Below are 120,410 nucleotides of genomic sequence, written 5' to 3'. Positions count from 1 at the left end.
CTGGGAGGCTGGACCGAGGCAGGCTGGGCCTCTCTGCCCTACAGGCAGGAAAAGGGGCAGTTCTGGGAGGCTGGGCCTCCCACCCCCGCCCCCTACAGGCAGGAAAATGGGCAGTCCTGGGAGGCTGGACTGAGGGAGGCTGGGCCTCCCCCTGTGCCCTACAGGTCGGGCCACGGGCAGCCCTGGGAGGCTGGGCCTCCCACTCTCCCCTACAGGCAGAAAAACGGGCAGCCTTGGGAGGCTGGACCCAATGAGGCTGGGCCTCCCACTCCGCCCTACAGGCAAGAAAACGGGCAGCCCTGGGAGGCTGGAGCGAGGGAGGCTGGGCCTCCCACTCTGCCCTACAGGCAGGAAAACGGGCAGCCCTGGGAGGCTGGACTGAGGGAGGCTGGGCCTCCCACTCTGCCCTACAGGCAGGAAAACGGGCAACCCTGGGAGGCTGGACCGTGGGAGGCTGGGCCTCCCACTCTGCCCTACAGGCAGGAAAACGGGCAGCCCTGGGAGGCTGGACCTAGTGAGGCTGGGCCTCCCACTCCGCCCTACAGGCAGGAAAACGGGCAGCCCTGGGAGGCTGGACCGAGGGAGGCTGGGCCTCCCACTGTCCCCTACAGGCAGGAAAACGGGCAGCCCTGGGAGGCTGGACCAAGAGAGGCTGGGCCTCCCACTCTGCCCTACAGGCAGGAAAACGGGCAGCCCTGGGAGGCTGGACTGAGGGAGGCTGGGCCTCCCACTCTGCCCTACAGGCAGGAAAACAGGCAGCCCTGGGAGGCTGGGCCTCCCACTCTCCCCTACAGGCAGGAAAATGGGCAGCCCTGGTATAGGGGCCAGCCCTACAAGGTCTGTGGGTTTTCCTCCGCGTGTGGGGAGGGGAGAGATCATAGAAACAAGGATACAAGACAAAGAAATAAAAAAGACAGCTGGGCCCGGGGACCACTACCACCAAGACATGGAGACCCGTAGTGGCCCCGAATGCCAGGCTGTGCTGTTATTTATTGGATACAAGACAAGGGGGCAGGGTAAGGCATGTGAGCCATCTCCAATGATAGGTAAGGTCACGTGGGTCACGTGTCCACTGGACGGGAGCCCTTCCCTGTTTGGCAGCCGAGGCGGGGGTGGGGGAGAGAGAGACAGGTTATACCATTATTTCTGCATATCAGAGACTTGTAGTACTTTCACTAATTTTGCTACTGTTATCTAGAAGGCAGAGCCAGGTGTACAGGATGTAACGTGAAGGCGGACTAGGAGCGTGACCACTGAAGCACAGCAACACAGGGAGACGGTCAGGCTTCCGGGTAACTGCAGGTCAGGCCCTCCACAAGAGGCGGAGGAGTAGTCTTCTCTAAACTCCCTCGGGGAAAGGGAGACTCCGTTTCCGGTCTGCTAAGTAGCGGGTGTTTTTCCTTGACACTGACGCTACCGCTAGACCACAGTCAGGAGCCCTCTGGTGGCCCTGTCTGGGAATGACAGAAGGCTCACACTTGTCTTCTGGTCACTTCTCACCCTGTCCCTTCAGCTCCTATCTCTGTATGGCCTGGTTTTTCTGAGATTATGATTGTAGAGCAAGGATTATTATAATGTTGGAATAAAGAGTAATTACTACGAACTAATGATTAGTAACACATATGGTCTATATCTAGTATAACTCTTATTTTATACATTTTGTTACACTGGGACAGTTCGTGCCCTCGGTCTCTTCCCTCGGCACCTGGGAGGCTGGACTGAGTGAGGTTGGGCCTAACTGGGAAGGATGTGGCTTCGTGTTCCCCACCCCAGGCACCTTTAAAACGAGCTGAGCCTGGCATCCAGGCAGGAACACTCAGCCCCCACGCTTCCTCTAGAAAACGACCAAGAGGACCCCACCCTCTGGGTCACCCACCAAGGATCCAGGGTACCCTGGGCCACAGCCACGAGCTGCCCACAAGGGGAGGCTCAGGTGCAGCTGCTGGCTCTGCTCACCCCCTTCACCCCCCAACGCAGACACCCTGACACCCCCTGGCCCTGGAAAAATGGCAAAGGACCACGGTGCCCTGCCCACCCGCCTGCTGCAGGAGAGCGGCTCCCTCAGACCCGGAGTGCTCTGCTGTGCCAGCTGGTTCATCAGTGCTCAGGCAGGCCTGGGCATGCACTCACAGAGAAGCTCAAGGCTGCCAGAACACAGGAAACACCTTCTTCCGAGGCCACGTGCTGCACATGTCTGCAGAATATCAACCTTTAAGGGGCTTTTCTCTCCTCATTAAAAGACTTCACAGTGTGGTCTGCATGGTGAGGGGACACACCGTGCTCCCAGGGGGAGGTCAAGGATGGCCCCCACCGGTGACACCACAAGAACAGAGGGGCCCACGATTTCTCTAAGGGAGATGGGGACACAGGGTCGGACGTGCCCGGCCCAACAGGCCAAACATCCTTTTTTATTTTGGGCCAGTGCAGACAACATGCCATGGGCACCACCTTCACTGCTTGACCGACGGTCACTAAAAGTTGAGATTTCAGTTGGGCATGGTGCTCACACCTGTAATGCCAGCATTTTGGGAGGCCAAGGCGAGCAGATCACGAGGTCAGGAGTTTCAGACCAGCCTGGCCAATATGGTGAAACTCCGTCTCTATTTAAAATTAGCTGGGTGTGATGGTGGGCACCTGTAATTCCAGCTACTTGGGAGGCTGAGGCAGGAGAATCACTTGAACCCAGGAGGCAGAGGTTGCAGTGAGCAGAGATCACACCACTGCACTCCAGCCTGGGCGGCAGAGCAAGACTCCGTCTCAAAAAAAAAAAAAAAAGTTGAGATTTTAGTCGGGCGCCATGGCTCACACCTGTGATCCTAACACTATGGGAGGCCGAGGCAGGTGATCCCTTGAGCTCAGGAGTTCAAGACCAACCTGCGCAACATGACGAAACTCCATCTCTACAAAAAATACAAAAATCAGCCAGGCATGGTGGCGCACACTTGTGGTCTCAGCTATGTAGGGGCTGAGTTTGGAGGATCCCTTGAGCCCAGGAGGTCAAGGTTACATGTGGGCGGCAAGCCACCCAGGTGCCGAGGCAAGAGACCGAGGGCATGAGCTGTTCCAGTGTAATAAAGAAAATATACACAGTAAGAATAGTTATACTAGAAATAGATTATAGATATGATGATATATGAATATTATTAATCATTAGTTTGTAGCATCACTCTTTATTCCAATATTATAATAATCTCTGTTCTACAACTATAACCTAGGAAAAACCAGGCCATACAGAGATAGGAGCTGAAGGGACACGGTGAGAAGTGACTAGAAGACAAGAGTGCGAGCCTTCTGTCATGCCCGGACAGGGCCACCAGAGGGCTCCCTGGTGTAGCGGTAACACCAGCGCCTGGGAAGACGCTCGTTACTTAGCAGACCTTGGTCTAGCGGTAGCGCTAGTGCCTGGGAAGGCACTGGTTACTTAGCAGACTGGGAAAGGGAGTCTCCCTTTCCCCGGGGGAGTTAGACAAGACTCTGCTCCACCACCTCTTGTGCAAGGCGACATCAGTCAGTCCCACCTGCAGCCATCCGGAGGCCTGTCTCCCTATGACGCTGTGCTTCAGCAGTCACGCTCCTGGTCTGCTTTCATGGTCCGCCCTGTACACTGGGCTCTGCCTTCTAGATAACAGTAGCAGAATTAGTGAAAGTACTAAAAGTCTTTGAAATGCATAGAATAATGGTGTAAGCTGTCCTCTCTTTCTCTCCGCGTCGGCTGCCAAACAGGGAAGGGCCCCCTGTCCAGTGGACACGAGACCCACGTGCCTTACCTATCATTGGAGATGGCTCACACTCCTTACCCTGCCCCCTTGCCTTGTATCCAATAAATAACAGTGCAGCCAAGCATTCGGGGCCACTACCGGTCTCCACATCTAGGTGGTAGTGGTCCCCCGGGCCCAGCTGTCTTTTCTTCTATCTCTTTGTCTTGTGTCTTTATTTCTATGATCTCACATCTCCACACACGAGGAGAACCCACAGGCCCAGTAGGGCTGGACCCTGCAGTTACAGTGAGCCATGATGGCACCATTGCCCTCCACACTGGGCAATAACAGAGCAAGACTGTCTCCAAAAAAAAAAAAAAAAAAAAAAGTTGAGATTTCACACATAGAAAACATTTGAGACAGGATCTGGCTCCGTTACCCAGGCTGGATTGCGGTGGCTCCATCATGGCTCACTGTAGCCTCCACCTGCCGGGCTCAGGCAATCCTCCCACCTCAGCCTCCTGAGTAGCTGGGACCAAAGGTGCACATCACCACACCAGGTAGTGTTTTGTATTTTTTGTGAGATGGGGTCTCACTACATTGCCCAGGCACCCCTAAGCCTCTCAAAGTGCTGGGATTATAGGGGGCAGCCACTGCACCCGGCAGTAACGTGTTAAGTAAACACTCTATTCGTTAGCATTCCACCTCCCGTGAGCCTCCGGAAACACCAGGCTTTGGAAGTGATGCTGGCGGTCACAGAAGCGCTGAGATCAGGGCAGGGTTGGCATCCAGTACAGGATGGGGAGAGAGCCCTGCAGAGGGCTCTACACCATGGCCCCAGCGACGCGATTCCTGTGGGGACCCACCTGCCCTGCAGCTGCCACACCACCCAGGCCAGCAGGTGTGACCCCCTGGTCACGGGCCACCCAAGCCCTGAGCACAGAGATGGACACACGTCCCGGCCCACACAGACACAAGCAGCATGAAATTCAGAAATAAAGATATAATGAAAGACCTTTTTTTCCACAAGAATAGGTTAAATACATACAATTGGTAAATTATAGAGCAATTCTGAATAAACTGATCAAAAAACGAAGAAAGATGAGCGCGTGCGGGCTGGGCTGGTCTCACGACCGCCTCCGGACAGGGGAGGTTTCTTGCCGGCGGCCGTGCCCCACCTCGACGCGATGCACCTGCGGCACATCCCACCCGGGCGAAGTCACGGAACAGACACACAAGAGGGGAGACAGCCGCGACCCAGGGAGCCACAGGGCCCGAAACAGCCCCTGCCGGCTCTGGCGTCTTTCCCGGGCCGGGGTGCCCCTCTGCCATCCTCTGTGGACAGCGAACACCCGGGCCGGAGCCGTTACCTACTGTGAGGGCCAGCGCAGCAGGGCGCGGGATGTGAGGGAGGCCCCTGAGTGCACGGGGCCAGCCTGCCGGTCGCGGGGCCTCCTGCAGGGACTCCGGTCCTCCGCCTTCCACCAGCACAGGAGGACGGGCTTCTGGGCCACCGGACATAAGGAATTCAGAGGAAAGGCTCTGCAGGTACCCGAGGCCCCCCAGCCTGCAGCACCGACCCCGAGGAGGCACCAGCAGCCCCCGCCCCGCTCGCAGCCGCCGCAGTCAAGGGCGACACCTTGTGGTCGGAGTGAGCAGGCTCCTGGCTTCCAGGGCAGCAAAAACCCCCAAGCACTTTCTAGAAGGAATGTGTTTCATTCTGACTGTAAACACATTTGTAAATGCTGAGACCAAACCGGGGCTCCCTGGATCCTGAGCCACGGCTGTCACTGGCCCCGCTAAGCCTCGTCACTACACGGCCGGGCCAGACCAGCACCCGCGGACGCCAGCTCCACCCCGGGCCCCTCCCACCCGCTGAGGAGCCGGGAGCTCCGAGAAACGCAGGAGCAGCCCGCGGTCGGCAGCAAGTTTGCATTTCTAAGTGACCACATCTAATAAAATGAAAAACGGGTTTACTAAAACAGGTCCAAGGACAACACGGAAGATAAGCTACAAATCCAGCACACCAGCCCCAGCGGCCCGTGGCCAGGGCAGGGCTGAGGCTCCAGTCTCCTCCAAAGCCCAGTCACACATTTTGGTCTTTGCTTCCCCTTTCAAGTTTTTAAAAGCTAAACCTAGGAGCCTGGTGGGTCTGCCTGTGCTGGGCAGTGTGTCCAGCCTGCCAAGGTCACGCTCTGGTGCGCGGTGCCCTCAGTGGCGCCTTGGGTCGTGGCACCTTGGGTCTCGGCGCCTGAGCCTCACTCCTGCGCGATGCTCCTCAGCACGTACTTGACCGTGTAAGCAAAGGCTGCAAACCCAACTATCACAAACAAGTTCGCCAGGGCGCCACCCAGGAGTCCGTGGTGCCGGTTGGCCTGCTGGAGCCCTGCGAGGTTCGGGACGGCCCCCGGCGCATGCCCGTTGAGAAGCTGAATCCCGTTCTGGACGAGGTGCGTCTCCCCGTCTGGAACCACGTCTGGCAAGGGGAGAGTCTGGGGTCTGCTACTGAGTTCGTCTTGTGCTTTCTGTTTTTGTTTAATTTCCTAAGAGAAAAACAGCGAGAAACGCAGCTGGTCTCCAACCAGCGCCTTCAGGACCAGCACTCCTGTTCCCAGGAGTCCACAGTCCACCACCAAGAACCAAGCCCTAGGCTGTGTCAAATTCGGACCCCATCTCACAGGTGAGGGCCCAAGCGTGGCCGGCCTCACTGGCCCTGCGCCCCTTGGCCCCTGCACTCAGGCAGACCAGAGCAAGGCTGAGCCACAGAGGCCAAGACCAGGGAGCACTCCAGTCCCACATGGCAGTTGCTGTGCCTCCCAGCTATCCCCAGACCACCCAGGTGGCTGCTCAGGCCCACGAGCTCCCCACCCCTGTGGGACAGGCCCAGCCCTCAGCCCACCAGCACAGCTGCCCGCAGGCCACCCCCCAGGGCCCAGGCCTTCTGCCTCCCCTGCCTCGGGGCTCCTGGGAGAGAGGAGCCATCCCCTGGGGAGGTCTGCAGCTTCAGGACACAGATTTTACTCTTTGTAAAGAGGTGAAACTCAAGTGTTTTAATGCAGGGGAAGGCGAAACCCATTTCCGTCTTTCTTACCTCCACAACTTCAGGAAATAATTCACAAAAGACTTTATCTTTCAAATTAAATGCTAAACTCTGCGCTGCCAGTTGTCTTTTCTAGAAAGGAAGGGAAGGGAATCAGCCAGAAAACTAATTTCAAATTCTTTCAAAATTCTAAAAACAGATGATTTCAAAGTCAAGGGCTGCAGTCTTCACGTTGTAGAAAGCATTTAATAAGCATACTCTTCACAGCAAACTAACTTATAGTCTTACAAAGGCTTCTTAATCTTCCCATCATCAATTAATGATATCACACTTGATTCCTATTAAAAATAGAAAAAAACAAGCTAACAAAAGCACTGTGCTCCCAGCTGAAAAGGCCCCTGCCGTCTGTGCAACTGGTACTGCCTCGGCCCACCCCAAGATCCCAAGGAGGAGCCCCTGGCGGGTGTGGATGAGGCTGGATGTGGATAAAAGCAAGACCGAGAGGCAGCGGGGAACACAAGGCCACAGAGCAGAGCAGTCTCCACGACAGTGCCTGGGACAAGGTGGGAACTCTACCCAGCCCCACCTACTAAGAAAGGCAGCTGCGGCCAGGCGCGGTGGCTCACGCCTGTAATCCCAGCACTTTGGGAGGCCGAGGTGGGCGGATCACGAGGTCAGGAGATCAAGACCATCCTGGCTACTAACACGGTGAAACCCCGTCTCTACTAAAAATACAAAAAAAAATTAGCCAGGCGTGGTGGCGGGCGCCTGTAGTCCCAGCTACTCGGGAGGCTGAGGCAGGAGAATGGCGTGAACCCGGGAGGCAGAGCTTGCAGTGAGCTGAGACTACGCCACTGCACTCCAGCCTGGAGACAGGGCGAAACTCCTTCTCAAAAAAAAAAAAAAAGAAAGGCAGCTGCAACTCAGGAACATAAAACAGCCCCCCAGACACAAGGCTGACGGCCCACCGGGGAGATGCTCTAAAACTCACCGTGAAGTCCGACGTCTCTATACTGCCCAGGGTGGGGCCCTTCTCCACCATGAAGCTCAGGAGCCCAGTCAGGATGGTGGAGACAGACCAGGCCGGGTTCCACGTGTCCGGGTGGAAATCCGTGATAGAAAGACACAGCCTGCGAAACAGGGGCCCTGTCAGTGCACACTCCCCACCACGGCCAGAAAGCTTCCACGGCCCCTCCAGGCACCTTACCTGGTGTTGCACTTAAATCTTCCATTGGGAGTGATCATATAAATACTAGGAGGTTTGAAAGGAAATTCTCTAGGAAAAATTAGTTTTCCATGATAATAGCCACCTACATGGAAACAAAACAGAAAGAGCCTTGTCGTCCGCCACAGCAGGGGCTCCTAGAGACCTCGTCCACATCCCCACGCCACCCCCTGCCCAGCTCAGCTCCCGAGTCCTCACTGCCCTCTCCGTCCCCAGCCAGCTCCCAAGCTCAGTCCCCCACTGACCTTGCTCTCCACTCCCACCCACTGTTATGACCACCCAGACCCAATGCCCCTCCCCACCACACCTGTACTCACCACCTGACTGGACCCAGACCCCCACTTCCCCGGGAGCTCGAAATAACCACAGCTACTGCACACCTCTCTCCCTGGAGTGTCACACACAGCCCCACCAAGAGCAGAGGAGTCGGAAGAGGCATGCGGGGCCTCCTTGCAACACCCCCAGCACAGCAGGAGCTCCAGGCCCAGCTGAGGCTGCCCTTCCCAGGACTCAGGTCCAGACCCTGCAACTCTCCAGCACCGTTCGCTTCCCCGACCCAACTGCACCCAAAGGCCAGCAAAACCCACCTCAAACACACCACTCTCCACCACACACCCCTCCAAGTTCTGCCAAATGCTCTCTGCCCTGAACTGAACCCCTGGATTCGGGCCTCATCCATGGCTGTTCACACGTCCTCCCCTCCCAAGCTCTCAAATCCACCTGACCAGGCTTTCTCCCTGCTCTACCAAACCTGACCTAAAGATCGACCTCAGGGTCACCCACACGTTCCCACTGTTATTTTGTTTTTGTGTTTTTTTGAGACAGAGTCTTGCTCTGTTGCCCAGGCTGGAGTGCAGTGGGGCAATCTCGGCTCACTGCAACCACTGCCTCCCGGGTTCCAGTGATTATCCTGCCTCAGCCTCCTGAGTAGTTGGGACTATAGGCACACGCCACCACACCCGGCTAATTTTTTTTAAATTTTAGTAGAGACGGGGTTTCACCGTGTTAGCCAGGATGGTCTCTATCTCCTGACCTCGTGATCCACCCGCCTGGACCTCCCAAAGTGCTGGGATTACAGGCGTGAGCCACCTCGCCCAGCCGTCCCACTGGTTTCTGACCACCCAACAGCATAGCCTTATAAGGGGCCACTCCTGGCTCCGCCTCTCCAAAGCCCCACCCTGGTCTAGCTCCTCCACTCCCCACCCCCTCTTCCCACTCCAGCCAGCCCCTCTTTACCCACCCAAGCACAGGGTGCTCTCCTCTCAGTCCTGGCATCCTCCTGGGGTCGCCCTAGTTTCACGGCCTCCCAACAGGAACCCTGGAATGGCTGCTCAGCCACTTCCCCCACCCTGCACCCACAGGCCCCCTGCACACTCCGGGCCATTACACTGACCGTCCACAGCACAGCACCCAGACGCCCCACTCCGGGACAGAAATCTGGCCACTTCTACCAAATGGCAACTTGGCAACTCCATCCTCCTGGTATGACACCCACCCCATGAGCAAATCCTGTTGGCCCCACCTTCAAATCAATCTAGAGCCGCACACCCTGTGTGGCCTCCCCTGGCCCTGCTCCCGGACCCTCTACAAGCTGCCTCGTGGCAGCCCCGCCCCAACCCGAGGCCCACACCCTGGGGGCCCAGGCTGCACCTGGAGTTGGCTGGCAGTTCAGAGCTTGGGGCCAACCCCAACCAGAGGACCAGAAGTGCACGAGCCAGGACTCCCTGGCTACACCTGCGTGCGTGATGTGTGTGTGCATGCCATCAGGACACGTGTGTGCGTATGTATGCCATCAGGAGGCATGTGCATGCAGGTCTGCATGTGCATGCCATCAGGACGCGTGTGCATGCGTGTCTGCATGTGTGCATGCCATCAGGATGCGTATGCGTGCATGTCTGTGCATGTGTGCATGCCATCAGGACACGTGTGCACCTGTGTGCATGCCATCAGGACGCGTGTGCACGTGTGTATATGCCATCAGGACGCGTGTGCGTGCACGTCCGTGCATGCCGTCAGGACGCGTGTGCGCGTGTGCGTGCCATCACAATGCATGTGCATGCGTGCCATCAGGACGCATGGGCGTGGGCATGTGTGTGCGTGCCATCAGGACGTGCGTGCGTATGTGTGCATGCCATCAAGTTTGAGGAGCACTGGCCTCTGTCCTCCCTCGGGCTCCCTGTGCACAGCCCTGCCCCAATGTGAGTCCCCAAATCGCCATGGGCTCTTCTGCTCCAGAGCCACCCTGTGTAGGATGCAGCACCCCTGCCCCTCAAGTGCTTCACATCTTGCAGGGAACGCTCATCGTTTTAGGCCGCCTTGGCATCCACTCTGAATCTAGGGTGGACTTTCTCTGACTGGAAGCAGGGCTACCACCCGCAACAATTTTCAGTTCACACCCCCCTTCCTCGAGCTGATCCACCCAGACGCCCGCCCTATGCACTGTCCCCTGGTGACTGCCCCCCATGGACTGTGCAGCCACACCACAGAGTCCCCCAGTCACAGCATGGCCCCATGGGGCTCGTGCCCGCTTGCTTTAAACCCACCAGTTAAAACTCCCCGAGGGAAACCTGTGTGCGGAACACCCTGGACCCAATAAACGGTCGGCCTGGGGGTCCCAGTCTCTCTCCACTTTCCCTGGCCTCCCTGCATGTGTGGCCTCCCGCACGTGTTTCCCTCACGTCTCTCTCTTCATCACTGGGGGCTGCTCTCCCTCCTGCAGATCCTAATGAAAACATGGCTTGGCCGGGCGCGGTGGCTCAAGCCTGTAATCCCAGCACTTTGGGAGGCCGAGGTGGGCGGATCACAAGGTCAGGAGATCGAGACCATCCTGGCTAACACGGTGAAACCCAGTCTCTACTAAAAATACAAAAAAAAAAAATTAGCCGGGGGTGTTGGCGGGTGCCTGTAGTCCCAGCTACTTGGGAGGCTGAGGCAGGAGAATGGCGTGAACCCGGGAGGCGGAGCTTGCAGTGAGCCGAGATCGCACCACTGCACTCCAGCCTGGGGGACAGAGAAAGACTCCGTCTCAAAAAAAAAAAAAAAAAAAAAAAGAAAAGAAAACATGGCTTCACTGTCTGCCTCCCCTGAAGATGACGCGTGGCCGTGCAGGGGGACGCTGCAGCTTCCTCTCTGCACTCTGCTCAGGGCTGGCATTCGAGGACTCACAGGAACAGTGGTGAAGTCAACAGTGGAGGGATGGCATGAGCAAGTGCCACTGTAACCTAGCCTGGTGTGCGGCCACATCCACCAGGGAGAGGCGAACCCCAGGAATGACACCCAGAAGACACACGAGATCATGAGGAAAGGCCAAACCGGAAAATGAGTGAAAGACAGAAACAGGCTTGCTTAAAAGAGGAAGCAGGAACAGCCAAAGCGAGGCTGGAACGATGTTTAGCTCAGTGCTAATGGGCAAGAGTGACTTACACGGCAAGAAACGGCCAGCTGAGTGCAGAGGGTGCTGGGAGATGGACACCCTGCTGCCTCACTGCACGCACACACCTATCAGGAAGCCCCTGACGGCAATCCCACTGCTTGTCACCTGCCAGAGAAACCCAAGACAAAGGCACCCAGAGCCACACACACAGACTTTCAACAGCACCAGGTGAAAATCAGGAAGCCCCCACTTGTCCTGAAGTGAGTCCCTGGTGGCTTGAACATCCCCACACCCCAGGCCATCTGCTGAAAAGCCTGAGGCAAAGGCCTAGCTGGCTACTCTGCCCCATGGCCTGTCCCTCCTCTAGCACTGCCTGACCCTCATCACTGGGTAAGTCTTGAAACCACAGACTCCACTTTATTCTTTAGAAAAATTGTTTTAACTATTCTAGATCCTTTGCCTTTTCATGTAAATTTTAGAATAAGCTTGTGTAGTATAAAAAACTGAGATTTTGTTAGGACTGTGTAAAATTTACAGATTCACTCAAGGGGAATTATTTAGCAACATTTGTAGGAGGCCAGCTCTGAACTGTCAGAGTGGGCACGCCTGGGCAGCACCAGGGGCAGAACAGCCACGGAGCCCAGTGCACGGAGGGGACACAGCTAATGCACACCATGCCAGAAAGACATGGACCTGGCACAGGAGCCACCAAGAAGGCAGGAAGAGGGGTCAGAAATCCCGAAGTCAGGAAGGAAGCCGTCGTCAGCAGCATCAGATAGCAGAGGCTAAGAAACTGAGGACCGAGAACAGCCCCTTGGCAAGTGGCAATTCGGAGGGGTTCCCTGGAGACCCTGAAGGAGAGCAGAGGGCAGGGCTGCAGAGAGCAAAAGGCATCCCCCAGTGAGGGGGAGGGCCTCGGGGACGCGAGCAGCAGTGCCATAGAGGGGAAAAGGGAGGGGCAGTAGGAACACACCTTCTCCCTCTGAAGGGAGGCTTTCCTGAGACCCAGGACCAGCACAGAGCCACACACGGTTGTGGGGAACAACGGAAAGGATGGGAGGGGACCAAGATAAAAGCACAAGTGACAGAGTTGGGGCCAGCAACAGCCGCACCACACCCAGGGGCTGCCCCCTCTTCTCCCAACTGTGTCCAGCCCTGTTGGGGGAGCAGCTCATCTCCACCAGCAACTGACCTGGCTGGTGATGTTGAGGGAGATGGGGTGTGGATACAGAATTAATATTCACAATTTATTTAAAAAAAACTAAAACCACAAAACAAACAAAAAAAATGTAAAGCTGGCATAATTTTGCTTGTCAAAGACCACCACCCATTTTGGTTTTTTTTTTTTTTTTGAGATCGAGTTTCGATCTTGTCACCCAGGGTGGAGTACAATGGCGCAATCTCGGCTCACTGCAAGCTCCGCCTCCTGGGTTCAAGCAATTCTCCTGCCTCAGCCTCCCGAGTAGCTGGGACTACAGACACCCACCACCACGCTCAGCTAATTTTTTGTATTTTTTTTAGTAGAGACAAGGTTTCACCGTATTACCCAGGATGGTCTGGATCTCCTGACAAGTTTCACTCTTGTCACCCAGGCTGGAGTGCAACGGCACGACCTCAGCTCACTGCAACCTCCGCCTCCCAGGTTCAAGTGATTCTCCTGCCTCAGCCTCCCGAGTAGCTGGGATTACAGGCATGCACCACCACACCCGGCTAATTTTGTATTTTTAGTAGAGATGGGGTTTCTCCATGTTGGTCAGGCTGGTCTAGAACTCCTGATCTCAGATGATCCGCCCACCTCAGCCTCCCAAAGTGCTGGAATTAAAGGCATGAGCCACCGCGCCCAGCCAACCACTACTCACTTGGTGGTATATATTCTTCAAATCAGCTGAAGGCACACAGACGCATCATAACAAGTACTTTAACACGCCCTGGACACCTGCTCCCGGGCCTTATCTTGCCACGGCCTGCTGGCATCCCCAACGCTGGTCATGGTCAATGACACTATGATCAAGGGCCCACCCTACAGATGTGCTCTGCACTGTGGCTGCCTTAGTTGCAGATGATCCCAGAACTGGGATTCCTGGGCCAAAGGAGAGTCCACAGGTGTGGCTGTGATAACTCGGCCAAAGTGCCTTCAGCAGAGCCTTTTTCATTCTTACCCACCCACAACCCTTCCGACAGTCCAAAGCCCCTGCTTGCAAACCTTCTAGCAGCAGCACTCTCCTCTAGTGAAATCTCACCCAAAGCCTCCACACACAGGCAAACAGGGCCTGCTGCTCCAGCCACCTGAAGCCGGGGCCCTGTGGCTGAACAGCAACTGCTGACCTGGCCCTGCTCTGCCTTGCACTTACCGGTGGGACAGTATTCACGGGCACGCTGACTCCTGATCTGGTCCAGACCGAGGCTGGCGCCAGCCTCCGCCAAAGGCCCCAGAAACTTGCTGACAGCTCCAGCGTCTACTCTATAAATGACACCAGGTCTCTAGGTGCTGTCTGCTGACCTGGAGGGGTCAGGCTGCTGGATCAGCCTTGGTAGCCGATGAAGGGCTGAGGTGCTGGGCAGGTCCTGCAGCCTCCCAAAGCCCCAGGTGCCACCACACAAGGGTACTTCCACTTAGCTCAGAGACCGTGCTGGGGATCGCGAGACCCTGGGGGTGCCCAGCACAGAGGGCACACTGAATATATATGCCTTTCCTTTGATGATATGCACCAGGTCTTAAGAAACAGTAGAACAGGCCAGCTTCAGTGTTTACCCCGGTCTGGTTTTCTCAGCTATGGCCCTATGGTGTCAGAGGCTAGTGAACACAGACGCTACAGGCAGCCCTGCAGGCTGAGACGCATTAGCGGAGCAAACACTTCCAGCGTGTGGAGAAGCAGACGAGGAGGAGTTCCAACTAAGCCAATTTAACTAGCGCACATCCCAAGTAGAAAGGCTGCTGTTTGCAAATAAAAGATGTTGAACAGGCAAGGTTGATTCAGAATATAAAAACTGCCTGGTGTTCTTCTACCTAAGTACAGAATCCTTACCTTCATAAGGGGTCATCTCTGGGCCTCGGACGACATAATGCCTAAGGGAGAGAAGAAAATTACTTGGGATTTGGGGACAGCAAATTCTCCAAAATCTGAATCATTCCAAGCCTGGGGTTTATAGGACCCAGCCAAAATTACATTCACATTCAGGCAGTGAACAAATGAAGGTGAAATGTCACACAGCCACACGGCTTCAAAGCCCCAGTCTCTTCTACCGTGGGTGCTTTTAGTCTCTTGTAACAAGATCTTAGAGACTATACTTTATAAGTTTACCATAAAGTATCTTTGTTTCGACAATATAACATGCACGAAGCTAATCCTAATAATTAATAACTGAAATCTTAAATAAATTTTAATTTCACAGTACATTACCAAGATGTACTTGAAGACTGTAATCCCAGCACTTTGGGAGGGCACGGTGGGAAGATCACTTGAGCCCAGGAGTTTGACACCAGCCTAGGCAACATAGCAAGACCCCACCTTTATTTAAAAAAAAAAAAAAGTTAGCCGGGTGTGATAGTGCATGCCTGCACCCCAGCTACTCAGGAGGCTGAGGTGGGAGGATCACTTGAGCCCAGGAGTTTAAGGCTGCAGTGAGCTATGATTGTGCCACCACATCCCATTTGGGCAACAGAGTGAGACCCTATCTCCAAAGAAAAAACAATGTACTCTGAAATGTATATTCTTAAATGTACTTATATATAATGTGTTTTTTGGTATCACACAGGCAGGCTAAACAGAACACAGCTAGTGATGTGGGGCCAGCTCTGTGCCCCCAGCCCTTTTTCATGCTCCTGGAAAAACCGTAAGTGACTTGAGCAGCTGTCCTGGAGCAGAAGGAACAGGAACTGCTGTGATTGTCTCCAAAGCCAGAGTCCCCACACAGAGCTCACCCTCAGACCAGGGGCAGCAGCAAATCGACTAAACACTCCACATAAATACATAAGGCTTCTGCTTTACGTAAAGAGGTGTCTGGGCTTTACAGAGTCCCAAACGAAACAGGAGAACACAGAGAAGAAAGTAAAACCAGCTAGAAATGCCAGAAACCAGACACGGCTGCAACTGCCAACACCGGCCAACACCGGCCATCCTCTTTCCCCTTGCTCTCCCCCAGGACATGTGTGCCATCACTTTAAAACTAATGGGGGCCGGGCTCGGTGGCTCATGCCCATGATCCCAGCACTCTGGGAGGCCAAGGTGGGTGGATCACCTGAAGTCAGGAGTTTGAGACTAGCCTGGTCAACATGGCGAAACTCCGTCTCTACTAAATATACAAAAATTAGGCCGGGTGCAGTGGTTCCCACCTGTAATCCCAGCACTTTGGGAGGCTGAGGCAAGCGGATTGCCTGAGGTCAGGAGTTCGACACCAGCCTGGGCAACACGGTGAAACCCCGTCTCTAATAAAAATACAAAAATTAGCCGGCCATGGTGGCGCACATCTGTAATCCCAGCTACTCAGGAGGCTGAGGCAGGAGAATCGCTTGAACCTGGAAGACGGAGGTTGCAGTGAGCCGATATCACATCACTGCACTCCAGCCTGAGTGACAGAAAGAATACTCAAAAGAAAATACTAATGGGATGATGTATAGTAATGTATACTAATGGGATGATGTATCAGCAGAGGCAGCTGATAGGTTTTACTCAAAAAATGCCATTATCATGTGTCATTGGCCCAGGAACCCAGTGGCTCTGAGCTCAGCATGCAATGCACCCAGGAATGTGGCCTTCAGTTGTTACTGTGCCCAATTCCTGTGCCCAACCTGCGAAAACTGGGAAGAAATGAAGAAGTCACCCTCTTCCTGAGACAGAGCCCAGCAGCCTCGGGGCAGCTGAGAGAAGATGGGATCCACGTGGCCCACAGCACACCCCACAGGCCGTTTCAGGGAAAGCACTCTGCTCTCAGGGAAGGCAAAGACACCTGCCGAGACCCTGCCAGGGGCTCTGGCAGCACAGGCCTGATACTGACACTGCCGTCCCGGGCCAGGTGCCACCACCTGACAACAGGGGCTTACTGCCTCAACAGTACAGGCAAAATGGGCTACGCTGAACCCCTGCTCTCCTGGAAGTCCGGTATTTTGGTATTTTGGCAGGTGCCAGGCAGAGGGTGCCTAGGACCAGCCCCATAGAGTCCCTGGGCCTTCCCCTAATACGTTTTAGTTTCCAATGAGCTTCTCTGGTCAACATTCCACACGTGCCGTCCAAACCCAAGCCTGCTGCTGGGAATGGAGCACAGAGACTTTGCCCCACGTGCCTCTTCCGCTGGCTGACTGCTGTTTTCTCTCCATAATGTGTGTGTGTGCGTGTGTGCGTGTGTGTGTGTGTGTGTGTTGGAGTCTCGCTCTGTCACCAGGCTGGAGTACAGTGGTGCGATCTCAGCTCACTGCAACCTCCGCTTCCCAGGTTCAAGCGATTCTTCTGCCTCACCCTCCCAAGTAGCAAGTAGCTGAGATTACAGGCGTGCGCCACCATGCCAGGCTAATTTCTGTATTTTTAGTAGAGACAGGGTTCCACCACGTTGGCCAGGCTGGTCTCAATCTCCTGACCTCGTGATCCACCCACCTCGGCCTCCCAAAGTGCTGGGATTACAGGCGTGAGCCACTGTGCCTGGCCTTCTCTCTGTAATTTTAATGGTGAGTATTCTTTGTGAATCATCAAACCTGCACCGGGTCTTGGGGACGCCCGACCCACAGATTTGTGGGGAGGGATTTCCCCACACAATGAAGACGTCCTCACAACCAGGGAGGAGGCAGCTACCGTGGAACTTGTCCCTCGCACCTGCCAGCGATGTCCTGGGGCCACATCTGATTTTCAACACTGGGGCAGAGAGCACTCTGGTGGCCAAGGGGCTCCGCCTCACCCTGGGTATCCTCTGCCTGCCTGGGCCGGGCCTCCTCTGTGAGCCAGAGGTGGACCCCTGACCAAGCCGAAACACACTTCCTTTCAACTCACTGAAATATCTTTTCTCTGGAATTAAAAAAAAATTAGGCCAGGCATGGTGGCTCAGGCCTGTAATCCCAGCACTTTGGGAGGCTGAGGCAGGCGGATCACCTGAGATAAGGAGTTCGAGACCAGCCTGACCAATATGGTGAAACCCCATCTCTAAGACAGGAGAATTGCTTGAACCAGGGAGGCGGAGGTCACAGTGAGCCGAGATCACGCCATTGCACTCCAGCCTGGGCGACAGAGCAAGACTCTGTCTCAAAAAAATAAATAAGGCCGGGCGTGGTGGTTCATGCCTGTAATCCCAGCACTTTGGGAGGCCAAGGCGGACGGATCACGAGGTTAGGAGATCAAGACCATCCTGGCTAACACGGTGAAACCCCATCTCTACTAAAAATACAAAAACAAAAAATTAGCCGGGCATGGTGGCTGGCACCTGTAGTCCCAGCTACTTGGGAAACTGAGGCCAGAGAATGGCATGAACCCAGGAGGCAGAGCTTGCAGTGAGCTGAGATTGCGCCACTGCACTCCAGCCTGGGCGAAGACTCTGTCTCAAAAAATAATAAGTAAATAAATTTTTTTTTAAAGATCAAAATATAAAACATCCTCACACTTTTTTTTTTTTTTTTGAGACAGAGTTTCACTCTTGTTGCCCAGGGTGGAGTGCAGTGGTGTGATCTTGGCTCACTGCAAGCTCTGCCTCCTGGGTTCAAGCGATTCTCCTGCCTCAGCCTCCCGAGTAGCTGGGATTACAGGTGCGCACCATCACGCCCAGCTAATTTTTGTATTTTTAGTAGAGACGAGGTTTCACCATGTTGACCAGACTGGTCTCGAACTCCTAACCTCAGGTGATCCACCCGCCTGAACCTCCCAAACTGCTGGGATTACAGGCGTGAGCCACCATGCCCGGCCTCTCACACTTTATTTCTTATCAAATTACTAGCAGACCTGTAATGGCGTGTTTCAACAGAGCAGTATGCACTCCCACACTCTGTACTTCAGCAAGGGGGAGAGTCACCATGAGGTGAACGCTTATGAGGCACAGGTCCTCTCAATGCCAGCCTGAGGGTTGGGGCACCTGGCCCAAGCCAGTGCCAGGGACAGGAGTGTCGGACCCTAGTCCTGTCAAATACTCCAAGCCAAAATAGGCTAATTCCCGTATCCAGAAGCAAAGAGCAGAGTCTGGAAAGGCAGTTTCTCCTCTAAGTGCCTGGAGCGCACACCAGCAGCAGCTGTGAACCCTGCATACCTGGACCCCTCCCCTAAAGACCCCACACCAGAGATTCTCTCCAGCCCCAACCTGAGTCAACCTGGATCCCGCCCCCATCAAGGGCCCCACACCAGAGACTCTCTCCAGCCCCAGCCTGAGTCAAGCAGGGCTCTGTGATGTCCCTGGCATGCGTCCACTGGGAAAAGACCAGAGGGTGTCCACAGGCCCCTGGGCACCCACTCACTCCTGGGGAGGGTGCAGGAGCACCTTGCCAATGCCATGACTGGGGCACCAGGCTCATCCAGCCAGGCCAGCAGAGGCCTGCGTGGCAGCGACAGTCAGTGCAGGGTGATCAGTGGCGCGGAGCCTTACCACTCGAGAATATTCGAAGGGAGGGGCTCGGCACAGATGTAAGGCACCGGGTCTTTCTTAATGCGAAGGTAGTCCTGCTTCAGCCTCTGGGTTGCTGTGGTTGGAGCCCTCTTATTGCTGGTGCTGCTCATCTGTTAAAAACAATGTCTACACTGACGAAGAAAAGCGATGCTGGCCACAGCTTTCTCCCCCCAACGCAGCTCCACTCCCGTTTCTGTAGCCCACCATTCATTCAGGGCCCAGCCCTAATGTACACACCTCAGCCCAGTGACCCAGAGTCACAGCTCACAGGTCACCCTCACTTGCCACCCACCTAGACACCCAGAGGCCCTGCGGCTTCTCTTTTCCCATCTGTCCCGCCACCACCTTCATTGACACGACGTACAGCTCAGGTACAAAGACGAGGAGAAACCCAAAGCCTCGCTCCTGTCCTCCAAGAACTCACACAGGGATACACTTATAGGGCCTGAGGTGGTGCTAAGGCCACAGCCTCAGACCAGCTCCTGAGGGCAGCTACTCGCATCTTCCAACTCTGAGCTCAAAGACCCTGCACTGATGGAGAATCCACACCATAGAAACGGGCAGGCACCACCGCCAGCCCCTTCACCACACCCAGAAGCCCGCTGCCCAACATTTACCACCGGCCACAAGCAAAAGGAGATGCAGAGTGGGGGAGCCTCTGCGGCTGGAGTGACGAGAACTCTGGAGACTCCGAGGCACTCACTGGGCAGAGGAGCAGCTGTCTTCCTGGTAGAAAGGGCCACAGGTGAATAGGCCACAGCTGAGAAACTGCAGTATGCAGGGGCCCAAGCACAGTGAGGGCAGGGATAAGACTGGCCTGGGAGGCAGGGCCAGGGCATAAGGGTTTATTTACTTATTTTTTGTGAGACAGGGTCTTGCTCTGTCGCCCAGGCTGGAGTCACTGCGGCCTTGACCACCTCAGCTCAAGCAATCCTCCCACCTCAGCCTCCTGAGTAGCTGAGACTACAGACGTGTGCCACCACGCCTAGCTAATTTTTTATTTTTTGTAGAGCTGGGATCTCACTATGTTGCCCAAGCTGGTCTCAAACTCCTGGCCTCAACTGATTCTCACGCCTCAGCCTCCCGAAGTGCTGGAATCACAGGCAGGAGCCACGGCAACCTGGGCCACACAGGGGTTTGGGGTCCAAGCCTCAAGGCAGATCATATCTTCTGTTAGGAAGGTCACTCTGGTGGCTCCACGTGGGACGTTCAAGACAGCACTGAAGGCCGAGCATGGGGCGTGAGGCACCATCATGCAAGAGAGGAGGCTGGATCAGGGACCCCAAGACCCCTCAGCCATACCCCTGCGGCTGGGGAGAGGGGTGGTGATGAAAACAGGGCTCCCTGCTGCATCAGACTAGCTCCAACTCAAACCTCTTTTATTTTTATTTATTTTTTTTTTTTTTGAGATAGAATCTCACTGTTCATTGCCCAGGTTGGAGTGCAGTGGCATGATCTCCACTCACCGCAACCTCTGCCTCCCAGGTTCAAGGGATTCTCCTGTCTCAGCCACCCAAGTAGCTGGGATTACAGGCGCCTGCCACCACGCCAAGCAAATTTTTTTTGTATTTTTAGTAGAGACAGGGTTTAACCATGTTGGTCAGGCTGGTCTTGAACTCCTGACCTCAGTTAATTTGCCCACCTCGGCCTCCCAAAGTGCTGTGATTACAGGCGTGAGCCACCGCGCCCAGCCATGGCCACACGCTTTAATAACGTCTGTGGGCATCAGTGGCCATCAATAACGGACAGTGACCAGTGATCTCCATCCTGACCTCCCAGTTTGCACAAACCTGAAGTCAACTCCACCCAGCTTCCTTGCTGATATGCTTTGGCTGTGTCCCCACCCAAATCTTACATTGAATTGTAATCCCCATAATCCCCCATGTTGAGGGAGGGACCTGGTGGGAGGTGACTGGATCATGGGAGTGGTTCCCCAAGCCGTTCCAGTGAAAGCGAGTTCTCAGGAGATCTGTGGTTTACAAGGCAGTGTTCCCTGCTCTTGCCCGCTCTCTCTAGCCTGCTGCCATGATAGACATGCCTCTTCCCCTTCCGCCATGATTGTAAGTTTCCTGAGGCCTTCCTGGCCACATGGAACTGTGAGTCCATCAAACCCCTTTTCTTTGTAAATTACTGAGTCTCGGGTACATCTTTATAGCAGCATGAGAACCAACTCACGCACCTTAGACAGCCACACACTCCACCTCCCTTCAGTCTCCACCTGCAAGAGATCTCCAGACTTGGCCTCTCTGACTGGTTTATTCCTCCTCAGAGAACCACCACCAGCAGCCTGTTTAGTGTCTGCTCGCAACCTGAGGATGGCAATGGCCAGGGCTTGGCTGCTCACCCCACACACCCAGGGCCTGGAGTGCAGAGCTCAGCCAGGGCACCCACAGCATGCTCCCAAATGTGTGGCCTCAGCCCCACCCCCAACCCTGCTTCTTGTTCTGGGGTCCCTGACTCTTGCAATCCTTGTTCACCACATCCTTCCCACTCCCATTATCTTCTCTAATGCAAAATGTCGTCACTTCTCCCATCAACACCACAGCAAACTCCCAAGACCCAGCACGGCCCGGGCCCCACTCCAAACTCCTGACCGAGTTCTCACAGCTGCTTCCCAGCCTAGACTGTACTGGAAACTCCCTGGGCCCTTCCGGGCACAGCCAGAGCCACCGCCTTCAGAGGCCTCCCTGATCTCCCTGCCAAATGCCTCCCACTGTCACACATCACTGGCCTCCATGTGACCCCACACACCACGCAGGGCCCTTTCAGGCCCCAGCAGAGGCAAGGGCGGGCTCCTCTGCCTAAGGAGTGCCTCCCCAGGAGGGCCCCACCAGGAATGGGGTTACAGTCCTGCCCGGGAAGGAAGTGCTTCCACACAGTGGCATCCCCAGCTCCTGGCTCAAGAAGCCAACGGGCCAGGGATCTCCCCTCAGGCCCACCTGGTGACGGACACAGCGATGACCCCAAGCAGCACCGCCACACAGGCCGTCCTTTCAACGCTCACCCTGAAGCTAACACTCTGCCATATACAAAATAATTCACTGGACAACTCAAGTGCAGGTGTGTGTGGGCTTAGCTAAGTGGCCAGGCTGCGGGTTTAATGAAAGTTCATGGACAGCCACGCAAAAATAAAATAGATTCCATCCAGTCAGTCACAAGCAAGCTTCTCTCCCATACTTGCTTGGAGAGGCTTTTAAAATCATGTTCACGATTCAACTGCTGTTTGCCCAGCCACTCTTCCTGAGCTTCACACAGAACAGCATTCTCACGTCCCCCAGGGGGCCAGAGGGCTATTTCCCCCAATTCTTCTCATCCCAATATGACAGCAGGAAGGACAAGGGCTGGGCGTGGTAGCTCACACCTGTAATCCCAGCACTTTGGGAGGCCGAGGCAGGCAGATCACCTGAGATCGGGGGTTCGAGACCAGCCTGACCAACATGGTAAAACCCCGTCTCTACTAAAAATACACAATTAGTCAGGCATGGTGGCACATGCCTGTAATCCCAGCTACTCGGATGGCTGAGGCAGGAGAATCGCTTGAATCCAGGAGGTGGAGGCTGTGGGGAGCCAAGATCACACCATTGCACTCCAGCCTGAGCAACAAGAGCGAAACTGCGTTTCAAAAAAAAAAAAAAAAAAATTAGCCGGGTGTGGTGGTGGGCACCTGTAATCCCAGCTACTCTGGAGACTGAGGTGGGAGAATTACTTGAACTCGGGAGCCAGAGGTTGCAGTGAACTGAGATCATGCCACTGCACTCTAGCCGGGCCCACAGAGACCCTGTCTCAAAAAAAAAAAAAAAAAAAAAAAAAAAAAAAAAAAATCCACAAAGGAAGCAAACTGTGAGAACACAGTTTGAAGCATATGTGCCTCGGGTTCCCTTCAAACATCCCCACAGACAAGGGACACCAAGCATATCATCCTGCTGAAAGAAAGAGCTGGAGATTTTAAAACAAAAAGGCACAGGAAAAAAAAACGTTAACACACAGAAACTGCATTAAAGCAGCGTGAATCACCGAGGGCAGTGGCTGCCCAGCGTCCCTCACCCATCCCTCTTTGTCTGGACAGCTCTTTCCTGCTTAGGGGATGTGGCAGGAAACCTTGGCCTGACCCATCGGCCAGGCACGTGGCACACCCAGGTCCAGGACTGCCACGGAAGTCTCTGCCTTCTCCACCAGACTGCTCCGGAGGCTGGATGGAAGCCCAGGCCGATGGAAGTAGGACACTCACCTGCAACTCACACATGCACCTGCCTGGGTCACCTGCCTGTCACTCATCCACGCACCTACCTGCCTGGCTCACCTGCCTGTCACTCACGCACGCACCTACCTGCCTGGCTCACCTGCCTGTCACTCAAGCACGCACCTACCTGCCTGGCTCACCTGCCTGTCATTCACGCACATCCCTGTCTAGAGTGGAACTGCTAAGGAGGTCAGCGGTGCCAGGCCGTGCAGATGACGGACTGCGAGTTCTGGACACCCAGACCCAATCATGCCCTAGGCTCAGGTGCTAGACTAAGCGAGATACTCACGATCCTTTCTTCGGAAGCCAAATTATACCGTCTGGTTCCCCTGGAGCAGGGCGCGGGGCCATCGACCTGCCCCAGCCAAGCCTGCTGTACACGCTTCGCTGCCCTCCCACCGGGCTGAGGCCTGACCTTTCAGCCGCTTCCTATTTGGGTCTGGCAAGAGGATGTCAACCGGACTTGAGTTAAATACACACGCACTAAGTGGCAGGCACTGAAAAGGAGGCCAGGAGGTGACACCTGGCCAGGGGCTGAGAGGATGCAGAGAATTGGCAGGTGTGGATGGCGAAGCCCGGCGCAGCTTAGAGATTTGTTCCGGGGTCGTGTCCCACTCCCGCCGGCCGGCGGTGGAGCCAGACTCCGGTCTCCCACTCACCGCCCGGGTTTCCCAGAAACGCTGGCCCTAAGCACAGTCCCGGGCACGCTCGTTTGTCTCGGGGTTTACGGGGCACTCTAGGGTCTAACAGTTCAGGGGCGAGGCGGCGGCGGGCTCAACAGCAGCCCTCCCCCGGCACAGACTCCCGTGATCCATTGACGAACCAGGATCGAGGCTGCCCGTCCTGGGGCAGCCGCAAGTGTCCCAATTGACCGGAGACCTGGCCGAGTGGTCAAGTCCCCGACGTGACCCTGACCCGGAGCTCCAGGAGCCCGCCGTAACCGACCTCCGGTTCCGCGCAGGCAGGCTCGGGCCGGGGCCCCGCGGGTGGCGGGCGCGAACGGAGAAGTGTCGCGCAGGGTCCCCCGCAGCCCCGGGCCGCCGCTGTGGCCGGCTCCGGCGGGGCGGACGAGCGGGCCCGAGGAGCCGGCGCAGGCCTGCGAGCGCGCTCACCTCTCCCTGTCGCTGCGCGTGGGCCGCCGCCGCGCTCAGGCTCGCCGTGGTCGAGGCCGGAGCAGGGTGCGGAAAAGCGGGGCCCGCGCCCGAAACAGCCGCACCGTCCCGGGACTGGGCCCACCAAACCCGCCGCAGCGCCGCCGCCGCCTCAGCCTCCAAGATGGCCGCTCGCGAGGCGGAACCAGCCTAGCTTCTGCTTCCGGTGCGCGGTCCAGGGCGGAGGGGAGGGAGGGGGGCGGGCTGCTCTAGGCAGCCTGGCGGACCACGCCCACGACTCTCTCTCGCAGCCGACCCCGGGGGATTGGCGGGGGGAGCGGCGCTTGCGCACTGGCGGGCGGCTCCGGGCACCGTTAGTGGGCGCGAGAGCCCCGGACCCCGAAGCCGCGCACTTCGCTCCCCATGGGCCACGGCCCAGGGCGGCAGGCCCGGCTGAGGGCGACCCCAGTGGAGAAAGGACCCCGACCCTCCCGCCTCCCGGCTCCGGGCTCCCGCCTCGTCCTCCGCTCCCACGCCCCGCCCGGCCTTTAGGGGAGATGCGGCGCGGCCCGGGCATGGAGCGTCCCGGGCCCCTGGAGACTCGGCGGAGGGTTGGGCTCCAGGGAGCTCAGAGCTCTCTCGTTCAGGGACCCGAGAGTGACACGCGTGGGATTGCTTTGCAACCCACACCCCTGCACCCTCCCCTGCAGGAGCCTTCCCAGCCCCAGGACGCCCCCGCCCCAGCACCATCCCCCTGCAGGGGCCTGCCCAGCCCCGGGATGCCCCTGACCTCCCCTTGGACAGACTGCAGAAAGCGCGGGGCGCTGCGTCCTCTCCACCTCTCTCTGACCCCAGACACATTGGGAGGGAGCGGTAGGTGGCGGGGCGCTGGGGTGGGACGCTAGGGGCAGGCGCACAGCCCACCGCCTCCCTGAGAGGCACCTGAGGACAGCGGGGAGCTGAGGGTGGTACCCTGGTGGGGGATCGGGAGGTGGAACTCGCCACCTGGCTGCCTGTGGCCCTCTCCTTTGCCCCAACCCTGACTGCCTCTCAGGTACAGCCACAGGTCAGCAAGGTGGCTGAACATTGGGAGTCGGTCCCGCTGTGGCTACGGGCAGAGGGCAGGCTGTGTCCATGCTCAGCCCTGACTCTGCCCCTCTGGGACACCTTGGTGGGTCTGAGACGCTACCGCAGGCCCTGGGGCAGAAGCCAGGAGGAGTGTCCACGCAGCCTCAGCCCGTGGGAATCCAGCCTGCCTCCATGACTGCCGTCACCGGCTCCACCTTCGGAAAACATCTCAGCATCCAGCCTCCTTCCTCTGCCTCTTCTCAGGCCTCTGCCGTTCCCATGCAGGGCAGGCCGAGCTGTTTTTACAGCATGGAAAGTTATGTAAGGGAAGCCACACCGGCCGCAGATACAGGCACCAGCAGGTCCACTCGCATGCACACTCACGGCTGTGGCCTGCGGCAGATGGAGGCCCGCCCTGCCTTGTTTGTCCCTCAGGAGTGTGCGATGAGAGCACACCTGTGGGGGCCCTGCAGGTGGGAAGGCTGCAGCGAGGCCCAGCTCAGAGGCCCCTGCTCAGGAACATGGCTGAGTCACACCCCAGGGAGAAGGTGCCCCGGACAGGTGTGGCCAGCACGCCTTGCCAAGACCCCACCACCCCACCCACATGCATCTGTGGTCTTCTGGTAAGCAGGACACAGGCTGCCCAGGCCTGTAGCCATAGAGCCGATGGCCTTGGCCAGCGGGATCGGCACAAGCAGCTAGGTTGGTGGCGGATGGTGGCTGTAACCTTCTCAACCCTGAGATTACCCTCCGAGGGCAGGAGCAGCCCTTCTGCTGTGGGCCGGCCCTCCAGAGGGACTTCCTCTGGCAGCTTCAGGAATAGGACAACAGGGACCACCCTCAGCATCTTGGGGAGCGGGGGGCACCCTCTGCTTTGGCAACGAAGAAAACATCCCCCAACCCAGTTACCACCTCCTGCCCCCACCTCCTCCAGCCCCCGGGGTCGGACCAGAAAGCCTTGGTTGCCTCTGAACAGCAGGGACTGTCTGGCCAGAGGGGGCTTGAGGGACAGAGAACCCAGCCTGGAGGGTGCAAACTGTGGAAGATCTCAGTCCCTTTAGAAAGTTTGTTTTGCCAGGCCGGGCGCGGTGGCTCACGCTTGTAATCCCAGCACTTTGGGAGGCCGAGGCGGGCGGATCACAAGGTCAGGAGATCGAGACCACGGTGAAACCCCGTCTCTACTAAAAATACAAAAAATTAGCCGGGCGTGGTGGCGGGCCCTGTAGTCCCAGCTACTCGGAGAGTCTGAGGCAGGAGAATGGCGTGAACCCGGGAGGCGGAGCTGTTTGTTTTGCCAAGGTTAACGACATGCCCATGACATCTCGGGAGGTGCCCAAGGTGCTTGTGGCACAGCTTGCTTTTATACATTTTAGGGAGACATTATTTATTTACACGGGTTCAATCTGAAAGAGCAGGATAAGTGGGGTGGTGTGGGGAGACCTCTATGTTATAGGTGGATTCAAAATGATTCTGATTGACAGTGGTTGGAAGAGTTATTCTCAATAGAAAGGAACGTCTGGGTTGCAGTAAGGGGCTGTGGTTTTCCACGCAGCTGAAGCCTCAGGTTGCCGGCTTCAGAGTGAATAGATTGTAAATGTTTCCTATCAGACTTAAGGCCTGTGTTGATGTTAATGCTAGTCGGCTTTTCCTGAATTCCAAAAGGGAGGAGGCATGACCCACGACCCCTTCCCGCCATAGTCTGAGCAAGTTTCCAGGTTAACACTGGAATGCCCTTGGCTGAGGGAAAGGGTCCATTCGGATGGCTGGGGGGCCTTAGAATTTAATTTTTGGTTTACATTCACCCCCTTCTGGCCAAGATTTGCCAGAGGCAACATCAATGGCTACCAAATCTTCATTGTGTCTCATAGCATTGCTGGGCTGGTGTGGCTGCCCACCCTCAGTCAATCCTGTCCCTCAGTGGGACTCCCTATGACCCAGGGACTTACAGTTAAAAGATTTACAGCCCATTAAATTTTCTAGGCCAGATAGGAATGGACATGGACCGGCATTCATTACCCCTTAAAACAATTTTTTTTTTAAAGATGGAGTCTCACTGTGTCCCCCAGGCTGGAGTACAGTGGCATGATCTTGGCTCACTGCAACCTCCGCCTCCCAGGTTCCATTGAGTCTCCTGCCTCAGCCCCCTGAGCAGCTGGAACTACAGGCATGCACCACCACGCCTGGCTAATTTTTATATTTTTGTAGAGACAGGGTTTCACCATGTTGGCCAGGCTGGTCTCGAACTCCTGACCTCGAGTGATCTGCCCTCCTCGGCCTCCCAAAGTGTTGGGATTGCAGGCATGAGCCACCGCACCCAATCTATTATGTAACATTTTTATAAATTCCTTTTTTACCAAATGTATTGCAACTCACACAGACCATTCACGACATGTGGACTTTCTAGTTTGTCCTGAACATCCCTTTTTTTAAACAACCAGTCATTTATTTAAGGACAAAACTTTACCATACAAGATTCTCATATAAAATTATTTTTCTTTTAACCTTACTTAACAAAAAGACCTCTTTATATCTATAACTTTCCTTGGTCTCTTGTATTTCCTTGTTCTTTTTACCTCATTTTATACATAAACTTTAAATAAGCTTTGAATTAGACAAAATAATTTACCTTTTAATAAGAATTTTTGTAGAAAGAACGTTTTCTATAATTTTTTTTTTTTAGATGGAGTCTCACTCTGTTGCCCAAGCTGGAGTGCAATGGCTTGATCTCAGCTCACTGCAACCTCCCGCTCCCAGGTTCAAGTGATTCTCCTGCCTCAGCTTCCCAAGTAGCTGGGACTACACGCATGCGCTACCACACCTGGCTAATTTTTGTATTTTTCAGTAGAGATGGGTTTTTGCCATGTTGGCCAGGCTGGTCTCAAATTCCTGATCTCAGGTGATCTACCTGCCTCAGCCTCCCAAAGTTCTGGGATTACAGGTGTGAGCCACCTCGGGAGACTGAGGCAGGAGAATGGCGTGAACCCCAAGGGGCAGAGCCTGCAGTGAGCCGAGATTATGCCACTGCACTCCAGCCTGGGCGACAGAGCGAGACTCCATCTCAAAAAAAAAAAAAAAAAAAAGTTATTATCAGTAGAAGGGAATATCTGGTTACAATATGGGGTTGTGGAGATGAAGGTTTTTTGGGGGGTTTTGTTTTTTTTTTTTGAGATGGAGTCTTGCTCTGTAGCCCAGGCTGGAGTACAGTGGCACAATCTCGGCTCACTGCAAGCTCTGCCTCCCGGGTTCAGGCCATTCTCCTGCCTCAGCCTCCCGAGTAGCTGGGACTACAGGCGCCCGCCACCACGCCCGGCTCATTATTTGTACTTTTAGTAGAAACGGGGTTTCACCGTGTTAGCCAGGATGGTCTCGATCTTCTGACCTCATGATCCACCCGCCTCAGCCTCCCAAAGTGCTAGGATTACAGGCGTGAGCCACCTCGCCCAGCGGGGATGAAGGTTTTATCGCAGATGACGCCACCAGGTCACAGGCCTCAGAGAATCAATTATAAATGCTTCTTATCAGACTCAAGGCCTGAGGTGATGCTGATGCTGGTCAGCTGTGCCTGAATTCCAACAGGGAAGAGGCATGAGGTGCGTCCGACCCCCTTCCCATCACAGCTGAGCTAGTTTTTCAGGTTAACTTTGGAACGCCCGTGGCTAAGACCAGGGGTCCATTCAGACAGTTCAGGGCTTATAATTTTATTTTTGGTTTATGAGGGAACCTAGAAGGCAACGCACACACACCTCACTCCTCCCAGCGGGGGACACCGGCCAGACCCCAAGCTCCATAGTCCCACCCTCAGCACCCACCCAGGCCAGCAGCCGGGGGCACCTTGGTGCCACCTTAGTGCCTGTTCTGTGGAGGCTCCACCGGACAGTGCAGTTGATGCCCAGGGCCAAGGGGGCTCTGCCTGGGAGGCTGTTCACCTGCCTGGGTGCAGGACCCCAGAGGGACCCCAGGCCACCCCTGGCCTGCCCATACCCACAGGAATCTCAACCTTGGGCTGCCTGTCTATTGCACCAGAACCCTCCCAGGGCTGACTCAGAGTGACTCTGAGTGGGGGACGCTCACCCCAGGGGAGGAAACGGGGCTCTGGGGTAAGAGGTCCCGGCCGGGGTCCCACAGATGCCAGGCGCCTGCCATCTCCAGGGCACTGCTGTCACGGAAGACAACACCGCTCCCTCGTTACCTGTGGCCCGGCCACCTCAGCGGCCCAAGGAGGTGAACTCACAGCCATGTTCGGTAAATGGGGCCTGGCTGTCTTTCCTGGGAGACAGCAGAGGCATGGGGCCAAAGGGAACCAGGGATGCCTGCCCATCCCTTCTCTCATTCAGGCTCACTTGGTCATGGTGCAGTGACCACAGGACCTCCACATGCCAGGAACTGGGTTTGCCCCACCCCACCCCCTGCACCGGGCCAGCGAGGGGATGGCCCAGAAGAGGGGGAGGACCATCTGGCTTCACTAGTGCTGGACATGTGCTCTGTGGCCACCCGCTCTGCCTCCTCTCTGGCCTGATACAGGGGTGTGGGACAGGTGACTGAACCTCAGCCCTTCAAGGCCTTCCCCAGGAGGAGGGGAGGGGGGTGGAGCCTGGCGCTGTGTGATCCAGCCGAGATGTGCTCGGACTCAGGCCCTGCAGGGCATGGGTCATCGAAGGTGTGCCCTGCCCCCGGCCAGGGCTCCCCCATCCCACAGGAAGCCGGGGGCCTTGCTCCTGCAAGCTGCCCTTTGGCTGGACCGGGCCCCACTGGCTGGACCTGGGCTCTTTCTCTCTCTGCACCCTGCACCAAGGCCAGGCTCTCTGCCAGGCCACTCCTGGGGACACAGGGAGGCGCAGGCTGCTTCCAGCCACAATCTCTGGCAAGCACCTAGGAACTTGTCCCCAGCTGCCAAGTATCCCCCCGGGCCGTGTGTGCCCTGTCTCCTCGGCAGGCGCGGCCCACGGACAAAGCTGCCCAGATGTGGTGGGGGAGAAGCCCCAGGCCTGTGCTGTGTCCGGGGGCCCTGCCGCTGACCTGTAGGGTCTCCATGACATCAGCAAGCCCCCTGCTGCAAGCCTGGAGAGGAGCCCCAGCCCCATCTGGCACTCGAGGAAATCAGCTCAGAGAGGTTGAGTAACTCAGGAAGGCCACACAGCCAGTGACGAAGCTGTGATTCGCACAGGCCTGGGTGACTCCAGCACGCTTCCCTCTCTGGGACGTCACCGGTGGCAGCTGCTTCCTTCTAGAGCCGGCAGGCAGGTGACCTCACCCTCCTCAGAGCCATCGCTCTGCTGCCGGACCCTGTGGGGCTGGGCTCCCCCAGCCAAGCCCAGGGACCCAGCACCACTTGGGGCAGGATGTCAGGAACACAGAACCTACCCTTCCAACCTGGGCCCGGCTGGGTCTGGTCATTTGGGACGGTGAGGCCACCTGGATATCTAGGGTCCTACAGTAGACGGGGATGGGGCGGTCCTTGGGGACAGGGACACCTGCCTTCCACACACAACCGCACTGGGGCTGAAGACGCCAGCCTGGGAAACTGTGATTTGGACCCTGACATGTGGTCTTAGCGTGTATGTGGTCTTAGTGGGCAGTGAGCCGAGATCATGCCACTGCACTCCAGCCTGGGTGACAGAGCAAGATTCCGTCTCAAAAAAAAAAAAAAAAAGAGTTATTATCAGTAGAAGGGAATGTCTGGTTACAATACGGGGTTGTGGAGATGAAGGTTTGTTTTTTTTTTTTTTTTTTTGAGACGGAGTCTTGCTCTGTAGCCCAGGCTGGAGCTTAGCGTGTGTGTGGTCTTAGTGTGTGTATGGTCTTAGCATGTGTGGTCTTAGCGTGTGTGAGGTCTTAGCTTCTGTGTGGTCTTAGTGTGTGTGGTCTTAGCGTGTGTGAGGTCTTAGCGTGTGTGTGGTCTTAGCCTGTGTGAGGTCTTAGCGTGTGAGTGGTCTTAGCGTGTGTGTGGTCTTAGCGTGTGTGTGGTCTTAGTGTGTGTGAGGTCTTAGCGTGTGAGTGGTCTTAGCATGTGTGAGGTCTTTGTGTGTGTGGTCTTAGCGTGTGTGTGGTCTTAGCGTGTGTGAGGTCTTAGCATGTGTGGTCTTAGCATGTGTGTGGTCTTAGCATGTGTGAGGTCTTAGCGTGTGTGTGGTCTTAGCGTGTGTGTGGTCTTAGCGTGTGTGTGGCCTTAGCATGTGTGAGGTCTTAGCATGTGTGGTCTTAGCATGTGTGAGGTCTTAGCGTGTGTGAGGTCTTAGCATTTGTGTGTGGTCTTAGCGTGTGTGGGGTCTTAGTGTGTCGTGAATCACTTTCTTTTTTTTTTTTGAGACAGAATCTCACTCTGTCGCCCAGGCTGGAGTGCAGTGGCGCGATCTCGGCTCACTGCAAGCTCTGCCTCCCGGGTTCACGCCATTCTTCTGCCTCAGCCTCCCGAGTAGCTGGGACTACAGGCGCACGCCACCATGCCTGGCTAATTTTTTTGTATTTTTAGTAGAGACGGGGTTTCACCATGTTAGGCAGGATGGTCTCAAACTCCTGACCTTGTGATCCACCCGCCTCAGCCTCCCAAAGTGCTGGGATTACAGGCATGAGCCACCGCGCCTGGTGGTCGTGAGTCACTTTCATGTGTACCAGCATCTTGGTGTGTGTGATGTGGGTGTGGACTGAAAGTGTGCTGCGCCCTTACTGTGTGACCCATTGTCTTAGTGTGTGACGCGTCATCTTAGTGTGTGGTGTGGCTGGTGGCTGCTATAGTGTCCAGCAAGGAGGGCAAGCCCCTGTGCCCACTCAGGGGAGCAGGTGCCGTCTCCACACCCGGGCCCTTGGTGTTCCCACATTAGCACCTGTCCCAGTGGCTGGGCGGCTGGTCCTGACGGACACTGGATCTGGGAGCTGAGGTCCCCACCCAGTGTCTGTCAGCCACACACTCCTGTGGTCAGAGCTGCAGGAGGAGAGCAGGCAGGGAAGGGAGGGAGTGCTGGGAGCCCACGACGGCCCTGGATCTGAGTTCCAGGAGCTGGCAGAGAAAGATGGGGCTTCTGGGCCAGGCATGGTGGCTCACGCCTGTAATCCCAGCACTTTGGGAGGCTGAGGCGGGCGGATCACCTGAGGTTGGGAGTTTGAGACCAGCCTGACCAGCATGGAGAAACCCCATCTCTACTAAAAATACAAAATTAGCCTGGCATGGTGGCGGGTGCCTGTAATCCCAGCTACTCAGGAGGATGAAGCAGGAAAATTGCTTCAACTCGGGAGGTGGAAGTTGCAGTGAACCGAGATTGCGCCATTGCACTCCAACCTGGGCAACGAGAGTGAGACTCCATCTCAAAAAAAGAAAGAAAAATGGGGCTTCCGAGGAGGTCTCAGCCCAACACTGCCCTCCCCCTCCCTCCAGAGGCTGCAGCCCCTTACTCTCAGCCAGGGTCAGGACCCCAGGCCTCCCCTGCAGGGCTCAGGATGGGAAAGGTTCACCTGCAAAGGGATGGGCATCTCTGTCCCCCAGGAATTCCCCTTTTGGGTCGGGGCAGGTGTGGCTGCTCTGGCTGGGCCCTCCCTCGCCTGCAGCATGGCCCCACGCCCAGCCGGCCTGTTTTAAATAGGAGGCCACAGGCTCCATCCTGCTTCAGAGCTGCCAGCGGCCCCCGCAATGGCTGAGCACCAAAGCAAGGACGGGAGAATGGAAGCAGCCACACGGGGGGGCTCCCACCTCCAGGTACCGTGGGGGGGGGGTTGAGTGAGGGGGTTGGGGTGGGGGGGGCCCTGCCTCAAGGTACCAAGGTGGGGGTTGGGGTGGGGGGGACCTGCCTCGAGGTACTGTGGGGGGGTTGGGGTGGGGGGTAGGGCTGGGGGGGTGGGGTTGGCCGGGGGGCTCCCGCCTTGAGGTACCAGGGGCTGGGTTGGGGGGTCTCCTTCCGATGCCTGGCCCCCTGTGCCATCAGGAACAGGATTGCATCGTGACGATGGGGCAGGTCATCCCTGAGTGCCTCTTTATCCTGAAGAGGGCTGTGTCCCATTGCGGGTACATAGTGTGTGCTGGACCATTGGGGGTGCACAGTGTGTGCTGGACCATTGGGGGTGCACAGTGTGTGCTGGACCATTGGGGGTGCACAGTGTGTGCTGGACCATTGGGGGTACAGAGTGTGTGCTGGACCATTGGGGGTACAGAGTGTGTGCTGGACCATTGGGGGTACAGAGTGTGTGCTGGACCATTGGGGGTACAGAGTGTGTGCTGGACCATTGGGGGTGCACAGTGTGTGCTGGACCATTGGGGGTGCACAGTGTGTGCTGGACCATTGGGGGTGCACAGTGTGTGCTGGACCATTGGGGGTGCACAGTGTGTGCTGGACCATTATGGGTGCACAGTGCGTGCTGGACCATTTGGGGTACATAGTGTGTGCTGGACAGACTCTGGGAGAACACTGCAGACACTGCCTGTCCAGGCACTGCGCATCTCATGGGTTACCCACATGTAAACATGTGTTGGCCACCTGGCACAGCGCAGAGCCAGACGGGGCGGAGAGGCCAGTGTAGTCCTGTCTCACACACACGCACACACGCACGTGCACATGCAGGGTGGGGTCTGGCTCCTCTCTGACCAGGGGTCCAGGCCCTGCCTCATCTCAGAAGCCCTGGAGGCCTTGACTGGCCCTCCAGACCCCAGAGCTCCCACTTCTGCTGGCCTGGCAGCCCCCACTAGGGGGGATGGCGCTGCCCTGTCTATGCGCCAGGTGGAGATGAGGAGTGGGGACTGGAGTCAGAAAGACCCTTCCGAGCCTCTTAGCCTCCCTGCTCAGACGGCCATGGGGACGCAGCATGAGCAGAGCCATGTGCCCGGTGGTGGAGCTCCTGGCCAGGCTGCCTGGAGGCCTGTGCGGCCCACACACCCGAGGGGAGCCATCCCCACCTGGTGTCCCCAGGCCCTGAAGCTTCTGGCTCGCTCTAGCACCTCCCCAGAGTACCTTGGAGCAGGCTTGGGCAGCGGGACAGCCTCACGGACCGGAGCTAGGCCTGTCCCAGGACCCCAGAGCCTCCAGCGCAGGACGGGGAAGGCAGTGGCTGGTGGGGCCCTTGTGTCTCCACAGCTGGCCCTGGCACTCAGCTCAGTGGGGCCACCCTGAGCCACAGAGCCAAGCAGTGTCCAGGCCAGACGCTTCCTGGACTTGGCTGGATGGGCCTGGCACAGTCAGTCTTCAGCAGGTCACACTGGGGGCTGGGGTGGGTGCAGCCATCAGAGGCCAGAAGGGCAAGTCTTCCCCAGGGCCCCAGACCCCACGCGGGGCCCATGGACATGCTACAGTACTTGCCTTTTGGGCAGATCACCTGGGCCTGTGGCTCCCCAGAGGCCCTGCCACCTGGAGGGGCAGCAGCACAGACCCACTCAGCACAACCCTGCCTGCAAACAGGGCCAGGCAGGGCCTGAGCACCCCGTTCTCTGAGTCCTGCTGCCCCAGCAGCCCAAACTCAAACTCAGCTCCAAGGCTACACTGAGACGTGCCAGGGATGGGTGTATCCGGGGAGAAGGGTGCAGTGTCAGAGCACCCTGGGAGGGGCTTGTCCGAGCCACCGAGCAGGTAGGGCGGGGCACTGGTGGCTGAGGGACACGACAGGCCCAGGGTGGGGAGGCCTGAGTGGGTGCAGGCTGGGCCCTGCTGAGGCCGCTCTTTGCACGCAGGCTGCAGCCCAGACGCCCCCCAGGCCAGGGCCACCATCAGCACCACCGCAGCCGCCCAAGGAGGGGCACCAGGAGGGGCTGGTGGAGCTGCCCGCCTCGTTCCGGGAGCTGATCACCTTCTTCTGCACCAACGCCACCATCCACGGCGCCATCCACCTGGTCTGCTCCCGTGGGAACCGCCTCAAGACGACGTCCTGGGGGCTGTTGTCCCTGGGAGCCCTGGTCGCGCTCTGCTGGCAGCTGGGGCTCCTCTTTGAGCGTCACTGGCACCGCCCGGTCCTCATGGCTGTCTCTGTGCACTCAGAGCGCAAGCTGCTCCCGCTGGTCACCCTGTGTGACGGGAACCCACGCCGGTGAGGGCCAGGGCTGTCGGTGGGAGGGGCGGCCGCCCCAGCTCCTCGCCTCTGTGACTGTCTCTAACCAAAGCCCCACTGGCCCCTGTAGCCGAGGAGGGGGCCCGGTGTGGTCAGTGCCACCCTCCTGGTCACTGTGACCTCCCCAAACCTCGATGCCCAGCCGGGACCTCTCAGACCACCGAGGAGGGGGTTCGGTGTGGTCAGTGCCACCCTGGAGGGCCACCCAGGCACTTGGGAGCCTGGGAGGAGAGGTGGGGGAGGGCGAGGCTCTCCAGAAGGAGGGAAGGTGGGCGGGGCTGTGAGCGGGCCGGGCTCCGGGGCCAACCTCACCGGCAGCCACGGCCTCCAACTCCAGCTCTGGGTCCAGCTCACCCCACTGGGCGTCCTGAGTGGGGGAGGGGCTGCTGTCCCGACAGCACACACTGGGATGCTGGGGCCAGTGTGTGTGAGGCCCCGGGCCGGCAACTCTGACTCCAGGGCCCCGCTTCCCAGGCCGAGTCCGGTCCTCCGCCATCTGGAGCTGCTGGACGAGTTTGCCAGGGAGAACATTGACGCCCTGTACAGTGTCAACTTCAGCAAAGGCAGAGCCGCCCTCTCCGCCGCTGTCCCCCGCCGCGAGCCCCACTTCCACCTGGACCAGGAGATCCGTCTGCAGAGGCTGAGCCACTCAGGCAGCCGGGTCAGAGTGGGGTTCAGACTGGTGAGTGTCCCAGCCGGGGCCTGCGGCCGCCAGGGCCTCGAGTGGGGAGCGGGGCCCGGGCTGTGGCCACAGACCTGACCCCCCCTCCCCTCTCCCAGTGCAACAGCACGGGCGGCGACTGCTTTTACCGCAGCTACGCGTCAGGCGTGGCAGCCGTCCAGGACTGGTACCACTTCCACTATGTGGATATCCTGGCCCTGCTGCCTGCGGCGTGGGAGGACAGCCACGGGAGCCAGGACGACCACTTCGTCCTCTCCTGCAGTTACGATGGCACGGACTGCCAGGCGCGGTGAGTGTGGCGGGCAGGGGCCACTCCTTCCGTCCCACCCCGCAGAGCATGGCCACACCCCTGGGGTACCTCTGGCTGAATGCTGGGAGCCACCCAAGGCTGGCCAGGAGGAACCTTCCACAGAGACAGGGCAGGCCATGGCCCCTCAGGCCAGTGTGACGGGCACGGGTGGCCGACATTCAAGGTCTGAGCTTGGTTTCTCATTCCAGACAGTTCCGGACCTTCCACCACCCCACCTACGGCAGCTGCTACACGGTCGATGGCATCTGGACAGCTCAGCGCCCCGGCATCACCCACGGTGAGTGCCAGCCCCTGGCCGGTGCGGGGGCAGGGGACAGGTCAGGTGGCCTCACACCAGCCCTTGGCCTCCCAGGAGTCGGCCTGGTCCTCAGGGTTGAGCAGCAGCCTCACCTCCCTCTGCTGTCCACGCGGGCCGGCATCAAGGTCATGGTTCACGGCCGTAACCACACGCCCTTCCTGGGGCACCACAGCTTCAGTATCCGGCCAGGGACGGAGGCCACCATCAGCATCCGAGAGGTGAGCTGGCCTCTGCAGCCAACCTCCGGCCCGGGCCTCCTGCCCAGCCTGGGCTTTGGGGGGTGGGGACAGGGCCCATGGAACTGAAGCGTCCCCTCCCAGGATGAGGTGCACCGGCTCGGGAGCCCCTACGGCCACTGCATGGCAGGCAGGGAAGGCGTGGAGGTGGAGCTGCTATACAACACCTCCTACACCAGGCAGGTGAGGCTGGGCTGGCAGGGGGTGCGGGGGCAGGTGAGGCTGGGCTGGCAGGGGGTGCGGGGGCAGGTGAGGCTGGGCTGGCAGGGGGTGCGGGGGCAGGTGAGGCTGGGCTGGCAGGGGGTGCGGGGGCAGGTGAGGCTGGGCTGGCAGGGGGTGCGGGGGCAGGTGAGGCTGGGCTGGCAGGGGGTGTGGGGGCAGGTGAGGCTGGGCTGGCAGGGGGTGTGGGGGCAGGTGAGGCTGGGCTGGCCAGGGGGTGCGGGGGGGGGACGGGGGAGGGGTCTGGGAGAGTACTAGAGGGCCTGGGAACGGGGCAGTCCCCATGGAGGCCCCCACTCCATCCCCCGTGTCCCCGCTCCATCCCGTGTCTCTGCTCCGTCCCCCGTGTCCCCGCTCTGTCCCCTGGGTCTCCGCTCCATCCCATGTCCCTGCTCATCCCCTGTGTCCCCAGGCCTGCCTGGTGTCCTGCTTCCAGCAGCTGATGGTGGAGACCTGCTCCTGTGGCTACTACCTCCACCCTCTGCCGGCGGGGGCTGAGTACTGCAGCTCTGCCCGGCACCCTGCCTGGGGTGAGTCCTGCTCACTGCCTCCCACTCTGCCAGCCATGAGCAGGGGGTCACGGTGAGCCTCATGCATGCCTCTGACCCCTCCCCAAGGACACTGCTTCTACCGCCTCTACCAGGACCTGGAGACCCACCGGCTCCCCTGTACCTCCCGCTGCCCCAGGCCCTGCAGGTGAGATGGGGGTGTTGGGGTCAGGGCCAGGGATCATTGCCCCAGGTAGCATGGCAGGTGACACCCGGCTGTCTCTTCCAGGGAGTCTGCATTCAAGCTCTCCACTGGGACCTCCAGGTGGCCTTCCGCCAAGTCAGCTGTGAGTTCCCAAAGTGGTGGGGTGGGGGTGTGGACAGCCAGGCAGACCCCACAGGTCCCACAGAGCCCACCCAAGACAAGGGCAGGGCCGGGGCTGACCCAGCCTATGCCCCATGGTCTCTGCCCCCACATCCACCCGTGGTACCCAGGATGGCCGGGGACATGGGGGAGCTGTGGCCACAGCAAACCTTCCGTGTGCAGGGCTGGACTCTGGCTGCGCTAGGTGAACAGGGGCTGCCGCGTCAGAGCCACAGACAGAGGTGGGTGCACCCTCGCCCTCCAGAGAGGCCCAGCCCCTCTCCCCTCAAAGCCCCCTCCCCATCATGAAGGTCTGGGCCAACGCCCTCATGCCTCTATCCTGCCCCAGGAGCAACCTGGCCAAAGTCAACATTGTCTACCAGGAGCTCAACTACCGCTCAGTGGAGGAGGCGCCTGTGTATTCGGTGAGCCTCGGCCCCCTGCCTGGGCTAGGGTGGGGGCAGCGCCAGTGGCTGGCCCTGCACAGAAGGGGCACAGGGGCCTGGGACCGCCCCTCATGCCCCCACCCCACCTGCAGGTGCCGCAGCTGCTCTCGGCCATGGGCAGCCTCTGCAGCCTGTGGTTTGGGGCCTCTGTCCTCTCCCTCCTGGAGCTCCTGGAGCTGCTGCTCGACGCTTCTGCCCTCACCCTGCTGCTAGGTGGCCGCCGGCTCCACAGGGCGTGGTTCTCCTGGCCCAGAGCCAGCCCTGCCTCAGGGGCGTCCACCATCAAGCCAGAGGCCAGTCAGATGCCCACGCCTGCAGGTGGGACGTCAGACCACCTGGGGCCCAGCAGGCCTCATCTCCCACGGATGATGCTTCCAGGGGTTCTGGCGAGAGTCTCAGCTGAAGAGAGTTGGGCTGGGACCCAGCCCCTTGAGACTCTGGACACCTGAACCAGACCTGCCAGGGCTGTGCGATCTCTTGGCCTGGTCCTTGGAGCTGTGGCAGCAGCAGGCTCCCCAGCGGCCCAGGGTGGGCCAGACCAGCGGCTGCAGGGCCTTCCCAGGTCATCCAGCGGCCCAGGAAGCAGCACACGCGGCCATGGAGAGGCAGACACCAGGCATGTCGGCGCCTCTGGTCAACCACCCTGGGGTGGGTCTCAAGGAGGCCCGGGGCAGAGGGGGGTTCCCGCGTGCACACAAGTGCAGCTCGACGTGCTGACACGCTGTGATGTGCCCGTGCTCCCTGTGTCTGTCTGTGCATGTCCACACATCTGATGCACCTGTGTACGTGTGTCAAGCCTAGCCACCTCAGCTGCAGGGAGGCAGAAGGCAAGGCGGGCCCCACGGACACACTTGGGCTGCTCTGAAATAAAGCTGTTGACTCCACCTGGTGGCCAGTGTGTGCCTGTGCGCCCCTCCAGCCACCCCATGCCCGGTGAGCTGAAACCCTGACTGACTGCACCGGGCGCCTCCCTGAACGCAGGGCCCGAGACAGGACCAGCCCCAGCCTAGCCTCGCCGGTTCGCATCCACCCCTCTTCCCACCAGGGGACTCAATCTAGGACACAGAAGGGTGGAAGAGCGAGACAATGGGGGCCGGGATGTCAGGAGCCAGATTTTGTCAAACAAGCCCCAGGCCCCCATCAGGCCCCTTGCAGCCTGTTGGAGTCTGACTCGAGTGCTACCCGGCTCCGGGATGCCCCTCGGGGAGGGCGGGGACACAGACACTCCCCGGAGACAGAGCAGAGCGAGGCACGGGAGCCCAGGAGCAGGCGGTGGGCGCAAGCGGTTTATTCAAAGCGAGGGGTGGGTGGGGCGGTAAGACCCGCCAGCAAGGGGCTGGGGCAGGAGGCGGGGCCAAGCTCACACAGGGAGAGGGGCAAGAATCAATTCTGTTCTTCAGGGTCACAGGCAGCAGGCAAGACAGTTGGGGGGCCGGGTCCAGCGCCCACTGTGCCCTCAGGGAGCCTCCCCAGGGCAGCATTGCATAGTGACCAGCCGACTGGCCTTAGCCTGACCTGCGCCAAGTTGGGGAGGCCCCGCCTCCCTACTGGGCGCCTTTGGGGAAGGGGTGCGTGAAGGCATTGGCAGGCCCTGCAATATGAGCCAAGGGACCCCTGGACCCAAGGGGGAGGCTGGTCAGCGGCAGGGCTGGGGCTCAGGCGTCCTCAAGAGTCCACAGAGAAAAGACGCAAGACAAAGTCAGACAAGGCCTATAGCAAACCCACTCGGTCCACTACAAAGAACATGAGATGCGGGCTGCAAAGTGGCAAAGTGGCTTTATGCGCAGGCTCTGGGCCGAGTACCGGGAGAAGGTGCCTCCGGAAGAGGCCAGGACGCGGCTGGGGCTGTCTGGCACGGGGACCTTCGTGGCCAGCCACGTGGCCTTGGGACGCCCGCGTCCAGCCAGGGCTGAGGACCCAGGCCAGAGCCCCTCCCGCCCAGCACCCGCGACGCCAGCCTGGATGCTGGGGTCACTAAGTGAGGTACTCGTTGGTTCCCTGGATGGGCCACCCTTTCTGCCCTGGGAGGAGGCTCTGGGGTGTGCAGGAGGGACCCAGCTAACAGGTCAGTGTTCTGGGCAGAAGTGGGGCACAAAGTAACACAGGCCCTGAGGACAGAGGGATACAGGTGACACGGGCCTTGAGAGTGGCTTGTGACATGAGCAACCCAGGCCCCTGAAAAGGGGTGACCTGAAGACAGAGGTTCCCCAGGTGGGGCAAGGGGCACCCGACGATGCAGCATCCCCCCAGGGAAACGTGAGGCTTCAAGAGACTCAGTGCGGGGCCCTCGCTCTCCTCCTGGGCGAGCGGGGCCGCGGCACCCCGGCACTGGGGCTGCTGGGCATCGACCCGCGGGTCACAGGCAGGGCCGCAGCCGGGTGGGCGCCAGGAACTTCGGAGCATGCGGGGCATCGGGCCGGGCGGGGTGGCAGCTGCCCGGCCTGCCCGGCCCTAGCTCTCTTCCAGGTGGAGGCTGATGAACTCCTGGATGCACCTGCGGAACTGGAGCTCCGTGGGGCTGCTGCCCGCCAGGGCGCCAGGGGGACCCGGGGCAGCCTCGGCCTCGCGCATCTCCTCCGCCATGCGCGCCAGACGGAGCCTACGGGGAGGCACAGCGTGAGACACCCCTGCCCTGGAGGCCCCGCCCCTGCCCTGGAGACCCCGCCCCTGCCGTGGAGGCCCCGCCCCTGCCGTGGAGGCCCCGCCCAGCCCCGAGGGCCTAGCCGCGCTCACAGTGTCACGATGTCAGCGTTGGCCGCCTGCACTGCGATGGCCAACGGGTCCCGCTGCTCTTGGTCCAGGGCGTGCTGGTCCGCGCCCCGCTTCAGGAACAGGCAAACCTGGCTGAGGGGCGAGGGCGGAGGAGCGCGTCGGGGCCCTTCGGGGCTTGGTCAGGAAGGGCGGGGCGAGTGTGGTCGCGGGGCGTGGCTGGGCCGGGGTAGGCGTGGTCGGGGAGCGGGGCGGGGTGTGGGTTGCGCGCCTCACCCGGTGCGGCCCAGCAGCGTGGCGTGGTGCAGGGGCGCCCGGCCGTGGCTGTCTCTTTGGTTCACGTCCGCTCCGTTTTGCAGCAGGAATTCACATACGATCAAGGAGCCCTGGGGAGCCGGGGCAACTCAGACGGAGCCGCGGTACCGGCCCCTCTCAGCGCCTCTGCACTCTGACCCCGGCCTTGGGCGCCCCCAGCTGGGACCGAACTTGGTCCCGACAGCGGACAGGCGGCCCTTGCGTGGGGACCACAGAAGATGCAAACGCGAGTGTGCACCTGTGTCCTGCGCGCAGCCCCCGTGGCTCGCTCACCCCTAGCACAGCCTGCACCAGCGGCGTCTTGCCCTCATCCTCCGCGTCTGCCCAGTTGACCTCGGCCCCGTGGGCCAGCGCCGCCGCCAGCGCAGGAAGGTCGCGGGCACGCGCTGCGCGGTGCGCCAAGAGCCCCGGGTGCAGCTCGCGCACGTCCGCCAGGCCCCAGGCCTCGGCCTCAGCGTCCCCGTCTGCCTCACCGCTGGACTCCTCCGACTCCGCACCCTCTGTGGGGAGAGGGCCGTCAGGGAAAGCGACCCCCGGGGCTGCCCAGGGACTGGGCAGGGGCTTCGGGCGAGGGCAAGGCGCCACCCACCCTCCTCAGTGACGCTGTCCACCACAGAACCCGAGCCGAAAACCAGGACGTCTGAGCTGCCATCCGAGCTGCCCCCAAGGCCACTGTCGCTACTCAGACCTGCAGGTCCGCAGGGAAGGGGGTCCTGAGGGTGGGAGGCCCAGACTCTGTCCAGAGCCCTGGGGCAAGGCTGGAACCCCACCCACCCTCCAGGGCCACCACTAGGGACAGGACCAGCTCCCACCCAGGGCCAGGGGGAGCCAGCCGCAGGCTAGGAGCAAAGGAGAGAAAACCAAATAACAGCTCAAAGGTGCCAGGGGTAGCCCCCTAAAGCCCAGGCCCACTGGGAAGCCCTTCCCTCCCACTCGCCACCTTACCCAGCATCCCCCGCAGTGGGCCCCCCAGCCCCGTCTGTGGCTGGCCCAGGCTGAAACGTCTCCACCCCACGGGCAGCATGGCCCCAGAAGGGCCCCAGGCCGAGGGCCGGCTGGCAGCGCCCTCTGCTGCCCCACCCCAGGCCACCCGCTGTGTGCACACACCCGGGTGCACACAGCCCACACACACATTTGCACAGCTCACCCCTGACAGTCAGGGCCTTGGCCTCCAGCTCTGTGGCCAGGAGGCCCCCGCCCCTCCAGATGCTGCTCCATTCCCTGGCAAGGGCCATCCACACTCAGGCACCCTCCAGGCCAGCCTCCTTGGCCCTGCCCTGCCACCTGGCTGAGACCACCCCACACTTACTGCGAGGGCCAGCCCCCGCGGCCCCTGCGTCGAAGTAGGAGAAGAGCGAGTCCAGCTCGTCGGGGCAGAAGAGGGAGTCTCGGCGGAACTTACGGTCCAGGGTGCCCACTGCAGGGGCAGTGCGTGTTCAGAGTGGGGAACAGGCCCGGGGTGGGGCGGGGAACCCCAGGTCACGCTGGGAGTCTGCGGAGCCTGAGGTGTCCCCCGAGCCCTGCCACCAGCCCCTTGACGGAGTCCATCCCCGACCAAGGCAAGCCCCTCCCAGCCCTGCCGGGGCATGGCCTCCCACCTGAGGACAGCGCGGCCACACAGGGCAGAACGGGCTCAAGCCGGGCCTTGCGGCGGGCAGTGGGGGCGCGGGGAGAGCTGTGGGGCCGGGGGCACTTCTGCGCCCTCCAGCGTCTTGGGGCCTCCAGGGCTGGTGCCATGGGCGCCTTCCGCAGAAATTTCTTTTCCACGTATTTGTCCTTGATCCAGGCCTCCTTGTCCTGCCTGGACCAGGGGTGAACATGAGGCTGCGCCCCCAGGCTGGGGGTCCCTGACTGATCCAGACTGTACCCCACCTCACCGGGAGCTGCTGGCTGTGGGTTTCCTGCTGCCTGGACCCTCACACCGGGCCTCATAGATCTGATTTACAGTGCTGTTTCCAAGCTCACACATCAGCTAGCGGGAGACAGGGCGAGCAGACATCAGTGCAAACCTGCAGACCCCAGCTCCCGCCCCCACAAAGGGGGTCCCATGGCCTCCAGGAGTCCCACACGCACCTTTAGCAGCTCTGGCTCCCACGAGTCCAGTGTCAGGGACCGGACCTTGGAGCAGTGGACACCCAGGCTCCTGGAGGGGAGAGGTCGGGGTGAGTCCGGGTGAGGCAAGGCCCCCAGCTCCAGCCCAACCCCCATCCCCGGCCCAGCCCTCAGGGGCCCACCTGTGGATGCCCGAGCACTCGATGCAGAGCAGCACGCCCAGGTTGATGCTGGCCCAGCGGGGGTCTGGCTGGCCGCAGTCGCCGCACTGGCTGTTGCCGGCCACACTCTGCACACGCTGCAACACACTCTCGCCCTTCACGCCACGCTCCCGAGGGTCGGTGGCAGAGTCGATGCTGCTCGTCGACGGGGATGCTGTGCGGTCCAGCCTCTGGGGGATGGGATAGAGCTGCTTGGTCCCGCAGAGGCTCCAGCATGGATTCCCCAGCAGGTCCCCTCCTCCCCAGCCAGAAGTGTCAGTGCAGGCCAGGGCCCCTCGAGCACACACCTGCACAAGCAGGTATACGTGCACACCCTCATGTGGGCAGATGCTACCTGCACACACATGCACATCCACACTGCACAGGCCAGCATGCCAGTGCACACGCAGCACACGCCCAGCTTGCAGGAGCTACACACAGGCGTGTGCACGGGCGTGGGGCGGGGCCATCCCAGGTGGCACGTAGGTGTGTGCACGGGCGTGGGGCAGGGGCACCAAGGGCCACACCTCACTATAGCAGCTGTCGGGGCTCTCGCGGTAGGCGGAGGCGATGCTGGCCTGCACAGCCTGGACCCAGGCCTGCCGCAGCTTCTCGGAGTCGGCCTGCAGCATGCAGCTCCTGCAGGCAGTGGAGAGGCGGGCGTCAGCTCCGGTGGGCAGGCACGCCCCCCGCCCCACCCTGGGCTGGGCCTCCTCACTTGGTGGGTGACAGCACCTCGAAGCAGAACCTCCGCTCGATGTCCTCACACGGCTTCACAGAGCACAGGCGGAGGTCGTCCACCACCACGGTGAGGGCATCCTGTGGGCGGCACCACTGTGGCCCCTGCCCTCAGCCGCCACCCGGCCCCGACCTTCCATTTCCTGCTTCACCTTGGAGACCCGGAGGCCGACTGCCTGAGCCCCAAGCCCGGTGTCCAGCTCTCTGCTCCCTGACTGTTGGGGCTCCGGCGTCCACTCGTGCCCCAGCCCTGTGCCAACCCCAACTGACCAGTCTGCCCCGTGGCCCAGGTGGGGCGTCCAGGCATCAGGGCCCCAGCCCCAGCCCCAGGGCACACCTTGAGCTTCTTCTGGTAGACCAGCTGGCTGTTCTGAATGGAGAACCAGCGCCTAGGTGGGTGGGGGGATGCGGGGATTCAGGCAGCCCATCCCAGGGCCGCTGTGACCCCTGCCCCCGCCTAAGGAAGGCCCCTCACCGGTTCCATGTCTTGAAAGCGTTGCTGGCCCTCTTGAAGAGGTAGCCCTCCATCACCACCCCACTGGGCGCGTCCACGTCAAACTCCACTTTGGACTCATCATAGGAGAAGTCCTGGGGGGATGGAACCTGCCCCTGATCACCCGCCCCAGGGCCCTGCTACCCTCTATGCTTTCCCGGAGCACAGGCTGGGGTGAGGTCCTTGTTTGAGGCTGCCACACTGCCCATGGGCCACACGCTCAGACGAGAGACCCTCTGTTCACCACAGCCACTTCTTGACCTGAGCAAGGCCCCCAGCCCTGCAACCCGTGGGGCAGACCCCTCACGTTCACAGCTGGGGGCCCCAGAGTGCCAGCCCCGCCCCAGCCCTGCAGGGACAAGCAGGCTACGATCAGGAAGGAAGCTGCCCCCCCACCCTCTGCATCCTGAGTGCCCCATTCATGTGGCCAGCTGGGCGGACAGAGCCCCATTCAGGAGGCCTGGGAGTCACTGAGGGCCCTGTGTGTCCCGCCGTCTGGCAGGCCAGGGCAGCAGAGGGGAGTGGCGGCCACCTGCTCCCCAGGCCACATGGGATGGGAAGGGACAGCTGCCATCACTCCCACAGAGGATGTGTGGGTCTGGCCGGAGCCAGCCCCTCTCACAGCCTCAGTAGCAGCAAGAGCCCTGAGACTGGTGGGAGGTGTCCTTGGTGCTGAAGTGCCCTCGGGGTAGAGGAGGGAAATGCACTGCCCCACCTGGTCTCCCCCGACCCACGACCCGCCCAGGGCCCGTGCTCACTTACCTGCAGCAGCGTCTGAAGGGCCGGAGCAGGAGGGGGTAGGGGGAGAGAGCCAGTGAGTGACGGCTGCCCCCAACTCCTAGTGACTGGCGGACCCGTCCCCAACTCCTGGGGGGCTCTCCCCTATCCCAAAACAGCCACTCCTGCCTGTAGCCAACCTCTGCCCTGGGTGGTGGCCGGGGCTGTTGTCCCACAGGCAAGCAAAGGCCCCGCAAGGAGCCAGTGACTGAGGCCACAGAGGTGACCACGGCCTCAAAAGGAGATCCCAGCAGCGGCCCCACCCACACGTGCCCCTCCACTGCACACATCAAAGGGAACAGCCTTGGTCCCCTAGAGAGGGTGTGGGCAGGGCAGGTGGGGGACAGGCAGGAGGAAGGGGCGGGGAGGATGTGCTGGGCATGGGGTGAGGACGCAGGGGCCTCCCAGGCGCCCAGTGTGCAGGGAGCCGGCTGCGCGGCCTCACCCGCTGCTGGATGGCGGCGTGCTTTCGCTCCATCTCACGCTTTTCCACTGCAGAGTCGATCACCAGCTGGTCCAGCTGTTGGGGGTGGCATTAGGGAAGGCCACAGAGGCCTGGCCCAGCCCCACCCCTCCCAAAGGCTCACCTCGGCCGCCAGCTTCTTCATGTACGGGTCCAGCTGGTGCAGGAGGCTGTAGCCCTGCTGGAAGAAGCTGGACTGTGCGTGCATGAAGGACAGCATCTGCAGGGGCAGCACAGGTGAGGCCCGAGCACACCCGGTCCAGCCCCCGCCATGCAGCCTGTGCTCAGGGGCAGCCCCCACGCACTCACAGAGTCCAGGATCTCAAACTTCTTCTTGGCCTGCAGGACATTGATCTGCCAGAGGGGGAGCCCACAGGTGAGCCCTGGAGGCTGAGGCAGCCCCAAGCCCTGCACCTGCCATAGAGTCCACCTGAGCTGCTTGTGGTTCCCTGAGACCCCCAGGTCGTCTTCAGCTCCCAGCACTGGGCCAGCCTCGTCCTCCCATGGTCCTGGAGTGCTTCCCCATGTCTGGAGGTCCCACCCATGGGCAAAGCAAGAATCGTCACTCCTGCTCAAAATCCCTCCAGTTCTGTACAAGGCCTTTGAGGCCTCCATTTGCTACAGCTGGTCCCCGCCCCCCACCCCATTTCCGGGGCTGACCTGGAGCACATAGTCCAGTGCCAGGTGGCGGAAGCACTTCCTGGTGAGGGTGAGGGCCCCCGTGGCTTCCTCCACCTCGTGGGGCCGGTGCCTTGGGGCCTGGGCGTTCCTCACCAGGGACAGCTCCAGGTCTTCCCGCACCTTGTCAAACTGTTTCTTTGTCTCCTTGAACTTCCGCACATCCCTGGAGGCCAAGTGCCAGGTGGGGTGAGAGGTCAGGGAGAGCACCTGCTGAATCCTGGAGTCTCCCACATCGTTGTTTGTGCGTTTTTTGTTTTTTGAGACGGAGTTTTGCCTTCGTCACCCAGGCTGGAGTGCAATGGTGCTGTCTCGGCTCATCACAACTGCTGCCTCGAGAGTTCAAGTGATTCTCCTGCCTCAGCTTCCCTAGCAGCTGGGATTACAGGCATGTGCCACCAGGCCTGACTAATTTTGTATTTTTAGTAGAGATGGGGTTTCTCCAGGTTGGTCAGGCTGGTCTCGAACTCCTGACCTCAGGTGATCCACCCGCCTCGGTCTCCCAAAGTGCTGGGATCACAGGCATGAGCCACTGCGCCTGGCCTGGTTTTGTTTGTTTGAGACAGGGTCTCTCTCTGTTGCCCAGGCTGGAGGCTGGAGTGCAGTGGCACAGTCATGGCTCACTGCAGCCTCCACCTCCCAGGCTCAAACAATTCTCCCACCTTGGCCTCCCAAGTAGCTGAGGCTACAGGTGCGTGCCACCATATAAGGCTTATTTTTGGTTCTTGGGATTTTTTTTTTTTTTTTTAAATGGAATCTCTCTCTGTCACCCAGGCTGGAGTGCAGTAGCACCATCATGGCTCACTGCTGCCTCCACTTCCTGGGCTCAGCTGATCCTCCCACCTCATCCTCTTGAGTAGCTGGGACCACAGGCAGGTGCCACCATGCCTCTCTAATACATATATATATATATATATATATATATATATATATATAACTTTTTTTTTTTTTTTGTAGAGATGGAGGTCTCATTACGTTGCCCAGGCTGGTCTCAAACTCCTGGCATCCTCTGGCCTTGTCCTCCCAAACACTGGGATTACAGGTGTGAGCCACCATGCCCAGCCCCACACCCCTCCACTCCAGGCCCTTCCTTTGCTCCTGGGCACAGCCTCCTTCCTCACCAGCCTATCCCAGGTCTGCCCGAACCCCTGCTGACCCCTCCCATCTGCTCCAGGCCTCCCAGCCCCTCCCCACCTCACTCTCAGGATCTGTCCAGCCCAGACCCCAGCCATGCCCCGGACTCCAGACCCGCAAACCCAACGTGGACTGGACCTCTCCACTGCGGGGGCTGGACACCCCACCCACACATGCAGGGTGTGGAACCCCCGCACTCCACCCGGCTGTCTGCCTCCGAGCCTTCTGCCTTGTGGAGCCGCTGCACGGCCTGGAGGCCTGGGGCCAAGGTGCCCCTGCTCTGCCCCAGACCCCCTTCCCCTCCAAGGGAGGGAGCGTGGCCTCAGTGTTCTTCCCCCAGCCCTGGGAGCCACTCACTCTTTGACAAAGTTCTGGAGCTGCTGCCGCACAGACCTCTGGGCCTGGTCAAACAGGATCTGGGGGCAGAGGCGGGCAGAGATCCTTGGGGTCTGTCCCGAAAGAGCCCCCGATGGAAGGCCCCATCCTCACCAGCAGAGGGCACTGCCCCCAGGCCCAGACACAGGGGTGGGTCCCACCCTGCAGGGCTGGCCTCAAGGGAGTCAAGGGAGCAGCCCCCAGGCCTGAGTTGGCACCCAGAGGCGGCGGCTGTCACCCCTGCCTCTCTGTCCCACCTGGCCCTTGATGAGTGCAGAGGCCAGGCTGCCTCGGATGGTCCCCTCATCAGGCGGGCACCGAGGGCACAGCCTGAGCCTGAGCCCCACTGCCTCCTGGCCCTGGACGGCCACCCTGGGATGCCCATCCCTGCAGCAGGGAGCACTCGGCCAGAGCCGGGAGCACCCAGGGGCTGGGCCTGGGGAACTGGAGCCTGGGCTCTGAATCAGAACCCAAAGTAGAGAAGGACCGGGCACAACCAGGAGCAAAGGGACGGCTGAGCCGTCCTGCCTTGTCTACTTCAAGACCTCCCCTGTTCAGTCTGCGGCTCAGGTTCCCAGGCTGCAGCCCCACATCTCATGGGTGCCTGTCCTATGTGTCCATCCACGTCAGTGCCAGGGCCCCCCGGGGCCACCCAGACCCAAATAGCAGCCAGGCCAGCCTGGGACAATAGCCCTGCCCAGTTGGGGGAACCCTGAATAAACCACCTCTCCCCCCAAGATCTAGTGTGGCCCTTGCCTGGGACACGGCAGAGCCCCCAGGGCTGTCCCCCAACCCCCCACTGACTTGAAGATGTGGGATGCCCCCCCCGCAGACTAGAGGAGCAGAAACGTGCCCCCCCCACACCATGCCGGCCTTCAGGTGAGCCAGCATAGCTCGGTTCCAGGCTGCGGGCGGCCCACAGGTGGCAGGGAGGCCGGGCTCACCATGTGGTAGTTCACCACCTCCTGTAGGCTGTCAGCGAACCTCTGCAGACATTCCTGGAGGAGCAGATGGGGACCTGTGCTGAGACGGCAAATCTGGGCCCAGGTCACCCAGCCACGCCCTCTGAGCCCCCGGGCGGTGCAGACACCCGCCTGCTCCTGGCCTGGACGCCCTCAAGGGGCTGCCTCCCTCGGCCTCTCCCCCAACCCCACCTTGAGGTCAGAGGTCAGTTGGCCCCTCACCGAGATGACGGTGTCGCCCTGGCACTGCTGGGACAGGTCGCGGACGCCGCTCACGAACAGCCTGCTGGTGCTGACGTAGGCCTTACCGGCTTCCACCATGCCACTGCACAGCTTCACCAGCTGTGGGCCGGCGGGGCGTGGTGAGCATGGTGGGCACTGGCACCTGCACTCGCCACCACACACGGCCACTCAGGGACGGGAAGAGCTCCCAGGGTAGGTTCCACTCAGGGCGTTGGCACCCAGGATTCAGTGCTCTGGTGCAGCTTCCTCGCGCCTGGGCCTGCCTGGGGCTTGGAGGCCGGTCTGGGAGGGGAGGGTGGGGCCGCCATGGCCTCGCTCGGCGGGGAGGGACCAGGAGCCAGGCAGGGGACCCAGGGCCAGCAGGACCAGCCTACGTGGGGCTCATGGACGCAGCTCCCCACTCCCAGTTCCACGGCCTGTTGCCCCCTCCCCTTTCTCAGCGCCAGCCCCAGCCACACCAAGGCTCGGCCCACACAGCAGCTGTCCCTGTGTCACCAGCCCAGCAGCTGTCCCCATGTCACCAGCCCAGCAGAGGGGATGGGCAGCCACTGTGGGTTGGGGACTCACCACGGCCCAGCCCCTCCCAGATGGGACGAGACTCAGGGCCAGCCACATGTGTGCATGTGACATGTACACCCTGGAACACACATGCTAAGACACAGGGGCCAGGACCTGGAGCACCACACTCGTGCTCTGCATATGGGGGGTGTAAGTGGCTTAGTAAGGCCCAGAGGGCGTGGCCGGCCATGTGGCCATCCCAAGCCTGGCCGGGCACAGGGCGCTCCAGGCCCGTCCTTCACCTTGTCCAGTTTGGCCTCAATCTCCACCACGTCCGTCTCCACCTCGTCAATGGTCGCCCTAAAGCAAGAATGGGGCTGGCTGGGGTCACCTGCAGCCTCGGCTCCCTCGGGGCTTCGCCTCCCCTTGCACCTCCCTACGGGGGCAGGACTGGGACCAGGTTCAGTGCACTTCCCCCCGTGCCCCCCAACCCCAGGCAGGGAGAGGCAGAATCGGCTGTGACGCCGGCTCCTGTGCCCTTGGGGAAGAAGATTGGACCAGCCTCTCCCAGGACAGCCAGCCGCTGGGAGTCCCTCAGGGACGGTGCCCACCAAGGGCTGAGCCAGCCTCACCTGCCTCTCCTCTAGGAGTTCAGTCGACCCTGGACCCATCTGGAGCCCCTCAACCCTGCGGCGCCTCCCCTCACCCCTCTGCACTACTGCAGCCCACCCAGGTCTGGCGCCCATGCACTGTGGGACAGGGTGGGGGCAGTAGGGCGGCTGCTCTCGTCCTGGCAGCACCAGGAGGACCCAGACCAGCTGGGGAGAGAGGCCTCCGGCTCCCCCAGCCTCACAGCTGCAAGAGGCACGGTCCGCTGGAAAGACGGGTAGGCCGTCCTCCTCAGAGCCCACTCCCACCAGGACAGCCTGACAGTGGGGCTGCCTGGGGAGAGAAGAGTTAAGGCATGACATCACCAGAGAAGCCTCAGCGGGAGAATCCCCGGAAGACAGGAGGCAGATGGATCGGGCACGTGACCATCCCCTCCGGGAGCAGGAAACAGGGAAACAGGGCCAGGATCCCGGCAGCCCCGCACTCCGCACAATTGGCTCATTGGCTGTCCAGGCCATCTGGCCTCCTGGGGATTGGGCACCACAGGGCCCGGGCTGGGGCCAGGACTCCAGGGACAGGTCTAGGGCAGGGGTCCAGGAGCAGAGGCCATCGGGGCCTACAGTCCCTCATACCTTGCTACCCTGAGGGGTGTCACAGGCCTCGGGGGAGGGGCCTGCGGTTTACATGGGGCACGTCAATTAGGAGCTGGAGCCGCAGGCACCAGGCTGCCCCAGCCAGGGGCCTTGAAGGGTCCCAGCCACCCCAGCAGGGCGCTAGGTCCTCTCTGAGCAGCCCTCACCTGTTCCCAAGAGGCTAAGAGGACCCTGAATCCCAAAGCAGGGGGCGATGGAGGGAATCTCGCTGTGGTGTCCGATGACCGCCAGCACCCAGCCCGCAGCCCCTGGACCCTGACCTCTACCTCAGCTGGAGGATCCCAGAACAGAGAAGGGACCATCCTCCCAGAAGGCAGCAGAGAGTGCCACGCCCCAGGAGTTGCAGCCACCCCTAAGCAGGGCTGGATGCAGAGACAGCTGTACCCAGAGCTGCTGCCCTCGGGTCTGGGGCGCCCGTGTCCCTGGAGAACCAGCAACGGGGGGTGGCTGCACCCAGGAGCTCACGGACATGCTCATGGGGACAGGGTGGGCCCTGGCAGAGGCCCCGAGAACCGCTCCCACTGCTGGGCACCCCTCAGCTCTCCCCTCCTCAGTCCCAGGGACCTAGGCCTCCTCTGCTGTGCTCAGCCCAGGAGTTCCTCAGCAGCTTAGAGGATGGGGAGGAGGGTGAGGCTGCCCCCCAACCAAAGCCGTGACTCAGCGTCTGAAGCCCCACCCAGGGGAGGGGCACGCTGAACAGAGGCCAGGCGGTTCCCCTCCATAGGCTCCCCTGGCCCCCGGCCCACTGCACCCGGGCTGCCACTAGGCCCTCTTCAGACCAGGAGGGTGCGGGCAGAGTCCCCCTCTCCAGGGCTGGGGCAACCAGGCTCCTCATTACAGACCACATCTTCCCGCCCACCCTGCCTGGTCCCCCAGCCTGGCGGTAGGCCAGGAAACTCAAGTTACACTCTGAGGGCCCGCCCCCAGGACAGCCTCGGGGAGCCCCTCGAACCCCAGTTAAATCACAGCCTAACCCCAAAACCCACTGGGCCAGGCCATTCTCACCTCCCCACTCCAGTCCATGCCCAACGGGGCGAGGCACTTTCCCAGGGCAGCTGCTCTACGGCACCTACTGCAGCCCCACAGCCCCCAGAACTGGCTCCTGTAACCAGCTCCCATGAGAGCGGGTTACCAGAGAGAAGGCCCAGAGGTGAGTGGGTTCCAGCACCCCCACCCAACTGGGCGAGGGCAGTACAGGGCCGTCTGCGTGGAGGAGGGGATCCATTAGGCTTCTGAGGGAGGGGCCAGGGCGAAGGTTGGTGCTTCAGCCAGGGCCCAGCCCCCAGCAGGGGGGCCATGCCCATGCCTCCCCACAGCCCGGGTCCTCAATGCAGGATCCTAGGGTGCCCAAGTTATTCAACCCCTTTTCCCAGGTCAGCAACGGAAGATGGGAGAGCAGAGGATGGCCCCAGTTCCTCTGCCCAGGGCCGGGGGCCACTCTCCTGGCTGGCCCTGAGCCTCCCACTCCAAGGCTCCTGGTGAGGGCTCCAGGGATGCCAAGGCTCCCCGTGCCCCCACACACAGGCTGACTTGCCAGCAGATCCCAAGAGACCCAGCGCGCGTGCACACGCACATACATGATCAAGCACACATGTGCAAACATGTTCATGCACAAACATGCCTGCACACACTGGTACCACACATACATGTGTGTCCAAGGAGAGACTGCACAGGCACGCATCAGCATGTGTACCCAGTGGTGGAACACGCATGCACAAGCTGATGTGTCTGTTGGTGACATGGCTAACAGTATGTGAACCCACACAGAGAGGTGGCGTGTGCACACGCTTGTGCATACTCATCAGCAGGCTACATGCAGAAGCAAGCACAGCCCCGTGGCACAGCTCATCCATACGTCCTGTGCAAGGCCTGGTGTCCCGAGGGAGGCACACAGAGGGGCAGAGTTCACAAGAGCGCACCCCGCAAGAGCACGTGCAGAGGAGGGGGCCTCACGCAGGTGCGCACTTGGGGATGCAGAGAGATTTCTTTGCCTCCATTGTTGTTTGCCAAATGTCCACCAAGCAAGGCCGATGCACACTTGTGCACACGTCTGTGAACATGTGGTTCACGCAGGTGTGCACGCCTGCACGCCAGGAATGATGGAAAATACGCAGACTCGGTGTGCACACAACCCCTACCCCCTACCTGACCTTCCCCGCCGCTCTTCTCGGCCGCCACCCCTCCAAGCCCCTGGGTCATTCAACCACTTCGCGCTTCCAAGCACCCTACCCCAGGCCTTAAACGCGGCTCCAGCTGCCTGTCCCCCACGCGCTGCTCTGGACACAGGATGGAGGCAGAGACCAGGGGCCGACGCCCCCACGGACCCAGACGACCCTGGACAGAGCTGGACTGCAGGGCCTGGGAGGGACTCAGCCCAGTGGAGGTGCAGACACAGAGCGGGGGCGGACGGTCCAGAGGTGCCCACGGCTGCCCACGCGCACGCCCTCCGCCCGGGGCGGCCGCCCAGGGCGGGAGCGTCTTTTGTTCCAGCCCCCCGGGGCATGACGGGGCGGGGCCGCCGCTTTGTCCGAGACCGGTCCTCCAGCCCCTCCCCGGCGGCCGCGGCCCGGCCCGGCGCTGACCTCCCCACCCCGCCGCCGGGCACAAAGGCTGCAGCGACGCCCCCGGCCTGCGCCCACCCCGGCGGCCCCGGGCGGCGCACCTGAAGCGCGGGGAGTCCTTGACGCACTCCTCGAACTCCACGGTCATGGCTGCGGCGGCCGCGGCGCTCACTGGCACGAGGACCGCGGCGCCGAGCGGCAGCCGCGCCGGCCCGGACCGCTCGTCCCGCCCGCGCCGCCTCGGCGCCCGCCCGCCCCGGAATGAGGCCGCCGCGCCGCGCCCCGCCCCGCCTGTCACCGCCGGGGAGCGTCGCCAAAGTCAGCCGCCCGCGCGCGCCGCCCGCTGTCACTGCCGGGGAGCGTCGCCAAAGTCCGCTGCCCGCGCGCGCCGCCCGCTGTCACCGCCGGGGAGCGTCGCCAAACGCCCCTCGCAGCGTCCAGGAACCACCCCGGTCCGGAAGTGAGGCGGTGCCTGCCATGGCCGACTTCGGGGACAGTCGGTGGAAACGTGGGGCGCAGGGAGGGCGCGGGCTCCGCCCGCTCCAGCCATCGCGGCCGTTGCGTAACTCAGGGCGTTTGCAAAAACCACGTCTGGAAGGACTTGGCCGCAACGCGGCCAACGGGCGCGCTCGGGGAATGTGGGCGGCGGCGAATGAATGAGCGAGTGAACGAATGAACGCCCGCGAAAGCGCGGGGTCACCGCGTGGTTGCGGGCGCGCCTCCTGGGGCGCCGCGGTAGAGGTAGAGCCCCTGCGCTCGGCGGCGGGCCGGCACTTTGCAGCCACTCCCTAAGCCCGGCCCCGCCTCTGCTCCCCGTCTCTGGCCGCCGTGGCGCGGTGCCGGGGCGGGGCGACAGCGCAGGCGCAAGAGCGGCCGGGGGGGCGTGACCAGGCAGTGTGCGCGCGCGCGCAGTATTCCAGCGCTGGAGGCCGCCACCCACGCCACCGGCCATGAGCTCGGCCCCGGCCTCACGCTCGGTGCGCGCGCGTTACCTTGTGTACTTCCAGTACTTGGGCACCGACTTTAAGTAGGTTTCCCGGGCGCAGCGGCGGGCGCCATGTGGGCCCGGGCGGAGGCGGGAAGGAGGGCGCGGGCGGGCAGGCGGATGTCTCTGGACGCGGGTTCCAAATGTTCGGGGGAGGAAGCGGCCCTGGACTCATAGGGCGGCCGAGACCCTAGGGCAGGGCGCCCCCGGTAACCTCCGCTCGCCTCTGCCCGCAGCGGTGTCGCGGCCGTCAGGGGCACTCAGCGCGCCGTCGGGGTCCAGAACTACCTGGAGGTGAGCTCAGCCGGTCCCGGGACGCCGAGTGAGGGGTAAGGGGGAGGCCCCACCCGCGCGTCCCCGGGGTCCGGCCTCGCTCACCCGCCCGCCCCGCGGCTCGGTCCTGCAGGAGGCCGCCGAGCGGCTGAATTCCATGGAGCCGGTCAGGTTCACCATCTCCAGCCGCACGGACGCCGGGGTCCACGCCCTGAGCAACGCGGCGCACCTGGACGTCCAGCGCCGCTCAGGCCGGCCGCCTTTCCCGCCCGAGGTCCTGACAGAGGCCCTCAACACACACTTGCGGCACCCGGCCATCAGGTGAGCCCGCGACCTGAGCAGCCCCTGGGGCTGTGCCTTCCCGACTCCATCTGTCGCGGGCGGAGGCTGGAGGTCTGGACAGACTTCGTTGTCTGGTCGGAGCTCGAGGGGGAAGGAGACAATGTGACACCTGGGCGGGCGGGCAGGGTCGTTCCGCCGGTGAGCTTGACCTGCCGCCGTAGGGTCCTGCGGGCCTTCCGAGTGCCCAACGACTTCCATGCTCGCCACGCAGCCACGTCCCGGACCTACCTGTACCGCCTGGCCACTGGCTGTAACCGGCGTGATGAGCTGCCAGTGTTCGAACGCAACCTATGCTGGGCTCTCCCGGCAGAGTGAGTGTGGCCCTGACAGCGGGGAGGGGGCAAGCAGGCCGGCCCCACTCTCCTGACGGTCACCCTGGTCCCTGAAGCTGCCTGGATGTGGTCGCCATGCAAGAAGCCGCCCAGCACCTCCTCGGCACACATGACTTCAGCGCCTTCCAGTCCACTGGCAGCCCGGTGCCGAGCCCCGTGCGAACGCTGCGCCGGGTCTCCGTTTCCCCAGGCCAGGCCAGCCCCTTGGTCACCCCTCAAGAGAGCAGGTGAGGAAGGGCCCCTGGGCTGTGGTCCTGCCCTTAGGTCACGTGCTGATTTTAGCTCCAGCACCTCCCCCAGCTTTAAGGCAAGGTGAGGTGGGACGCAGGCAGCCGGGAGTCCTCAGGACCTGGACAGCTGAAGGGGAGTGGCCTGGACGTCCCCCAGCCTCCAGCTGTGCCCTCCCCCCAGGCTGGGGAGCAGAGAACAGGGAAGGCTGCCTGTCTCTGAAAAACCCCTGCCATGACTAACCGAAGAATGTTGGCAACTACTGGAAGGTCTCACTGGTGCCAGTGGTTCTGGCCCAGACTGGTGGGGTGGTTTCTGCTGTCCCCAGCACTGTCCAGAGGGCCACCCACCAGGTGGCAGCTTCTGACCAGAACCTCCCGTTGGGGTGAGCCCTAAAGGGAGGAAGAACTTCTGCCAGCCCCAGACTCCTGTGGCAGAGCAGCAGGTACAGGGCTGGGGTCTCTGGCATACGCACAGCCACGTTCCCAGACCCTGCACCAGGACCTAGGTGAGGGCTCAGGGCAAGCCCCTCTGAGATGGCGAGGCTACCTGCCCTGCCTCCAGGGTCCTGCTGCCTCCTTGCCCAAGCATTGCTTCTCTGGTTTTAAGCCCCTGCAGTGGGCCTCACTGGGGGCAGGAGGTCAGCCAGGGCCCCTGGTGGCCGAGCTAGTGGGAACCAAGCTTGTCTGAGGCCACATAGCAGGCTGGGGATGGCAGACATTACCCCACAGACACCTACAGGTACATGTTTTTCCAGGAAGCTGCGGTTCTGGAGCCTGGAGTTTGAGAGCCAGTCCTTCCTGTATAGACAGGTGAGCACTGTTCTGGGGCCCTCCTCAGGGGGTGGGGCCGAGGGTGGGCAGGCCCCTGTGCAGTCTTGGCTCTGGGTCACAGGTACGGAGGATGACGGCTGTGCTGGTGGCTGTGGGGCTGGGGGCTTTGGCACCTGCCCAGGTGAAGACGATTCTGGAGAGCCAAGACTCCCTGGGCAAGCACCAGACACGTGTAGCCCCGGCCCACGGCTTATTCCTCAAGTCAGTGCTGTATGGGAGTCTCGGTAAGAAAAGCAGGCTTGAGAAGCTCCTGCCATGTGCCCAGTGACTGCTGCAGCCAAGGTGTGGGGTGGGGAGGCCAGGGGCCACTGACTGCAGCAGGACAACTGGGGGTGAAGGAGCCCCCCCGCCCAGGGTTGCAGTCCCTCAACCCAGCCCGTCCTGGGCTGGCCCACTCCCTGGCCATGGGAGTGGTCTCAGTGGTGGGGAGGTGCTGGGCTGGTCTTGCCCCAGGCTGATGCAGGGTCTGGTCTGTCCACAGGTGCTACCTCCTGCACTCTGCAGGGGCCACAGTTCGGGAGCCACGGATGACCCTGGACACTCAGCCAAAGTTAGGCCACACCAGGTCCAACCCTGTGCTGGTCAAGCCAGGACAGTCACAGCTGCTTGGGTCCCACAGCACTGCTGCCTGGCCTCCACAGTAGCCTCCCTGCCTGGGACCCAGCACCCTGGACACCCGTCTCCGTCCCAGGCGGGATGGGGCACAGTGCAGGACACAGCTATGTACACCAAGAAGAGAGTACCAAGTAGTCTTTTGTTCAGCTTTTACTGGAAATGCTGTCTGGGACCGCCTGCCCTAACCATTTGGGGGCCCAGGAGCAGGAATAAAGGCAAGACAGCCCGGAGGCCAGTTTATTTCTTCAGCTGGAAACAGCTGCCTGGACAGGCACGTGACACAAGGCCTCTGTCCCCAGGGATGGGACCAGTGGGGTCTGTTCACCCAGGGCACCCACAGTCCTGAAGTGCAGGCCCTGGTCTGTCCAGCTGGGAGAGGACAGAGGTGGTGGCTGGGTGAGTTGCCGACCTCAGCTGGGGGCCTGGGGAAGGCCCTTCTTCAGCAGAGATGTGAGGAAGCTCCCCAGCTCCTCGTCCTAGGGCAGAGGCAAGAGCACTGTGGGTGGTGCAGGACAGGGAGGGGTGGTGACACCTGTGCTGACCGCGGTGGGGTGGGGGCCACCCCTTACCTGGTAGGTCCAGGAGACCAGCAGCACCTTGGTGCCTGGGTCCTCAGAAGGGGCGGCGGCCTGGATGAGGATGGACTCCACAGTCACAGAGCCGTCCGGGAGGTGTTGCACACAGTGGTCCTTCAGGACGCTGTGGGGAGGCTCAGTGAGACCCTGCCTGGCCCCCAGGGCCCAAGGGAGTGGGGGAGTGGGGCCGGGCGCCCACCTCTTGAGGTGGCTGTAGACGCGCAACGCCGTCTCCTGCTCCTTGCGTGTGTCATGCAGGTGCACGCGGCAGGTGAAGCGCAGCTGGTGCTCAGCCAGACCCAGCTCTTTCAGGGCTTGCTCTGAGGACACCAGCCGGAAGTTCTGCGGGACAGGGACAGGTCAGGGAGCGCAGCAGCGGCCCTCCCCCGTCCAGAGGCTGTCCTGGCACTCACGCTGTCCTTCATGATCAGGGTGCCGTGCAGGAGCCGAGGCTTCTTGGCCTCAGGGAGCAGCCCTGTGGAGGAGGCAGCAGAAGCCATCAACATGAGGGCCGCTCCCAGCCGCCTGCCCCAAGCGCCCTGCCCTGCCCAGCCCGCATACCCTGTGCCATCTCCCGCTTCAGCAACCCCAGCGAGATGCCTACGGGGATGCTGGGGCTTGTGGGCAGCGTCACCGTCTCGCCATTGGCCGGCATGTAGCAGCTGACCCCTGGACCCCGGAGGAAGAGAGAGCCTCAGACCAGGCTGCCCACGCTGACCCGAGGTGGGCCCCACGCCGCCCGCCCGGCTGCCTACGGAGCTCCTGCTCAATCTTCTGCTTCAGGAACTCCATCTTCTTGGCCTCGCCATGCACCAGCAGCACGCTCTCTGGCTCTGCCTGGCCCACCAGCTGCATGATGCCCTTGGCGTCCGCGTGTGCGCTGAATGACATGTACTCCACCTGCATCTTGACCTCCAGCTGCAGAGGCCGCGGGGCATGGACAGTGGTTACCACCAGGAGGTGCCCCTTGGCCCTGCCAGCCCAGTGTGCGGTCAGGACTCACCACCTGCCGCCCCTCCATCTCGAGCTTCCGCTGCCCGCTGAGGATCTTGTGGCCGACGGTGCCCTGCACGCAGTAGCCGGGCATGATGACCTGGGGGCAGGCACAGAGCTCACAGCCAGGGGACTCCAGCCTTGGCACCTCAAGGCCTTCCCCGGGATGCCCCCACCTGAACCCCTGGAAGCTGTTTCCACCTGCCAGTGGCGCCCAACCAAGCCTAGCTGCAGACTCCAAAGGGCTCAGGTTTTGGCACAAGACTGCCCAGGGCTGGGCTGGGGCTATTCTGCCCGAGGTGGACAGGCTGCATCACAGAAAGACTGAGCAGCTCCACGCGGACATCGCCCCCGTTCCCCAGCAGCAGCAGCAGCCACATCCCTCGGCCAGTGCGAGGCCAGGCCAGCGAGAGCTCAGAGACAGCATGGGTGGAAGGACAACCCGCTGGCCTCCAGTTTCCAGGTTCCCACACCTCACCACGCCCTCACCATGTTCTTTTCATTTCCGGCCCATTTCCGGAAGATCTGCAGGGACTGCCCAGCGTGCAGCATTCCTGGCGTGGCAAACACAACCTACAGGACACACAGGGCCAGGTGGGGGGTCAGGGCAGCAAACGCCCCCCACCCCCACTGCAGGCCCAGCCCAGAGACCTGCAGGAGACAGGAGGCCGACGGACGTGGATGTGCTGGCCGGCCCTGCCGCGGGCCTCACCATCGGTCCTGGGTTGTCAGCAAAAGCCCGGTCGAAGGCCTTGATGTGCTTGAACTCGAACATGTTCCTCTGCACGAAAGTCTTGCGGATTTTCTGGTTGGTCCAGGGGATAAACAGCTTGTAGTAGTGGTTGGCCTTCTCGGTCAGCCCCGTGGAGAAGTAGATGGGCACCTTCAGGTTCATGCGCTCCCTGAGGACCACCGGCCCAGTCAGCACAGCGGCCACAGGGGAGGACGCTGCAGGGCAGGACTTGGCCGGGTCACTCCCCACACCCTTATCTGCACAGCCCATGCATGGGCCAGGGTGAGTCCGGTCGCGACCACAGGAGGCCAGTGCCCTCAGCCTACGTCCCATTAAGCCGTGCAGCAGCCGGGCTCAGCAGAGAACCAGGAACCCCTACAAGAGCTGCAGACAGTGGCGCTGACGGGATGTCACAGGCCTCCTGGGGTCACACAGCACACGAGCAGCTCCCCAGGATAGCAGCAAGCAGGGCCAAGATGCCACCGGTACGCTGGACAGGGCTGCCTGCCTACCAACTGGACTGTGTTCAGGCCGGGCCAGGGGCTCCTGAAAGAGCTGTCCTGACGGTACCTACCAGAAGGTCTCCAGGAGGATGCAGAGCTCCTGGGCACGGCCCAGCGCGAACACGGGTATCAGCACCTGAGGGACACACAAGGCAGGAGCCCTGGGCACGTGGCCCCTCGACACAGCAGGCAGTGTCCAGTGAGGGCACAGCCAGGTGCCCAAGAGCTGCGGCCTCATAGGGACCTTAGCCTCTCTCATCTGCTCCCAGTCCTGTCCCAGCCACTCTCCGGAAACAGAAGGGAGCTGCATGGGGCCTGGCCAGGGCTTCGTCAGGATCTGAGGTAGGAGGGGAAAAGGGGCTCCCTAGGAAAGGGTCTCTAAGTTTTTCTTCTCAATGCTGAGCAAATCTTCCTCCCTCCCTGCCTGAAAATGCAGTACCCCCCCACCCTGAGACCCTGACCCATGCCAAGGGCAGCCAAGCCTGCCAGAAGTACCTGCCTGGCATGGCCAAGGGCCCGTGTCCCCACCCCTGCTGCAGCTACCTTCCCACCACGCTCCACGGTCTCATGGACTTTCTTCAGGAAGTCTCGCTCCCGGCAGCGCTTGGAGTCACGGATGGTCGTGGCATACGTGGACTCTGTGATGAGCAGGTTGGGGCGGCACTTGTCAATCCAGGCAGCTCTGGAACACGGGGGTGGGGGTGTGAGCCACAGTGCACTGTCCCTACAGTTGCAGGGCTGTGTGTGACAAGCTGGACCCCAGTACCACGCCCAGCCACCTTCCTAGGCCACTCTGGCTGGAAAGAGCCAGCTGTTAAAATGCTGTGGGCAGCACACTTGGGAAGAGAGAGGAGAGACAGGCACATGCCCAGACACTTGGGAAGAGAGAGGAGGAGGGACAGAGGCCCCCGCCTGGACCCTGTGCCTTCGCGCATCTGGGCCCAGAACGAAGGAGCTCTCCGGGCCGCATAGGACATGGGAGACACTGCCAGGCTGGCCGCTCAAGGGCTGGCACCCTGACAGCCGCAAGGGTCCTGAGCTCCAGGGGGGCCCATGGGACAAAAGACACCCCAGTCTACTTACCCCAAGTGTCGGTCTGGGGTCATGTTATAATCACCCTGGTGAACGATCAAGGATGCCATGAGGACGGTGCCTCCCACCCCGGCAGCCCCTCCCGAGCCTCAAGCCCTTCCACTGACCGTGTAGACCACAGACTCTGAGCCCACTTTAATCTGGAACATGGCTGCCCCCAGCACGTGGCCTGCATAGTAGGCCTTGATCTCCAGCTCATCGTCTACCTGTGGAGGACAGGGCTGCGCTCAGGCTGTGCCCTCACAGCAGAGGGGCAGGGAGGCACGGGCAGGCAGCGAGGGAGGCAGGGGACGGGGAGCGCAGGCAGTGGGGAGTGAGGGAGGCGGGGCAGGGAGCCAGGGCACTGCACTGAGCCTTTCAGTCTCTGTTGCTCACACACAGCATCCAGTTCACAAGGGACGGGCAACGTGGACAAAGAACGAAAAACAACAAACAGAAGACTGAAGGGACCTGAAATTGGAGTTTCCAGCGTGGACTTTGAATACATGACAGAGAAAAGACAAGGTTCAGTGTGTTGGTGGCCAGGCAACATTCTGGCTCAGGCCTGTAATCCCAACACTTTGGGAGGCCAAGGCAGGTCAGGAGTTGGAGACCAGCCTGGCCAACATGGTGAAACCCGATCTCTACTAAAAATACAAAAGTAAGCCAGCTGTAGAGGTGCGTGCCTGTAATCCCAGCTGCTCAGGAGGCTGAGGCAGGAGAATCGCTTGAACCTGGAAGTGGAGGTTGCAGTGTACTGAGATCGCGCCACTGCACTCCAGCCTGGGCAACGGGGCGAGACTCCATCTCGAAAAAAACAAAAAGAATACTGGGCTGGGCGCAATGGCTCACACCTTTAATCCCAGCACTTTGGGAGACCAAGGTGGGCAGATCATCTGAAATCAGGAGTTCAAGACCATCCTGGCCAACATGGTGAAACCCTGTCTCTACTAAAAATACAAAACTTAGCTGGGCATGGTGGTGGGGGCTTGTAATCCCAGCTACTCAGTAGGCTAAGGCAGAATTACTTGAACCCAGGAGGCGGAGATTGCAATGAGCTGAGATTGTGCCATTGCACTCCAGCCTGGGCAAAAAAAGCGAGACTGTCAAAAAAAAACTGGCAAAAAAACTAGACTTTTTTAAAATTTATTTTATTCATTTAAAACTTGCCAGGCGCGGTGGCTCACGCCTGTAGTCCCAGCACTTTGGGAGGCTGAGGCGGGTGGATCACCTGAGGTTGGGAGTTCGAGACCAGCCTGACCAACATGGAAAAAGCCCGTCTCTACTAAAAATACAAAATTAGCCGGGTGCGGTGGTGCAAGCCTGTAATCCCAGCTACTCGGGAGGTTGAGGCAGAAGAACTGCTTGAACCCAGGAGGCGGAGGTTGCAGTGAGCCGAGATCACGCCGCTGCACTCCAGCCTGGGCGACAGAGCGAGACTCCATCTCAAAAAAAAATTGAGAGACAGGGTGGGGCAATCACCCAGGCTGCAGTGGCACAATCATGGCTCACTCAAACTCCTGGACTCAAGTGTCCTCCTGCCTCCGCCTCCCGAGTAGCTGGGACTATAGGCAAGCACCCACCACGCCGGGCTCATTTAAAAACAAAATTTTGAGGCCGGGCGCGGTGGCTCACGCTTGTAATCCCAGCACTTTGGGAGGCCGAGGCGGGCGGATCACGAGGTCAGGAGATCAAGACCTCGGTGAAACCCCGTCTCTACTAAAAATACAAAAAAAATTAGCCAGGCATGGTGGCGGGCACCTGTAGTCCCAGCTACTCGGAGAGGCTGAGGCAGGAGAATGGCGTGAACCCGGGAGGCGGAGCTTGCAGTGAGCCGAGATTGCGCCACTGCACTCCAGCCTGGGTGACAGAGCGAGACTCTGTCTCAAAAAAAATAAAAACAAAAATAAAAAAGAAAACAAAATTTTGACCGGGCACAGTGGCGCACTCCTGTAATCCCAGCACTTTGGGAGGCCGAGGCAGGTGGATCACCTGAGGTCAGGAGTTCAAGACCAGCCTGACCAACATGGTGAAACCACCGTCTCCACTAAGGAAAAAAAAAAAAAAATACAAAATTAGCCGGGCGTGATGGGCGCCTGTAATCCCAGCTACTCGGGAGGCTGAGGCAGGAGAATCGCTTGAACCCGGGAGGCGGAGGTTGCAGTGAGCCGAGATCGCACCACTGCACTCCAGCCTGGGCAACGAGAGCGAAACTCCATCTCACAAAAAAAAAAAAAAAAAAAGAATTCAACAGATGAATTCACCACGTGATATATAACCAGAAAAGAGAATCCATGAACTGAAAGACACCAGAGGGAATATCCATCAGGAAACAGGAAAGACAAACGGATAACGGAGTTTCAAAAGGTTGAACGTCAGGCTCTTGGGGCCCCTGGAGGAGCAAGAACGGGGCAGAAACAACACTGGAAGAAACAACACTGGAAGAAACGTGATGAAGGCCTCAAGCCACAGATCCAAGAGGTCTCAAACTCTGAACAGGCTGAGGATACACGTCAGCCCATCGGAGCGCAAGCACCAAAAACCATGGCCTGCGCCCAGACCCTACGGGCCACCCAGGCCCAGAGATAGAGAGAATGATGTTTGCGAAGTGCAGAGACAAAATACCGTCAACCTAAAATCCTACACACCTAAGGGGAAAAAAGTCCTTCAAAAACGAGGGTAAAGTAAATCCATTTGCAGGCAAATAAATTTTTTTTTTTTTTTTTTGAGACGGAGTCTCATGTCTCGCTCTGTCTCCCAGGCTGGAGTGCAGTGGTGCGATCTCGGCTCACTGCAAGCTTCGCCTCCCAGGTTCACGCCATTCTCCTGCCTCAGCCTCCCAAGTAGCTGGGACTACAGGTGCCCGCCACCACTCCCAGCTAATTTTTTGTATTTTGTTTAGTAGAGACGGGTTTTCACCGTGTTAACCGGGATGGTCTCGATCTCCTGACCTCGTGATCCGCCTGTCTCGGCTTCCCCAAAGTGCTGGGATTACAGGCGTGAGCCACCGCGCCTGGCCAAGGCAAATAAAAATTGACAGAATTCAGCACCAGCAGACCCACACTCATATTCTTCAGGCAAAAGGCAAATTATCCCAAGTAAAAAGTAGAAAAAATGCAGGAAGCAGAACAAAAATAATAAACATATAAATAAAACTAAGCAAATGTTGGTGTCACCAGGCATTAGAAGTCATGTCTTTCTGAGTTTAAAATGTACTGAGGGAGTTGTCAGGCGTGGTGACTCATGCCTGTAATCCGAGCACTTTTGAGAGGCTGAGGTGGAAGGATCCCTGGAGCCCAGGAGTTTGAGAGCCTTAGCAACACATACCCTATCTCTACAAAAAATACCAAAATAAATTAGGTGGGCGTAGGGGCACATGCTTGTAGTCCCAGCTACTTGGGAGGCTGAGGTGGGAGGATCACCTCAGCCCAGAAGGCTGAGGCTGCAGTGAGCCAAGATCACACTCCAGCCTGGGTAACAAAGTGAGACCCTGTCAAAAAAAAAAAAAAAAAAAATTAAAGTTTCACAACAAAAAAGATAAATATACTTCATTTTGACAAGTTCAATCGGAAAAATAAAATGTCCCAAAATACATAGGTACCTGATATAAGAAATACAAAAGCAGAGGCCGGGCGCGGTGGCTCACGCCTGTAATCCCAGCACTTTGGGAGGCCGAGGCAGGCGGATCACGAGGTCAGGAGATCGAGACCATCCTGGCTAACACAGTGAAACCCCGTCTCTACTAAAGATACAAAAAATTAGCCGGGCGAGATGGCGGGCGCCTGTAGTTCCAGCCACTCGGGAGGCTGAGGCAGGAGAATGGCGTGAACCTGGGAGGCGGAGCTTGCAGTGAGCCAAGATTGCGCCACTGCACTCCAGCCTGGGTGACAGAGCGAGACTCCGTCTCAAAAAAAAAAAAAGAAATACAAAAGCAATACCCAGAAACTCTAACGAGACACAGACAAACCCATAATCTTTGTCAGAAAAGGAATTTCACCTGTCACTCGCTTATTTAACCCTCACTTCCTCCCTGACCCACACCCAGAACCAAGCACCCTCCAGAGCTGGCCCATCTCCCCTCTGGTCCCTGCCTCCCTGCCCGGTGACGCCCCGGGAGCTCCAGCAAGTCTCTGGCAGCTCCGAGCGCTCTGAGAGCACCAGCCTGTCCCACTCTGGCCATTTCAATGCCGCTCGGACAGAGCCAGATGGGTTCGTAGGCCGGGGCACACCCCCACCCTGCGCATGCTCTCCCGGGACAGCGCCCAGTCTGGTCTGGGACCCGTGTCCTCGAGCTGCTGCCTCCTGGCGTCCCCACAGTGCTGGACGCCAAGAGTGAGGTGGGGTGGGCTCACCCTGAGGCCCCAACCTTCCAGAGACTGTGTAGAACGGGCAGAGGGTGCTGGGCGCGGTGACTCACGCCTGTAATCCCAGCACTTTGGGAGGCCGAGGCGGGTGGATCACGAGGTCAGGAGATCGAGACCACCGTGAAACCCCGTCTCTACTAAAAATACAAAAAAAAAAAAAAAAAATTAGCTGGGCGCGGTTGCAGGCGCCTGTAGTCCCAGCTACTTGGGCGGCTGAGGCAGGAGAATGGCGTGAACCTGGGAGGCGGAGCTTGCAGTGAGCCGAGATTGCACCACCGCACTCCAGCCTGGGCGACAGCGAGACTCCGTCAAAAAAAAAAAAAAAAAAAAAAAAGAACGGGCGGAGGGCATGGTTGGTGTGGGGGTGGGAAGTGACTATGCCGTCTGTGGCCTTGGGAACCTGACCTGGACCGTCTGGTGGAGGTGGACAGCCACCACCTTCTTCATGCAGTCTTTGATCATCTGGGAGGTGAAGAAGTTGGCCTCGCCCTTCTTGTCAACGGCGATCTTGCGGTAGTCCTCCAGCAAGATGGGGCAGATGGCCTGGGTGGGGTGGGTCATGTAGATGGGCCCGTCGTAGCCCACCATCTCGCTGAAGTAGGGGAGTGCCCCACAGTGGTCCAGGTGGAAGTGGCTAGGGGGACACAGCATAGGTCAGCCTGGGCCCACCCTGCCCCAGCCTTCACCCCTGCTCTGGGCTTGTGGGTCACTGGCCCCTTCATTCGCCTGCTGTGCACCAGGCCCCATCCCGAGTACTGAAGAGTCAGGAATGAGCAAACACAAAACTGTCTCCCTGGAACTTTCAGTCTCAAAGTCTAGAAAGGTAGTAAGCGAACGGGAAATTGGACATATCAGTGACGGCGACACGCTCGCAAGACAATGCAAAGCTGCTGAGGCCACCGTGCATGGGGGAGCCGCTGGGTTTTCAGGCAGTCAGGACAGGCTGAGTGGAGCTGCAGGTGACGGTGGCACAGACCCGAGGGCGAGGGCAGTGCCTGGCAAGCCCCAAGAAGGCACTGGAGACCCCACCGTGTCTGAGAAGAACCACGAGGGGCTCAAGGGCAGCTGAGGATGCTGCCTCCGGAGAGGGGGCTTCTCCAGGCTTCACGGGCCGCGTGGCTGCTGGGGAGGACAGGGCAGGGCAGGGGGGCCAGCAGGAGTGCTGTGGCCGTCCAGACAAGGCCACCCAGACCAGCGGGTCATGAGCTGCTGGACCCTAAAGACTGGAGTCAGGGCAGACTCGGGACTCTGGAATCACCAACAAGACAGTGGGGTTTAAAGATCCTGCGACAGTGAAGGCATCGGAAAGGGTGAAGCCTGGAGGGCCGGGTTCAGAGGGCAGGGTTCAGAGGGCAGGATTCAGAGGGCAGGGCCGGAAGAACAGACAGAAACCAGGCCATGTGTGTGACCAGTAAGGCAGGCAGGGAGCAGATCCTGGGGCCTAGAAGCCCCGAGGATCAAGGATGGCGCAGGCCCCTTGCCAAACGCTGCCGAGACCAAGTAAGGGGGCCCAAGCCCCACAGGCACAGACATGGGACCCTCAAGGCCTACAACGGGCACCCACCTAATGATCACACAGTCCAGGAAGTCTGTCAGGCGGCCGTTCTGGGTGATGTAGGAGAAGTCGGGGAAGCGTCGCTGGGAAGGACGTGGGGTTTCAGGTTGTGCAGTGGTCTCCAGCCAGCATCTGGGGCCACCCATGTCCCAGGGAGGGGCCCCCAGGAAGGGGGTTCTATGTGCAGACTCAGGCTGGGCACTCCCACCCCGCAGGTAGCATCAGGACCCCTGGCTGCTCACAGCATCCGGAGGGGCTGAGGTTACCCCCAACCTCACTGACAGATGTGAGCTGGAAGCTGAGCCCAGGGTCTCACTGAGCCCAGCCTACAGGACCCCGGGGCAGGGGCCCAGCGCCAGCACAGGGGGACCCCCCCCCATGCAGGGGCTCGCCTCAGCCAGGCCCACCCATCTCTGCTCCCCACAGGGTGCAGCCGTCCAAGCACAACCACTGCTGCCCACCACCCCACTGTCCCGGCTCTGAGGCCCAGGGTCCAGCTTTGGATGGCCGGCTCTCCTGGCCTCTGGGCCTCCTGCCCGAGGGACTCACGTCATCATTGAAGCCCATGTGCATTCCGCAGTCCAGCATGACATTCTTGCCGGCAATGGAGACCAGGATGCAGCTTCGGCCCACGTCCTGGCCAGCCCCTACTCGAGGGAGGGCAGACGAGAGTCACTGCTGCACCCCCCCACCCCCAGCGCTGCCTCCCCAAGTTCTGCAGGACCCCAGTGCACTGAGGAAACTGGACCGAGGCTGCTGTGTGGACAGACCCGAGGGCCAAGAAGCAGGGCCACCACTACTCACAGGAAGGGGGACACAGGGGACCATGCCCCATGCCACCATGTCCAGGGTGGAGGCCGGCAGCCCACACGCCCTCCCCCGCCAGCTTCCCCTGGCCTCTCAAGGTGGCTGCGGCCTGCTGGCGTGCTGTGGTCCTCAGCCCCCAAAAGAGACAAGGGCTGTTCTGTGGGGCCAACGCCTCAGTCAGAGTCACTCCTGGGCTGTGGCTGGACCCTCGGCAGAGCTGCAAACCAATGAGGCCGCCTCCTCCAGGATCTTTCCCCAGGCAGGCAAGGGACTGAGTGCCTAAGTGCTGGCACTGGGTGCCCCCTGGTGGTGCAGCTGTGGAGGGACACCATACAGCCTCGGCCATGCCATAGCGAACACGGTGCCAGTGGTCCAGCGTGGCCAGCGTGGCAACACAAGCCTCACACCACTACACACCATGCAGCCCCCAACACAGACCCTCATCTGCAGCCCTCCCACACTCCTCACAGCCAAACAGCCCTGCCCAGCTGCTCCAGCCAGAGGCCTTGGCCAGCCAAGGCACACTCAGCCCCCTCATGTGGCCTGGGGACCTGCGAGGAAAGGGTCACGGCCCCTGCACAGACTGCGCCTGGGCGGGAGTCTGATGGCAGTGAACAGTTTTCCCCTTGAATCCCACCCACCTCCCCCTGCCAGCCACGTGAAGTGTCCAAAGCCAGCACCACACATCAGGATGACGGGGCCACAGCTGAGGGGCTGCCTGCCACAGATGGGGGTCTCAGGTTCGCTTCCAGGCCTGTTCCTGCCCCCACTGGGCGTGAGCTCTCTGAGAGCAGGGTCTCAGCTGTCTCCCCTCTCTGCATCTCCTACCCCAAGCCACGCCAGGCTCACAGAGGCCCTCTGGCATCTGTGGGAACAGAGGGCTGCCCCTCTTCATGGCCGAGGACCTGAGGCCACAGAGGCACTTGTGGCACACGGCCCCGAAGCGTGGGGCCCGGGTTGGTTTTCTGAATCCAAAGCCCAGTCCTAAGGTACTGGCAGTCCCGCCTCCTGACAGGACCCACAGCGATCCCAGGGAGAAAAGCGGCAGCCTGGACAGCGGAGGTGCGGGAATAGAGCCTGGAGCTACAGGAGGGGACAGGGCTCAGAAGACAGGAGGAGGTATCCCTGTCTGCAAGGAGAGAGACGGCAGACAAGTAAACAAGACACCCCAAGCACGCCAGACGAAGTTACTGTGACAGAAAAGAGCAAGGTGAGAGGATGAGGAAGCCTCAAAACTTCCAGAACCATGAGAGGAAAGTGCTCCCTGAGAAGCCAACTTTTGAGCAGGGGAGGGGAGGGGCAGGGTGGGGGGAGGGATGGGCATGGTAGGGGGGATGGGCAGGGTGGGGGAAGGAACGGGCAGGGTGGGGGGGAGGGACAGGCCAGGGGAGGGAGAGGCAGGGCGGGCGGAGGGGGGACAAGCAGTGGGGAGGGACAGGCAGGGCTGGGGAGAGGGACCAGCGGCGGGGAGGGATGGGCAGGGCGGGTGGGGGGACCAGCCAGGGGGAGGGACGGGCAGGGCAGGTAGGGGGACCGGCGGCGAGGGGGGGGTAGCCACACACAGGCTAGGGCGTGGGAGTGACCCCAAAGACACAGCAGTGGTCCAGTGAGCACGGACACGGAGCCCGAGGCAGTTCCTGGCACAGAGAAGTGGTGAAACAGGACTTCTGCTTTGACGATATCTTGGCTGAGGTGACCTTAAAAATATACTCAGGTACAGACTAGGGGTAACTGAAGCCACATGGAAGATGAGAAAGATCAGATATCCAGGGAGTGGGCAGAACAGGCAGCCAAGAGGCCAAATGGGAAAGGGGCAGGCTGGGAGGACCCCACGGAGGCCCCAGAGAGCAGGGGAGGGCAGTGGGGCCCACGCAAACAGCTGCAAAATGCCGTGGGGTGTGCACAGGCCAGGGGTGTTCACAGCACAGTGTCCACACCGGGGCGGGGGTCACCCTCCGAAGAAGCACTCACGCCGTGGGGAAGGACATGGAATCCCGTCCCGGTGTCTGTGCTGGAAGGTGCCCTCGACCCCCTGCCTGGTGGAAGGACCAGGTTCCAGGACAGCACAGGGCAGGCACGTGTGGAAAACGCTCAGGACATCAAGATGACTGGCCACCAACACCATGTCCCCCCAGCTGTTTCTGAGACCCTGGATTTTGACTAATTTTTTCCTTCTTCGCATTGTTCTATACTGTTAGAACTTGGACTTTTTTTTGAGATATGGTTTTGCTGTCACCCAGGCTGGAGTGCAGTGGCACAATCATGGCTCACTGCAGCCTCAACCTCCTGGGCTCAAGCGATCCTCACAACTCAGCCTCCCAAGTAGCTGGAACCACAGGCACACGCCACCACGGCCGGCCAATTTTTGCATTTTTTTTTTGGAGTGATGGGGTCTTGCCATGTTGGCTAGGCTGGTCTTGAACTCCTGGGCTCAAGCGATCCTCCCACCTCTGCCTTCCAAAGTGCTGTGATTGCAGGCGTGAGCCACAGTGCCCAGCCTGCTAGGGCTTTTAGGAGTATACGTTTGTGTTTTTTGCTATTTTTTTTTGTGTTGCATAAATCAGACAGAACAAGAGCTGAACTGAGAGTTGACTGTAACTCGGGTGTGAGCACAAAGGGTGGTGGACAGAAAGCAAGAGGTGAGACGGCAGAAGCGGGGCTGGGGGGCTGGGGGACTGGGGGGCTGAGGGGCTGGGGGGCTGAGGGGCCTGGGGGGGGCTAAGGGTCTGCTGGACTGGGGGCTGAGGGGCTGGGGGTCTGCTGAGCTGAGGGGCTGGGGGGGTCTGCTGGGCTGAGGAGCTGGGGGACTGGAGGGCTGAGGAACTGGAGGGCTGAGGGGCGGGGGGACTGAGGGGCTGAGGGGCTGGGGGGCTGAGAGGCTGGGGAGCTGGGGGGCTGAGGGTCTGCTGGGCTGAGGGGCTGGGGGACTGGAGGACTGGAGGGCTGAGGGGCTGAGGGGCTGAGGATCTGCTGGGCTGAGGGGCTAAGGGAGTGAAGGGCTGGTGGGGCTGGAGGCGGCAGCGCGCGGCACAGGGAGGTCAACGCACCGACGAAAGCGCACAGCGAGCGCGAAGGCCCCGCGGCCCCATCTGCGACGTCCCCTCACGGCCGCCTGAACCTCGGGGCTCGCGTTCTCGCGTCACTGCCTGAGGCCCGGGGTGCAGGGACTAGGCCGCCTATCGGCTCCCACCAGGTCCCGAGCGGGGAGGAGGAGACCGGAGGACGCCCGCGGCGCACACCCGGCTCCACGAGAAAAGGGAGGGAGCGGGGCGCCCAGCCCGCCCGGAGCCGCATACGGAGCCCGCCCCACAGCCCTCCCGGCGGCTCCCACTCACCCAAGGGCGTGACTCTGATCTCAGGCATCGTCTCCGCCACGCTCCCGGACCCGCGAGCCCCGCGTGCGGTGATGCACTGCGCAGACGCAACCACCTCGGCGCAAATTCCGGTGCGCTAGCCGGAAACGCGGGTCGGCGCGCCGGGCCTCCTGATTGGGCGGCATCCAACCAATCAGGGCGGCGGGCGGGGGCGGGGCGGGGCGGGGCGGGGCGGCGGGAAAGGGCGGGGCCCGGACTGCGGCTACGGCCCAGGTGAGCGGCTCGGGCTCGCGGCCGCACCTGCCCAACCCAACCGGCAGAGTCCGGAAGTCGCCGAGGGGCCGGGAGCAGGAGGGGACGTCGTCCTAGAGGGCCGGAGCGGGCGGGCGGCCGAGGACCCGGCTCCCGCGCAGGACGGAGTCGTGGCTCAGGTCGGCCCCTCCCCAACACCACCCCGGGCCTCCGCCCCTTCCTGGGCCCCTCGGTGGAGCAGGGACCCGAACCGGTGCCCATCCAGTCCGGTGCCATCTGAAGCCCCCTTCCCAGGTGAGACTCGTAGCGCTCGCTCGACAGGGTCTGGTCCCACCCACAAGACCTGGGGCGCCATGGGGGCCCCGTCTCCTGCTGGCCCCCCAGCCTGCTGTCAGCCACCGGGCTGTGTGCTCAGGCCGCCCTCGCGCCAGCCCTGACCTTGGGCCGGTGGGCTGCCCTGGGAAAGGCCTGTAGGTGCCCTGGGTCACCTTCCTAGTCTGGCAAGCTGCCCGCCTCCTGCACAGCCACTGCCCTTCCTGTTGTCTCCGAGCCACCAGCTACAGCTCTGAGAGGCTCCTGGCAGCTTCTGTTTGCCACTGGCTCGAATCTGGGCAGGAAGGCAAGGCCCGCAGAATATCTGGTGACCAAGAAGGAAACCCCAGAGCCTCAGAGACCATGTTCTCAGTGGACAAAATGAAGCCCCAAGGAGGGGAGGGGCATGCTGGACGTCTATGGGACTCCATCTTTCTGAGGCCCAGGAGCAGCCATCCCCCACACCTGAAGCCCGGTGAGCTCACATCTGGGGCCTCCGCCTGGTGCCAAGCACATAACCCAACCTGTGGGGCCTGCAGGGCAAGGCTTCAGCACCCTCCGGGCACCAGCACTCCAGCAGCCTGGGCCATGGGCTGGGCAGGGCTTGCAGCCCACATTCCCTAGTGATGAAGGGCCCAGTCCTAGGGCGCTGAGCAACCTGCCCACCTGCTTCTGGCCAGGAGCTCTCACCACAGCTGGGTGCCCTTCCCCCTCCCCCACCACTGGAGTCCCTGCAGCCAGGGAGGCCAGGATCCCAGCACCAACAGGCCTAGGAACCCCCAGGCCCTCTTCCTGGTAGAGGTGGAATGCAGCTGAGTCTCAGGTTCCGCAGAGCAGGTGCAGGCCCTTGGGCATCCGGCGAGACAGGGCAAGGGTGCTTGGCGACACTCACACAAAGCATGGGTGCCTGGATGTCTGTGGATTGACTATGTGAATCCCAGCAGAATCCAGAGCAGGGCCTGGGCCACTCGTGGAAGGCTCCCTAGGGCTAGTACAAGGGCCTAGTGGCAATCTTCTGAGAGTGGTAAAACCCATCCGTGTGGGATGTGTAGTTTCAGCAACAGGAGTGAAAACACGTGTCCATCCATCCAGCAAGTGCCAGCCCTACAGCCTCTCTTCTGCTTTTGGGGATGTAGCAGTGAGGAAGATGGGGCAGCCTGCCCGGCAGCATCCCCCCACTGCCGGCCCCACCCATCTCTGCTTTCTGCTGTGTCTGTTTCCTTGTCTACGACTTCAGAACTTCCTGTCTTTGTTGTCATCTGACCCCATCCCAGATGGCTGCTTGCACTCCCCATGCACCCAGGTGCCTAGAGCAGTGCTTGGCTGTCAGCAGGGGCTTAGTATTTCTCCAGTTGGTAAAAACAGATACAGCATCTAGAGAGAGAAACAAACAAGAAAGCACCAGCAGAGACACTTGCTGCAGGCAGCAGGGCCTAGTGGTCTGATAAAGCCAGAGGGCGCCACTCTCGGGGTCAGGGACTGATGCGGAGTCAGTGGCCTGATCCACAGGAGAGGCTGTGCCAAGGTCAGGGGCGGGTCAGGGTGGTGTGCCTGAGAGCCTGCGGCTTGGCTGGGAGCAGAGCCAGGCGGCTCCTGGGAGGAAGCTCCATGAGGGGCATGAGTGTTCAGTGAGCAGCAATGGGATTGCAGCTATTTTGTTCTCCACACACAGAAAATGAGCCACAGAGCAAGCTGACCCCAGCGACACAGCCCCCCAGCCCTACTGTATTTCCGTTCCTATCAAAAAATGGATGATTCAGAGACAGGTTTCAATCTGAAAGTCGTCCTGGTCAGTTTCAAGCAGTGTCTTGATGAGAAGGAAGAGGTCTTGCTGGACCCCTACATTGCCAGCTGGAAGGGCCTGGTCAGGTGCGTGCGCCGGGGCTGCCTCCTGAGGTGGGTGCTAACCTGGCCCGAGTCCCATATGTGGCATCTGCCTCCCGACTGCCTGTCCCCACCAGCTTTGCTACCCGTTTCCAGATGGGTGTGAGCCCCCGGAGGCTGGGCAGTGTCCCTGCACCCCAGGCTGGCTGCCCCAGGCCTGGGCAAGGACTTGAGCCCGGCTCCCTTCCACAGGTTTCTGAACAGCCTGGGCACCATCTTCTCATTCATCTCCAAGGACGTGGTCTCCAAGCTGCAGATCATGGAGCGCCTCAGGGGCGGCCCGCAGAGCGAGCACTACCGCAGCCTGCAGGCCATGGTGGCCCACGAGCTGAGCAACCGGCTGGTGGACCTGGAGTGCCGCTCCCACCACCCCGAGTCTGGCTGCCGGACCGTGCTGCGCCTGCACCGCGCCCTGCACTGGCTGCAGCTGTTCCTGGAGGGCCTACGCACCAGCCCTGAGGACGCACGTACCTCCGTGCTCTGCGCCGACTCCTACAACGCCTCACTGGCCGCCTACCACCCCTGGATCGTGCGCCGCACCGTCACCGTGGCCTTCTACGCGCTGCCCACACGCAAGGTCTTCCTGGAGGCCATGAACGTGGGGCCCCCGGAGCAGGCCGTGCAGATGCTAGGTGAGGCCCTCCCCTTCATCGAGCGCGTCTACAACGTCTCCCAGAAGCTCTACGCCGAGCACTCCCTGCTGGACCTGCCCTAGGGGCGGGAAGCCAGGGCCACACCGGCTTTCCTGCTGCAGATCTGGGCCGCGGTGAGTCCCATAGCAGAGCTTTCTGGGCGCCGCAGGAACAGGAGATCCACTGTCGCCCCTATGAGCTGAGTTTGTTAGGAACCACAGACTGTGACAGAGAAGGTGGCAACCAGCCCAGAAGAGGCCCACCCTCTCAGTCCGGAACAAGATGCCTCAGCCATGGCTCCCCCTCAGCCTGTTAAACACGTGCCCAGCCAGGCCGCGCCAGGGTGCAGAGCAGAGCAGGAAGGGGTGAGGGCCGGGCCTGCAAGAGCCCGAAAGCTCGCCACCCCCTAGGCTGCGGGGCGGATCTGCGAACCTGGGTGACTGGGTGAAGTCACAGGTCCCGGGGTGTGGAGACTCCATCCTTTCTCCTTTCTGCCAGCCAACGTGTCCTCATCTTAGGCCCATGCCTAGGACTCCGTGTCTGCCCAGGTGGGCAGCCTTGAGCCCAGGGTACTCAGTCCCCTCCATGCCCTGGCTGGCAGAAACCCCCAACGGCAGTCTGGGCACTGTGGGGCTCTCCCCGCCTCTCCTGCCTTGTTTGCCTCTCAGCGTGCCAGGCAGACTGGGGGCAGGACAGCCGGAAGCTGAGACCAAGGCTCCTCACAGAAGGGCCCAGGAAGTCCCCGCCCTTGGGACAGCCCCTGCATGGCACCACTTCCCCGAGGGATGCAGCAGGCCACCTCCCGCAATGGCCATGGGTCTGCACAGCACGGCCCAAGGGCCCCAGGAGCCGGGACTCCACTACACCCAGTGAAATGCTGTGTCCCTTCTCCCCATCCCTTGATGTCCCCTCCCCACAGTGCCCAGGAGACCCGCGGGGCATGGAACAGGAGGGTCTGGACCCTGTGGCCCAGCCAACGGCTATCAGACAGCCACAACCAGCCCAACCACCATCCAGTGCCTGGGGCCTGGCCACTGGCTCTTCGCAGTGGACCCCAGCACCTCGGGGTGGCAGAGGGACGGCCCCCACGACCCAGCAGACGCGCGAGCTTCCGGAGTGCAACCCATGTAATGTCTTCCAACATCAATAAATCACACAGCCTCCCAGGAGGGAGACGCTGGGGTGCACTGGGTGCCTGATTCCCGCAGGGGGACACAGGGGCACCCAGCGAGGGCCCTCACCCCAGGGACACAGCTGAGGTGGGTGCACCTAACTCCAAGGGAGCTGAGGCCCCACTGCTGGGCTCGGGGGCTGTGTCAGCCCCAGGGCTCAACAAACGCCCTGAGAAAAGGCCAGCCTTGGGGGCAGGGCTGCTGTGTGCCCGTCCCCACAGAGAGGTCCCATCACTACGCCCATTGTACAGGTGAGACAACAGAGACACAGACTCACCCAGAACCAAGAGGCTGGGTCAGGAGGACAGGGTTGGGAGGGCAGACATCAGCCTCTCCATGCAAAAGAGGAGAGACCTGCGTGGGATGTGTGCGTGGAGGTGGGGGCCACTCCCAGCCACAACAGTCGTCTGGACAGAAAGGGGATGCCATTCAGCGGAGTCTTCCTGGACACCACCCCAACCTCAGGGTCTGTGGGAGCTGCATGTGGTGCCGGCAAAGGCTGCTGACTGCAGTATGGGCCGGGAGAACCGCCTGGGTCTGCATGGGCCCCAGGGCAGGGCTCCCTCCAGGTGTGGCCTTCTGTGCAAGTGCCATGCTTGTGCCGTTTGTGTGTGCCAAGTGCGTGTGTGCCATGCGTGTGCCATTTGCGCATGTGCCGTGCGTGTATGCCATGCATGTGTGCCGTTTGCACGTGCTGTGTGCATGTGTGCCATTTGTGTGCCATGCATGCATGCCGTGTGTGCCGTTTGTGTGTGCTGTTTGCATGTGCCATGTGCGTGTGTGCCATGCATGTGTGCCATGTGCCATGCACATGCCATTTGCATGTGCCACGTGCATTGGCTGTGCACGTGTGCTGTTTGTATGTGCCATCCGCGTATGATGCGTGTGCCGTGCGCGTGTGCCATTTGTGTGTGCCGTGAGCGTGTGTTGTGCATGTGTGCGTGTGCCATGTGCTTTGCATGTGTGCTGTTTGCACGTGTGCCATTTGCGTGTGTGCCATTTGTGTTGTGTGTGCTGTTTGTGTGTGCCATGCACACGTCATTTGTGTGTGCCGTGCATGTGTCGTTTGCATATGTGTGCTGTTTGTGTATGCTGTGCGTGTGCCATTTGCGTGTACCATGCGCATGTGCCGTTTGCGTGTGCAAATTGCGTGTATGCCGTGCACGTGTGCTGTGCGTGTGTGTCGTTTGCATGCCGTGCATGTGTGCCGTTTGCATGCCATGCACGTGTGCCGTGTGCGTGTGCCATGCGCGTGTGCTGTGCATGTGCCATTTGCGTGTGTGCTGTTTGTGGGTACCATGCGCATGTGCTGTTTGTGTGTGCGCTGCATTCCTGTGCTCATGTGCCAGGTTCGCATGTGCACCATGTTCCTGTGTGCATGTGTGCTCAGTGTGTGCCATATGCATGTGTGGTGGTCACGCGTGTGCCTCACGGGTCCTCCCTCACAGCACCATGGGGAAGAGGCACCAGCCAGGGCACACCTCCTGGTATCTGCTAGGTCTGCCGGGCCATAGCTGAAGCTGAGTGCCCCCCAGTTCCCCTGGGAGGGCCTGCACCTGGAGCCTGGTGTGTCCCCAAGGGCACCCCCAAAGCAACGCAGAGGCAGAGGAGGAGTCCCAGCCCCGCACACCTGGTGCTGCTCCAGCCGCCGCTCATTTGCCTGTGGCCCTTCCTCCCTCGTTTGCATGCCCCCCTGGCAAACTCTACCCCCAGCAGGAGCCACCTGTGTGCCTGCCACACAGGAGTGGCCCAGACGGGTCAGCAGTGTGAGTACAGCTGGCCATGCGGTTCCTGCAGCTTCCAGGCGTCAGACCCCGGCAGAAGGGCTGAGACCCTCAAGGAACTCTGCTCCCAAGTAGGCTGGGAGAGCACCGCCACCACCCCAGGGCCCTCTGCAGCTGCAGGGTGGAGGCCTGGCTGGCCGGCTGCCCACTGGCCTGACTGGTCTGCAGGCCTAGGGGGCCCACCCCTGCCGCCCCTGCACAGCCTTGAGTTGGAGCCAGAAGCTCCTGGGGCTGGGTAGGAGGCGTTTCTGTGCTTATGAAAAGCCCCAGAGCTGGGTGTCTCTGCATCCCTCCCACGCAGCTGAGACCTCAGAGCCCTGGAGTTCCCTTTGACCCCTCTCCTCTCCACAGCCTGCTGAGTAACTCCAGGAATGGGGGGGTGGCGAGGGGCTCAGCCACAGGCAGGGAACAAGGCCACAGACAGCGACTGAGCAGAGCCTGCCTGCCAGTCAGTGCTGGCCATAGAGCCTAGCAGTGGCCTCAGGCAGAGCCTGACGCGCACAAATTTTCAGGCCCAGGAAGCAAGGACACCACTGGGGCCCCAGGGTGTGGCAAGTGAGGATGGCAAGAGTTTTGCTAAACAAATCCTCTGCCCACTCCCCGCCCTGGGCTCACTCCATGTGAGGCTCCAGTCAAGACAGCCACCTGCAGTGCCTATTGGAAGTTGCCTGTGCCATGCTGGGCCCTGCTGTCCTGGGCCTCAGCCTCTGGGCTCTCCTGCACCCTGGGACGGGGGCCCCATTGTGCCTGTCACAGCAACTTAGGATGAAAGGGGACTACATGCTGGGGGGGCTGTTCCCCCTGGGCGAGGCCGAGGAGGCTGGCATCCGCAGCCGGACACGGCCCAGCAGCCCTGTGTGCACCAGGTACAGAGGTGGGATGGCCTGGGTTGGGGTCAGGGTGACCAGGTCTGGGGTGCTCCTGAGCCAAGGCCGAGGTGGCCACCTGCGGTTCCATGTGACCCCAGGTTCTCCTCGAACGGCCTGCTCTGGGCACTGGCCATGAAAATGGCCGTGGAGGAGATCAACAACAAGTCGGATCTGCTGCCTGGGCTGCGCCTGGGCTACGACCTCTTCGATACGTGCTCAGAGCCTGTGGTGGCCATGAAGCCCAGCCTCATGTTCCTGGCCAGGGCAGACAGCCGCGACATCGCCGCCTACTGCAACTACACGCGGTACCAGCCCCGCGTGCTGGCTGTCATCGGGCCCCACTCGTCAGAGCTCGCCCTGGTCACCGGCAAGTTCTTCAGCTTCTTCCTCATGCCCCAGGTGGGAACCCCCCACCATCACCCACCCCCACCCAGCCCTGCCCGTGGGAGCCCGTGTCAGGAGATGCCTCTTGGCCCTTGCAGGTCAGCTATGGCGCTAGCATGGAGCTGCTGAGCGCCCGGGAGACCTTCCCCTCCTTCTTCCGCACGGTGCCCAGTGACCGCGTACAGCTGACGGCCGCCGCGGAGCTGCTGCAGGAGTTCGGCTGGAACTGGGTGGCCGCCCTGGGCAGCGACGACGAGTATGGCCGGCAGGGCCTGAGCATCTTCTCGGCCCTGGCCGCCGCTCGTGGCATCTGCATTGCGCACGAGGGCCTGGTGCCGCTGCCCCGTGCCGACGACTTGCGGCTGGGGAAGGTGCAGGACGTGCTGCACCAGGTGAACCAGAGCAATGTGCAGGTGGTGCTGCTGTTTGCCTCCGTGCACGCCGCCCACGCCCTCTTCAACTACAGCATCAGCAGCAGGCTCTCGCCCAAGGTGTGGGTGGCCAGCGAGGCCTGGCTGACCTCTGACCTGGTCATGGGGCTGCCCGGCATGGCCCAGGTGGGCACGGTGCTTGGCTTCCTCCAGAGGGGTGCCCAGCTGCACGAGTTCTCCCAGTACGTGAAGACGCACCTGGCCCTTGCCGCTGACCCGGCTTTCTGCGCCACCCTGGGCAAAAGGGAGCAGGTTCTGGAGGAGGACGTGGTGGGCCAGCGCTGCCCGCAGTGTGACTGCATCACGCTGCAGAACGTGAGCACAGGGCTAAATCACCACCAGACGTTCTCTGTCTACGCAGCTGTGTATAGCGTGGCCCAGGCCCTGCACAACACTCTTCAGTGCAACGCCTCAGGCTGCCCCACACAGGACCCCGTGAAGCCCTGGCAGGTGAACCTGGGAGATGGGGGTGTGCTGACCTCTGCATGTGCCCAGGCCACCAGGCACGGCCACCACGCCTGAGCTGGAGGTGGCTGGCGGCTCAGCCCTGTCCCCCGCCCACAGCTCCTGGAGAACATGTACAACCTGACCTTCCACGCGGGCGGGCTGACGCTGCGGTTCAACAGCAGCGGAAACGTGGACATGGAGTACGACCTGAAGCTGTGGGTGTGGCAGGGCTCAGTGCCCAAGCTCCACAACGTGGGCAGGTTCAATGGCAGCCTCTGGACAGAGCGCCTGAAGATCCGCTGGCACACGCTTGACAACCAGGTGAAGTGAGGGTGGGTGTGCCAGGCATGCCCCATGGCAGCCCCCACAGCAGGGCGCAGCCTGGGGGTGGGGGCCGTCCCGGTCTCCCGTGGGCGTGCCCAGCCGAGCAGAGCCAGACCCCAGGCCTGTGCGCAGAAGCCTGTGTCCCAGTGCTCGCAGCAGTGCCAGGAAGGCCAGGTGCGCCGGGTCAAGGGGTTCCACTCCTGCTGCTACGACTGTGTGGACTGCAAGGCGGGCAGCTACCGGCACAGCCCAGGTGAGCCGCCTTCCTGGCAGGCGGGGGTGGGAACACAGCAGGGGAGGGTCCTGCCAAGTCCTGGCTCTGAGACCAGAGCCCACAGGGGACAAGACAAGCACCTAGCGCCCTTCTCCTCCTCTCTCACAGACGACCTCGCCTGCACCTTTTGCCGCCAGGATGAGTGGTCCCCGGAGCGGAGCACACGCTGCTTCCGCCGCAGGTATCGGTTCCTAGCATGGGGCGAGCCGGCTGTGCTGCTGCTGCTCCTGCTGCTGAGCCTGGCGCTGGGCCTTGTGCTGGCTGCTTTGGGGCTGTTCATTCGCCATCGGGACAGCCCACTAGTTCAGGCCTCGGGCGGGCCCCTGGCCTGCTTTGGCCTGGTGTGCCTGGGCCTGGTCTGCCTTAGCGTCCTCCTGTTCCCTGGCCAGCCCAGCCCTGCCCGCTGCCTGGCCCAGCAGCCCTTGTCCCACCTCCCGCTCACGGGCTGCCTGAGCACGCTCTTCCTGCAGGCGGCCGAGATCTTCGTGGAATCAGAACTGCCTCTGAGCTGGGCAGACCGGCTGAGTGGCTGCCTGCGGGGGCCCGGGGCCTGGCTGGTGGTGCTGCTGGCCATGCTCGTGGAGGCCGCACTGTGCACCTGGTACCTGGTGGCCTTCCCGCCGGAGGTGGTGACAGACTGGCGCATGCTGCCCAAGGAGGCACTGGTGCACTGCCGCACACGCTCCTGGGTCAGCTTCGGCCTAGCGCACGCCACCAACGCCACGCTGGCCTTCCTCTGCTTCCTGGGCACCTTCCTGGTGCAGAGCCAGCCGGGCCGCTACAACCGTGCCCGTGGCCTCACCTTTGCCATGCTGGCCTACTTCATCACCTGGGTCTCCTTTGTGCCCCTCCTGGCCAACGTGCAGGTGGTCCTCAGGCCTGCCGTGCATATGGGCGCCCTCCTGCTCTGCGTCCTGGGCATCCTGGCAGCCTTCCACCTGCCCAGGTGTTACCTGCTCATGCAGCAGCCAGGGCTCAACACCCCCGAGTTCTTCCTGGGAGGGGGCCCTGGGGATGCCCAAGGCCGGAACGACGGGGACACAGGAAATCAGGGGAAACATGAGTGACCCCTGACCCTGTGATCTCAGCCCCAGTGAACCCAGACCTAGCTGAGATCCCCCCAAGCCAGCAATGACCCGTGTCCCCCTACAGAGACCCTCCCGCTCTAGATTCTGACCCCAGGTTGTCTCCTGACCGACCCCACAGTGACCCCTAGGCCTGCAGCACGTGGACACCCCTGTGACCATCTGGGCCCCAGAGCCAAGCTGTGTCCCTATCCCTCTGTGCCCAGGTAACCCAGACCCACCGTTCTGAAAAGAGGCCCAGAGGGCTCTCAGGGTCCCTGCAACCCACACCATGAGCTCAGGAAAAGGACGCAGGGAGGCCCCAGCCAGATGGCTGGAAGCCCAAACCAGGCCCTGCCGACCTGACCATGTCCCGCCAGGGCCCCCACCCAGCACCCTGCCAGGCACCACAGCAGTGGGAGGCCACGTGGGGGCACACAAGCATATGCCCAGGGCAGAGCCCGCCCAGGTGGGGGTGGCACCCAGCTTCCTTCTGTGCCCCTGGCCCAGTGCGTAGACAGCATCATGACTGTCACCAGTACCAGGGACAGAGCCCAGGTGGGGTGGGGGCGGGGTCCAGCACCGACCACCAGGACCCTGGAGCCAGCACCATGGACAGAAAACTGCCCACCAGGTCCGACGCCAGCACCCGCCAGGCTCACACAGGGTCTTGGGTCAGAGTCCCATGGTCAGCCCCCAGCAGGGCCTAGGGGAGGCTGGACCAGCTCCCTATGCCTCATTCCAAGGCAGCCCAGCCGGAGAGAAGGGGCACAGGCCACACATCTGTCCCATAAAATTAAACGCTTTTTAGTGTTTAAAATAAGCAGCATTTACACAGAAGCAGCTCTATGTTAACCATCTAGACGCTGGGACTTTGATACAATATCTACAGCGCAGACACGTGGGGGCCACAGAAGCCAGGAAGGCTGCGGTGTGTGCAGGCCGTGATGTGTGCGCGCAGTGTGTGCACTCATCAAGGACGGGCCACCTGACCACCCATCTCCCCAAGACCTCCCTCCCTGTGGCAGCTGTGCATGTCGGGGCCCCTTAACCCTGTGGGCCACGGTCCCTCCCTGCCCTGGTGGGGACACGGTGGGCAGGATATCCAGCCCTCTCTCGTCTTCCCGTCCCGCCCTCCACATACTTTCACACTCGACTGTGTTGCCAGAGGGGAGGGGAGAAGGTGCAGGCTGCTCCAAGGGGCAGTGGCAGGTGGGCAAGCCGACAGGGTCACCTCCTCCCCCAAGTCACCGGCCAGGCAATAAATAAATAAATTAGATCCCTACTCCAGACAGCCAGAGGGACCTGGCAGCTCCGGCTCCACCCCCGGGAGGCCCTGTCCTGGGTCAGATGGGTGGGGCCTGTGCACCATAGGGGGTTGCCCCGCGTGGACCACCCTGGGGGCCTGGGCACAGATGTGCAGGAGGTGGGGGTCAGCCCAGAGCCCAGGGGGTCTTCCTCATCCCAGGAGGGGTCACCACCAGACACAAGGGGTTGGGAGGTCCCTGAGGCTCCTGCTGAGGGGCAGAGAGGGAGCACCCTCAACATGGCTGCTCAGACACAGGTCCTGTCAGGAGCCGGAGTAGCCAGGCTGCCAGGGATGGTGGTGGTCCACCCTGCCTCCCGTCCTGGCCCCCAAAAAGGCAAGCCCACATGAGCTCTGTGTGCAGCAGGACCGTCAGCTCCCCACCTCGGGCAGGGCTGGGGGCACGTGCCATGAGTCACATGATGTCCACGAAGAACTCACAGGGGTTCCCCATGGCCTTCTGAAAGGACTGGCGACTGCCTGTCAACTCCGGGGGGACGGCAGCCAGCTCCCGGACAGGGGGTCCCCCGGGGGGCCCCCCCACCACCGTATAGGCCTTGGTCATGGGGTGGGGCGGGGGGAGCCCCGGGGCGGTGGCCGAGGCCTGACTGCGTGGGCTGCTGCCGCGGCTGAGCTGGCCAGCCGGACGCTCTCGCCAGCTGCTCCCCACCCCACTCGGTGCCGTGTGATCCGATTCACTGCCACTGCCCCCGGCTCCCGCCGCCCGACGCTCCTTCTCACGGCCCGGGGCCCGGCGGCTGCTCCGCGTGGACCCGCTGCTCTTGCTCCCTGGGAGTGAGAACAGGATGGGGAAGGAGGCCGTCAGCACCAGGCCCAGCCACGTCCAGAACAACTGCCCCCGCCAGGCGCCAAGTGACCGGGCAGGAACGGTGGCCCATGCAGGACGAGTGGGTGGGGCAGCCATGCAGGCTCGAGGACAGGGCCGGCACCCCCAGGGTCGCAGGGGCAGCTGCAGCAGGCATGGGCCGGTGGGGGCAGTGGCAGGCAGGCAGGGTCCTGGGGCGAGCTGAGCACCCCCATGCCTCACCCCGATGCTTGAGCTGAGGGCCTGGTCTTGCGGCTGAAAGACTGAGGTGCCAGAGAGGGCCCCTCATGCCCGGTGCCCCCATGGCCATCCTGGATTCCCCACCCGAGGCCCCACTGTCCCCCCGACCCAGGATCCTGGCCAATGGACGACTCAGCTCAGGCCTGTCCTAGTCTCCCCAGACGCAGTGGGAGCTGGAGGGCGTGGCCGGCTGGGGACATGCTGAGGGACACCGGGCAGGACCCTGGCTTACCGGCCCAAGGTCCACTCCGCTAGTCCTTCAGTCTAAGGCTTGTTCAGCACAAGGCAAGGGATAGCACGAGTTACACGCCCGGCTGCCCAGCACCTGCCCGGCACCCACCCGCCACCAGTGGGGCCTGACCGCGTGCTGGGTGGGGCTGAAGCAGGCGCAAGGGCCGGTCGAGGGTCAGTAGACACCCAGCGTGGCTTCTCTGCAGACCCACACCCTCTATCTGCCTCTCCTCTCTCGCCCTCCTTCCTGGGCCCTCCAGGCCACCACCTGCACCCCTCACTGGCCTGCAGACACCCCCGCCGGCCTCACCAACCCCACCCACTGGGGCCTCTGCTCCACTAGACAACGCCTCAGGGACACCCCGGATCCCCCGGCCCCTAAACACATCCCAGCCATGGGCACAAGGCTATGATGCATGGCACTGTCCACACCAGGCTCCCTGCCCGGGCTGCAGCTGCCACCCTCCTGTGTCCTGGGGCATAGAAAGTGACCGTCAGACTCCTTGGCCACCCCTGCCCTGTCCTTGTCACACGGCCCTTGGCCACATGGTCTCCTGGCCCCCTACCTCTACCATAGGAGAACCACCAGCCGCCACCCCTACCAGACACAGCCGCCCAGGCCGCCAGGCTCCTGGAGGCCCCTCCTCCCAACCCCACCCAGATGAGATGGGGTCCAGGCTGCCCCTGTGTGAGACGCTTCCCTGTCCTCCTCATTCACACTGGCTCCTGGATCCCCCTGGCACTTGCCCTTTCCAGAAGGAGCCCACCCAGGGCCCAAGTACACATTAGGGGCACGGCGTTGGGGTCAGCAGAGAAGCGGGGCGGAGCCGGGGGTGGGGCGGAGCAGCAGTGGAGTGGGGGCGGAGCCGGGTGCGGGGCAGCAGCGGGTGGGACAGAGCTGGGGGCGGAGCCAGGGAAGGGCAGGTGGGGGCGGCGTTCTTACCTTCACTCTGCTGACTCCCGGTGCTACCACTGCCATAGCTAAAGCCTGGGTCCTGGTAGGCAGGCGGGAAGCAGGGCGGGGGCCCCGGGTACTGGTAGGGGTAGCCCTGACCCAGGGGCCAGGGGGCAGCCGGGTGGGGCAGCGGGGCCAGCGTGTCCTGATCCGAAGCCCCACTGGAGCCACTGTTGAGGTTCAGGGTGGCGAGATCTGGCGGGGGAGGGTAGGTGAGGGCCGCGGAGGGGCCTCAGGCGTTCCCCTGCCCCCCGCCCTGAAGACCGAAGCCCCCACTCACTGCTGCAGAGGTCCCCGAAGACGTAGTAGCACTGCTCGGAGAAGGTGATCTTGTTGACCGTGTGCCGCAGGAAGCCGTGTTTCAGCAAGCTGCTGGCGTACTTCCGGGCCTCCCGCCGCTCCTTGAAGCCCTCCACGTGTGTGTACAGCCAGTCCACCACGTCCGCCCCTGGCCAGCACCAGAGGTCAGCACGCAGCCCCGCCCCTGGCACTATTCGCCCGCGGGGACGGCCACTCACCGATGACAGCGTTGGCAATGGTGATCTTGAGCCACATACGGTCTCGGATCTCCAGTCCCGAGTCTGGCAGCTGCATGACCCGGACCACGGCGCTCATGTCACTCTTCACCGTCAGCGGCGCCTCTTCCAGCTCTGCAAGGCACAGCCCCGCCTCAGCCCCAGCAGCTGAAGGCGGGGGACTCAGGGCCCTGCACCCCCGGGCCAGGGCACAAGCTGGAGGGTGCGTGACAGCAGGGCCCCGGCCCACTGCAGGATGGACCCCCGTGAGGCTGGGGCGTGAGCAGGGGGATTGGACATTTAGTCTCCCACTCCTGCAGACACTTTTCATCAGGATCCTAGGCACAAACTGGGCTGAGGACACCCCACCCTGCAGACCAGGGCATAATGAGAACAGGGCAGGCCCCTTCCCCTCCCCGAATGCCCCGCCCGAGAGCGCAGGCTGTTAGTGGTGTTAGCGGCAGGAAGAATGGAGACCTGGCCCCTGCCTCTGACCCCCTGGGTGCACCCCGCATAGGGGCCCTACATACATCCCCTGCTCCCAACACACAGACCATGAGCAGGATGGGCTGCACAAGGTGGGCACGGGTGTCTGTGCATACATGTCTGTGCAGGGAGTTGGGGACAGGCAACACACACTGTCACAGCCCCATGACGGCCACAGGCGGCCATGCTGGAGGCTGGCAGAGACGCCCCCTCCAAGCCTTGGTTTCTGCTGGGGCCCTCGGGAGCTGCCACTTACGTGGAGCACCAGGCACGGAGCTGGTTAGTGAGGAGGAGCTGGTGCGCGTGACGGCGCTGGAGCAGGGGCTCGTACCGTAGCGGGGCAGGGCTCCTGTCAGTGCCGCCGTGTGGGACAGCCAGGCGGCGGGGTCGATGGGCCGCACCGGGTCAGCTGGGTGGCCGCCACGTGGCGATGACGACAGGCGGACAGACGGACAGGGTGGGAGGGCAGAGTGCAGGGCACAGAGGAGAGAGGCCTTCAGGCTGGGCAGGTGCCCCCTCCCCATCCCGCCCCGTGTGCCCCGAGGGCCACTCACCCCGTGGGACGGTGAAGTAGCTTCGAGGCGTCGGGTCCCAGCACTTGGCCACAGTGAGGCTGATGGGCCTGCAGGAACGGTGGTCACACAGCAAGGCCCCCAAAGTCCCACCTCCCTGCTCGGCCCCGCCCGCTCCAGCGCCCCCAGCCCTCACCCCGTCTGGGACACGATCTCCCGCAGCACCCGCACAGCGTCATCGTTGCTCATATTCTCAAAGTTCACGTCATTCACCTGCAGGTGTGGGGATTAGGGTGGTGCAGGCAGGGTGTGCAGCTCAGTCCACAGCCCCTGCAGACCTACCCACAGCCGCACGTCCCCCAGCAGCCCCCACAGACCCACCCGCAGCCGCACATCACCCCAAAGTCCCCACAGACCTACCCGCAGCCGCACGTCACCCCACAGCCCCCACAGACACACCTGCAGCAACATGTCGCCGGGCTCGATACGGCCGTCAGCGGCCACAGCCCCGCCCTTCATGATGGAGCCGATGTAGATGCCGCCGTCTCCACGGTCGTTGCTCTGCCCCACGATGCTGATGCCCAGAAAGTGATGTCTCTCTGCAGAAAGAGCCATGAGCCGCGGCCAAGCCCCTGCCCCTGCCCCCAACCCTCGCCCCGAGGCCTCACCCATGTTGAGCGTGACAGTGACGATGTTGAGAGACATGGTGGAGTCGGTTATGCTGCTGAAGGAGGAGGCCTGCAGAGGGGAGGGGGGCATGTGTGAAGGGCACAGGGCTGCCCGACACTGACTTCGCCTCCCCAGCCCCGCCCTGCTTCATCCTGCTATCTACCCGGTCCGTCTGCCGAAGGCGCTGCTTCCTCCGCCGGCGTTTGTGCTTCCGGATGAGCCTGGATGAGGTGCTCTGCTCCGTGGAGCTGCTCAGCCTGGGGACAGACCGTCAGAGCTCAGAGGAGCTAGAGACATGGGTGGGGCGGTGGGACCCCACTCCCCCAATGCTGGGTGGGCTGAACCTGGGTATCGGGGGGTCCAGGCCAGGCTTGTTCCAAAGCAGGCTCAGTGCCTGATGTCCACGCCCCAGGCCCTGCACACGTGATGTGCACATGAGCATACACGAAAATCCCAGAGACAGGCAAACTTGGCACAAACACATGTAGCCAGATCCACTACCGGCACACACGCACACCTGCACACACGCACACCTGCACACACATGCACACCTGCGCACAGGCACACATGCACACACACCTGCACATGCACGTGTGCACATACACCCCTGCACACACGCACACCACACATGCACACCTGCATACACATGCACACCTGTGGGCACACACACTGCACACATACCTGCACACCTACACCTGCACACGCATGCACACCTGCACACGCATGCACACACCTGCACACACGCATACCTGCACACATGTACACCTGCACACGCATGCACACACCTGCACACACGCATACCTGCACAGATGTACACCTGCACATGCACGCATGCACACCTGCACATACATGCACACCTGCACACTCACGCCTGCACACATGCACACCTGTGCAAGGCACACATGCACACACACGCCTGCACACACCCCTGTGCACACGCACACGTGCATTGTGAAAACACGCTCCTCACATGCACACTGTGAAAACGCACCTCGCACACACACGTGCACACGCAGACATGCGCATCATGTACATAAACATTTGCACACAGGTGCATGCACAGGCAGACATGTGCAGTGTGAAAACACCTCACAAACACATGCACAGACACGTGCATGTACATATTTGCATGCGGGTACATGCACAGGTGCACACACGTGCACAGTGAAAACACACCTCATGTGGAACACATGCACAAGCACACATGCATCATGTACACAGACATTTGCATGCACACGTGCACAGACACGTGCAATGTGAAAACACCTCATGCAGACACACGCACAGACACATGCATATCATGTACAAACATTTGCACGTGGGCACACAGGCACACACTCCCACAGACACACCCACACACCTGCTTGTGCTGCCATCCTCGTCCGAGTCCACAAAGCTGCTGGATTCAAGCTCGCTGCTCAGGGCGGTGGACGCACTGTCTGGGGGCAGCCCTACATCCCGCCGTCGGTCTCCCCTTGGGTGCCCATTGGTCCGGGCGGCTGTGGGGGCAGCAGGTTGGGAGCTGACTGCGGGGTCTCCCAGAAGTCATGGGTTTGGGGCTGCCTGGGTAGTGCTGCATGCCTGTGGGTCTGGGAGCTGGTGGCTCGACTATAAGCTCGCTGGGCCTGCACCTCCACCCAAGCACCGCCACTGGCTAGGGGACAGGAACTTCTGTAGTAGGAACATGGTTCATGGGGGCCCCAGGGAGGCTGGGGGTCCACAGCTGGGCAGACAGGACCACTGTACCCTCCTCGCGGTTCCGGCGTCGGGCACGCTCCCGCCGGTGGCTGACCATGGACTCCGTGCCTGTCTCATTGTCCATCCCGTCACGGCTGCTGGCCACATTTGGGCTGTGCAACAAGAGCAGGGTGGGTGAGGAGGCCGTGGCCCCAACCCCTCAGATGCCTCCCAGCCCAGCCTCCCCTCGCCTGTGGGACCCCAGCCCCAGCAGGTGCCACGCCCACCTACTGGCCCAGGCAGGCCTCCCTCCCCTGTTGGCCAGCATCCCCCACGACGGGCATGGGGTAGCAGGGACCAGTGCCCACGGTGTCCTTACTGGAAGGAGGGGGGCCGGGAGTCTCCGATGCCGCCTGTCCGCTCGAGAGGCGGGGGCAGGTCTGTGTGGCTGTCCGTGCCCTGGGACCCCACATCCGAGTGAGCACCCTCAGCCAGGACCAGCTGTGGAGGCAGCAGGCATGCTCAGGGAAGCCCACCCACCTTCAGGACACCTCCTCAGGGCACCCAGGGAACAGGGGGCCAGCAAGCTGCCCTATCCGCACCCAGCCTGCCAGGGCCTCCCCACACCCACCGCCTCCCCCAGGAAGAGCTCCACCCTGGAATGCTCCCCAGGCGAGCATTCGGGGCCAAGACGTGGGGGCTCACCCAGGAGACCACGCGGCCGTTGAAGCAGGGAAGCTTGGCGTTGTCATCAAAGATCTCCTCCTTCACCACCCTGTGGGCATATGCCGCCGTGAGGCCCCACCTGGGGGGCCCAACCCTGCGGCTCTAGAGGTGAGGCCTGGAGAGCAGGCGCTCCTCCTGCCCGCACAATGTCACTCTGTGGACACCCCTGCTAGTGCATTCTCCTCTCGGGAACTATCCTTCCACTCTGTCATATCCTGGGCCCCCACCCTGCAGCATGGGGACAGTGGCTGTGGACATCCCCACGGGGCGGCTCAGCCAAAGGCTCCCAGTCCCCTGCAGCGTCAGTCCCCAGCCCCCAGGTGGGGGGACAGCTAGGGTGAAGCCTCCTTGGGAAAGCCCCTGTGCCCAGCTGCCCTCGGTTCATGTATGTGGTGGCCCCAGACGCTGTCTCCAACCACCCCCACTTCATCTGGTCCTGGGGCTTGGAGCCCCCCCAGGGCTTCCCCCACACTGGGACTCCTCAGGGCCATGCCCCAGCCTCCTCAGCAACAGCAGCTGCACCTACCGGGCCCCAAGGCTCCCCAGGCTATTCCCTGTCCCTTGCCCCGGACCGCAGGTCCACCGCTCCACCTCCCAGCCAGCTCCAGACCAGCCGCCCACCCCTCAACAGCCAGGGCATCAGGCCACCTACACCCACCCCTGCACTCAGACCTGTCATTCCCAACCAGGAGCCCAAATCCCCCAGCAGCCTCCTCTCCATCAGGCCGGCCATGCCCTATGGCCCCACTCTGCCCTCCTGGCATCTCAGGAGCACCCTCAGGTCCCAGGCCCTGTGCCTGCCTGCCAAGGGTCAGGCTCTGTGAGGGCGGGGCTTTGCCTGACCCCTGCCCTGCACCCCTAGCCAGGCTCACAGTCCACGCACAAAGACTCTCAGACCCGACAGACGGACGTAGGTGAGCTGAGAGGGCACACAGGTCCCCAGAGGCAGCCCACCACCCTCCTGTCCTGTCCATCTAGCCAGGGAGACAAAGACCTCCACTCACAAAACCTCCCTGCACCTCAGAACCTAGAGGGGCAGAAGGGGACACGGAGCTGGCAGGGCCCCCAGGAGAGCAAGCTGGCCAGCTGCCTCGCCAGTCCACCCCCGGGTCAGATGGGCTTGGGAACGGGGCAGAGGGCACCCAGGCAGGCCGCAGAGGGTCAGGGGACACGAACCAGGAGGAGGCCGGGTGACCCGAGCTCAGAGTTCAGGGGGCAGGGTGGCAACCCACACGGCACAGAGGGGACGGCTGGGCAGGGGCAGGTCCCTGGGCCAAGGAGCAAGGCAGGCAGGGCTGTGGTCGACACTCACACTGTGACCTGAGGGCCCAGGCAGCAGGCTGGGTAGGATCCGGACGCTGCCTCGTGGCACCCTGCCCTGCCCAGCAGCGTTTTCCACGCCTGGGACTTGGGCCCAGTGGAGAAATGGGAGCCCGGAGACGGGGCTGGGCCTGGCCGCACACCTGGCAGGAAGCGGCCTTGTGGCTGCTAGCCCTACTGCCAGCTACAGAGCCACCCCGACTGGCTGCTTCAGGTCCCCTGACCCCGGGGCACCTTGACTCAGCCAGGCTCCGAAGCGGCAGGTAGCAGGAGGCCCCCGGTGAAGTGGCAAACCCACACTGTCACCCAAGCCCTGGCCCACTCACTTGTTGGGAAGAGGCCCCAAGCCTCAGGGCAGAGTGGACAGCAGGCAGGGCCAGCCCAGGTGGGAGCAGGGACCCCTCCCTAGCCCTCTGGGGTCCTGCAGCTGCCTCCCCAGGCTTCCCAGGGCCAGGCCATGGCCATGAGGTGGACGCCCCCAAAGAGCAGAGAAGGTCACTTCTCAGACCCCCCACGTCTGCTGCCCCCACACAGGAGCCTTCCCAGGTAAGACCATGACTCTCATGCCAGGTTGAGGCCGCCACAGTGAGAGGCTGTCACACCTGAAAGGCTGGAGCAACCCAGGGTGAGGCGGGCCCCACAGACGCTGGGGCCACCACCAGCTCCCACCAGGGGGCCAGGGCCCACAGTGAGCCCTTGTCTCTAATGGACCTGACCACAGCAGAGACCCTGGCAGGGTCCCCACTTCAGCCCCTGACACACGGCCCCAGGTGGCCCGGCCGGCAGCTTCTCTCCTGCCGCACCCAACCCCAGCACCCTCTGACTCACCCAAGGGAGAAGTCACCCAGCACCCTCTGACTCACCGGAGGGAGACACTCGACCACCCAGAACCCCAGGGCAGCGCCCACCTGCCTCCACCGGAAGAGGGCCCTGCCCCCTCCCACCATCCAGAGTGGCCCAAGCCCGCACGGCCCACCCAGCCAGGGCCTCATGAAGACCCCAGGCTGCCTGGGATGTCCCTGCCCCCTGCCCCCTCACAGATGTCCAGCCAGGGCCCAGAGAACCTACGCACTCTGCCCTCTTCAGCCCAACAGGGTGTAACAAGTCCTCCCTTGCCCCCGGTGGCAGGGTGCAGACCCAAGCCTGGCTGGGCCAGGAAAAAGGCAGCAGGACCCAAACAGCACAGAGGGAAGGGTGGGGCCTGCCTGGGGCTCCAGGGGTCAGCTACCCAAGTCCCAGGCAGAGCCCTGCCGTCCCCACCCCACCCGGATGGGGGAGGCTGCCGGAGGCCAGCCAGGCGTTGCGGGCGCACCCACCACCCGGGGTCCCCGCGCCTCTGGAGCAGCCTCTGCTGAAACTCAGGGCAGCTGCCAGGGGCGCCCCTGCCAACACTGTGCCCCCACCTTGGGATTCCCTGCGAGGCCTGTCTAACCTCTGCGTGCTGCCCCTACAGACCCGCCCCGGGGAGGAATCCACTCAGAGGCAGTGCCCTGGGAGCCAGCATGGCCACACAGGATGCAGAGGACCCTCCGGACTCCTAGAGGCTACAGCCAGCTGCCCCATGGTATGGTCCCGAATGCACCCCATTCTCCCAAGGCGGAGCAGGAAACTGGCAGGGGTAGCTGGCCCAGGGCAGGCGGCGCAGAGCCATCCCGTGCCCTCAGAGCCCCCTGTGCACGCCCCAGGTCAGGGCCCTCAGCCTTGGGGGTCTGTGGCCTCCCAATCCCTGACCCCAGAGCCGGCGGCTCTCCACCAGCCTGTCCCCTGGGTGGTGCCGAGTCCTGGGATCTCTCTGTGCCCCCTCCCCAGGTTCAGGCCACACAGGCTCGAGTGTCCCTGCTGGGCCATGGCTATGAGTGCAGTAGGTGAACTCCCAACACCAGGGAGGGGGAGGCAGTTGGGGCACAGAGAGGCTGAGTCACAGACTCCAAGTGGCACAGCCAGGGAGGGCGGAGTGGGAACTCCCCCGCAGCCCAGGCTAGGCAGAGCCTCCCCAACTCCACAGCTCCCCACAGCAACACCCAGGACACAACGAGCTGTCACAACACCCAGGCCCATAGCAGGCGGCCCCGGGGACCAGGGCTTTGGGCCCACAGCCTTGCCTCTACCCATCCCCCAGTCCCAGGCCTGGGTCACCCCCACCTCAGAGATGAACTGTGGGAGCTGTACCCAACAGACAGGCTCGGTGCCAAGTCCAGCAGGCCCAGCATCCGCCACGCACCCAGCAGTGGGGACCCGGAGCCAAATACCCTCCCTCCTCTGCCTCGGCCAAAGGCTGGGCGAGACCCCCTGCCAACCACCAAACCCAGCACCAGGCAGAGACCCTCCCCCATTCTGCCCTCCTCCCAGCCCTGGGGATCTTAGGTCAGAATAGCTGTGACCAGGGCATGAAAAGTGGAGGACAGGCGGGGGACCTTCACTCACTGGGCCAAAGCCGTGCGTGGGGAGTGGGGTCCAGACCAGGGCACGTGGCTATGGCCACGCCCCAGGCTCCCTGCACTGCAAGGTGGTCAGTCATGCTCTGGAGCAGAGGCTGGGGAACCAGGGCCAAGCCGAGAATGCAGCGGGCGCTGGCGCAAGAACCCCCCACTCACCAGGGCCTCCTCAGCGTCCCCAGCCTGAGGCTCCCTCTCCTACGGAGGCCACCCCAGACCAGCGAGGACCTACCTTCTCTTCCCCATATCTCCAGCTACATTCACTTGGCATCCAGGACCGGTGTCTAGTTCAGCTCTCGCTTAAGCTAAAGTGTGACTGACCAACCAGCCCCTCCCACGGGGGTTCTATTCCACAGAACAGACAGTGCTGAGAGCTCTGCAGGTAGAACTCAGGGGAAGGGAGGAAAGAAGTAATTGATGAGGGTCCTCCATAGGCTCCTGAGGCCACCAGCCAGAGGACCAGGGAGGACACAGAGCAAGGCCCCTGTCCCAGCCAGAGGACCTGGGAGGCTACAGAGCAAGGCCCCCGTCTCGGGCCTCTAGCATCACCCCAGTCCATTCTTTCCAACCCCCACAGCCCAGCCCAGCCCAGCCCTGACCTCTGCAGCCCCACTGACTCCCAGCCCCCTGTAAGCCTGCAGCCTCCAAAGCTGTACACTGAAGCTCCCCTGTCTCTTTCCTGGCCACATCCCCAAGCCTGCCTCGACACCCAGACCTGCCCACCCTGTTCCCAGGCCCGGGCACCCACGAGTCCTCCAAATGTGCCCAGCAGGTGCAGCCACTGCTGGAAGTGCACTAGGGCAACAGCCAGGCTGTCTCTGCCCTGGGCAGCCCCCGGTGGGTGTGAGGAGCAGAAGGCGGACTCCTCCAGGGCTTCATCCCAGAGCATGGTCCAGGAGCAGAACCTGGGGGCAGGGCATCTCCTCACTACGCATTTCCTGGTGGCACACATTTGCAACAAAGAGCATTAGTGACTTTGGTAACTTTTGTTAGAATAATAAACTAAGTTAAAAACAAAAGTACCTGACACATGTCCCACGCTCAAGGCCAAAGCAGCCCAGGCCCACAGAAGCAGGGACTGCAAGGTGCCCCAGCAAGGGAGGAGCACGGACCAGTCAGAAAACAAACCGCCCCCTCCTGCCCAACCTGACTGGAGCGGGCAGGAGGGCCGATAAGCCGAGTGGGGAGCGCCCAGCCTTCAGAGGCTGCCAAGGACGCACCCTGCCCTCTCTGCTTCGCCTGGTGGTGGGGGTGGGGAAGGAAAGTACAGCTGTCCGGATGTCCCTTGGGCCCCCTGAGAGCCCCAGAGCGGACCCAGCCTGACTGGACCTGGGGCTGCCTGAGGACCCTGCAACCACAGAATCCAGGAAACAGCCTTAATGTCACAATCTCAAGAGGCGGCCACACACAAGGACACGGCTTGCCGCAGGCTCACCTCCTGGGGCCACGAGGCCTGAGCCCGCCCCTGGCACTGTTGAGCTGGGACTGGGGACTCAGGTTACTGGTGGCTGGGCCAGGCCAGGCCGGGCCTCAAGCAGACGGCCAGGTTCCTGCTCCCTGTCCCAGAGGGCCAGCTCAGCACAGCAGGGGTCTCCTCGCCTGGGACACCACCACCGAAGCCCAGCAGGGAGACGCTGACCCAGGCTGCCCCGAAACAGCAGATGGTCTGGGCTGCTCCGGGAACGCAAGTGCTTTGTGGTTCAGTGGGGATGGGGCCCACAGGGAGCTCAGGACAGGGGTGGGCGAATAAAGTTTCATGGTCACCAGTGGCCCTTGACCTCCACCCTGTCACAGGGACCCTGGAGACCCTGGAGAAGGGGGCCAGGAGGACCTGTCTTGAGCCTCGGGAAGCTTCTGCAAACTCTAGCAGACAGGTTGGTGAACCTGTCCCCCAACGTCTCCCCATCCCAGCTAGGGAACCCCACCCTGCTTCCTTCCCACTGACACGCCCCTGACCCCAGCCCGCACCAACGGCAGGCGCTCCCGGGCAGCCCCCGTGGAAGGCATGCGGCCGACCGAGTCTGACCCGGGCGAAGGCAGGACTCGGGGCCGGGAGGCTAGGGCCAGGGACGCCGGGACCCCCGCCTGCCATCACCCCGCTGCACGGACAGGTGGGGGCGCGCCGCACAGGGGCCGAGGCCGCCACCCGCGCCGCATCTGTAGGAGGCGCGTCGCGGTCTCAGGTCCCCGGGGGCGCGGACGGCCCAGGACCCCGCCCCGTCCCCGCGCGGGCAGGTGCGACCCCCGAGCCCGCACCAGGCTCGCGCAGGCCTCGCGGCCGACTGACCCGAAGTCCTGGTCCATGGACTTAAAGAAGAATTTGTAGGCGTGCACGGGCCGGTTGCTGAGCACGTTCTTGAAGTCGGCTAGCGTGACGCGCTCGGGGGCCACGGGCAGCTTGACCAGGTACGGCGTCTCCTCCTCGTCCATGTGGTAGATGATCTTGGTCTCCGCCATGGCGCGGCGGCGGCGCGGAGAACGCGCGCTCAGGGCCCGGCCCGGGGCTCGGACGCGGGGCGCTCCCGGCCCGCCCGCCTGCGCCCCGCCTGGCCCGCGCCGCTCTCGGCCCCGCAGCGCCGAGGCCCCCGGGCGCCCCCGCCCGACCGCCCAGGCCCCGGCCGCCGCCCCCGGCTCCCGCGCGCGTCCCGACTGCTGCCCCGCGGCCCGCGGCCGCCCATCCGCTCCCGGCCCGGGAGCGGCGCGAGGGACGCAGCACGGAGGGCGCGCTCAGCCCCGCCGCCCTCCCGCCTGCGCCCCTCGGGCCGCGCCGTTAAAGGGACCGCCCGGCCCGGGGCCCTGAGCGTGGCCGCGGGGGGGCGCCCGAGCGCGCGGCGTTGACGTCACGGGAGCGCGCGGCGGGGGCGGGGCGCGGCTGCGCAGACGCAGGCGCTCCTCGCTCGCCCCGCCCCGGCCCCGCCCCCACGCGGGGGCCCGCGCTGCCTTCTGCTCCGTCGCACGCAGCACGTGCTGGTGCATCCCCGCGCGGCCGGGTTCTGGGCCCGTGGGCGCCGGGGCGCTCGGGTCGGGCAGAGGGACCCCGGGGACACCGGGTGCGCGGCGCTGAGGTGGCGCCCGGTGCCTCTGCGCCACCGCGAAGGCTCCCGACTCGCGTGCCCTCTGCCGGGTCCCACGAGGTCCAGGCAGCAGGCCGAGCGGATGCGGGGTCGCGGGCGTGCAGGGAGGAGCCGGAGCGCGCGGCAGCGGGAGGGATTTTGTCCTGGGGTCCTCCGCAGGTTAGGGGAGACCTCCAAGGCGTCCCCTGAGGCCGCGGGGCGTCCGCGCTTACTGCGCAGGGCTGGAGGCCTTCGCGGCCCTACCTCAGCAGGAAGCGCGGAGACCACTAGAGGGCGGCCCAGGATGGGGAGAGTGAGGAGGGGGCCTGGACGGGGCTGGAGCGATGGGGAGAGTGAGGAGGGGGCCTGGACGGGGCTGGAGCGATGGGGAGAGTGAGGAGGGGGCCTGGACGGGGCTGGAGCGATGGGGAGAGTGAGGAGGGGGCCTGGACGGGGCTGGAGCGATGGGGAGAGTGAGGAGGGGGCCTGGACGGGGCTGGAGCGATGGGGAGAGTGAGGAGGGGGCCTGGACGGGGCTGGAGCGATGGGGAGAGTGAGGAGGGGGCCTGGATGGGGCTGGAGCGATGGGGAAGAGGGTGTGGTGGGGTCTCCTGGTCCCCGTCCCCAGGAAGCCGGCAGGAGTCTGGAACTCGCATCTATCGGGCCCTGACCATGCTCGGGGCTGCACCGGCTCAGAGAGAAACCCATCAGTGCAGGCACCGGTGCTTGACGGTCAGCTTGGGCCTGGGGTCCTGACCCTGCACCCGGGCTCTGAGAGGGAGAACTGTGGCGTCCATTCAGCCAAGCCCGGACAGCTCAGCTGCCAGCCCCCTCTTCCTGGAGCCTGGGCCACCTTCCGGCAGCCCTTGTTCTCCCCAGAGGTCGGAAGCCAGGCAGGAAGACCTAAGAGAGGCTGTTGAGGCCCCAAGGAGGGAGGAAGCCCATCCCTGCCCTGAGGGCCTGACCCCAGGCCAGGTCTCAAGAGAGGCTGGAAGCCAGAGGCCTGAGGCCAGTCCCGGTGCTGACGCGTATGTGGTCCAGCTGGGGCCCTGCCAGGTGTGGCCAGTGGTGAGGCCAGAGGTCACCGGGCTGGGAGGGGGGGTGCATCTTCAAGCCACACCTCCCCAGACCAGCCTCCCTCCCTCCCCACCCATGCTGCTGTGGGGTCCTTGTGGGCAAGGACCCACAAGGGTCCTGGGAGGACAGGAGGATGGGGTTGGGTGGTGACGCCAGCTTCAAGAAGCAGCACTTAGTCGCTGGTCTGTGCTTCCAGGACCCCGGGCCACCGGTCTTCCTGCTCCCGCCACTCCTCCCACCACCGGAACTTGCGCTGAGATCCTGCACCCAACCAGCTGATGCCTGAGCGGGAAAGGATTCTAGGGCCAGATCCTTGCTGGCCTGGCCAAGACACTTTTGGAAACACTCTGCTGTCCCGCGCTGTCTCTGCTAGAGCCTCCTTGCTCCCGCCCCCTTTGCAAGTGTCTGACCTGCATCCCACTACTCCCGCTCCCTGTCCCTCTGCCTTTCTGAGAGCTGTGCTCCCACGGTCTCCCTTCTCTCCTCACAGCCACCAGCACGTCCCCTGTCCCCATGTCCAGGTCAGCCCTCAAGGGAATCTGAACTCCACGACCAGAAGCCACACAGAACTAGCTCAAGTGTCCCCTTCCCAGGACACCGACTCCCAGAGGACCCAGAACCAGACCTTCTGGCCCAAGGAATGGGATGATGTCAGGGCTCCAGGTGGAGACGAAGGCACGTGGGGACTCCCAGGCCCAGACTCATGCCTTGCCCACCCCCAGGAGACAGAGTTTCAGAAGCATACCTGGGCCAAGTCTAAAACTCAGTTGGGGACTTTATTGTGATGGTGGCAGGTCCACCAGCAGATACAAATGTGGGGTGCTGAGTGGCAACACAGGCCACCCCAAACCACCTTCACTCCCTCCCCTGTCCTCAGCCAGTACAGAAACCAAATGTAGCCCCAGCCCTAGACTCCAGCCCAGGCAGAGTCCAAGGGAGGGGTGTCAGGGTCAGAAGTCACAGGGAGCCCAGTGACTGTCAACGTGGCTGAGAGCAAGGCTAGGGTAGGGATAGAGCAGAGAAAGGGCAGGGGGTGCAGCCCCAGATGGCCCAAAGCAGCACAGAGGGGCAAGGGCTGGCATTCACCAAGTCACCAGGTCCCTGGGGAGAACAGATGGTGCCTGGAGTCCTGCACGGTGGTACAGGCGGAGGAGCCCTCGGGAGCTCTCAGCGGCAGGCAGCACCCCAGGAGGAGTGGGACTCCTGCCCTGAGGCTGATCCCACCTTCAAGGCTGCCAAGTTCTCATGGGAGTGTCCTCCGGGAACGTCTCCCAGCCCCCAACGAGCAGAGCCCAAGAAGAGTGGGACTCCTGTCCTAAGGCTGACCCCAGTTTTGGGGCTGCCAGGTTCTGATGGGAGTGTCCTCCAGGAATGTCTTCAAGCCCCCAGTGGGCAGAGCCCAGAAGGGTCTGAGGGCATGATGGGCATCAATGGGATTTTGGTTGTGCCAGGGGTGGGCAGGGCCACCAGTGAGCAAAGGCTGAAGGGGTGGGGGCTATGCTGCCACCACGCCCCTGCGAGAGGGATGTGGAGGCAGCCTCTGCGTACGCCCAGGCCAAATTCCAGGAAAGCGGGACCGGCCGCTGGAAGAGGGGTGAGCCCGGGAGCATCAGGAGACGCCCCGAGGGGCACAGACAGGAGAGGTGCAGCTGCTGGCCCAGCCAGGAGCCCAGGGCCTCCCTATTTGCAGTTCTCCTTCCGGAACCCTGGAAGCCAAGGGTGCCAACGGGTCGCGTCTGTTCTCCACCCTCATCACAGTAGGAGACACAGGGCAGACCCCCAGGGATTTTTTTTTTTTTTTTTTTTTTTTTGAGACGGAGTCTCGCTCTGTCACCCAGGCTGGAGTGCAGTGGCGCGATCTCGGCTCACTGCAAGCTCCGCCTCCCGGGTTCACGCCATTCTCCTGCCTCAGCCTCTCTGAGTAGCTGGGACTACAGGCACGCCCGGCTAATTTTTTTGTATTTTTAGTAGAGACGGGGTTTCACCATGGTCTTGATCTCCTGACCTCGTGATCTGCCTGCCTCGGCCTCCCAAAGTGCTGGGATTACAAGCGTGAGCCACCACGCCCGGCTCTCCCCAGGGATTTCTGAGCCTGAGGTGGCAGGGGCCCCAGGCCTGGCTGGTGCCTGCCCTCGGCGGTCCCGGGTGAAGTGGAACGGGGACAGGCAGGGCTCTGAGATGGGCTGAGGTCGCCCCCGCCACTCACCTTTGTCTAGGTCGATGTACTTAGCAGGCAGAGGGCTGTGGGCCAGCTCTGTCCTCTCCTTCAGGATGTTGTTTTTGTAATCTGCGGGAGGAGAGCAGGCTGAGGTCCCCCCTCCCAGGATGCACTTCCCAGCCCCAGCCTGGGAGTCGCGCCTGTGCTTTCGTGTCCCAGCAACTGCCTCACCTAGCTGGATGTTCTCACTCCTGTAAAGCATCTGGTCCCCTGCAGCCACAGCGAACTCCGCCAAGTTCACATCCTTCCTGGATGGCGAGGGTGGGAGGAGATTACAGCTGGGTGGGGTGAACGGGGCCCTGGTCCCCAGGAGGGCCGGGAGGGGGGCACTCACCCCTTTGACTTTCCCGACTTCTGGTCCGAGTATTCGTAGCCTGGGAAGGAGACTCACGTTGGGGGCAGTGCCGCCCCTTCCGCAGGTCCCCCAGCCCAGAGGACCGCCCTCCCGCCCACCTCAGTCTCCTGGGGCCGCTGGCTCTGCCGGGGCAGCCTCACCTCCGCGGCGCCTGCGGGCGGCCAGGAGGACAGTGACCAGCAGCAGGATGAAGAGCAGCAGCGTGGCCAGCACGTAGCCCAACTGCTGGAAGAAGTGGGCTCGGCTCTCAGGGACGATGACGTTGATGACGTTGTGGCCGCGTGCCAGAGTGGGGTCTGCGGGGGACGGGGCGGCGTCAGGTACCAGCAACACCTGCGCCCCGACCCGGGCCACGGCCCCCGCTGGGGTGGGCTCCTGCCTTCCCGAGTCCCAGGGAGGCCTCCTTCACCTGGACCTGGGGCGCCGCTGTGGCTGGAGCCGTTGCCCGGAGAGCCCCGGGGGGGCGGCTCCGCGTGGGGTTCGGCGACCGTCAGGTGGAAGACGCGGCGTTCGTGCAGGCCGCAGTAGTGGTGGTGCAGGTGACAGGAGTAGGTGCCCTCGTCGGCGGCCTCCAGCGGCTCGATACGCAGCGAGAAGTCACCGCGCTCAAAGGCGTCCGCGCCCACGGCCACGCGGTCGCGCAGAAAAAGGGGCCCGTAGGCACGGCGCTCGCCCGACGCGTACAGGTCCAGTAGGCGGTCCGCGCGGTCGTGCGGGACCCCGGGCGGCTGCCGGTCCCAGTGCACCACCTGTTGAGCCTCCTCCACGTGCCGGTCGGTCCACACATGCCCGCGGTTCACGCAGGTCAGGAGCGCGGGCGCGCCGCGCTCCACCGCCAGCACCTCCTTCTCGCCGTCCCAGTAGGCGGGGGTGGCCGGGGCTGCGGAGGGGGCGCGGTCAGCGGCGCGGGGGTTGAGGGTCCAGGGGCAGGAGCTGGGGGTCGTGGGGGAGGGTAAGCACTCACGGCCGTCGGTGACCTCCAGGCGGACGGCTAGGCTCTCGTAGAGGTGGCAGTAGTGGTGGTGCAGGTTGCAGGTGTACAGCCCCGCGTCCGTCTCCTCCACCGCTGCGCACCCAGGAGGAAGCCACGCGTGAGCCTCGCAGTGCCCCCGAACCCGCGGCCCCGGACCCCTGCCCCGACCCCGCGGCCCCGGTCCCCGCACCGCGGATGAGCAGCGAGAAGTTGCCGTCGTCGAAGGCCGAGTCCGAGAGCTCCAGGCGGCCGCGGTCCCGCGCCTCGTACACGCGCTGCTCGCCCGCCGAGTACAAGTCCAGCAGGCGCCGCGCGGGGCCGCCCCCGGGGCCGCGCAGGTCCCAGTGGAGCACGCGCTGGCGGTCGTGCAGCCGGTCCTGGGTCCACACCATGCGCGGGCTCTGGCAGCGCAGCACCGCCCGGGCGCCCGCCGCCCAGCTCACCGCGGACTCGGACACCACGGAGCTGCCAGCAGCGGCGGGCACCGAGGACCCTGGTAGGGGAGGGGAGTCAGTGGGGGAGGGGCAAGACCCCGAGGGCCCTGGTGGGGGAGGGGAGTTAGTGGGGGAGGGGTGGACCCCCGAGTGTCCTCGTTGGGGAAGTCAGTGGGGGGAGGGGAGGGGCGCTGGTGGGGGAGGGGGAGTCTGTAAGGGAAGGGCGGGCCCCCGAGGCCCCTGGTGGGGGAGGGGAAGTCATTGGTGGAGAGGGGGGCCCCCAAGGTCTCTGGTGGGGGAGGGGAGTCAGTAGGGGAGGGGTGGGCCCCCGAGGACTCTGGTTGGGGGAGTCAGTGGGGGAGGGGCAGGGCCCTGGTGGGGGAGGGGTGTCTGTAAGGAAGGGGCGGGACCAGAGGGCCCTAGTAGGGGAGGGGAAGTCCGTGGGGTGGAGCAGGCCCCCGAGGGCCTGGGTAGGGGAGGGGGAGTCACTGGCGGAGGGTTGGACCTTGATGGTCCTGATGGGGGAGGGTGAATCAGTGGGGGAGGGGCAGGCTGTGAGGACCCTGGTGGGGGAGGAGGAGTAACTGGGGGAGAGGCATGCCCCAAGGACTCTGGTGGGGTTGGGGGTGTCTGTGGGGGGATGTGGGTCCCCAAGACCCCTCCTGGTGGGGGAGATTCTGTGGGGGAGGGGCATGCCCCCTAGGGCCCATGTGGGGGAAGGGGAATCATTGGGGAAGGGGTGGGCCCCCAAGGGCCCTGGCAGGGGAGGGGGAGTCTGTGGGGGAGGGGAAGTCAGTGGGGGAGAGGCAGGGCCCGAGGACCCTAGTAGGGGATGGGGAGTCCATGGGGGAGTGGTGGGCCCCGAGGGCCCTGATGGGGAAGGGACTCAGTATGGGAGGGGCAGGCCCCCAAGAAGGCCTTGGTTGGGGAAGGGGAGTCAGTGGGGGAGGGGCGGGGCCGTGGTGGCGGAGGGGGCATCTGTGGGGGAGGTGTGGGCCCCCGAGGCCCCTGGTGGGTGTGGGGGAGTCTGTGGGGGAGGGCCCTGGTGGAGGAAGAGGAGTAATTGGGGGAGGGATCGCCCCCAAGGGCCCTGGTTGGGGAGGGGGAGTTATGGGCAAGGGGAGGTGCCCAAGTGTCCTGATGATCCAGGGGGAGTCAGTGGGGGAGACGCACGGTCCAAGGACCCTAGTGGGTGATGGGGAGTCTGTGGGGGAGTGGTGGGGCCCAAGGGCCCTGATGGGGAAGGGGACTCAGTGGGGGAGGGGCAGGTCCCCAGAAGGCCCTGGTTGGGGAAGAGGAGTCAGTGGTGGAGGGGCGGGGCCCTGGTGGTGGAGGGGGCTTCTGTGGGGGAGGTGTGGGCCCCCGAGGCCCCTGGTGGGTGTGGGGGAGAGCCAGGTCTCCAAGGGCCCTGGTTGGGGAAGAGGAGTCATTGGGGGAGGGGTCACCCCCCAAGGGCCCTGGTGGGGGAGGGGGAGTTTTGGGCGAGGGGAGGTGCCCAAGGGTCCTGATGATAGAGGGGAGTCAGTGGGGGAGGGGCAGGACCCGAGGACCCCCGCAGGGTGGGCCTGGCAAGATAGGAGGGGCTGAGGGGGAGTGGGGGTGGGCAGCTGGGGCTGGGATCACTAACCTGAGTGCAGAAGGACAGCAGAGCCTGGAAGGAGAGGAGTGAGCTGGAGAGGACACCCACAGCCCCACCCAGCCCCGGGACCCCCCACTTGGCCCTCAGAGTCCCTCCTGTAGTCCTGGACAAAGTGGGTGCTGTGAGACCCACTTCGGTGCAGGGAGGGTGCCTCTCACACAGACCTACATAGCCCTCCTTGCCACCGTGCTGGGCTTTGGACGGCACCTGCCCTTGGGGAGTGGGGAAGCCAGGGTGTGCGTGTGGGCCAGGGCCAGGCTCCAAGCCAGCCGGTTCTGGGGTGTATGCTTGTCACCGGGGCCACTCCACCTGGCTGCAGGCAAGTCACCCAGAGCATCAACGAGGCTGGATCTGTGGGTTTCCCCACCCTCCCTCCAGGGCTGTGCCCCAGCCCCCAAGGGTCCTTGGACCCTCAGACACTGGGGACCCCACACCACACCTAAGACTCAGCGCAGCCCCTGAGGTGCTTCCACAGGGCAGAGGCCTGAAGGCTGAATGTGGGTCGTGACCCCGGCCACCACCCTAGAGGCCCGCGTTCCTGCTTGCAGGGAACTCTGATCATCTTAGGCTGCCTCAGCACCCACTTGGAGTCTAGGCTGGACTTTCTCTGAGCGGAAGCGGGGCTGTCACCCAGGACAGTTTCCAGTTCACATCCACCTTCCTCGAGCTGACCGACCCGGACGCCCACCCTACGCACTGTCCCCTGGTGACCACCCCCCGTGTCCCCACGCCCCACATGGATTGTGCAGCCGAACTGTGGAGTCTCCCCCCCCCACCCCCCCGCCGTCAGCATGGCCCCACGGGGCTCGTGCCGCTTGCCTTAAACCCACCAGTTAAAACTCCCCCACCAGGTGCGGTGGCTCACACCTGTAATCCCAGCACTTTGGGAGGCCAAGGCAGGTGGATCACCTGAGGTCAGGAGTTGAAGACCAGCCTGGCCAACATGGTGAAACCCAGTTTCTACTAAAAATATAAAAATTAGCCAGGCATGGTGGTGGTAGGTGCCTATAGTCACAGCTACTCGGGAGGCCGAGGCAAAAAAATCACTTGAACCCGGGAGGTGGAGGTTGCAGTGGAGGCGAAGATCACGCCACTGCACTGCAGCCTCCTTGGCGAGAGAGAAACTGCGTCCAAAACAAAAATTTCCTGAGGGAAACCTGTATGCAGAACGCCCTGATCCCAATAAAGGGTTGGCCTGGGGGTCCCTGTCTCTCTCCACTTTCCCTGGCCTCCCAGCAGTCTGTGCACCCCAGGACCCGTGGGTGATAAAAGCTGTTTCTTTTTTTTTTTTTTTTTTTTTGAGACGGAGTCTTGCTCTATCACCCAGGCTGGAGTGCAGTGGCCCGATCTCGGCTCACTGCAAGCTCCGCCTCCCGGGTTCACGCCATTCTCCTGCCTCAGCCTCTCCGAGTAGCTGGGACTACAGGCGCCCGCCACCACGCCCGGCTAATTTTTTTGTATTTTTAGTAGAGACGGGGTTTCACTGTGGTCTTGATCTCCTGACCTCGTGATCCGCCCGCCTCGGCCTCCCAAAGTGCTGGGATTACAAGCGTGAGCCACCGCGCCCGGCCTGATAAAAGCTGTTTCTATCCTGTGTCTCTTGATCACTGGGGGCTGCTCTCCCTCCCATAGATCCTACATGAAAACTGCCCCAGATATGTGGCTGAGAGCCTGGGAGCTTCCCAGAGGAATGTGCCCAGTCAGCGGCCAGCCCAGGCCTGGGAGCGGGGGCTGGAACAGACCCCACAGTTCTCAGGTCCCCCTCAACCACTGACCCACTCCCTAAACGGAGCCCCAGAAAGAGAGGGTGCAGGAGGGGCCCTGAGGGAGATGCCACCATGCCCGGGCCCCCAGCCCTTCTTGGCCCTCTGGGCTCCAACTCCCTAGGAGGGGAGGCTGGCCAAAGTCTAACTGAAGACGTCACACCCTCCGGCAGGCGGCTCTCCCGAGCGCCCCCAGACCCGTCCTCTTCCCTGGTGGGACCTTCCCACTCCTCCTGGCCCAAGCTCAGACAGGCGGTTTTGTCCAAAACGGACTCGCGCAGCTCCACGTGCTGCCCCCCACCCGCCTCCCAGGGCCCCACACTCACTCTGCAGAAGCACAAGTTTCCAAAGCAGGATTCGGGATGGCAGCGCCATGGCCCCCGCCCAGCCCCAGGCTTTGTCCCACTCGGCTCTAAGTCTCTCTCCAGAAAAACAGCCCTACCCCCTCCCCTTCCTTAGCACCCGCGGTGACATCACGGAGCCCTGGGCCTGTCTACGGTCTGGGGACCGCCCCCTCTGGCTCCTCCCGGGCCCCTTGGCCTCCCCCATCCTTGCTGGCCTGCTGGGGAGGGGCAGTGGGGGAGCAGAGGCCCAGCCCCTCACCGGTCAGGCCTGGGGAGGGGGTGGTGACCCCACCCTTGGAGGGACAAGAAGGTCCGAGGGTGTGGGCCCGACACCACGTGTCTCACATCTGGGAACCTTCCGGGCCTGTGGCACAGGGTTGGGACTGTTGGGTGAGTGGCCCCTCGGCCCCACCTCTGGCCTCCCCCCACGTGAGCCACCTCAGGGCAGGGTCCTCCCCTCAGTCTGCTCCAGGCCCCAGAAAGGCCTCCCAGTGCTGAAACCGCCCCCACCCACAGTGCACCCTGGTACCCTCCTTCAGACCAGGTGGCCCTTCCAGCTCCAACCCTTGGCCGCGCATGACCTTAGTACCCGCCTCCTCTGGGGGCCACGGTGGGTTCCCTTGGGACAGGATGATGGACGCTGCCGGTCACTAGTCCCCTTTACAACCTGGAGACTCAGCCAGGGACGGGGGCCCTGAGCACTGGGAGGCCTGGGGGTGCTGCGATGAGCAGAACTCTCCCCTGCTGGCCCCGTCCCCTGGGGCTGCCCACCTTTAAGGGCACAGCCTGGTGTCCCTGAAACCAGGTGCTGGGTTACAAGGCTCCTGGAGAAAGGGGAGAGTAGGACCCCCGCCACGGAAGGCACAAATTTGAAACTGTGGGAAAACTTACAAAGTCACATAAACAAATGCAAAATAACAGAGCCTGCACTGTGTACCAAACCCAACTCCTTCTAATTAAGCAAACCTCAAGAAAAAAATCTGAACAACCACAACCACAAGAAACCCTCAATGTATAGTTCAGCCCGCCCACTTGGAGTGAGCTCTCCTTACAGGCCCCGAGGGCCACGGGTGGGTGGGGGGCTCACCCCTGAACCCTGCTCTGGTCCCCAAGTCCTCAGACAGCGGGAAGCCCAGTGCAGATCAGAGTCTTGGTCTCAGGGCGAGGGGAGGGGGACCTGCTGCTGCTCCAGTGAGAGGACACGGACTGGCGCAAGGACAGAAGACCCCACCCTACCCCGGCCCGGTCAGACCCATTTCCTCAGCAGGGTCCTGGCCCAGGCTGCGGCCTTTCCAAACTGGCTTCAGGGCTGAACACATCCCGCCACCCCCACTCCCTCCCGGGGCCTTTCATTCTGGAAAAACAAGCTCCACCTGGCTGGCCTCGAGGCCTCTGCTGGCCTCTCCTCCTGTTTTTCCAACTGGTTTGTGTTAGTGCTGGCAGCTGCCCGCCCGCCCATGTCTGTCTCCATCGCACACTCTGGGGCCTTGGCCTCTGCAGTCTCTGGCTCCTTCTTTCACTCTCCCCATTCCCTCTCTCCCCGTGGAGGGAGGATGGACAGCAGTTTGGTGGGGGGACAGGGTTGGCCCTCGGGTCTGGGCGGGCCCGGCTCCAGGTGCAGGGCTGAGAGGGGTGCCTGGTCCGCACTACAGCCTCAGGCCAGGGCTCGCCACACTCCGAAGGGCCATCCCTCTCCAGGCAGTGGCCTCCAGCCACACTTTCGGGGGCCCAGCCAGCTGAGATGCAGGCCAGAGGCTGTCGTCTGAGAGGGCCCTGACCTCTGAGAGGGCCACCTGGGGGCAGTTGACCCCCCTGGGGCCCTGGGCAAGGAGCAAAAGGCCAAGGAGGCCACCAGGCCCCTTCCCTGACCCTCCCTGTCTGGCCCTCAGCAGGAAACAGCCATAGAGGAGAGCAGGCCTGGCAGTGACCAGGTCACCTGCTCCTCCCAGGGCCACTGACCTGTGCCTCTTCTGCCCCTTCCTGGGCTGGTACTGTGGGGCCTCTGCTCGCTCGGGGGCAGGGGGGTCTGCAGAGCTGTGGGTGTGTGACTTAATTCCCAGCATGGCCTAGCATTTTTCTCCCTCTGGGAAGAGGACAAACCAGGACAAAGCCACTGGCATCACCGTGCTCTGGCTAAGCCCCCAGCCAAACCAGCGCCCCGGACCCTCCTCCTACCGCCCCTCCGGGGACTGGGGTGGAGCAAGCCTGGTCAGCTGGCCCCATGGCCCGCACTGAGGATCTGATCTTGGCTGCCATTCCTGGTGACTCGGACATTCCAGGCAGCCCGGCTCATTGGGAAGAAAAACCACAGGCACTCAGAGCCACAAGCAGCACAGCCAAGCCCATATTCACTCCCATGAGCGTGCACACACAGACACATGCACACACACGGAGACACACAGAGATACACACATGCATGCACATGAAGACACACATGGAGACACAGACACATGGAAACACACAGACACAGGTCCACACACAGACACACATGGAAAACACACACAGAGACACGGACCCGTGGCCGTACAGCAGATCATCAATGGGTGAAGAGTCCCACCTCCTGTCATTCAGAAGCGTTTGCTGAGCACCTCCTGGGTGCCAGGCTTGCTGGGCACTGGAGACTCAGCACTAAGCTGGGTGCTGGCCGCAGCCCTCTTGGACCCCAGCCTCCTGGACTACGCTGAATGTGGTGGAGGGAATGAGACAGGGTGGGGGGCACCCAGGCTGGAGCGGTGAGGACGGATAGACCCAAGGGAGCAACCTCTGTGACAGCAAATGCCAGGCGAGACCTGAGGACGTGGCTTCCAGGCGCAGCCAGCGGCAGGGCTGCCAGGAGTGGTCTTGGGACGCCAGGGACCCTGTGTGTGTGGTAGGGGGGCCACTGCTGACACCAACACAGACAGGGTTAGGCTCCATGACAAACCGTATTCGCTGCCACCGCACTCGCCGCGCACATTGGAAGCGTTAGCGCAGTTTTCCCTGCGTGGGGCTGGGTCTCCTACCCAGGCTGAGTTTCTCCCCTCTAAAAGGAAACACCGCCAGCCTTCTTTCTCCTACGGCCTTTGGATTCTGAAAACTCTCTGTAGGAAGGGACGTGAGGCTCCAGCGCCAGAAACCCCTGCAGGCTAAGATGATGTTGGCCAATCACATCCAGTCACTCTCCTGGGAAAGTCACTTTTATGAAGACAGCCTGCCAAGGGGGTCTCAAGATATATTGAGGTTTTGGTTAGTTATGTATGCTGACTAAATTTACAAATAAACTTGTTTATCAATAACAAAAGAAAATGTGTTAATCCTTTATAGCCGCTTGTGGTGACTGTTCCCAGCCATGTCCCTGGCTGACTGTTTTCTGGCTGATCCTGACCGGCGTCCCCGGCAGCCATGGCCTGCATGCGTGTTGGTCCCTCCTCCTGCAGCCCTGAGGAGGCAGGGCTGTCTGTGGATCCCAGATCCCTTGTCGGAAGGCCGGAAGAGGAGAGCTGCCCTCCACCAGCACTGTCTCCTCCTCCTGGACAACAGAGACCACTGCTGAGATGGGGTGAAGGATAATTGTTGCACTGAGACATTGTGATTCAAAAATACAGGCAAGAAGGTTTGAAAATACAGAAACATTTCACGAACCATCTGCCTCCTCTCGAATAGTATCTGGCTTGTTCTAAACATGCGAATGCGGTGAGACCGGCTGCCTGGCACACACACATCGCCCGGAACTACCACCTGGCACACACGCATCGCCCCGGAATCATGACCTTAGGCCCCAGGGCCACCTTCTGTAATTTTTTTTTTTTTTTTTAAGCCACAGAGTCTCAGCCAGGCAAGGTGGTTCACACCTGTAATCCCAGCACTTTGGGAGGCTGAGGTGGGTGGATCACCTGAGGTCAGGAGTTCAAGACCATCCTGGCCGGCCAGGCACGGTGGCTCACGCTTGTAATCCCAGCACTTTGGGAGGCCGAGGCGGGCGGATCACAAGGTCAGGAGATCGAGACCACGGTGAAACCCCGTCTCTACTAAAAAAATACAAAAAATTAGCCGGGCGTGGTGGCGGGCGCCTGTAGTCCCAGCTACTCGGAGAGGCTGAGACAGGAGAATGGCGTGAACCCGGGAGGCGGAGCTTGCAGTGAGCCGAGATTGCGCCACTGCACTCCAGCCTGGGCGAAAGAGTAAGACTCCGTCTCAACAAAAAAAAAAAAAAAAAAGACCATCCTGGCCAACATGGTGAAACCCTGTCTTTACTAAAAATACAAAAAATTAGCCAGGTGTGGTGGCAGGCACCTGTAGTCCCAGCTACTTGGGAGGCTGAGGCAAGAGAATTACTTGAACCCGGGAGGTGGAGGTTGCAGTGAGCCGAGATCGTGCCATTGCACTCCAGCCTGGGAAACAGTGAGAAAAATCTGTTTCATCTCAAAAAAAAAAAAAAAAAAAAGGGCTGGGCATGGTGGCTCACATCTGTAATCCCAGCACCTTGGGAGGCCGAGGCGGGTGGATCACAAGGTCAAGAGATGGAGACCAGCCTGGCCAACATGGTGAAACCCCATCTCTACTAAAAATACAAAAATTATCCGGGTGTAGTGACAAACACCTGTAGTCCCAGCTACTCCAAGGGCCGAGGCAGAAGAACTGCTTGAACTTGTGAGGCGAAGGTTGCAGTGAGCCGAGATTGCACCATTGCACTCCAGCCTGGGCGACAGAGTGAGACTTGGTCTCAAAAACAAAACAAAACAAAAGGACAGGGTCTCACTGTGTGGCCCAGGCTGAAGGGCAGTGGCACAAACATCTTGGCCCACTGCAGCCTCAAGCGATCCTCGGCCTCTCAAAGCAGTGGGATTACAGGCGAGATTCATCAGTTATTTTCTTTTCTTTTTTTTTTTTTTTAAGACAGTTTTGTTCTTTTGCTCAGGCTGGAGAGCAGTGGTGCAACCTCAGATCACTGAACCCTCTGCCTTTCAGTTTCAAGCTATTCCCCTGCCTCAGCCTCCTGAGTAGCTGGGATTACAGGTGCCCGCCACCATGCCTGGCTAATTTTTTTTTTTTTTTTTTTTGAGACAGAGTCTTGCTCTGTCGCCCAGGCTGGAGTGCAGTGGCACAATCTCGGCTCACTGCAAGCTCTGCCTCTGCGGTTCACCCCATTCTCCTGCCTCACCCTCCCGAGTAGCTGGGACTACAGGCGCCCGCAACCATGCCTGGCTAATTTTTTGCATTTTTAGTAGAGATGGGGTTTCACCGCGTTAGGATGGTCTCAATCTCCTGACCTCATGATCCGCCCACCTCGGTGCCCCAAAGCTCTAAGATTACAGGCATGAGCCACTGTGCCCAGCCTTTTTCATTTTTATTTTTGAGACAGTCTCACTCCATTGCCCAGGCTGGAGTGCAGTGGTGCGATCTTGGTTCACTGCAGGTCAACCTCCCAGGCTCAAGTGATCCTCCCACCTCAGCCTTCTGAGTAGCTGGGACCACAGGTGAGCACAACCACACCTGGCTAATTTAATTTTTTTGTAGAGATGGGGCCTTGTTCCATTGCCAAGGCTGGCTTTGACCTACTAGGCTCAAGTAATACACCTGTTTCGGCCTCCTGAAGTGCGGGATTACAGGCAGGAAGGAGCAGCAAGACTAAAATAGGCAATATCTCAGTTTATTGTACTTACGAGAGATACTATTCTGTACAACTTTCCATTGTGGGTGTGTTCATCAGATAGCGATATAAAAAGATATTTATTTTGTATCTTGATCAAAAAAGTCTGAAAGTAGGCTGGGTGTGGTATCTCACACCTATAATCTCAACACTTTGGGAGGCCAAGGCAGGAGGATCATTTGAGGCCAGGAGTTTGAGACCAGGCTGGGCAATTTAGTGAGACTCCATCTCTGCTGGAAAAAAAAAACATTAGCTGGGCATGGTGGTGTATGCCTGTAGCCCCAGCTACTAGGGAGGCTGGCTTGAGCCCAGGAGTTACAGGCTGCAGTGAGCTATAATGGCACCACTGCACTGCAGCCTGGGCGACAGAGGGAGACCCTGCCTCTTAAAAAATAAAAATAGGTCTGGCCGGGCGTGGTGGCTAAAGCCTGTAATCCCAGCACTTTGGGAGGCTGAGGCGGGCAGATCACCTGAGGTCAGGCATTTGAGACCAGCCTGGCCAACATGGTGAAACCCTGTCTCTAATAAAAATACAAAAATTAGCCGGGCATGGTGGTGCATGCCTGTAGTCCCAGCTAGCAGGGAGGCTGAGGCAGGAGAATTGCTTGAACCTGGGAGGTGGAGGTTGCAGTAAGCCGAAATCGCACCACCGCACTCCAGCCTCGAAGACAGTGAGATACTGTCTCAAAAAAAAAAAAAAAAACAAAGGTCTGAAAGCCACCAACTTTAAAACATGGTACTACCACAAGGATCACTTAAAAGGACTAAAATTGCCTCTGGGAAAGGTGGTGTAGGGATGGGGGAAGAGACACTGTTTTCCTTTTTATTTTTTTGAGATGGAGTCTTGCTATATCCCTCAGGCTGGAGTGCAGTGGCGCAATCTCGGCTCACTGCAAGCTCCGCCTCCCGGATTCACGCCATTCTCCTGCCTCAGCCTCCCGAGTCACTGGGACTACAGGTGCCTATCACACCTGGCTAATTTTTGTATTTTCAGGAGAGATGGGGTTTCACCATGTTGTCCAGGATGGTCTCGATCTCCTGACCTCAGGTGATCCACCTGCCTCAGCCTCCCAAAGTGCTGGGATTACAAGGGTGAGCCACCGCGCCCGGCCAACTGTTATTCTTAAAGGATCTTTTTTCTTTTTGGAGACAGGGTCTCGCTCTGTCACCCAGGCTGGAGGGCAGTAGCACAATCACAGCTCACTGCAGCCTCGAACTCCTGAGTTCATGCATCCTGTTACCTCGGCCTGTGGAGTAGCTGGGACTACAGGTGCACACCACCACACCCAGCTAATTTTTTACTTTGTAAAGATAGGGTTTCACTATGTTGCCCAGGCTGCTCTTGGAGTCCTGGCTTCATGCGATGCTCCCACCTCCCAAAGTGCTGGGATGACAGGGGTGAGCCACTGTGCCTGCTGGTGACTTCTTAAACGATTAAACTAGCCACATACAAGCATAACTTTTTTTTTTTTTTGAGACAAAGTCTCGCTCTGTTGCCCAGGCTGGAGTGCAGTGGCACGATCTCAGCTCACTGCAAATTCCACCTCCCACGTTCACGCCATTCTCCTGCCTCAGCCTCCCAAGTAGCTGGGACTACAGGCACCCATCACCACGCCTGGCTAATTTTTTGTATTTTTAGTAGAGACGGCGTTTCACCATGTTAGCCAGGATGGTCTTGATCTCCTGACCTAGTGATCGGCCTGCCTCCGCCTCCCAAAGTTCTGGGATTACAGGCGAGAGCCACCGCGCCTGGCCCACAAGCATAACTTTTATAAAAATAATTTACTAATCCCAGCACTTTGGGAGGCTGAGGCGGGCGGATCACGAGGTCAGGAGATCGAGACCACGGTGAAACCCCGTCTCTACTAAAAATACAAAAAAATCAGCCGGGCGTGGTGGCGGGCGCCTGTAGTCCCAGCTACTTGGAGAGGCTGAGGCAGGAGAATGGCGTGAACCCGGGAGGCAGAGCTTGCAGTGAGCCGAGATTGTGCCACTGCACTCCAGCCTGGGCGACAGAGCGAGACTCCGTCTCAAAAAAAAAAAAATAAAAAAAAAATAAAAATAAAAATAAAAATAAAAATAAATAAAAATAATTTACTTTTACAATTAAGCTTAGGATTTTACAATTAAGCTTAGGAATCACAGACTCAGGGCTGGCTCATGGCTTCCTGGAAAGTTAAACTCTGTACTTAGGGTCCGCGCATATGAAACAGCTAATTCTAATCAGTGGTGCAATGAAATAACTCCTCTAAAGAACCTATCCGGCCGGGTGCGGTGGCTCACGCCTGTAATCCCAGCACTGTGGGAGGCCGAGGCAGGCAGATCACGAGGTCAGGAGTTCGAGACCAGCCTAACCAACATGGTGAAACCCCATCTCTACTAAATATACAAAAATTAGCCGGGCACAGTGGCACACACCTGTAGTCCAAGCTGCTCAGGAGGCTGAGGCAGGAGAATCGCTTGAGCCTGGGAGGTGGAGATTGCAGTGAGCCGAGATTGCACCACTGCACGTCAGCCTGGCGACAGAGCAAGACACCATCTCAAAAAAAAAAAAAAAAAAAAAAGAAAAACAATAGTAGTAAACTAAGAATGAGAAAAACATGGCATTCAGAGACAGGACCCAGACTCCTTCAGCCTGAAAGACAGGAATGTTCTTTCCCCCCTCCCAGTGCCCTTCCCGGGAGGCTCGGGGGGTCCAGCCAAGGGAAGCCAGCTTTCCTCCCAGACTCCATTCCACGCCAAGGGTCTCTCTGTTGCCACCGCCAGCTGGCATGCTCCTCAAACAGGGAGTGTACAGTGAGTGCTCAGCTCGGCTCCCTGGAGGTTCTGGGCCTTGCTTGGCACACACGTGTGCTGCCTCCCTGCCCCCCAACACACACACATCTGAAGCAGGCAGGGCCCTGGGTGGGCACCGGGGGTGGGAGCTGAGGGCCTTGCCCATGGTCCATGAAAGCTCTGAAGCCATAGCTCTGTGGCTGGTCAGGCCCCAGGCCCCAGGCTCGGCCCCAGCGGAAGGCACAGAGAACACCAGTTTGCCAGGGACGCAGCAGCCAGGGGAAGAGGCGTGGGGCTGAGTTCACCAACATGCCCCATTATGGAGGCCACTGCTGAATGCCACCCCTGGGCTTGAGGTTGGGGCACCATCCCCACTGCCCGGGACCATCCCCAGCAGAGCCAAGTCCTGGCTGGAACCCGAGCTCTGAACACCACCAGGACACGCTGTGGTGAGGGGCAGGTCGCTGACAGCTCCACAGGCCCCCAGCCCACCCCACCCCACCTCTACCCCCTCGCCCAGGTGATGCCCAGGGCCAGAACAGGGGAGGCAACAGGGAGAAGGGGTGCATGTCTCCCAGGCAGGGGCAGGGCGGAGGCCCCGCAGAGAAGAGGGGAGGGACGGCCTCTTGTGGCCTGGGAGCAACCACAGAGATAAAAATAAAACCCCAAAACTGCTTCCCAAGGTTGTGGTTGGGCAACAAACGCTTCCAAGCCAAGCCAGGGTGAGCTCTGCAGGCTGGGCAGGGTGTGGGCCTGCAGGGGGGCCTGGGGTGCGGGAGCTGGCGTGGACAGCTCAGGCACCACCTCGCTGGGATGGTGACGTCTGGAGCAGGGGTACCCACCGCTGCTGACACGGGCTGATGGGTTCATCCTGGGGATGTCCTCATGGGTGTGTGGCAGCATCCCTGGCCTCCACCCACCCATGCCAGCAGCACCCCCCACTGACAACCACAGATGTCTCCAGATGCGGCTCAAAGCCATGGTTGACCTGCCTCCCAGGAGCACCCCAAGCCGGCCCCCACGCAGGGGTGGAGGCCGGGGCCGAGTGGGGTCCCAGGGCTGTGCCTGAGCTGAGGAGGACTGCTCCCCACCACTGGCTGCCCAGCTGAGCTCTGCAGGCTAGGACTCCGGACAGGTCCACTCAGCTTCCCGCGTCTCCTCCCTCATACAGGGAAGGGGGAGGTGAGCCCGGGGCAGCTCCCGAGGCCGGGATGGGAGGAAATGCGGGGTGCAGCAGCTCTGCAGAGAGTGCCAGTGGTGGCCAAGGGCACCGAGAGGCTGGTGCAGGGCCAGGCTTGGCGCTGAGTGGGGTCCACTTTACCAGGGGGAGTTTCAGCCCTGGGAGCCCTGCCCCACTCACAGCTGGGAAAGCAGCCCCAGGAAGGATGCCTGTGACCCCAGCTGGAGCCCCACAAGACGCTTCCTGCTACCTGTCCTGGTCCCCAGCCCTGGACCCAGGAGCCCGGCTGCTGCCCCCCTGTGGTGGTCTGGGGAAGCGCACCTCCACCCGCTACGGCCTCCAGACCCCTCCGTGCGGTCAGGGACCCACAGCCAAGGCCTACTGACCTCGCTGGCTGCCACGTCCAGGGCCCAACTCCTCGGACAATGTGTGACCCACAAGTTTGTCCTGTTCTAGAGAAACTGCTGGGAATAGCGCTCAAGCCCTCCCCAAGGTCTGATGGGCAAGGAACTCAAGCTTGAGTCTCAGACACATTTCTGTGACAAAAAACAAGAGACCCCCACGTCTCTGGTGAGAGGCAGCTCAGCCTTCACACGCGGGGGCCGGGGAGGGGCTGCAGCTCCAAGGCCTTCACTCAATCGCCTGGGGCGGACGCAAAGGCTCCTCTCCTGTCGCTGACCTGTTGGGGGCAGCACCTTCCCAGTGCCCTCCCATGCCCTGCTACCCAAGTCCAAGGGCCCCTGCACATCCCCGCTCTTAGGAGTAACGTGTTCCAGCCAGGCCAGGCGCAGTAACCCCAGCACTTTGGGAGGCCGAGGCGAGCAGATCACTTGAGGTCAGGAGATCGAGACCATCCTGGCCAACATGGTGAAACCCTGTCTCTAACAAAAATACAAAAATTAGCCGCGCTTGGTGGCGGGCACCTGTAATCCCAGCTATTCAGGAGGCTGAGGTAGGAGAATCACTTGAACCTGGGAGGGAGAGGTTGCCGTGAGCTGAGATCGCACCACTGCAGTCCTCGGTGATAGAATGAGACTCTGCCTCAAAAAAAAAAAAAAAAAAAAAAAAGGAATAATGGGCCGGGCACGGTGGCTCACGCCTGTAATCCCAGCACTTTGGGAGGCCGAGGCGGGCAGATCACGAGGTCAGGAGATCGAGACCATCCTGGCTAACATGGTGAAACCCCGTCTCCACTAAAAAATACAAAAAATTAGCCGGGCGAGGTGGCGGGCGCTTGTAGTCCCAGCTACGCGGGAGGCTGAGGCAGGAGAATGGCGTGAACCCCAGGGGGCGGAGCCTGCAGTGAGCCGAGATCGCGCCACTGCACTCCAGCCTGGGTGAAGGAGCGAGACTCCGTCTCACAAAAAAAAAAAAAAAAAAAAAAAAAGGAATAATGTGTTTCTCCTCTTCACCCAGAGGAACCTGGAGACACCGGGGGCCTCTGGCTCAACCTAAGCCTCAGGGATTCTCCGGCCCTGTAAACGAGACCCTTTCCTCAGCCACCCCCCCCCAGCCCGAACCCCTTGTGGGCCAACTCTTCCTGCTTAGTCCCCACGTCCACTCAGGGCCCCAGGAGATGGCAGACATGCCTGGGAAGGCCAACACCCTGGCCCTGTAGCTGGAAGGCTCGGAGGCCCACTGCAGACTCACATCCACGGAGCCTGGCGGGCACCATCCATCACCGCTAGTAGTACCAGGACCTTTCCTGCCTTCCCAGTGAGGCCCTCCCCGACCCTCCACTCATGAAATACACCCGAGTCACCCCGTGCATTCTGGGTGCTCCCTAAACCCCAGTCCTGTCCTCCTGTACTTCTGCCATCCGGGTTGGCCTCCCCCAGGGAATGTGGCGCTCAGGGAGGGGTTGTGGGTTCTGTTCACAGTGATCCCACAGCACCTAGCCTGAACTGCACACAGCGCACATTCGCTCACAGCGAGGCTGGGGCTCCCACGGGCCCAGCACCCTCTGGACGGTGGCCGAGGGCCAGCTAGAGAGAGGGACCGCCAATCTGCCACCCTGCTGCCCGGGTCTTCTACAAAACCTGGGACTGGCACCAGCCTCAATCCTGGGAGACCTCACACCCGGCAAAAGGAGCTCCAGACCGGCAGGAAAGGCTGAGTTCTCTGAGAATTTATTACTAGGGATCACAGCAGCAACAGGCGGGAAGGGCGGCGCCAGACTCATTTGCCCCGCAGGTAGATCTTGGGTGTCTGCCAGCCTTCGGGGGCTTCCTTCAGCCCTGCCTTCCGCCAGATGCGCCTCAGGTCTTTCTCGAACTTGATCTACAAGGGGCAGATGGAGGGATCGCCAAGTAATTCGTAGCAAAGAAACGTGTTCTCAGCACTTTGCCCTCCCAGGGCCAAGCAGAGGGCCGCTCACCTGCTTGCATCTCAGGCGTGCTTCCCGGACCTTCCTCCGCAGGAACCGCGTCGTCTTCACCAGCTTCTGGTACTTGTGGCGGTTCATCTTCCGCCGGCGGATCTTCAGCACGTTTCTGCACTGAATTTGAGGCGCATCCCCGACGCCTTCATCCCGATGCTCGGCCCCTTCCCCTATCTGGCTGGGCGGACACTGGTAGGATTGGGGTGGAGCCACAGTTCCTGCGGTCCCGGTATCCAGTCTGGGCAGGAAGCAGCGGGCCGTGAGCCAGCTCTCCAGGGGGCTGACGGACATCTTCCTGGGGACCAGCATCTCCTCCAGCTCCAGCTGGGCCCCCTTGCGAGGGAGAGAGGCCGCCCTACCTGGGCCGGCCGGCGGTGTGCTGTAAAGGGGCCCGCAGACCCGGCTGCCAAGCACTCCAGAGACGGGCCAGGGCGGGCGGCCGCCTGCAGAAAACCAGACGCCACAGTCACCGCTCGCGAGACCATGCAGGACTGTCGGGTTGGGGAGCAGCACGTTCGTCCCAGTGAGGATCCCCCGCACCTCATTACTCAGGGGTTCACCCTGAGGTTCCCTCTGTGAGCCTCGGAAGCTTAGAGGGGAAAGCGTGTGTGTGTGGCCACGGGCTCTGCCCCAGAGGAGCTGCTGAGACCCGCACTCCTAATCAGGTGTGTCTCCTCCCATCGGCCCCCGCGGGGCTTCCTACCTGCCCAGGGAACGGCCCGCAACAGCTGGGAAGTCAGGCGCCCCAGGAGCATGGTCTGTGGGCGGCGGCCCCAGGTCCCAGAGGAGCTGGAACACAGGTGCCCGTTCAGGTCAGGCCGCAGCGCCTTCAGCAGTCGCGGGCGGGCCGGGACTGGGGCGTCTGGTCCCGCCGCGACCGCCGCTTCCTTTCTCCCTCCGCCACCCCAACCCACAAGGAGGATTTTGCTTCCAACACAGCTCGCGCCCCGAGGTTCCCAAGCCCCCGACGCGGGCGGTGTCGCGCTCGGACGCACCGAAAGGTCCCAGAACGGGGAGGCCGGCCCCCTCCCCGGCTTCACCCCCACGCAGATCGCGCTGCCTGGCGCCGGGACCCTCTCGGCAGGACCCCGGAACCGCCTGCCGCAGCTCCCGGCACCCTCAGACCTCCCGCTGACCCTTCCCAGGCCCGACCTCGGCGCAGCTCAAATTGACCGTTCCGCGGCCGCCCTCGGGCACTTCCGGTCCGTCTCCAAGTCGGCCCCGATCTGCAGCGGCCACCCGGCGGTTCCTACGCACAGCGCCCCCTGGTGTCCTCGCGGCCCCCGATTCTGCATTGGCTCAGGCCACGCCGGGCCGAAAGGCTACGGTTTCCGGTTAGAGGAATCACGGCCCCAGTCCTCGCGCTGTTCCTCAGTTCCGCCTAGTCCTTTACGGAGGCAAAAAACTACATTTCCCACAATCCCAGGGAGTGCGGGCCCTGGATATGCCCGCGGGTCCAGAATCGTTTCCGGACCACCCAGGGGGCGGATTCTCAACTGGCCGACGGAAGTGCGGGCTCAAGACTACGGAAGTGACGCATCCGGCGAGGGAACGGAAGCCGGAAGCGTCTAGAGCTATTTCTCAGGTTTTAGCTAGAGACCAAGGACCCGGAGCAAGCGCTGAGCCCGCGGTACCGGGCTTCCCCGACTCCTCATTCCTGAAGTTAAAAAAAAAAATCAGACTCAGGCTGGGCGCGGTGGCTCAGGCCTGTAATCCCAGCACTTTGGGAGGCCGAGGCTGGTGGATCCCCTGAGGTCAGGAGTTCGAGACCAGCCTGGCCAACATGGTGAAACCCCATCTCTACTAAAACTACAAAAATTAGCCAGGCGTGGTGGCAGGCGCCTGTAATCCCAGCTACTCGGGAGGCTGAGGCAAGAGAATCTCTTGCGCCCAGGAGGCAGAGGTTGCGGTGAGCCGAGATCGCACCACTGCACTCCAGGCTGGGTGACATAGACCCTGTCTCAAAAAAAATAAAATAAAATAAAATAAAAAATAAAATCAGACTCACACGTTTTGTCTGAAAACTAAAAGCAGCCTCTCTGGAGGATTGGGTTTGGCTGAGCCCCTAATGGTGCTCCCCAGAGCAGGCGCTGCCAACGTGTAGCTTCACCTTTCTACTCCGACAGGCCCGTTTGACCTCCCTGAGGTTGGCTAAGATAGAGACCCTAGCATGGACTTGCAGGGGCGCCTGGTGGGAGAGCGGTGTGGAGCAGAGCCTGCTGGGCCTGCTCAGAGACTTGCTTTTCAGGAGGGTCTTCCAGGGACGCTTAGCAGCAAGTGGAAAGGCCAGGTCATCCGCCGGGCCCAGCCTGGCTAAGCAGTGAGTGACAGGTAGGATAGGCCAGTGTGAGGACAGAAAGTTCAGGCTCCAGGCCCAGCTCTACAACTGAGGTCCCCAGATGACTCTACGTTACCCCCCAGAGGGGCTACTTGGGACTCCAAGCAGGAAGGTTTACGAACATTATTTGCGGGCCTGCCTTTCACCCCTGCTGCACAGCTTCCCCTAGTGGATTTGGTCGTAAATGAGCAGGGTGGTGCCTCCAGAGCAGCCCTCGCCTGGGTGCCCCCGTGTTTGTCTTTGCCCAGCCGGGGTCCAGGGAAATGCAAAGAATCCATCAGAGAACAGGTAAGCATGTTAAGAAGAACCAGAATAACCTGGGCTGGCAACCTTCTTGGCCTTCGGGCTTCTGAGGCATTGATGTGCAGATAAAAGTACCTCCCCAGAGTTAGGGACCGAGTAGAAGAAACGGATGTGGACATTTCAGTCTGAGAAAGTCTTGAGGGGCAGGATGAACCAGGGTATCCTTCCCCCTCTCAGGAAGTAATTTCAGGGAGATGAAGTGAGGAAGACCAGTCTGTTGGGGTCCCTGTACCCAATAGGCTCCAGGCCAAAAGGGAAAGGTCCCAGCTAGAGCAGGACCCAGCTGCTACAAGGCTGGGGAATTATCATTCAGCTACAGGAGCTGCATGGAGCTGGCCCAGGAGGCTTGCAGAGAGTGGCCACCCTGATGAATGCCCAGGCCAGACCTGACTAGCTGCCTCCCACAGGAGTGGCGGGAACACTTGTTGGAAGCACCAGATGCTTGTGTGAGCAGAGCTGCCAAGCTAGATGAGCTGGAACTAGACTAGGAAGATCATCCTTTACAAACATCTGAGGAAGAAAAAATGCAGTGGAAGAATCGGGGAGGGTGCATGGGTTATGATTCCAAATTTTTAAACAAAGGAACTCTAGTCTGTCAAGGAAAGTACACAGTTACTGCACATACCTGTTTTCCCCAAAATACCCATTTGTCTTCAGGAACGTTTTTCTTTAGAAACTTCAGAATTTTGGTCAGGCGGAGTGGTTCCCACCTGTAATCCCAGCACTCTGGGAGGTCGAGGTGGGCATACTGTCTGAAGTCAGGAGTTTGAGACCAGCCTGGCCAACATGGCGAAACCCCGTCTCTACTAAAAATACCAAAAAAAAAAAAAAAAAAAAAAAATTAGTTGGGTGTGGTGGTGCACATCTGT

At 61.4% G+C, this 120,410-nt stretch overlaps 11 protein-coding genes and 1 long non-coding RNA gene across 46 annotated transcripts in view; 5 read left to right on the top strand and 7 right to left on the bottom strand.

Annotated features, from left to right (window-relative positions):
- Positions 1–4,686: 4,686 nt before the first annotated feature.
- UBE2J2 (ubiquitin conjugating enzyme E2 J2) lies at positions 4,687–24,485 on the bottom strand. Of its 7 annotated transcripts, XM_063631197.1 has the most exons (8): positions 24,261–24,446; positions 18,888–19,018; positions 15,799–15,852; positions 14,363–14,403; positions 7,946–8,048; positions 7,730–7,868; positions 6,790–6,870; positions 4,687–6,241 (listed from the first exon to the last, which is right to left on the bottom strand). In XM_063631197.1, exons 2-8 carry the CDS (start codon positions 19,016–19,018, stop codon positions 5,957–5,959), a joined length of 834 nt encoding a protein of 277 aa, XP_063487267.1. In that variant the 5' UTR covers positions 24,261–24,446; the 3' UTR covers positions 4,687–5,956. The 7 variants fall into 7 exon arrangements, with proteins under 7 accessions (XP_063487267.1, XP_055117646.1, XP_055117648.1 ...); XM_055261671.2 differs by lacking the exon at positions 15,799–15,852 and having other exon boundaries at positions 24,261–24,485; XM_055261673.2 differs by lacking the exon at positions 15,799–15,852 and having other exon boundaries at positions 23,438–24,445.
- A 117-nt stretch (positions 24,486–24,602) lies between these two features.
- On the top strand, positions 24,603–39,254 carry SCNN1D (sodium channel epithelial 1 subunit delta). Its single transcript, XM_055260894.2, has 14 exons — positions 24,603–25,112; positions 32,882–32,994; positions 34,954–35,306; positions 35,802–36,009; positions 36,108–36,298; positions 36,508–36,596; positions 36,672–36,835; positions 36,938–37,036; positions 37,485–37,602; positions 37,690–37,768; positions 37,850–37,907; positions 38,108–38,166; positions 38,274–38,349; positions 38,463–39,254. Exons 1-14 carry the CDS (start codon positions 24,797–24,799, stop codon positions 38,817–38,819), a joined length of 2,280 nt encoding a protein of 759 aa, XP_055116869.1. The 5' UTR covers positions 24,603–24,796; the 3' UTR covers positions 38,820–39,254.
- A 388-nt stretch (positions 39,255–39,642) lies between these two features.
- Positions 39,643–54,094, bottom strand: ACAP3 (ArfGAP with coiled-coil, ankyrin repeat and PH domains 3). 7 transcript variants are annotated; one of them, XM_055260893.2, is made up of 24 exons: positions 53,932–54,094; positions 50,310–50,367; positions 49,489–49,608; positions 49,249–49,302; positions 48,287–48,345; positions 46,778–46,961; positions 46,427–46,471; positions 46,242–46,337; positions 46,100–46,174; positions 45,640–45,651; positions 44,860–44,972; positions 44,722–44,773; positions 44,365–44,465; positions 44,174–44,285; positions 43,629–43,837; positions 43,468–43,537; positions 43,272–43,366; positions 42,993–43,195; positions 42,704–42,811; positions 41,984–42,082; positions 41,668–41,894; positions 41,356–41,465; positions 41,104–41,214; positions 39,643–40,969 (listed from the first exon to the last, which is right to left on the bottom strand). In XM_055260893.2, the coding sequence occupies exons 1-24, from the start codon at positions 53,976–53,978 to the stop codon at positions 40,822–40,824; spliced, it is 2,508 nt and encodes an 835-aa protein (XP_055116868.1). In that variant the 5' UTR covers positions 53,979–54,094; the 3' UTR covers positions 39,643–40,821. The 7 variants fall into 7 exon arrangements, 5 of the variants coding, with proteins under 5 accessions (XP_055116868.1, XP_063487266.1, XP_055116865.1 ...); XM_063631196.1 differs by lacking the exon at positions 45,640–45,651 and having other exon boundaries at positions 53,932–54,075; XM_055260890.2 differs by lacking the exon at positions 53,932–54,094 and having other exon boundaries at positions 50,310–53,484.
- A 604-nt stretch (positions 54,095–54,698) lies between these two features.
- Positions 54,699–57,784, top strand: PUSL1 (pseudouridine synthase like 1). Of its 2 annotated transcripts, XM_055260901.2 has the most exons (8): positions 54,731–54,857; positions 55,052–55,109; positions 55,222–55,409; positions 55,592–55,741; positions 55,819–55,989; positions 56,748–56,802; positions 56,885–57,047; positions 57,305–57,668. In XM_055260901.2, the coding sequence occupies exons 1-8, from the start codon at positions 54,781–54,783 to the stop codon at positions 57,352–57,354; spliced, it is 912 nt and encodes a 303-aa protein (XP_055116876.1). In that variant the 5' UTR covers positions 54,731–54,780; the 3' UTR covers positions 57,355–57,668. The 2 variants fall into 2 exon arrangements, with proteins under 2 accessions (XP_055116875.1, XP_055116876.1); XM_055260900.1 differs by lacking the exon at positions 56,885–57,047 and having other exon boundaries at positions 54,699–54,857; positions 57,305–57,784.
- Positions 57,574–71,520, bottom strand: INTS11 (integrator complex subunit 11). Of its 4 annotated transcripts, none has more exons than XM_055260895.2 (17): positions 71,375–71,520; positions 67,782–67,879; positions 67,242–67,315; positions 66,083–66,311; positions 61,442–61,540; positions 61,326–61,360; positions 60,786–60,924; positions 60,314–60,378; positions 59,719–59,908; positions 59,496–59,579; positions 59,017–59,106; positions 58,769–58,931; positions 58,575–58,682; positions 58,427–58,488; positions 58,213–58,355; positions 58,008–58,137; positions 57,574–57,914 (listed from the first exon to the last, which is right to left on the bottom strand). In XM_055260895.2, the coding sequence occupies exons 1-17, from the start codon at positions 71,400–71,402 to the stop codon at positions 57,849–57,851; spliced, it is 1,803 nt and encodes a 600-aa protein (XP_055116870.1). In that variant the 5' UTR covers positions 71,403–71,520; the 3' UTR covers positions 57,574–57,848. The 4 variants fall into 4 exon arrangements, with proteins under 4 accessions (XP_055116870.1, XP_055116871.1, XP_055116873.1 ...); XM_055260896.2 differs by lacking the exon at positions 71,375–71,520 and adding an exon at positions 68,681–69,351; XM_055260898.2 differs by lacking the exons at positions 66,083–66,311; positions 67,242–67,315 and having other exon boundaries at positions 71,375–71,479.
- A 55-nt stretch (positions 71,521–71,575) lies between these two features.
- On the top strand, positions 71,576–75,620 carry CPTP (ceramide-1-phosphate transfer protein). 6 transcript variants are annotated; one of them, XR_010118809.1, is made up of 4 exons: positions 71,583–71,899; positions 73,590–73,786; positions 73,994–74,567; positions 75,353–75,450. XR_010118809.1 is itself a non-coding variant. In XM_055261251.2 (4 exons), the coding sequence occupies exons 2-4, from the start codon at positions 73,665–73,667 to the stop codon at positions 75,562–75,564; spliced, it is 774 nt and encodes a 257-aa protein (XP_055117226.1). In that variant the 5' UTR covers positions 71,584–71,899; positions 73,590–73,664; the 3' UTR covers positions 75,565–75,620. The 6 variants fall into 6 exon arrangements, 5 of the variants coding, with proteins under 5 accessions (XP_055117228.1, XP_063487263.1, XP_055117226.1 ...); XM_055261251.2 differs by having other exon boundaries at positions 71,584–71,899; positions 73,994–74,433; positions 75,353–75,620; XM_055261250.2 differs by having other exon boundaries at positions 71,584–72,392; positions 73,994–74,433; positions 75,353–75,620.
- A 1,031-nt stretch (positions 75,621–76,651) lies between these two features.
- TAS1R3 (taste 1 receptor member 3) lies at positions 76,652–82,005 on the top strand. 3 transcript variants are annotated; one of them, XM_063631192.1, is made up of 6 exons: positions 76,652–78,255; positions 78,357–78,657; positions 78,741–79,523; positions 79,638–79,841; positions 79,992–80,097; positions 80,227–82,005. In XM_063631192.1, exons 1-6 carry the CDS (start codon positions 78,065–78,067, stop codon positions 81,183–81,185), a joined length of 2,544 nt encoding a protein of 847 aa, XP_063487262.1. In that variant the 5' UTR covers positions 76,652–78,064; the 3' UTR covers positions 81,186–82,005. The 3 variants fall into 3 exon arrangements, with proteins under 3 accessions (XP_063487262.1, XP_063487261.1, XP_055117218.1); XM_063631191.1 differs by having other exon boundaries at positions 79,980–80,097; XM_055261243.2 differs by having other exon boundaries at positions 76,653–78,255; positions 79,977–80,097.
- On the bottom strand, positions 81,969–95,720 carry DVL1 (dishevelled segment polarity protein 1). Of its 4 annotated transcripts, XM_055261249.2 has the most exons (16): positions 95,368–95,638; positions 89,305–89,374; positions 88,979–89,100; positions 88,669–88,772; positions 88,283–88,421; positions 87,086–87,179; positions 86,922–86,991; positions 86,719–86,852; positions 86,450–86,532; positions 86,296–86,363; positions 85,998–86,150; positions 85,259–85,390; positions 85,021–85,188; positions 84,729–84,935; positions 83,787–83,824; positions 83,154–83,277 (listed from the first exon to the last, which is right to left on the bottom strand). In XM_055261249.2, exons 1-15 carry the CDS (start codon positions 95,535–95,537, stop codon positions 83,814–83,816), a joined length of 1,725 nt encoding a protein of 574 aa, XP_055117224.1. In that variant the 5' UTR covers positions 95,538–95,638; the 3' UTR covers positions 83,154–83,277; positions 83,787–83,813. The 4 variants fall into 4 exon arrangements, with proteins under 4 accessions (XP_055117223.1, XP_055117221.1, XP_055117222.1 ...); XM_055261248.2 differs by lacking the exon at positions 83,787–83,824 and having other exon boundaries at positions 81,969–83,277; positions 86,450–86,526; positions 86,713–86,852; positions 95,368–95,720; XM_055261246.2 differs by lacking the exon at positions 83,787–83,824 and having other exon boundaries at positions 81,969–83,277; positions 86,073–86,150; positions 86,450–86,526; positions 86,713–86,852; positions 95,368–95,639.
- Positions 95,721–96,702: 982 nt separating this feature from the next.
- Positions 96,703–104,126, top strand: LOC134735584 (uncharacterized). 2 transcript variants are annotated; one of them, XR_010118807.1, is made up of 3 exons: positions 96,703–97,189; positions 97,407–101,252; positions 103,378–104,126. It is a non-coding gene; the product is annotated as an uncharacterized lncRNA (long non-coding RNA). The 2 variants fall into 2 exon arrangements; XR_010118808.1 differs by having other exon boundaries at positions 96,703–97,201.
- Positions 97,961–108,007, bottom strand: MXRA8 (matrix remodeling associated 8). Of its 6 annotated transcripts, none has more exons than XM_055261778.2 (10): positions 107,452–108,007; positions 102,818–102,841; positions 100,947–101,249; positions 100,748–100,849; positions 100,193–100,663; positions 99,924–100,079; positions 99,763–99,802; positions 99,600–99,676; positions 99,417–99,497; positions 97,961–98,916 (listed from the first exon to the last, which is right to left on the bottom strand). In XM_055261778.2, the coding sequence occupies exons 1-10, from the start codon at positions 107,501–107,503 to the stop codon at positions 98,891–98,893; spliced, it is 1,332 nt and encodes a 443-aa protein (XP_055117753.1). In that variant the 5' UTR covers positions 107,504–108,007; the 3' UTR covers positions 97,961–98,890. The 6 variants fall into 6 exon arrangements, with proteins under 6 accessions (XP_055117753.1, XP_055117752.1, XP_055117751.1 ...); XM_055261777.2 differs by lacking the exon at positions 107,452–108,007 and adding an exon at positions 104,919–105,285; XM_055261776.2 differs by lacking the exon at positions 107,452–108,007 and adding an exon at positions 104,919–105,243 and having other exon boundaries at positions 97,961–98,619; positions 99,417–99,515.
- Positions 108,008–116,633: 8,626 nt separating this feature from the next.
- On the bottom strand, positions 116,634–118,420 carry AURKAIP1 (aurora kinase A interacting protein 1). 3 transcript variants are annotated; one of them, XM_055261935.2, is made up of 4 exons: positions 118,053–118,420; positions 117,604–117,689; positions 116,898–117,343; positions 116,634–116,800 (listed from the first exon to the last, which is right to left on the bottom strand). In XM_055261935.2, exons 2-4 carry the CDS (start codon positions 117,653–117,655, stop codon positions 116,699–116,701), a joined length of 600 nt encoding a protein of 199 aa, XP_055117910.1. In that variant the 5' UTR covers positions 117,656–117,689; positions 118,053–118,420; the 3' UTR covers positions 116,634–116,698. The 3 variants fall into 3 exon arrangements, with proteins under 3 accessions (XP_055117910.1, XP_055117909.1, XP_055117911.1); XM_055261934.2 differs by having other exon boundaries at positions 117,896–118,397; XM_055261936.2 differs by having other exon boundaries at positions 117,604–118,397.
- A 1,097-nt stretch (positions 118,421–119,517) lies between these two features.
- CCNL2 (cyclin L2) overlaps positions 119,518–120,410 on the bottom strand; it is a 24,051-nt gene continuing 23,158 nt past the window's right edge. The window contains exons 13-14 of the transcript XR_010118978.1: positions 120,167–120,347; positions 119,518–120,051 (exon numbers count right to left, since the gene is read on the bottom strand). The gene's annotated coding sequence lies outside the window, so the exon portion shown is untranslated. The remainder of the gene's footprint in view (positions 120,052–120,166; positions 120,348–120,410) is intronic.

Source organism: Symphalangus syndactylus, chromosome 22 (genome assembly GCF_028878055.3).
Source record: "Symphalangus syndactylus isolate Jambi chromosome 22, NHGRI_mSymSyn1-v2.1_pri, whole genome shotgun sequence".
In the NCBI taxonomy this organism is placed as follows: domain Eukaryota; kingdom Metazoa; phylum Chordata; class Mammalia; order Primates; family Hylobatidae; genus Symphalangus; species Symphalangus syndactylus.
Note: the sequence above shows the minus strand (reverse complement) of the source record. Positions and strands in the feature narration are given on the sequence as shown.

Bases quoted from the DNA above. Each gene is read 5' to 3' on its own strand.
- UBE2J2 (XM_063631197.1), bottom strand. From the start codon at position 19,018: ATGAGCAGCACCAGCAATAAGAGGGCTCCAACCACAGCAACCCAGAGG. The intron at 7,869-7,945 runs GTAAGGTGCCTG...CCTGTTTCGCAG, and splicing joins AGATTTAAGTGCAACACCAG to GCTGTGTCTTTCTATCACGG. The intron at 6,871-7,729 runs GTGAGTTTTAGA...CTTCCTTTCTAG, and splicing joins TAGAGACGTCGGACTTCACG to AAAAGACAACTGGCAGCGCA.
- SCNN1D (XM_055260894.2), top strand. From the start codon at position 24,797: ATGCGGCGCGGCCCGGGCATGGAGCGTCCCGGGCCCCTGGAGACTCGG. The intron at 36,597-36,671 runs GTGAGTGCCAGC...TTGGCCTCCCAG, and splicing joins GCGCCCCGGCATCACCCACG to GAGTCGGCCTGGTCCTCAGG. The intron at 37,603-37,689 runs GTGAGTCCTGCT...CCCCTCCCCAAG, and splicing joins TGCCCGGCACCCTGCCTGGG to GACACTGCTTCTACCGCCTC.
- ACAP3 (XM_055260890.2), bottom strand. From the start codon at position 51,134: ATGGCCTGGACAGCCAATGAGCCAATTGTGCGGAGTGCGGGGCTGCCG. The intron at 49,609-50,309 runs GTGAAGGACGGG...GCCGGCCCACAG, and splicing joins TTGAGGCCAAACTGGACAAG to CTGGTGAAGCTGTGCAGTGG. The intron at 44,286-44,364 runs GTGAGGAGGCCC...CACTGCCTGCAG, and splicing joins GAGGTGCTGTCACCCACCAA to GAGCTGCATGCTGCAGGCCG.
- PUSL1 (XM_055260900.1), top strand. From the start codon at position 54,781: ATGAGCTCGGCCCCGGCCTCACGCTCGGTGCGCGCGCGTTACCTTGTG. The intron at 55,410-55,591 runs GTGAGCCCGCGA...CTGCCGCCGTAG, and splicing joins TTGCGGCACCCGGCCATCAG to GGTCCTGCGGGCCTTCCGAG. The intron at 55,990-56,747 runs GTGAGGAAGGGC...ATGTTTTTCCAG, and splicing joins GTCACCCCTCAAGAGAGCAG to GAAGCTGCGGTTCTGGAGCC.
- INTS11 (XM_055260896.2), bottom strand. From the start codon at position 68,726: ATGTGTGGTGCTGGCTTTGGACACTTCACGTGGCTGGCAGGGGGAG. The intron at 59,580-59,718 runs GTGAGGCCCGCG...TGTGTCCTGTAG, and splicing joins CTGACAACCCAGGACCGATG to GTTGTGTTTGCCACGCCAGG. The intron at 58,932-59,016 runs GTGAGTCCTGAC...CGGCCTCTGCAG, and splicing joins AGATGGAGGGGCGGCAGGTG to CTGGAGGTCAAGATGCAGGT.
- CPTP (XM_055261251.2), top strand. From the start codon at position 73,665: ATGGATGATTCAGAGACAGGTTTCAATCTGAAAGTCGTCCTGGTCAGT. The intron at 73,787-73,993 runs GTGCGTGCGCCG...TCCCTTCCACAG, and splicing joins AGCTGGAAGGGCCTGGTCAG to GTTTCTGAACAGCCTGGGCA. The intron at 74,434-75,352 runs GTGAGGCCCTCC...CCCTCCCCACAG, and splicing joins GCAGGCCGTGCAGATGCTAG to TGCCCAGGAGACCCGCGGGG.
- TAS1R3 (XM_055261243.2), top strand. From the start codon at position 78,065: ATGCTGGGCCCTGCTGTCCTGGGCCTCAGCCTCTGGGCTCTCCTGCAC. The intron at 78,658-78,740 runs GTGGGAACCCCC...TGGCCCTTGCAG, and splicing joins GCTTCTTCCTCATGCCCCAG to GTCAGCTATGGCGCTAGCAT. The intron at 79,524-79,637 runs GTGAACCTGGGA...CCCCGCCCACAG, and splicing joins ACCCCGTGAAGCCCTGGCAG to CTCCTGGAGAACATGTACAA.
- DVL1 (XM_055261248.2), bottom strand. From the start codon at position 95,537: ATGGCGGAGACCAAGATCATCTACCACATGGACGAGGAGGAGACGCCG. The intron at 89,375-95,367 runs GTCAGTCGGCCG...ATATGCCCACAG, and splicing joins TCCATGGACCAGGACTTCGG to GGTGGTGAAGGAGGAGATCT. The intron at 88,773-88,978 runs GTAAGGACACCG...CTTGTTGCACAG, and splicing joins TCCCGGCCCCCCTCCTTCCA to CCCAAATGTGGCCAGCAGCC.
- MXRA8 (XM_063631189.1), bottom strand. From the start codon at position 104,967: ATGGCGCTGCCATCCCGAATCCTGCTTTGGAAACTTGTGCTTCTGCAG. The intron at 100,850-100,946 runs GTGCGGGGACCG...CTGGGTGCGCAG, and splicing joins CTTCTCGCTGCTCATCCGCG to CGGTGGAGGAGACGGACGCG. The intron at 99,677-99,762 runs GTGAGTGCCCCC...CTCGCCATCCAG, and splicing joins AAGTCGGGAAAGTCAAAGGG to GAAGGATGTGAACTTGGCGG.
- AURKAIP1 (XM_055261935.2), bottom strand. From the start codon at position 117,655: ATGCTCCTGGGGCGCCTGACTTCCCAGCTGTTGCGGGCCGTTCCCTGG. The intron at 117,344-117,603 runs GTAGGAAGCCCC...GGTTTTCTGCAG, and splicing joins GCGGGCCGTTCCCTGGGCAG to GCGGCCGCCCGCCCTGGCCC. The intron at 116,801-116,897 runs GTGAGCGGCCCT...TGCCCCTTGTAG, and splicing joins CACGCCTGAGATGCAAGCAG to ATCAAGTTCGAGAAAGACCT.